Below are 144,179 nucleotides of genomic sequence, written 5' to 3'. Positions count from 1 at the left end.
AGTGAATCTGTAGATTGCTTTTGGTAGGATGGCCATTTTTACTATGTTAATTCTACCAATCCATGAGCATGGGAGATCTCTCCATTTTCTGAGGTCTCCTTCAATTTCTTTAAGATGCCCCACCATACCACAGGGGCACGTGCTCCACTATGTTCATAGTGGCCTTATCTGTAATAGCCAGAAGCTGGAAACAACACAGATGTCCTACAACAGAAGAATGGATACAGAAAATGTAGTTCATTTACACAGTGGATTACTATTCAGCTATTAAGAATGAGGACATCATGAGTTTTGCAGGCAAATGGATGGAACTAGAAACTATTATCCTGAGTGAGGTAACTCAGACCCAAAAGGACATGCATGGTATGGGTTAGCATTTTGTTTAAGCTCCACCCCACAGTTACCTGGCAACATCCAGGTATGCTACTCCCCCACTATAAAAGGGGGTGCTTGCCCCCTCCTCTCTCTCTCTTGCTCTCTTGTTCTCTTGCCCTCTTCCCTTCCCCCTCCCTTCCCTACTCCCTTTCCAGTCTCTCCATGGCTTCCACTTCTCTACTCTCTCCTTCTCTCTGCCTCTACTACCCAGTTGACTCCCCTCCCCATGCCCTGAATAAACTCTGGTCCCTCAGGGGGAAGGGATGCCTTGGCATGGGCCCGCTGAGACACCCCCTTCCCCCATACCTGACTACCCCTCCTTAGGACATATTCTTTCTCTTTTTATAAACATATCATATGGTTCCATGGCCGGGATTTAGAAACTCTACAGGTTTGCATCCCACCCCAGCTACCACAACTCACTAGCAGAACTAGTAAACCTCCATCCACCACTGGTCAGAGTAAACATCTGTCCACCATGGTCTCAGGGAAGATTTCTTGAGCTCAGAGCTACCCCTGTACTACCCTGACCCTTGTTCTAGGACTTATTCCCTTGGGTGAGATTTTCCTCTTTCCTTTTTGAGACAGTTTCTTTCCCAGCTGAGGATTCCAGGCTGGGCCTGGACAAACTGCTCTCTGTGTCCCCACAGAGAGTCAGTCTTTTGCAGCCTTTGTCCCTATTTACTGGGATGCCTTGGTCTAGTTCACAATTAACAGAAAACACCGTAATGTAGGCTTCTCCCCCTAACCCCTCCCTCAGTTGCTGGCTCCTTTTCCTGCTGCAGCAGCTGGTTCTGCTGGTTCAAGCGGGTCTGGCTCTGCCCCTTGCCAGGGACTCTGCTGCCCTCCCCTCTCTTGCTCTTGGCTCTGTGTCAGTCTCCCTGCAGTTGTGCTCAGCTCCCTCAGCCTGCTCTCCATCCACCAGTCCCTGCTCAGGTTTCTGCCTCCCCACTTTCTCCATACACGCCTCTCGCCATCTGGTTATCTCTGGTATTAGCTGGTCTTGCTTTCTCTAACTGTGGCTTGTTCCTCCTGCAAGCCTGTGTGTCAGTACTCCTGGGAGACCAGTTCTCTCCCGGAAGAATTTGGGTATGGAGAGCTGTGGCACAGGGTCAGCTTAGGGTGCAGATGAAACCCGAAGGATCCTGTCCCCGGCTGTTCCTTGGGTCGTGTGTCCTGATGGCTCTGAGTGGGTCCCCCTCTTGAGCTAGGAATTTGAGCAGAAGTGGTGGTTTTACCTGTGTTCACAGGCATGTCTGCACCCCTGGGAGACCAGCTCTCTCCTGGCGGTATTTGGGTATGGAGCGCTGATCAGCTCCGAGCATCATGGCACAGGATCATTTCCTGGCTCAGACAGAAACCCAGATGTCTGTTTTCTAATGAGAGACAAAAAAATGTGTGGATCCTGGTAGGAGGGGAAGTGGAGAGGAACTTCAAGGAGTATAAGGAAAGAAAACTTTAATCAGTTATATTGTATGGAAAAAACCAATCTGTTGAGTAATAGGAGAAAGTTCAGAATAATGATTAAATAGTAATAATAATAATAATAATAATAATAATAGTAATATCAGCCTGGTTTAAGTAGTGAATTCCAGGCAACCTGAGCTGTGAAACTATATCTCAGAAAACAAAAAAGCAAAAGCATTCATAGCAGACAGAACTATAAATCTTCTGTAAGTCCCATTTATTCATTCATGCATTGATTTTGATCAGGGATTATTGGGAATCTGTCAAATACTTAGCTATGTCTTAGAGATATGAGGAGACTTGATAATAAATAATTTCCTGAAGAAAGCCAAAGGGAAAAATGCACATGATAATTTTCTGAGTCACCTGTGGGCTGGGTAGATGGCTTTATTGATTTTGGCTGAAAGCTGACTATCTGGCTGTCACTAGATCTCTTGCTTTCCTCCAGTACAAAGAAAGCCTGAGCACCTCTTCAAACTGAAGCAGAAAGCAACTTATTTAATGGATCTACTATGTGCAGGGTACAATAAGGAACAAATATCTCATGGAAAGTTGGCCCTGTTGTGGAACTTGTCAATCTAAAAGGCAAATAAGCCAAAGGGTCACAACAAGATATGGTTAAGTACGCGATTGTTATATGACAGGTCCTGTGGGCACAAATCTAAGCAGATATTTGGTGTGTTCTGGTTTAAATGTGGTTTATGCGTCTCCAAATGTTTTGTGTATTGAAATTTAATATCCATTGTGAAGTTTCTAAGGTCATAAAATTAATCAGATTGTGGTGTTTAAGAGGTCTTCCAAGTAGTAGATTTTATTTCTTTATTTAGAGTTAGAATCTTAGAAAGTTATTCGTGTTCATCTTAAACTCACTCTGTAGCTTAGGGAGTTGTTGAATTTGCCATTTCCCTGCCTCAGCCTCTCAAATAGCTAGGATTAAATATTGAGCCATGAAGCCCAACTTCTTTGGTGACTTTGTAAGAGTGAAAACAAAAACAAAAAACAAAAACCAGTCACACACACATTGATTCTCTGTACTACCTTGTCACTCTGCCAACAAGAACATACATGAGAAGCACTCTACAAAGACATAACTATGGAGAAGGGAGATCAATACATTTGTTTGATTGTGACAAGGTCTTACTACATAGTCTAGGCTGGCTTTGAAAGTACTATCATCTTTCCTCAGCCTCCCCAGTTACTGGGATTACAGACTTGCCCACCACATCCAGCTTGGATATTAAAAGTTCTTTTTACCTATATTTATTTCTTTTTTTTAATTAGGTATTTTCTTATTTTACATTTCAAATGCTATCCCAAAAGTCCCCCATACCCTCTCCCTCCCATTCCCCTACCCACCCACTCCCACTTCTTGGCCCTGGTGTTCCCCTGTACTGAGGCATATAAAGTTTGCAAGACCAAGGGGCCTCTCTTCCTAATGATGGGCAACTAGGCCATCTTTTGATACATATGCATCTAGAAACATGAGCTCTGGGGGTACTGGTTAGTTCATATTGTTGTTCCACCTATAGGGTTGCAGACCCCTTTAGCTCCTTGGGTACTTTCTCTAGCTCCTCCTTTGGGGGCCCTATGTTCCATCCAATAGCTGACTGTGAGCATCCACTTCTGTGTTTGCCAGGCACAGGCATAGCCTCACAAGAGACAGCTATATCGGGGTCCTTTCAGCAAAATCTTGCTGGCGTATGCAATGGTGTCTGCGTTTGGAGGCTGATTATGGGATGGATCCCCGGGTGTGGCAGTCTCTAGATGGTCCATCCTTTCGTCTCAGCTCCAACTATATTTATTTCTTAACCACATAACAAGAATATTTTATTAAAATATTTAAAATTTAGTCATGAATTACTTAGTAGTTACTGTTTTAGCATACATGAGACTAATTAGTGAGCTGGTTGGTCAGATATATTATAATTCCAACCTTTTGGTAATGGTGACACTGTAAACAAAAAACTAATGAAAAGAAGTTGTGCCAGGCAAGTGAGAATGCCTCATTCCCACTTTGGAGAGAGAAGAAAGCAATAACAAGTGAGGAGGGAGGGAGGAACTTGGGAGGGAAAGTGGATAGGGAGGGGTGGGGGAGAGTGGAGGGGAGAGGAATCTGATCTGGTACTGGGTGAGGGAAAAAGACCAAAGCCCCAAGGTCCAGCAGAAGGAATGTAAACAGGCAACCTCAGGAAATAGAAGGTTGGGGGGGGGGGACCCCCAGAATGCACCAGAGACCTTTGAGGTGAGAGACTTCCAGGACTCAAAGGGAGGAACCTTAGATGAAATGCCTGCTGCCCCCCGCCCCACAGTAGGGAGAGGGAACTTGTAGAGCCCACCTCCAGCAGGAAGACAGGGCATCAAGTGAGGGATGGGGTTGCCATCTCACAGTCACATCTCTGACCCATAATTATTTCTGTCTGAAAGAATTACAGGGATGGAAATGGAGAGGAGACTGAGGAAAAGAAGGTCCAGCAACAGGCCCAAAGTGGGATCCAGTCAAGGAGAGGTCCCAAGGCCTGACTCTATTACTGAGGTTATGGAATGCTCACAAAAAGGGACCTATCATGACTGCCCAACGAGCAGCTAAAAGATTCAGATGCAGTTATTTGTACCCAACCAATGGACAGAAGCAGCTGACCCCTGTTGTTAAATTAGGGAAGGCTGAAAGAAGCTGAGGAGGAGGGTGACCCTGTAGGAGGACCAGCAGTCTCAATTAACCTGAATCCCCAAGATCTCTCAAACATTGGACCACGAGACAGCAAACACCAGCTGATATGAGGCCCCCAACACACATACAGTAGAGGACTTCCAGGTCTGTGTTCATTTAGAGATGATGCACCTAATCCTCAAGAGACTGGAAGCCCCAGGGAGTTTGGAAGTCAGGTGGGGTGGGGGTGGGTGCATCCATGTAGAGACTGGGTGGAGTGGGGAGGAGGTGTGGGATGTGGGTCAGGGAATGGAAGCATAAAAAATGAATTACAAAAAAAAAAAAAAAAGTTGTGCCAGGTAATGGTGACACACACCTCGGAATTTCAGCACTCCAGAGGCAGAGTTAGGTGAATCTCTGAGTTCGAGGCCAGCCTGGTCTACAGAATGAGTTCCAGGATAGCCAGGGCTACACAGAGAAACCCTGTCTCAAATGAAACAAAACAAAAGCAGAAAAAAGAAAATAAAAAGAACAGCTGTATCTGCAGGGACTGATTGGAACTGAAGGAGAAGGGGCTGTTTTAGGTCCAGAGACAAGATACCTTGAGCTAGTTCTAGCCCTCCAGAACAGCCATTCCTTGTCCACTTAGGAACCAAAATCTTGTGACTAATAGATAAAACAAAACACAAACCCCAGACTTTTGGTATATATTAACTTAATTGAACTAGCTCCACTAGCTTCCACAAACCCAAAAGCTCATATACATTTTGAATCTATAGAAAAACCACCCCTGTCTCACTGTACCTACCTCTCTGATGTACCTGCCATTGTATTTTAAACCTGCCTTGATTTGTTCTATAAAACTTTGAATCTGTTTCCACACTGGAACCTAGAATTTGTGGTAACCCAAATCTGTTCCTGGGTCAGAGACTCTCAAAATGGCTCCAGAATAAACACTTATTCCATTTAAGATGAGAGCTCAGTGGGGAATCATGCAGTAAAAGAGGTGATGGTGGAGGGAAAAGAACTGTAGGATCCAAAGGGGTCAGGACACAAGAAAACAGCTCACAGAATCAAGTAGCCAGGGCTCACTGGGGCTTATGGAGACTGAGCAATCAGAGAGCCTGTGTGGGTCTGACCTTTTGTGGGACTCCTAACAGTGAGAGCAGGGACTGTCTCTGACTCTTTTGCCTGCTTTGGGGGACCCTTTTCCTTCTACTAGGTTGCCTCATCCAACCTTGATATGAGGGTGTATAGCTAGTCTCACTGTAACTTGATGTGAGGGTGTATAGCTAGTCTCACTGTAACTTGATGTGAGGGTGTATAGCTAGTCTCACTGTAACTTGTTATGCCATGTTTGGTTGATATCCCTGGAAGGCCTGTCCTTTCTGAAGGGGAACGGAGGAGTGGATCTGGGGGAAGTGGGGTACGAGAAGGGAGAGGAAAGTGCAGTAGCGATGTAAATTAGTTAATAAAAATAAATCTTAATAGAAAAGCTTTATACCCCTACCCCATTAAAAAAAAATTGAGAGCTGTGTTTTGTTGTTGTTGACAACACAAACAAGGGAAATTTTTTGAATCCTAAAGTGCCATCAAATTGGCAGTTATTTCACTTTATAATGTATTACCATTTTTATTGTTGCTATGGCAACATTTCATACACAAAAATAACAGATTAGGAATCTATGCCCTTAGAAATATATCAGAATATCAAACATAAAGTAATTTGTGATTTCCTGCTTTAGATATAAAGATGTTGAAGAAGTGGTAGGTAAGGAAATTCATTGTTGCCAGAGGGTAACTAATGATGCATGGTACAGATCAGTCTTATTCTATTTTCAAGTTAATGACTTGCTAGTTCACAGAAAATCAACAAGCATTTAAGTACATATACACACATAATTTTATAAGTATGGGTGTTTTGCATACATGAATGTATACCACTTGTACCTTTGGAAGCCAGAAGAGGGTATCTGGATCCCTGGAACTGGATGGTTGTGAGCTATCATTTGAGATTCTGGGAGTTGAAGCAGGATTCTCTGGAATAGTCGTCAGTGTTCTTAACCACTGAACCATCTCCAGACCCATAGCTTTTGTTTTTTAGAGAAGACCTCATGTAATCTAAGATGGTCTTAAGTGCATATGTATTCAAAAGATGGCCTTGAACTCTTTTCTGACCCTCTTGCCTTCACTTTCCAAGTGATGGGATTATACATACCTAGCTTTGAAATCTTATTGTTTCTGGAATATTCAAGGTACATCAGAAAACAAATTCTTATACTAGGTCACTCCAGAACCATTACATACATATGGACCAAGAACTGATGCAAAGACACTGATTATAGCAGCACATGCCTGTAATCTCTGCACCTGAGAGGTTATGGCAGAGGGACACAAATCTAAGGCTATCATTGACCACATCTTGAGTTCTGAGTCATCCTGGGAGACCTTGTTTCAAAGCTCAGAACGGAAAAGTCCTGATCCTAATAAAAAATCATTTTGGTAAAGTTACAAAGGACTTCTTCTGTACTCCAGTTATTAAATAATCTTTTCATCTTTCTCCTGTCCAGTCTTCTCTATTTCTTTTCAAAACAGGGTTTGCTCTGGCTGTTCTAAAACTCTTTGTAGCCCAAGCTGTCCTCAAATTCACAGAGATCTGCAGCCTCTGCCTCCCGAGTGCTGGAGTTAAGTCTTTATTAAGTCTTTATTAAGAGTTAAGTGCCCTGTTAAGTCTTTATTCTCCTCTTGTTTTTTTTTTAAGATTTATTTATTTATTTTATGTACATGAGTGCACTGTAGTTGTACATATGGTTGTGAGCCTTCATGTGGTTGTTGGGAATTGATTTTTTAGGACCTTTGCTCGCTCCAGTCAGCCCCTGCATCCTCCAGCCCAAAGATTTATTTATTATTATACATAATTACAAAGTAGCAGTTTTCAGACACACCAGAAGAGGGTGTCAGATCTCATTATGGGTGGTTGTGAGCCACGATGTGGTTGCTGGGAATTGAACTCAGGACCTTTGGAAAAACAGTCAGTGCTCTTACCCGCTGAGCCATCTTGCCAGCCTCTTTTCTCCTTTTGAAGGTGACATTGAAGTGGCAACTGACACAGTTCAGCTGCCTGTAGTTTAAACAGCCAAGAAAGTCAGATGCAAGACAGAAGATAACTGGAAAGTGAGAAGAGGTAGACAGAACTGAATTCATTTCAAAATAAAATCACATTATCTAAACACTGTTTGACTTAAATTTTGTTGTTTGTTGTTATTGTTATTGTGACAAAAGGTACCATGTAGTCCTAGCTATTCTGGAATGCACTATATAGACCATACTGGCCTTGAACTCAAAGATCCCATTGGCACCCTGGAGTACAGGTTTTTACTACGTCCTTATGATTCTCTATTTCCTTTGTGTCTGTTATGTCCTAGTTTTCATGTCTAGTATTGATAATTGGGAGCTTCTCTCTTTGCCTTTTAATCATTTCAGCTACAATCAGACTTACTGATTTCCTTTAAGAGCCAACTCTTTGTTTCAATGATTCTTTGTCCTTTTATTTTTATCTTATTGATTTAAACCCTGAGTTTGATTATTTCTTGCCATCTACTCCTTTTGGTGTTTTTTCTTTTTGCTCTGCAACCTTTAGGTCTGTTGTTAAGTCACCAGTATGAAATCTCTCCAATTTTCTTCTTTTTTAAAAAAATTTTTAGGCACTTGGTGCTGAAGCTTGCCTCTTAGAACTGCCTCATTGTGTCCCATAAGTTTGGGTATGTTGTGTTTTTATTTGCATTCAATTGTAGAAATTCTTCAATTTCTTTTGTAATTTTGTCTTGATTCATTTTTCATTTAGTAGTGAGCTGTTCAGTTTTTATGAGTTGTGGACCTTCTCTTGTTTCTGTTGTTGATAGAGCTTTAATGTCACATAAGATGCACCAAGTTATTTCAATTTTCTTATATTTGTTGAGACTTGTTTTGTGTCTGAGTATATAGTCAGTTTTGGAGAAAGTTCTTTGAACTGCTGAGAATAAGGTGTGGTTTTTTGTTTTGTTTTGTTGTTGTTTAGGTGAAACGCCTGATAGAAACAATGTAAGGGGAGAATTTATCTTGACCTAGTTTCATATAGTTCAGTCAGTGGTTGGTTCCATGTGTTTGGACACAACATCATAGTGGTAGGAGTGGGAGGAACAGGAAAGCCGTTTATTACATGGTAAGCGAAACTGCTAGGGATGAAATACCCACTAGCGTTGTTCTCCTCCCCCAGCAACCTTCCTCTATCTCTAGTTTCTATAACCTTCCAAAATAGTGTCTCCATCTGGGAACCAAGAGAACAACACAAGGCCCTGTGGGGTCAATTTAAAACCTAAATCATAATTGTAATCATGGTTCTCACCTTTCTCCTCCCGAGTCCCCTGCTGGCATTAGCCCCTCAGCTTCTCTCTATATATGTACCTTCCACATTTTTTATAGCTTTGCTCTTTTGTAATCACAGTAGTATCTTTCTGTGAGTCCTTTGAACATAAAAGCTTTGGATCTAACTACCTACTACTGACTTCCCTTTATCCCACATGATTGATTGATTGATTGATTGATTGATTGCAATTAGGATTCACTACATAAACCTGGCTGGACTCAAACTCACAGAGATCCACCTTCCTCTGCCTGCGAAGTATTGGGATCAAAAGTCTGCACCACTGCACCTGGCCCACATTAGAAATCTTGAAGAGCAATCTGATAATTACTACTGTCTCTCTCTGGGTTTTTTTTTTTTTTTTTTTTTAAGACAAGGACTTTCTCTTTCTCTTCCCTTCTCTCCCTCATCCCAGGAATATAAAAAAGACTCAATTCTCTCTGTTTCCACCCCAGGTTCCATGCTTATTTTTGAGAACAAGGGAAAGAAGGAGAGAGAGAGAGAGAGAGAGAGAGAGAGAGAGGGAGAGAGAGAGAGAGAGAGCTGGTTTTGTGCTAGGCCACCAAATAAGTATTTTTAGATACATGTTTTGAACATCTTGATGGCTCCGGATACACTTTTTTTTTTTTTTTTTTTTCGAGACAGGGTTTCTCTGTATAGCTCTGGCTGTCCTGGAATTCACTTTGTAGACCAGCCTGGCCTCGAACTCAGAAATCCACCTGCCTCTGCCTCCCAAGTGCTGGGATTAAAGGCGTGCGCCACCACGCCCAGCTCCGGATACACTTTAACTGGTCTCCTCACCTATGGCAGAATCAGGTACACCATTCCCCAGCTCCACTCTAGCCAGGGACTAGACTGGGGGGGTAGTGTCTTCTGACTCAAGCTGAATGGTTTTCTCAAGGAACATTGTGGAAGACAATACAGGGGTAAAACTTTATAGGAAAATTATATAGGAAGGAAACTGAGACAGCCTGGGTATGTTCCTGTTCATCCTAGGAAATGCAGCATTTTGAGTCAGAGAAGAACTGCTCAGGCCAAGCTTTGTTCTCTCCCCTGGGAGCAAGATGTCCTTTGAAGTTTTGATCTGGATTCCAGGGCAGGGAATCCTTCATTGCAGGGTGTGTGCTTGGTATATATTAAGAACCTGGGTCCCAGCACCAAAGCCAAAACTGAACCAATGAGCCAACCAAATAAAACACCCTTGCCCAGTGATTCATGCTGTGCTTGGGGTAGGCTGCTTTTTCCAGTTCTTTAACTGTGGAGCAAGTGGTATATGATCTGTCAAGACTATCTACCAAGTGTTATGTAAACTTTATCCAAAACCGAAACATTCCTTCCTGCAGGGAAGCTCCCTGTGATGGCCATTCTTTATATCAACTTGGGTACCCATGTGGAATTAACTTAAACCCATGTGGTTAGGTACACTTATGAGAGAGTTTTCTTAATTAAGTCATTAAAAGTGGAAAGGCTTATCCTAAACATGGATCTTTTGAGGTGAGAAGATCCACCTTAAATCTGGGCTACATCTTTTAATGGTAGCCTATATAAAACACACAGAAGAAAGAAGCTTACTCTTTGCCTGTGTGTCCTTGCTCTCTCTGTCAAGTTCATGCCTTTACTGAATTAGAGCCTAGTTCTTCAAGATTCTAGAGTATAATGGACCAGCCTGCCATTGTTGAACTAACTAGAATATATATATATTATATATATATAATAAATGTAATAAGTTACATATTATACATAATATATAAACATGCAACATATTTATATATACTACATTAAATATATTTGATATATATTATATATACACATATATATGAATATGTAAAACATAAAGTAACTGAGTAGTGGTGGCTTGTATCTTTAATCTCAGAACTTAGAAGGTAGAGAGAGGCAGGCAGATCTCTGAGTTCCAGGCCAGCCTGGTTTAAAGAGCAAGTTCCAGAACAGCCAGGGCTACACAGAGAAACCTAGTCTGAAACAAACCAAAACAACAACAAAGAATATGTACATATTCATTCTATCAGTTCTGTCCCTCTAAAGAACCCTAACTAATAAAAATAAATTTGGGATTCAGATGTGGTTCTAATGGATAAACCTTTTTAAGTATTCAGGAGCAGGCTTTCCAATTTGCTGACACCTACAGTTAGTTAAGCCTCCCCTAGAAGTTCAGAAGGCACTAAAAACCCACAGTCTAAACTATTTCACAAACTGAGTGAGACAAATGTGATTCACCAATTGTGAGAGGTAAGAAATTTAGTGACTCTGTATATAAAAGTTTTGACAGTTTGGGGTGGGGGGAATAGTGATGTTGATTCAGTGCTCCTAGCATCTTTGAATAAATTGACAGAGAAAAAGAATAAGCTCTATGATTAAAATTAACCAGCGGCTAGCATATCAGGACATGGTAATGAAGGATAACAATGAACTAGTTCTACATACTAATAAACAGTTTTGTTTCTAAGTGTGCCATGGAAGACAATCTCTTCAGCAGCCACAGAGTTCAAATTGCAGAAAATCAAACCGAAACTTTCATTATAAGATTGGCTGACTCATAACAAATCTGCTTCACATTATTCATCCCATTCAAGTATGTAATGTCTTACCAGGTTGTAAATATGTACAGTCCACAGCACACTAAACAAGGTTTGGACTCCTATTTCTCTAATTTTCTCTCCTCCAAGCAGTGGGAATCTCCACCCAGCTATTAGAAAATGTTTCATATTGTCTGTTACATAAACTCAGTACTACATGCCTTTTGAATCCTGGCATGATTGATCCCTCTGTGGGAGATTAGCTGGATTAGCTCCAAAGCAACTGTGCTGAGGGACAGTCAAGAATGCATTTTCCTACAATTACATGGATGGGTTTTCTTGATGTGTTTTGACGTATGAGTCCCTTGCTTTATTAAGGCTCTAGTTTCTTTTGTCAAGTAGTATATTTCAGCTGTCCAGCTCATGGTCCTACACACCCATTACCCCCTGGCCTGAGATGAAATATTTAAGTCAATGATTTATCTTACTAGAACAACTTTAAGGGGGAATGTCGAGTCCTGTTCCACTAAGTACTGTAGCCAGTCTATTCCTGTAGCCATTTTGCTCCATGCTTGCCAGCCATAGAGAGAAATGCACCAAAAAACTTGTGGTGGTGTTCTGGCAGCTTCTTGCCACTTCCTCGGATTCAGGCCGATTGGCAGAGCCATGTGATTTCTTCTGGATCGACCTGCTGTTGCTGATTCATGAATGGTGTTTGCAGATGGACTGATCTGCCACTGCTGTTTCATGTGAATGGAACTGCTGATATCCAGACAATGCAGACTGGATTAGCTCCAAAGAAATATTTCTAAACCATTTTGTCCCATTAACTTTTCCTTCCCACTACCTTTGGTGGAAAGAAGAGAGGGTCAGAAGAGAGGTTAAAGCATTTCAGAACCCTTATTAAAAATAGGTTTTGAAAAATCTAAGCCTACAGGTGGTGCCCAGTGTGGCCTAGGTATTATGGGTAACTCTGCTTCTAATGCAATAAAGGAAAAGGCAGGTTTTGATGGGTTAGCAATGTTGTTTAAGGAGGCTGATAAAATAGCAGCACCTGCTGCTAGGTGGTCTCCTGCCTTGTTCCCAGAAGGGTTTTTTTAGTTTTGCTTCATAGTTTTCATGTATACTATTTAGAAAAAGTTTAAGGGGAAGCCTGACAATTCTCTTCTGTTGCAGAAGATTGCAGAGTTGGCTCTGCACTTAGAGACTTTGCAGATGGAGGTAGAAGTGCTTGGAGAACAAAAAGGCCCAAATGAGAGGAGAAAAACACACATTAGGCATGGAGTCTGAGACCAGGAATTTACAGCATGATGAAAGCAGGAAGCAAACTAGGCTGGAAGATAGATAACCTGCCAGTCTGCCCGGCTCCACACACTTTCACTGCCAGTCACCCAGCCAAGGAGGGCAGGACAGTGTTCAGCTGAGTGCACCACCAGAGGATTTGCTTGGGCCTACAGAGACAGGCACCTTCAGCCTTCCCAGTCTTTGTGCAGCAATTGCCTGCCAATGACGGTATTCCTGCCCATAATGAATTGACCTAGTGTTGGATAGAAATGCTAGATCTAAAACATTTTTAAAAGGCTGTGTGTACTGTACGGCTTACCTCCTCTTCTTGTAAAAGAAATGCTAGATAACTGGGCAACACGGCATAGGGTTATCCTACAAGACTGCAAGGGATTGGTGTCAGCTCTCTTGGAAGCAGGACAGCAATTAAAATGATTGTTGTGGTGGAGGCACAAAGCCACAAAAATAGAAAAACGAAGTGTAGCAAGGGCAGTAATGCCACTAAAGACCAGCTTCTTGGTGAAGGGCAGTATGCTGACTTCTAAGAACAAATCTGGCCTGTTTGTTGATGGTGTAATTGAACAATGTCATGTTGCAGCTTTAAGAGCTTGGGATATGATTGAGGAGTCTGGGGAAAAATCCATCTCATTTACTAAGATAATCGGTGTCCTGGAGAAACCTTTACAGAATTTTTACAGAGGTTGGGATCAGCTGCGAATAGAGCCATATCAGACTCTGGAACCAGACAGCCTTTGATAGAAATAATTGGCATTTGAAAATGCAAATACTGAACGTAAGAGAGCAATCAGACCATTGAAAGCCCAAGGAGCCCCAGTAGATGAATGGATAAGGGAGTCACCTGGTATTGGCTCCTAGAAGCATAATGCTAATATCATTGGACAAATCATAGCTAGAAATTTCAGGAATCAAAATATCCAATGTTTTGTGGTGAATTTGGTCATTTACAAAGAAATTGTAGGGTTAGAAGATTCAGAGTTCATAATAGCAGGCGCACTGACTCCTGAGAACATAGTATTTGTAGTCGAGAATAAGCAGGTTCTGGTTGCTATGAGCCACAAAGCATTTCAGGGAATCATAGCTGCTGAAGAAAGGGCAAACACCGGTCTAAAGACTGTCAGTCAAAGAGAGGCATACAAAGTAACTTCTTGTCACCAGGCAATGAACCAAGGGGCCACAGCAAACACACCTTTGGCCCCTAAAATGGTTATCAAGCCAGCCTGTCTGGCAAGAGCAGTGGCCCATGACATAAGAAAAGTTGCAGGTACTTGAGCAACTGGTTCAAGAGAAGCAGGAGGCTCAAAATATAGGAGTCATCAGTCCATGGAATTCTCCTGTGTTTGTTGTAAAAAAGAAATCAGGAAAATGGAGGATGAAAATGGATTTAAGAGCAGTTAATAAGGTAATTCAACCAATGGGTCCTTTACTGCCTGGACTCACTTTAACATCTTTGTTATCAAAATCATATAATAATAACTGACTAGAAAGACTGATTTTTCACAATACCCCTGCATCAGCAGGATAGGGAAAGATTTGCTTTCTCAGTACTAATCTGAATAATAGTCATGCATTATAGAGACACCACTGGAAGTCACTTCCACAGGGAGGGTTAAGTAGTCCAACTTTATGCCAGTATTTGTTCAACAACCATTAGAAATAATTTGTAAGTAATTCCCTCAATCTAGCATTTATTATTATATATATGACATTCTGTTGGCTGATTCTGATGAAGATGTTTTAGAGAATATGTTGAAGGTAACACAAAGAATTCTGCCATGCAAAAGACACTGTCAATAAGACAAAAAGGCCACCAACAGATTGGAAAAGGGTCTTTACCAATCCTAAATCCAATAGGGGACTAATATCCAAGATATACAAAGAACTCAAGAAGCTGGACTCCAGAAATCCAAATAACCCTATTAAAAATGGGGTACAGAGCTAAACAAAGAATTCTCACCCGAGGAATACCGAATGGCTGAGAAGCACCTGAAAAAATATTCAACATCCTTAATCATCAGTTAAATACAAATCAAAACAACCCTGAGATTCCACCTCACACCAGTCAGAATGGCTAAGGTCAAAAACTGACAGCAGATGCTGGCGAGGATGTGGAGAAAGAGGAACACTCCTTCATTGCTGGTGGTATTGCAAGCTTGTGCAACCACTCTTGAAATCAGTTTGGCGATTCCTCAGAAAATTGGACATAGAACTACCGGAAGATCCAGCTATACCTCTCCTGGGCATATATTCAGAAGATGTTCCAATTTGTAATAAGGACACATGCTCCACTATGTTCATATCAGCCTTATTTATAATAGTCAGAAGCTGGAAAGAACCCAGATGTCCCTCAACAGAGGAATGGATACAGAAAATGTGGTACATTTACACAATGGAGTACTACTCAGCAATTAAAAACAATAAATTTATGAAATTCTTAGGCAAATGGATGGGTCTGGATTGTATCATCCTGAGTGAGATAACCCAATCACAAAAGAATACACATGAAATGCATTCACTGATAAGTGAGTATTAGGCCAGACATTTAGAATAACCAAGATACAATTTGCAAAACACATGAAACTCAAGAAGAAGGAAGACCAAAGTGTGTATAATTCGTTCCTTCTTAGAATGGGGAACAAAATACCCATGGAAGGAGTTACAAAGTTCGGAACTGAGACTGAAGGAAGGACCATCCAGAGATTGCCCCACTCGGGGACCCATCCCATAAACAATCACCAAACCTAGACACTATTGCATATGCCAGCAAGATTTTGCTGACAGGACCCTGATACAAGCTGTCTCCTGTGAGGCTATGCCAGAGGCTGGCAAATACAGAAGTGGATGCTCACAGTCATCTATTGGATGGAACATAGGATCCTCAATGAAGGAGCTAGAGAAAGTACCCAAGGAGCTAAAGGGGTCTGCAACCCTATAGGTGGAACAACAATATGAACTTGTGTTTCTAGCTGCATATGTAGCAGAGGATGGCCTAGTCAGAGGAGAGTCCCTTGGTCTTGTGAAGATTCTATGCCCCAGTACAGTGGAATGCCAGGGCCAGGAAGTGGGAGTGGGTTGGTTGAGAAGTACGGTTGAGGAGAGGGTATATGGGACTTTCAGAGAGGAAACTAGGAAAGGGGATAGTATTTGAAATGTAAATGAAGAAAATATTTAAAAAAAAAAGAAAGAAAGAAAGAAAAAAGAAAAAGAAAAGAATTCTGCCACGCTGGAAATTACAGATTGCTCCAGTGTAAAATACAATGGGAGATTCACTTAGTTATTTGGGTTATAAAATCAGTTGACAAAATATTCAACCACAAAAGGTATAGATCCATAGGGACCAATGCAAACTCTTAACAATTTTCAAAAATTAATAGGAGATATTAAATGATTGAGGTGTACAGTTGGATTAAGTACATAAGAATTAAGTAATTTGTTTCAAGCATTACAAGGAGATTCAAATTTGAACAGTCCAAGATGCCTAACAACTGAAGCAGAAAAAGAGTTAACTCCGGTAGAACAAAGACTACAAGAGGCATATGTGGATAGAATCAATCCTAAACTTGATAATAAACTGCTCATTTTGCCTTCAACTTCTTCTCCTGTTGGGCTCATTATGCAAAGAGAAGATAGTATTATGGAATGGATTTTCTTAGCTCATAAACAAGGTAAAAAATTGAAGACATATATAGAAAAGATTTCTGAATTAATTATAAGAAGTAGAATAAGATTTCATCAAATGTCAGGAACAAAGCTGGCTGAAATTGTAGTGACTCTTACAAATGCTGAGATTATATCATCATGGGTGATCAATGAAGATTGGCAAGAGTTTGTAGCAACTATTTGGGTGAGATTAATAGAAAATATCTTAAAAGCGTATACAGTTTATAAAAAGAACTAAATGGATTTTTCCATATGTAGTAAAGAGAACATCAATTCTAGAGGCACTGACATTTTATACTGATGGAAAAAATAGGGATGGCAAGTTATAAGTCAGACAAAATAAACAAGGTTATCAAAATTCCATATACATCTGTTCAAGAATCAGAATTGTATGCAAGCCTTATGTTATTATTAGATTATCCTGAATCTGTTAACATAATTACTGATTCTTTATATGCAGAAAGAGTTGTTTTGCACACAGAGACTGCTGAATTTGATAACTCATTTAACTTTGTTATTTATACGACTGCAACAAGCCATCAGAAGTAGAAACCATCCATTATGTATTATTCAGGTTTGCCAGGTGCATTAGCTCACGGAAACAAAGACATCGACGAATTATTAATAGGAAATGTGTTAGAAGCCTCAAAATTTCATGAGAAACAAAATTTTAACAGGAAAGGTTTAAAGAAAAAAACTTCCACCACTTGGCAACAAGACAAAGAAATTAATAATAATAATAATAACAACAATGTCCTTCGTGTTCTCTCCATCACCAAACTCCTGCAGGTAGTAACCCCAGGGGTACCAAGGGAAATGGCATCTAGCAGATGGGTGTTTTCCATGTTATAGAATTTGGAAAACAGAGGTATACACCATACCATTGACATGTACTCAGGGTTTCAATGTTCTGAAAGGCTGATTGTGCAATTACACATTTATTGCAAATAATGGCAATCATGGGGATATTTGCCCCACCATCCTTTAATTCAATCTCTAAAATTACAAACTGTCATCTTCCCTAAAAGATTTTCTGCACAGCTCCTGACGGATGTGGTTACTAATTTTTTTTTTAACAGATGGCTCTGCTTCTGGTATGGCAGTGGTATTTTCCTCTAACAAAATGTTCCAAAACCTAACTACTTTCACTTCTGCTCAAAAGGTCAAAATTGCTACAGCTATACTTGCTTTTTGAAATTTTGCCAACTCCACTTCTCAACCTTTATACAGATTGCATGTTGCATGACTGTTTCCAGTCATTGAGAGTGCTATTATTAATCACAACAAAAAAAAAACAAAATAATGACCTTTTAATGGAATTACAAACTCTGGTTCAGGGCCGGGAATTCCCCCACTTTGTAACTCATGTTACAGCTCACCCTTCTCCTCCTGGAGTACTAGCAGAGGGTAATCGTGCTGCTGACATTAACCACTCAATTAGCCTTGGCAATCATTACACCACCAGAAAAAGCGAAGGATGCTCATGAGGTCCATCATCAAAACTCTCACGCTCTCCAAGTTTCATATTCCTAGAAAGGCAGCATGTCAAACTTAAGCAATGCCCTGCCTATCTATCTATTCAACCAACTTTGGAAATAGATATCAACCCTCATGGTTTGCACCCAGGGTAAGTCAAGTGAATGTAAGATGTTGATACCTTTTCACATGTCCTAATGCCACAGACCAATCTGAAGAGGCTTTGAAGGATGTTGTTCAGCACACGTTTTTCTGTTTCTCCTTTTTGGGTATTCCTTCCCATGTTAAATCTGATAGAACCCTTGTGTATTCTAGCAAAGACTTTGCCACCTTCTGTGTGACTTTTAAAGATTTATTTATTTTATGTGTATAATTACACTGTAGCTGTACAGATGGTTGTAAGCCTTCATGTGGTTGTTGGGAATTGAAGTTTTAGGACCTCTGCTTGCTCCAGTTGGCCCTACTTGCTCAGTCCCTGCTTGCTCCAGCTCAAAGATTTATTTATTATTATACATGATAAATGTACACTGTGTACACTGTAGCTGTCTTCAGACACACCAGAAGAGGATGTCAGATCTCATTACAGGCGATTGTGAACCGACATATGGTTGCTGGGATTTGAACTCAGGACCTTTGGAAGAGCAGTCCGTGCTTTTACCCACTGAGCCATTTCGCCAGCCCCTCTGTGCTACTTTTAAAGTTAGACATACAACTGGCATACCATGCAACCCTCTAGGTCAAACCACTGTAGAATGCTTACATTAAGGCCCAACATCATTTCAAAGATGGGAACTTAAATATTATTCTCCTGCATATCTGCTTTCCCATGCCCTTTTTGTCTTAAATTACTTAAATAAAGGAAGCGATGTCTTGACTGCTATGACCACTGGGCACAAAAAGACATAAAGCCTTTGGTACTGTGGTAGGATTTGCTGATGGCACAATGAAAAGGCCTGGATGTCCTTTTGATGTCTGGTTGAGGCTATGCTTGTATTTTTCCTACAGATGTAGAATCCCCATCTGGGTCCCACATGTCAAACCAGCCACTCCACCTAATGGCTCCCAATAGAAGGAAAGTGCACAAATGCCATCATCCCCCACGGAATGATCCAGTGTCCCCACCAACAGCAACAGCTCAGTTCATGGATCACTTCCTGGATCAGTTACTCTAACAGTTACACAGAGGGGACAGATCCCTAACTGGGGACAGCTGAAGTTATTATCTGAAGGGGCCACAGTTTTATCTCTCATTAATACCATAAAATATTCTTGTTGGCATGTTTTCTCTATTAACAGTTAAACCCTGATGTTTGGTTTCTTAAGCTATATTTGCCACACCTGTATGATGATAGTCATTTTGAATATGAACTGTCTCTGCTGAGCAAGTTGCCTAAATGCAAAGAAGCCAAACAAATGGACTTCATTTGGGATATGGCACCTATTGTGGCTACCCAAAGTGGTTTTCTTGTGGCTTTTCTAATTTAGTTTTCTATACTACCTTCAAGAAGATTTGGGCTTGATCAGTGAATAGTCCTTATCATGACTACCAGAAATATCTCAAAGAGCACAGCTTTATACAAGATAAACACACACTATGCCTAACGAGATTTTGGCACCTGATACCTTCTGGGGTGGGTAATGCCAAGTTATCACCCCTTTAAAGCATTAAAGCAATGCCTATGCAGGATGGTCTGCTCTGCTTGTTTGCCGCCACACTCAAGGTTACGCTCATAAGGCCTAGAAGTAACTAACCTTCAACAAGCACTCCAGTTGCAGCTTGTGTTTCTTCTCCCTTCTCCATCTTGTATAAGGATCCAACAGGCATAATAGAGATAAAGGGTATTATGGGAGTTTACTCATCTATGTTGGCTATACAATGGCAAACTGCATTAGCTCCACCAGCAAGGACACCTTCCTTATGCGGAGACAGCCACAGCCGAATCAGTTATGTTTATTGTTAATGTGTCGGAGTCCTGGTTATCAAATACAGGTATTGAGGCCTTACATAGGGCTGCTCTATCTTTAAAATTCGGGAAGAGATTTTGTTGCAGCTTTGACACTAGATGTTTCTGCTATAATTTCCAGTTTCCAGTTTTGCTATGGTGACCACATACTTAGTGAAGGGGTTACACACTGGCAATCATGTGGACCAGCTTCTCAGGAACATTTTCTTAGCCTTAATAGAACATAGACAGAGGGCTGCAAGGTAGAGTGAATGCCTTGGAAGAGGCTGTTCTCTTTATGGGAAATCAGATCCAGAATATAAAAACAGACTTTCTGTCCAACGTCACTCTTTTTAAATGGGTTTGTGTGACACCCCTGCAATAGGAGACTGAGGTGGATGGGTAAAGGGCTCTGGAATCACTCTGAGTTGGCTATTAATTTAGAATCCTTACATCAATTACTGGTATTAGTTATTCCCATGCTGGGTTGGCCTCTCTAGAGGCAGTGGTGGCAGCCTTCTCCACAGCCGTGGATCTTTTGTATACTTCATCCCAAACCCTATTGGTTAGCAGTGCTATTGCAGTTGGCCTGTTTTTAATTGTGATTCTTCTTCTAGTCGTTATCAGACAGATCAGGAAAGCAGTATATACCCTGATGACGTGAAATTAAAACAAAAAAGGGGAGATGTCAGGTGTGACATGGTTGAGAATGTGGCTGCATGACAGTTTTGGCTGCTGGAGCACCATCAACCTGATGAATCCATCTCTGGCTTTCTAGTATACAGATGGCGTTGCTCTTTCTTGTGTGCATTGTCTGTTTTGCTTTATCCTATACCATATTTGACCTCAAATACAATTCTGGTAAAAATGTCTGGGAACAGGATTGAGGGCATTACTAGAGAAGGAAATGACTCTGATGTCTATTAGGAACAAACTGCTCTGGCCCTGGCCATTCAAGCAGTCAACCCAGGCCTGTTGGGACAAGGGGTTTTGGATATGGAGGCTGACTGACTTAATTGTTCTCTGGGAAATTTTAGCCAACTCATGATGATTAAATTCCACCAGGAAATATTTGAGGCAGGAAATGATTTTGAGAACCCTGAAGCCTTACTACTTAAAACAAAGCAAAACAAAACAAAAAAACGGAAGACCCCCAAGGAAAAGGAACACTGGGCCTGGGTCACTAAGGACAGGGATGTCTGCGGAAAATACAAGGGACAAGATAGAGGAAGAAATAGCTGGATCTACTGAACTAGTAGTGAGCAATGGTGAGCCCCCATGAAGGGAAATCTCTAAGAATAAAAAGTTTGACCCAGAAAGATTATTGGGGAAAACTGGAAGACACATGTATAATAAGAAAGATAAAAGGATGGGTAGAAGAAGAGTCTGGACCCTGAGAGGAGGCCAATGAAGCAGTGAACTGACCTTCCTGCAAAGACTGGAACATACTGATTTTACCCCCTGCCTAAGGAAACTAGGATACAAGTTCTAAGGGATAGAATTTGGGCTTGTGAAGAAGCCCTGGGGGAAACTGCAAAGGCAATTAATACTGCATGTGGAAAAACGTTTGAGAAGCACTGTAGAAATAGATATTTGGATACTTCAATAAACCAGAGGGAGAGATTCTGTAAATTTAGACAAGCTAAAATATTAACATTACCCTGATCTACTCAGCACCTTTCTCTTCTCATGTTAATGCTGTAACTGCAAGTTCACATCCAGATGACTCGTGATTTGGAAGATTTTCTGAGAGTTAAAACTTAATGTATAACTTGCTTTTGAACACATGGAGTGTGACTTTATGTGTGCATTGTGCTTTCTGGAGAAATAGTGACATGGGGTTTTTTGATCTTAGCCATTCTGATTGGTGGAAGGTAGACTCTCAGGGTCATTTTGATTTACTTTTCACTGATGACTAAGGATGTTGAATACTTCTTTACAGAGACAGGTGCAGAGAAAACAACCTCGGCACAGGTGAACACAGAATGATCCAGAGAGTGAGAAGGAGCCAGAAGATTAGAACAGATTGCCAAAGGTAGTATAAGGCCAAGAAGAGCAATTCAGTGAGAAGCCAGGGGGAGCTGGATTGAATAGTCATATTGAGAAAATGATATTGCATTGAGGCAGGAAGCTTCTGGGCTTAGGCCTAGGATAGTTAGAACAGAGAAATAAGTGCTCTGGGCTCAGGCCAAGCTGTGTATTTGTACAGCTTGGGTACAGCTCTCATCTCATCCCATCATATGAGGAGATAAAAGCAACATTTAAAAATAGATAATAATAAAGAGTGGACTCTCAAATGGACAGGAAGGCATGAGATTCTGAAGAAGGTGTATTCACTGAAAGAAGAAATGTATACATTAAGACCCAGAGATGTTAGTAGTATTTATGGTGGAAAGATGAAACAATTATTGCCTAATGGCATCTATTCTTTCAAAGGTAAGAGCACCATTTAGAGTAGAGTAAGAGAAAGGGTTAAAAGTTTGAGGAGAGAGATGTTAAGCAACTTGGAGAGTAAGCAAGCACAGCATATTCATATTAGTATGGCAGCTCACCTCAACGTGAGAAGCACTAAAAATGTTTGTGAAGAATGATAGAGAAGAAGAATCAGGAAAGAACTGTGATACATATTTAAAGCTTAAGAATGTCTTAAGAATAATCTGTAGAGAAATCTGTATCCAAAATTCTTGCCTACAATTCATTCCTTGGCACAGCAGAACAGTCAACTCTTAGCTTAGCTACTATGGAGGCAAAATCCTTTGGTGATGTGAGGGACACTGAAGTACAGCCTTATTACAATGAACTCCAATGTCCAAAAATTGTTCTTATTTTGGGTTTATGCCATGGTAAGAGCCAAGATTTTAAGCTCTACTAAAAACAAAACAAACAAAGAAAAAGACTTTATTTATTTATGTTCATTAAAAAAACTAATAGTGATAAATTATTTTAAACTATCATACAGTTAATATATTTGGAATTATTTAAAATTTATGTTGAGAAAAATGTATTTTCAGTATTGCTGTAGACAAGCATCTACATAAAACTGTTCAACTGATTGTTTTATATCAAACAACTCTTATAATACTCATTTTTATTGTTATAATATTTTATAAATTTTAAAGAATATGATAAAAAAAGAAAGGTATGGCAGGTATTGAAGGGGGGGTCTCTGGGAGGAGTTGAGGTACAAAAGGGAAAGAACATGATGTGAGTCTATTTACTCAAAATATGTTTTTAAATGTTAACAAATTCAGATAAATTGAAATTATGCATCTTTTCTCATCATAATGCAATAAAACTTAAATAAAAAATAGAGAAGAAAAAATAATCTGTAGAGTATGTTAGTTTGCAAATAATAATCAACTTCAATTTATTGAATAAATACCAGAGTGTAAGAAGGAGGTGGCTCTTTATAGAAGGCAATTTAAACCAGGATCATTACCTCTTTGAGACAGGGCCTCCTATAATCCAGGATGGGCTCACACTCTCTGTAGCTCAACATGACTGCTGAGGAGGACCTTGAACCTCTGAACCTTCTGGTTCTGCCTCTAGAGCACTGGGGTTACAGACAAGACAAGCTTCACCACACCCACTTTACATAACATGTAGTTATCCTCCCCCACCCCCTTTTGGAAATGTGGTCTTATTATGTAGCCTAGGCTAGTCTTGAACTCATGGCAATCTACTTGCCTCAGCCTCCTCCATGCCAGGATTAAAGGCATTAGCATTTACACCCTACAAATGTGAAAAATCCAGGAGGGTAATCAATTATTCTGTTTTCTCCCCACTGCTCAAAACTTGTTCTTTCCATTTAATGTTTCTTAAATAGTAATTTGTTAAAAGAAATAATTAAAATCATAACCCCTTAAGATACCATCGCCTTTTTTTTTAAAGATTTATTTTATTAATATATGTAAGTACACTGTAGCTGTCTTCAGACACTCCAGAAGAGGGAGTCAGATCTTGTTACAGATGGTTGTGAGCCACCATGTGGTTGCTGGGATTTGAACTTTGGACCTTCGGAAGAGCAGTCGGGTGCTCTTACCCACTGAGCCATCTCACCAGCCCCACCATCACCTTTCTAAAACAATAATGTCAAATCTTTTACATGTCTGGACTGGAACTGACTTACCTTGATGTATTGTTTTTTGTTTTCCTCCTTCTGTTTAAAGGACCTGTTTGTCTGGCCCAGATAATGCAAGCTCAAGATTCAGGAAACCACAAATGTCAATTATTTGTCCATACCTGTTCATTACAGCCTAAGCAAGCCTTGTCAGACATTGATATTCACACCATCTGTTTTCCATGAGTAAAGACAGGCTGTTTTTGTAACTAGGATGGTTAGTTTTAAATGTCTACTTGCCACAACCTGGAATTACTGGGGAAGAGTTTCAGTTGAGAAATTACTCTTGATCAAGTTGTTCTGTGGGTATGTTTGGAATGGGGAATTGTCTCCATTGCTAATTATGTAGGAAGAACTCGTCTTTTGTGGGCAGCAGCATTCCCTGTGCAGGGGATCCTAAACTATACAGAATGGGAAGAGCTAAAAGCCAAAGCAGAAAGAGTAAATTGGCAACATGGGTGTGTGTTTATTCATTTCTCCTTACCCTTGACTGTGGATGTGACGTGACCAGCTGTCTCAAGCTTCTACCTCTATGACTTTATTGCAATAACTGTAACCTGGAATTGAACACCAAATAAACCGTTTTTCTCCCCCAGCTCTCTTTACTTATAGCAACAGAAATGAAAGGAAAGCAGAATCTATGATTCTGTATTGCTTCCCATCAGCAAAATCTGTATGTTTTGCAAAAATGTGTATTTTTTCTTATATATGTTGGGAATTTCTTCTACTCAAACCTTAGTAGGGCTAAAAATTTAATTTCACTTTTTAAATGATATTCTCTTAATATGACTTACACAATATTTTTCATTAGCTTTTTTTTTTTTTTTTGGTTTTTTGAGACAGAGTTTCTCTGTATAGCCCTGGCTGTCCTGGAACTCTTTCATTAGCTTTTATTGGTTCATGCTTACCATTCCTCAATAATGTTACTGTTAGCTTCATGTGAACTTATGAAAGTGATTTAAAAAAAAAGATTAAGTGAGCAAATTTCTGATTGAGAAAAGCATTGTTTTCCTGGAACAACATGTATATACATACACACACATATGAATCTATGCATACATATGTGTACACACACATATATGCATATATACACATATATTCAGAATAGTTTTTAATTAGATTAACTAGTTCTGGTCTATTCCAAAAGTAGAAAGTAACATGTATGACTTCAGGAAGCCAGGTGTACTCCTTCATGATACAGCATGCCAATAACTTCATGGGGGATTTTGACCTGCCTTTTTGTTAAAGTGAGTAAGTGTGACAAAGAACCAGAATGGACAGGCACGCAACAATAACTGGTCAGCGGCCGGCTAAACTCCTATTTTAGCATCTGTGCTGTGGTGATTGATTGAATAGGAATGGCCTCCATAGATTCATGTGTTTGAATACTTGGCTCATAGGGTGTGACACTATTAGGAGGTGTGGCCTTTTTGAAGAAAGCCTACAGTGAGGTAGGCTTTGAGACTGTATATGCTCAAACTACACCCAGTGTAATACAACTGCCTTCTGTTGCCTGCAGATCAAGATGTAGAACTCTCAGTTCCTCTAGTCCCATATCTTTCCCTCACACTGCCATCTTTCCCATCATGTAAATAATGGAGTCCATCATGGCAGGGAGTTGTAGCAGCAAGAAGTAGACATGGGGGCAGGAACATTATTAACATAATGGGAACCCTCTGAAACTGTAAACCAGCCCCAATCAAATATTTTTCTTTATAAGAGTTACTGTGGTCATGGTGTCTCTTCACAGAAACGAACCCAAACCAAGACAGCTGCCAAAACTAGCACTAGGGAACCTCCTGTGTAATCCTTGCCATAGACCTCGAAAGAGATTTTAAGAACAAACCCCTCATGCTAGAGAGATGACTCGGCAGTTAAGACATCTGCTGCCCTTCTAGAGGACCTGAGTTTAGATCCCAGCACACTCATCAGGTAGCTCACAATTCCAGTTCCGAAGAGTCTTACTCCTGGCCTCTGTTAACATCTGTACACCTATGGCAGTTAATCACACAGTCATATATAAGTAAAAAAGGACAAGCTCTGTCACTAGGAACTCAGAATCCTGGTCCAACATTGGATAGCCCCACTTGTTTGGGTCTCTGGGGAGGAGAGCGTTTTATGAGTACATAAGCCAGCAAACTTTCACATTTCAAACCAGGAAGCAGAGAAAGGAGAGCAGGAACACTACAGTTCTCTCAAGGGCGTGCTTGTGATTCAGCTAGTCTGGCTGTCCAGAGAGATCCTGGAATCTGTCTGTCACCCAACCTGTGGTGGAAGTTATAGAGAAATGTAGCCACACCATCTTTCTGAAATGGGTGCTACAGACTCCCCAGCAACATGATGTATGACAGAGTAAAGTGAATTTTCCTGTTTCTATTGCAACATCTATGTTTTCAGCTTGATTAAACATCTCCCTTACTTCTGACGTTTGTTTTCTTTCAAACTTTGCTTAATTTCATACAGATTTGAGCTTATGAACCCATTTTGCTTTCCATTATTGAGTAGTAATAGGTATAGGGCTTTATTCCTTTCTGGTGATAGCCATCAATTTAAAAATAAAAAAATTTAAACATTTTAAAAAAGATTTGTTTGTTTGTTTATTTATAATTCTACATAAGTGTAAAATTTACACTGTTGCTCTCTTCAGACATACCAAAAGAGGACATCAAATCCCTTTACAGATGGTTTTAAGCCACCATATGGTTGTTGCTGGGAATTGAACTCAGGACCTCTGGAAGAGCAGTCAGTGAGTGCTCTTAACCGCTGAGCCATCTCTTCAGCCCCAAATAAAATTGTCTTAAAACTAAAAATTCATATTGGTCCATTACTACTGTATTAGTTACTCTTTTTTTCTTTTCTTTTTTTTTTTTTCTGAGACAGGGTTTCTCTGTGTAGCCCTGGCTGTCCTGAAACTCACTCTGTAGACCAGGCTGGCCTCGAACTCAGAAATCCACCTGCCTCTGCCTCCCGAGTGCTGGTATTAAAGACGTGCGCCACCACACCCAACTTATTAGTTACTTTTCTACTGCTGTGATAAAACACCAAAACCAAGACAAAATATAGAAGAGTTTATCTGAGCTTATTGTTTCAGAGAGATCAGAGTCCATCATGGCAGGGAGTTGTAGCAGCAAGAAGTAGACATGGGGGCAGGAACATCTGAGAGCTCACATCTGAAACTACAAACAGAAAGCAGAGAGAGCAAACCGAACAACACATGGCTATTGAAATGTCAAACCCTTCCCACAGTGACATACTTCCTCCAGCAAGGCCACATCTCCTATACCTACCCAAACAAAGCCACCAACTGGGGACTAAGAATTCAAGTGCCCAAGACTGGAGAACTCAAACCACCATGTTTACATTCTCATTTTACTAAAGCAAAAGTTGCATTCCTACACACAAGTATATGATCATATGGCAATCATAAAATCAGAACAAAGTGAAACAGTTAAAAATTTACTGAAAACACAAGAATATATTCTCATTCATCATGTATGCAACCCTATATAACTTTTAGCTATAATATAAATATCTAGATTGTATATAGCCAATTCTGTTCCTCTGCCATGGTGTCAAGTGAAACAAGACTGATTTGGGAATTATAAAGCTCTTCTAAGGACTTGTGGAAAAGACAACCACCCAGAGAACTAGAATCGTTTAGGCATAAGAGAATGGCAGCTGGAATTGTTTTTGTTATTAAAAGGAAAGGTAAGGGGGAAAATGGCAAGTTGAATTGTAAAAAAAAAAAAACCAAAAACCAAACAACAACAACAACAACAAAAACAAAACAAAAAAACCCCAAAAACCTTCATTTGTGCCAGTTAGCATCTTTAGTCCCAGTACCTGGGTGGCAGGGAAGGCAGATACCTAAGTTCAAGGACAGCTTGGTCTGGTCTACAGAGTGAGTTCCTGGGCTACACAGAGAAACAAACCCTGTCTCCAAAAGGAGGGGAAAAAAAGAAGGAGAAGAGAGAGGAGGAGGAGGAAGAGAAGAAAGAAGAGGAGGAGGAAGAGGAAGAGGAGAGAGAGGGGGCAGGCTAAGTTGTAGAATAAAGAATCACCTGTGCCAGCTAGCTTCTTCCATCTTTTGTTGTGTTTTGATATTTTGTTATGTGTCCCTGCCTACTTATTATTTCCTCCACATTCTTACACATCACCTAGTCACTCTCCTCATCTTTCTGGTCTCCCCAGATCTCTGCCCTTTGCCCAAATTTAATTAGTCTTCGTTAATATAAAAGTAATTTCTTCCAGGAATCTTTTTCTGATATCTTAGATACAAACTCTTACAACATCTTGCAATTTCCCAAATGGCACTTGTCCATACTGAGTATCAGCAGACTGTAAGACTTGTGAAGACAAACGCTTCCATTTTGCTCATAGTGCTCAGTACTGTACTGCCACTTGAATGTTTCAAAATACCTTGTTGTCACCTGAGGATCCTAATGAGAACAATCTAAGATGGTATTTTAAAGGTTGTTTCTTAAAAAAAGACATCACTGAGTGAAAGCAAAAGAAAGAGAAACAGCAAACTTATTTATCTTTCAAGAACCCAGTCCACTTAAAGTATATATATGACGAGATGGGTAGCTAGACTAGATAGGAAACTAAGGAAAAAATATTTTTATTGTTCTTTTTGTTTTGGAAAAATTGAAACACATAATTTTAATGTTTTGGTGCATTCTGGCTGTTATAATAAAAAATACCACAAACTGGAAGGCTTTTCAACAACAGGAATGGTTTTTTGTTTTGTTTTTTCTCACAGTTCTGGGGATTAGAAAAGCTAAGGCACTGACTGGCAGACTGGTATCTGGTGAATGTGTACTTTCTGGTTCACAGACAATAACTTCTTTCTGTGTCCTCACATAGTAGAAAGGGCCAGTGGTTTTCCTTAAGTCTCTTGTTCTTAAAAGAAACAAAAGGGAATTAAGAACACAGATTATAATGGGATTGCTTCCAGCTTTTCTCCATTTACTTTGATGTTGGCTACTGGTTTGCTGTATATTATTTTTTTATTATGTTTAGGTATGGGCCTTGAATTCCTGATCTTTCCAAAACTTATCATGAATAGTGTTGGATTTTGTCAAATGCTTTCTCAGCATCTAACGAGATGATCATGTGGTTTTTGTCTTTGAATTTGTTTTTATAATGGATTACGTTGATGGATTTCCGTATATTAAACCATCCCTGCATCCCTGGGATGAAGCCTATTTGGACAGGATGGATTATCGTTTTGATGTGTTCTCGGATTGGGTTAGCAATAACTTTATTGAGTATTTTTGCGTCGATATTCATAAGGGAAATTGGTCTGAAGTTCTCTTCTTTGTTGGGTCTTTCTGTGGTTTAGGTATCAGAGTAATTGTGGCTTCATAGATTGAATAGGGTAGAGTCCCTTCTGTTTCTATTTTGTGGAATAGTTTGAGGAGAGTTGGAATTAGGTTTTCTTTGAAGGTCTGATAGAACTCTGCACTAAACCCATCTGTCCTGGGCTTCTTTTGGTTGGGAGACTATTAATGACTAATAGCTAGGTTTTTAACTCCATTTCATTTGTCAAAATAATGGGAGGCATGAAAGGTGTACCTAATATTCCCTAAATTAATGTTGATAGGATCCAAATTTATATATTTTTCAGTTTATTATTTTTTTAATTACTAAAAAGCAGAGGTTAAACTTTTCTACTATGGTTGTGGACTTTCTTTCTTTCTTTCTTTCTAATTCTGCTAAAGTCTGGTGTTTGAGATGTATACATTTAAGAGAATATCTTCAGGTACAATTAGGAAACATCCTTTGTCTATGATGACAACACATCTTTTGGGTGTACACTTTGTCTGATACTAACATAGCCCTGAAGTTTTCTTATGCTTATTGTTTGATCAATCCTACTGTTTGCAGCATATTAGTTTTCTTCTATTTAAAATACATCAAATTGGCTGGGTGTGGTGGCACACGCCTTTAATCCCAGCACTTGGGAGGCAGAGGCAGGCGGATTTCTGAGTTCGAGGCCAAGCCTGGTCTACAGAGTGAGTTCCAGGACAGCCAGAACTACCCTGTCTCTAAAAACCAAACCAACCAACCAACCAACCAACCAACAAACCAACCAACAAACAAAAACATCACATTGCTGGACATGGTGGCACATGCCTTTAATCTAGAGGCAGGGGCAGGTGAATTTCTATGAGTTCAAGGACAACCCGGTGTAAACAGCAAGTTCCAGGCCAGCCAGGAGTACATTAATAAGACTGTGTCAAAAAAGTTAAAAGTAAAAATAAAACCAAATTGTTTATAATTAATAATTAGAAATCAGTCTTCTTTTGGATGCTGCCTTCCTACATAAATCTTTTGAAATGTGCTTCTAAGTTATTCTTTATATTTTTGGTTTCCAGTATTTTACTACTATATAAGTAGGAGTTTGTGTGTGTGTTATAGTGTATGTGTATGTATTTGTCCTATTAGGCTTTACTGAACTACAGGTTCTGTTTCAATAAGTTTGAGGTACTTTCAGCTATAATTATAAATACCCTGATTTTCTACCCCATTTCTCTTCTTAACCTTAATGGTCTCCATATATGCTGTATGTTGTTTTCATATATATTCTATCATTTTTCTTCTTGTTCCTCAGTCTGAATATTTTCTATTTATCTGTCTTTAGGTCAACTAATATTTCTGCCATTGCCAATTGTCATTGCTTCTGTTAAGCTCACACTGGGTGTTTTCAACTTTCAAATGTATGTTTTGGTTCTAGAATTTCTAAATTGGTGTTACTCAGATGGTACTACTGACATGTGACTGGATAGGGCTGGTGAGATGGTTCCATGAGCACTGGCTCCTCTTCCAGAGGACCTCTGTTTGACTCTCAGCACTCACATGATGACTAGTAACATATTAAGGCCTCAATGTTCAACGCTTAATGCTAACCATGTATAAATGGAGTCACCAACCCAAAAATACTTGCAGTGATTAACTTTCTTTAGAACATATAGTTCTACCATGTTAAATAATTCTATTTAAAAACACAAATAATACCATATCTACTTCATTAGGCTGTTTTGAGGATTAAATGAGTTTCAAAATATAAAGAATCTAAAATAGTAAATGATAAACAGCAAACACCCATCAAGTCTTAAGAACTTATCACAGAAGGATTTGTAAATTCAGAAAAGTGTTGTTACAAGTAAATATTTTAAAAATAGCAAGAAATATAATAGCATGACTAAAAGTGCAAATACTAAATGTACTTTTAAATATTTTAGTCATTATTGTTATGTAAGACAAAGACGAAGAAAACAGTAATTTTCACCAAAATAATCAATAAATTGACTTAATTTTTACTACAAATATAGTTATATTTTAGAAGTGTTTCTTTAAAATATTAAAATATAAAAATTTATTAAAAATAATAAAATAACAGCTTCAATGAGTATTCACTACATACACATAACAAACAGCACAGTACCAACAATTCCATTTTTCATGACATAGACATCTTCTTTTAATTACAATTTTCCTCCCTAGAATAATATAAAATAATAGGTTAATATTATGAATATTAAAATCATATTGATTTATCATTAACATCTACCATAACATTCAAGCACAAAATTTAAAGATAAAGTGGGAAATATTTAACCAATTGAAAAAAATCAGAAAATGTCAATAATGTATTACATGGTTATAAAAATGGAAGTTTGGAGATTATATAGAAACAGACAGTTAAACCAGGTTTTAAGCTCCTGGCAAGGGACATAAAATATAGATGCAGGGGCTGAAAAGAGGGCTAAGCAGTTCAAAGACCAGGGTTTGACTCCAGCACTCGTGTCTCACAAGGGCCTGTACCTCCACCTCCACGAGATCCTATGCTTCTTCTGGACTCTGAAGGCTTACACACTCACTTGTGCATAAATCCACATGTACACACACATAATCATTGATAAAATAAATATAAATCTTAAGAAGTAATATTCAGACATCAATGTCATACTAATATACACAGTAAAGGAGGGCAAACTGGTTATACAAATATGGAAAAATGAAGCAAAAAGTAAAGGAGAAATATTTGCAACAATCATAGAAAAGAAGAAAGACAGAGGGAAGACTTTGAGTTTTAAAAATATAGGTCAAATCTTACCAAACCTTGAATTTGACATGGTCTATATATTCATGTTCTTATTTTCTTGTTCTCTCTTTTTGTTTTTTTGGTTTTTCGAGACAGGGTTTCTCTGTGTAGCCCTGGCTGTCCTGGAACTCACTCTGTAGACCAGGCTGGCCTTGAACTCAGAAATCCACCTGCCTCTGCCTCCCAAGTGCTGGGACTACAGGCATGCGCCACCACACCCGGCTTTCTTGTTCTCTTGCTTCATCTTTTTTTTCTTTGTTTTCCCTTTGGCTAATTCCATCACTTCTCATAATCAAATTTTGTGAACTATTTACTACAAGTTTTGGAAATATGATGGATGTGAGTAATATTTATAAGTTCCAAATAGGTTCTTGGTAAACTTCCTGGTAGATAATACCAGCTGGTCTGTATTTTACAAGGCTATCTGTCTAGTAAGTCTATTAAACTTTCCTGGAAGGGTGGTGTGTTTATACTTTTCTACTCTCTAAGTTAACTTCGTCATGTAGTTTTCCTATTTCTTTTTTCCTGAGACAGAGTTTCTCTTTATAGCTCTGGCTCTTTTGGAACTCATTCTGTAAAACAGGTTAGCCTTGAACTCACAGAGATCCATCTGCCCCTTGCTCCCTGATAGGATTAAAGGCATGCTAGTTTTCTTGCTCTTAAACCTCTAATACCTTTGTCAGCTGGGACAGTGCATGCCTTTAATCTTAGCATTTAAGAGGTAGAGCCTGGCCAGAGCTTGCATACCGAAACTGTAAAACAAACAACCCCAAAAAACTTAAAAACCAACCCAAACCAAAATAATAATAATAAAAAACAACCCACCAAATATCTATTACCTTACTCTGACTTAGATAAGAACATTGTTTATTTTTTCACAAAGAGACAATCAGTAAAGAAACTTCTATCCCAAAAAAACCCTTCCTCTCCATTTGTTTCTTTTTATATAGTCTTATTTAATTTCTTTTTATATAGTTTTCCTTTCACTGAGGTAAACGAACTGTGCTCCCATGTCTCTTACACAAGTCCAACTCTTCTGCTTCTCTATAAACTCATTTTAAGTCTACTTGAAATATGTTTCTCATTTTATTCTCTGGGTTAAATTATCGTTTTTCCATGTCTACTAGATTATTCCTACCAAGTCACAAAATATTTATCTCTTAATAAAAAAACAACAAAAGACCACCCCTTTACTGTTTATCAAAAGTTAGTGTTTTATCAAAATCTTGGTGTTTCCTCTCCTTACAAAGCTTTCTCGCCTATTCTCACTCACAGGTTGTTCAACAGAGGCCATCAACAGCCTCCATATTAACACATGTGGCAGTCAAAATCTCTCTTAGCAACAAGGCACAACTAATCTCCTTATGTTTTGTATTTAGCACGGCTTATGAATTATTATGTTCTCTTTTTTTCTATTTCATAAAATGTTTTGCAGTTAACTATATTGAAATCTTCAGTCTCCACCCCCACCCAACCCCCACCACCCTGTCTTTCTGTTTCTCTCTTTCTCTCAGATGGGGTCTCACTGTATAGTCCCAGCTGGTCTAGAACTCAGAGATCTACCTTGCTTCTTTCAAAAAAGTTGTCTTTGTTTGGTTGGTTTGTTGTTCTTTTTGTTTGTTTGTTTTTTGTTTATTTTTGAGACAATAGTTCATACAGCTCAGTATTGCCTGGAAATTACTCAACCATAAACTTCTAATCCTAGAATAATAATAATATATAATATCATTGTAATATAATACCACACAGGTGAATGCCTAGTGTATGCAATACTGAAGGGTGAACTCAGAACATCAGGCAGAGTAGGCACACACTTTACCAACTGAGCTACATTTCCCATCCTAGATTCTTCAATTTCTTGAATGCTTAAGGCAAGACACTTCAGGAATGACTGTTTCTGTCTCAGTTTATTCCACTGATATAACCCAGTGTTATGGCTTTAAATATCATCTATACGCTGATAATATCTAAATTTTAAACTTCAATTTCAGAAACCCAATTGTTCATAATATCTCTGAACTGGCTGGTTTTGTGTGGACACAAGCTGGAATTATCACAGAGAAAGGAGCCTCCCTTGTGGAAATGCCTTCATGATATCCATGTGTAAGACATTTTCTCAATTAGTGATCAAGGGGGTAGGGCCTAGCCCACTGTGGGTGGTGCCATCCCTGGACTAGTAGTCTTGGGTTCTATAAGAAAGCAAGCTAATCAAGCCAGGGGAAGTGTCTCAGTCAGGGTTTCTATTCCTGCACAAACATCATGACCAAGAAGCAAGTTGGGGAGGAAAGGGTTTATTCAGCTTACGCTTCCACATTGCTGTTCATCACTAAAGGTAGTCAGGACTGGAACTCAAGCAGGTCAGGGAGCAGAAGCTGATGCAGAGGCCATGGAGGGATGTTCCTTACTGGCTTGCTTCCCCTGGCTTGCTCAGCCTGCTCTCTTATAGAACCAAGACTACCAGCCCAGAGATGGTCCCACCCACAAGGGGCCTTTCCCCCTTGATCACTAATTGAGAAAATGCCTTACAGTTGGATCTCATGGAGGCATTTCCCCAACTGAAGCTCCTTTCCCTGTGGTAACTCCAGCTGTGTCAAGTTGACACAAAACTAGCCAGTACAGGAAGCAAGCTAGTAAGCAGCACTCTTCTATGGCTTCTGCATCCACTCTGCCTCCAAGTTCCTACCCTGTGAGAGTTCCTGTCCTGACTTCCTTTGGTGATAAACAGCAATGTGGAAGTGTAAGCTGAATAAATTCTTTCCTCCCCAACTTGGTTCTTCGTTATGACATTTTGTGCAGGAAAAGAAACCCTGACTAAAACAATCTCCAAGCTAGTATTCAAATATTCCCAATTTGAGGAAGCCTGGAACTTCTAACCCCACATTTTGGATAAGGAAAAGTCAATCTATATGGGGTTTTTTTCTCCAAAAGTAATAAAATTATATTCACTAAATAAAAATTATTACTTTTGCGGGGGAGGGAGTAAGGATATCCAGCCTACAATCTTTCTGTTTCTGTCTCCTCAGTGCTGAGATTACAAGTATACAACAAGTTAATATATCTGGTAATATGTAAAATACATACCTGACTTAAACCAGTAGCTGTTTGCAGAGAAGATTTTTTCAGCAGTCTCACTTCTTTGTTTATGTATCTCAGCATTCCACTAAGAGTACTGAAGTCATTACTTTCAGAACTATCATCTTCTAGGTTATACGGGAGAGGTTTAAATGACTCTGAATGGGTTAAAGGTAGGTCTTTATGACCACTTTCTATCGCTGAAGTCTGCTCAAATTGCATTTTTTTTAAGTCCTGTAGCAATTCTTCAGAGAGATCGTCATTACCATGACTTTTGAAACTCAGGTCACTGGCACTAATAGACCGACGTAGTTTTCTGCATTTGAAAAGTGATATCTGAGAATGTTTGGCAAAATTTGGATGTTGACTATCAGGTATAATTTCTGTTAGAGTTGTAAACGGAGCTGGTAGATACTTGGTGTCTTCTGTCTTTTCATGTCCAGAAATTTTGGCTTGCAATCTGGTTAATTCTGATTCCTGTAAAAAAAAAATTGGTACATAGTGCATGTTCAATATATTTCTGTTTAATATACTACTTATAAAATCACAGACTCTTAGAAGTCATTTTTGTTAGCCTTTGTCTCAGTATGGTAACTTTTAAAAAATATTTATTTATTAATCTATCTATCTATCTATCTATCTATCTATCTATCTATCTATCTATCTATTTATTTATTGAGATAGGGTTTCTCTGTGTAGCCCTGGCTGTCCTGGAACTCACTCTGTAGACCAGGCTGGCCTCGAACTCAGAAATTCTCCTGCCTCTGCCTCCCAAGTGCTGGGATAAAAGGCATGAGCCACCACACCTGGCTGGGAACTTTTTTAAAAAAATTACTTTTATTTTTTTACAGTCCAGTCACTACCCCCTCCCAGTCTGGGAGCATGGGAAGTTTTAAAATAATAGTTCTTGAGAATTTTGCAAGTGTTGTTCAAACCTTCTTCTATTACAGATAATTGCATTTTGTGAAAATTAAATATTTTTATTTGGAAACTGCTTCCAATATGCTAAGGAATTTCATGAAACCTGAATTTTCATTAGAGAATATTTACATGTTAAAGATTTCAATCTTATACCTGTAAGTTTATCTGTGAAAGTATATCGGTGAACTATTTTTTTCCTTAATCTAACATGGACATACATAAAAGGACTACTTTTAGAATTATAACAGGAATTAAGTACATATAGGTCATTGTCTTAGTTATATTTCTATTGCTGTGACCAAGCACCATGACCAAGGCAGTTTATAGAATAAAGCATTCAGTGGGGCTCACATTCCAGAGGGTAGGTCCATCATCACCACAGTAGGAAAGTATAACATCAGGCAGGCAGGCAGGCATGGCACTGAAGAAGTAGCTGAGAGCTTACAGCTGAACCACAAGCATGAGGCAAAGAAAGAGATCTAATTGGAAATGGTATGGACTTTTGAAATCTCAGAGCCCAATTCCATTGACATAGTTCCTCCAAGTTGGCCGCATCTCTTAATCCTTTCCAACAGTTCCACTAAGCTGGAACCAAATCCTCAAACATATGAGCCAATAGGGACCATTCTCATTCAAACCACTGCATCCCACTTCCTGCTCCCCCCCCAAAGGCTTATGGCCATATTGCAATGCCATATGAAGTCCAACTTCAAAAGAACTCAGTCTCAACAGTTTTAAAGTTGAAAGTCTCTTCTGAAACTAATGGCAACCTCTTAACTTCACTCCCTATAAAATCAAAAAGCAAATTATCCTTCTAATATACAATGGCACAGAAAATAGATTACCATTCTAAAAGGGGTGAATGAGGGCATAGTGAGGGAATACTGGACCAAAGGAAGCCAAAATCCAACAGGGCAAGCTCTAAATCCTGTCAAAGGGCTTAGATGGCTTCACTCTTCACAACTTTGCTGACTGCAACACAGTTCCCTGTCTTGGATTGGTTTCAGTCCCTGCCAACAGCTCTTCCTGACAGTCATCCCTCTGCTCTAGTACCTCCATCATCTTCGTGTCTCCAACACAATCCTGGCTTCACTTCCACAGCTTCAGGCAATGAATTGCCTTTCCCAAGCTCCAAGCACGGACTCCCATGCCACATACCTAACCTCCGGGGTTTCCTTAACATGGAGGGAGATCCTATAACCCCTTTATTCCTGTATTCCTCATGACTCTACAGCCAGAAACATATGGCTGAAGCTGGCTCCCTCCTTGAATTCTATTTGCATAAGCTTTGATTTGTTATTGCTCATTAGAAACAGGTAATTCCTAGGCCCTTTTCTTTTCACAAGTTGCAGGGCTACCTGGGTGGGGTTTCACTCAAGGCAACAATCCCTTTATTTCATTTCTTCTTATGTCTTTCAGTATAAATTTGGCTCCAACATTAAATATCCTGGTGCTCATTTTCTCCCCAAACTACATTATTCTTGTTCTTGTAGATTAGCATTAAGAGTGGTCACTAATAAATGACATGACAAAGTCAATACTTGGTTGCCTTGAAATCTCTGCCAACAAAATTAGTTCCAAACTCTTCAATTTAGCTTCAGGTACATTTTTAGAACAAGAGCAAAAAGGAGCCACATTATCACAAAAATGATCTCTGGCCCAATTGCTAATTTTATTTCTCTTTCAAACATCCTGAACTGGGCCTCCACAGTCCACAAAGCTATCAGTACTATGCTCACACTAGGGTGATATATTAAACCCTCCAGTCCAAAGTGTCAAGTTCTTCAACATTTCTCAAAACAAACAAACAAACCAACCAACCACCAGCATTTTCAGGCCTGTTACAGCAATAGCACTCACTTGGCACAAACTTCTGCTTTAGCTACTTTTCCACTGCTGTGAGACAATAGCATGACCAAGACATTTTATAGAAGGAAGGATTTAATGGGAGCTTACAGTTCCAAAGGGTAAGTCTAGGACAATCATGGTGTAGAGCACAGCAGTATAGGCAGGGTGTAAGAGCAGCACGTAGAAGGCAGAAAGGAAAATTTAACTGAAAATGGCCTGAAACTTTGAAACCTTTAAGCCCACCACCAATGATACAACTCCTCTAACAAGGCCATATCTTCTAATCCTTCCCAAATAGGTCCATAAACTAGGGACCAAGTATTCAAATATGAACCAAAGCGGGCTATTCTCATTCAAACCATCAGTTAATCTGTGCTTATGTCCTTATTATAAGAAAGCTTTCCGGGCTGGTGAGATGGCTCAGTGGGTAAGAGCACCCGACTGCTTTTCCAAAGGTCCGAAGTTCAAATCCTAGCAACCACATGGTGGCTCACAACCACCCGTAATGAGATCTGACTCCCTCTTCTGGAGTGTCTGAAGACAGCCACAGTGTACTTACATATAATAAATAAATAAATAAATCTAAAAAAAAAAAAAAAAAAAAAGAAAGAAAGCTTTCCTAAACAAGAATTATTTTGGAAAAGAAACTTTAAGATATATACTGAAAAACCACAAGACCTAAAAATATTTTTTTTGTAGAGAGAGCCAGAGCAGCATATTTTGTAATCTAACCTAACTTGGCCTCAAACTTGGGTTTGACTCTCCTCAGTTCTTAGTATGATGGGATTATAAAAATGCATCATTATACCTGGTTGTAATTTCAATTTCATAAGCAAAATAACGTACGTACAATATAAATAATATAGAACCACCAATCATGACCTTGAATTCCTGAATTCTACCTCCCAAGTACTGAGGTTACAGGCATATACCCATTCATCTGGTTTTATGCAGTGCCAGGGATCAGTATGAGGGCTTTGTGCATGTTAGACGAGCACTCCACCAACTTAGCTACATTCCAGAACTATGTACACCCATGTCTAATTACTTATGGTTACATCTGCTAATCTCTTAGATTAAATGCCTTTATTCTTTCTCTTTGTCCTCTTTAATTTCGACAATAGAAATGCTGAGGTTGACTTTAAGAGCTGTGTCAACCACAGTGTTAAAACTAGTACCACTATATATTAGCTACAATAAGTAATCCCAATACTTCTCTTTTAAGATTTCTCTATCTATGGTTTACTTAAGAACTTCTACTACTTAGAAGGTTGGAGGAATGGTTCAGTAGATAAGAACACTTGCTTCTCTTGAAGAGAACCTGGAATTGGTTTAGTACCAACATGAAGGCTTACAACCAACCATCCATAACTGAAGCTCTAGGGAATCTGGTTCCCTTTTTTGGCCTCTGTGAGTACTGCATGAACACAGTGCACATACAGATTGCCAGCAAAACACTCATACACAATATGTAAAAACAAATCCATTCACTGTTCTCATGGACATTACTTAGCAAGTAGGCAAAATAGTAACTATAACTAAGGATACAATGGAGAATATTTTAATTTTGAAGGTTATTCATTTTTACAATGAAGATCTGTAATTTTATGTGAATTTTATAAGCTTTCAGAACTCCAGAAAAAAACCAGTGTGTGTGTGTATGTGATGTGATGTGATGTGATGTGATGTGATGTGTGTGTGTGTGTGTGTGTGTGTGTATACATAGATACAAACATATATATTGGTTTACCTTGACCAGGGGTTCAACCTAGGGTCTCATATGTACTGGTCGTCACTGACTCCAAGCAGTTGGAATATTATCTTAATAAAAGCACTAATAGTAAGTCCATTCCTTTTTTTTTTTTTTTTTTTTGCATAAGTCTAGGCACTTCCTCTTTTTTTTTTAAAGATTTATTTGTTCATTATATGTTAGTACACTGCAGGTGTCTTCAGCCACCCCAGAAAAGGGCATCAAATCTCATTACAGATGGTTATGAGCCACCATGTGGTTGTTGAGATTTGAACTCAGTAGAGCAGTCAGTGCTCTTAACTGCTGAGCCATCTCTCCAGCCTTGGCACTTCCTCTTTTATTCAGATTGGACAAGGCAACCCAGTAGGAGGAAAGGGTCCCAAAGGTAGGGAAGAGAGTCAGAAACAACCCCTGAAACTCCCACTGTTGGGAGTCTCACAAGAAGACCAAGCTACACAACTATTAGATATGTGTAGAATGCCTAAGTGAGTCTCATATAGGTTCCCTGGTTGGTGGTTCAGTCTCTGTGAGCCTCTGTGAGCTCCTGTGAGCCCAGCTTAGTTGATTCTGTGGGTTTTCTTGTAGTGTCCTTGACTCCTCTAGATCCTACAATCATTCTTCCCCCTCTTCCACAGGATTCTTCAAGCTCCTCCTAGTGTTTGGATGATTTCTTTTTTTTTTAAAAAAAAAAGATTTATTTATTATTATATGTAAGTACACTGTAGCTGTCTTCAGACCCTCCAGAAGAGGGAGTCAGATCTCGTTACGGATGGTTGTGAGCCACCATGTGGTTGCTGGGATTTGAACTCTGGACCTTCGGAAGAGCAGCCGGGTGCTCTTACCCACTGAGCCATCTCACCAGCCATCTCACCATCTCACCACCGTGTTTGGATGATTTCAAGCTGTACTACAGATCAACAGTAATAAAAGCTGTATATGAATATGGTATTCATATACGAACAGACAGCTTGGTCAGTGGAATCGAACAAAGCCCCTGAAGTATGTCCACACAAAGCCCCTGAAGTATGTCCACACACCTTGGACACTAGATTTTTTACAAAGAAGCCAAAATTATACAATGGAAAAAGAAAGCATCTTTAACAAATGATGCTGGTCTAAGTGGATATAGGCACATAGAAGAATGCAAATAAATACACACTCACCACCCTGAATAAGTGGATCAAAGATCTCAACATAAAGCTGGATACACTGAACCTCATAGAAGAGAAAGTGGAGAATAGTCTTGAACTCATAAATACAGGAGACAACTTCCTGAATAGAACACCAATAGCCCAGGCACTAAGATCAACAACTAATAAATGGGACTCGTGAAACCAAAAAGCTTCTGTAAGGTAAAGGATACTGTTAACTGAACAAAGTGCACTCTTTGGAATGGGAAAGTATTTTTACCAACTCCACAACTGATTGAGGACTAATATCCAAAATATGTAAGGAACTTAAGAAATTAGATAGCAAAAATAAAACAAATAATCTAACTAAAAATGGAGTACAGATCTAAACAGACAATTATCAATAGAAGAATCTCAAATGGTTGAAAAATACTTAAAGAAATATTCAACATCATCAGCTATCAGAGAAATACAAATGAAAACAATTCTGAGATTCCATCTTACACCTGTCGGAATAGCAAAGATAACAACACAAGTGGCAGCTCAGGCTGGTGAGGATGTGGAGCAAGAGGAACACTCCACTCCTTGTTGCTGGTAGGAATGTAAACTTGTATAGCCTCTTTGAGAATCAATATGGCAGTTCCCTCAAAAACTGGGAATTGACCAATCTCAAGACCCAGCTATACTACTCTTCGGCATATACCCAAAGCACACTCCATACTACCACAAAGACACTTCCTCAATTATGTTCATAGCAGCTTTATTTGTAATAGCCAGAAATTGGAAACATTTAGATGTCCTTCACCTGAAGAGTGGATAAAGAAAACTAGAAGAAATGTAAAGTGGTTAATTTACACAATGGACTATTACTCAGCACAAAAACCAATGACATCATGAAATTTGCAGGCAAGTGGATAGAAGTAGAAAAGTTCATCCTGAATGAGGTAACCAAAACCCAGAAAGAGAAACATAGTATGAACTCACTTGTAAATGAATTATTAACCTTAAAATAAAGGATAGTCATGCAGCAACCCACAGAGGCAGAGAGGCTAAGTAACAAGGAGGGCTCAAGGGGTGGAAGGTGGGGAGGGGAGAATGCATGGATGTCACTGTAAAGGGGAAATAGATTAGACATTTCAGGTGGCTGGGGGTTGGAGGGGTCTGGATTGGAGGATGGGAATGGGAACAGGAGGGGTCAGGTAGGGAAAGGAAGGAGGGCGAGAGTATTGGGAGAGACAACTGGAATTAGAAGAGGGAGCATTTCTGGGACAAGCTGGAAACCTAGGGCAATGGAAACTCCCAGAAATCTATATGGGTGACCCTAGCTTAGACTTCTAGCAATGGGGGGATATGGAGCCTGGACTGGCCAGATCCTATAACTAGGCAAGACTTCCAATGGAAGGATTGGGATACCAATCTATCCATAAAACCTTTGATCTACAATTTGTCCTGCCTACAAGATGTGCTGGGGTAAATGTGGCAAGGATATGTGGAAGTGGCCAACTGGTCCATCTTGAGACCCATGCCATGACACTACTTGGAAGACCAGGACCTAGGGGCTGGATAGCCCAGAGATCTGGAATAGAACCAATAATGACTGGCAAAAAAAAAAAAATCAATGAAATGATTCCTAGTGATATTCTGCTATACTCATGGATTGGTGCCTAGCCTAATGGTCATCAGAGAGACTTCATCCAGCATCTGATGGAAACAGATGCAGAGACCCACAGCCAAACACTAGTATGTTCATTCTTAACATACATGCACAAACACAGTGGTTAGCCTAAATATTCTATTAATGCAAAAGACTGAATCCAGAACATCCTGTATGTTAAACACAAACTCAGTCACTAACCTATATTACCAGCACCTAAATATAATTTGAGATTATGTCTATTCACATGTATATAACAGTAAACTATTGCTGAAAAAGAATGAGTTACTGAGTTAAGCACAAAATGCAAATACGGAGAAGGTATTAATTTTATTTCTTTTTCAATGACTTTTATCTTGCTACCACTCTGTTCTTTTTAAAGGTCTTCACTGATAACTTTACCTTATACATTAGCAGTTGTAAATGAGGATTTATGTGTCCATACTGTTAATTTCAAACTCCACACAAACTGCTATAATCAAAACAGATGAACACACAGTGTAGGCCATTTAAAAAACATATACATTTAAATCCAGTTAAAAAAAAGTTCTGAATGTAATCTTATTATTTTTAATCTCATAATTTTCAAAGTAGCTTTATTAATTTTGAAAAAGCTTCAATATTTTTTAAGGCACATCAGATATAAAACCCAAGAGTAAATATTATAAATATAAGAATTTATATTTAAACATATAAATTATTTTATAGTAATGATATGTTAATTATGTCTCATATTTTTTTCTAAAAAAGATATATTTTATTTCAAATCAATAATCTGTCATGAAGACCTCTATAAATGAGAAAAGGAAAATATATTTTTCACAAATGTATTTCATTACTTTTATGTTTACTTACTTTAATAAGTAATGCTTCATTTGCAGCTTCAATGACTTCATTCCTGTCTTGAACTTGTTGATGCAAATTGCTCACAGTATCCTGAGCTTCTTCCAATTCTTGTTTCGCTTTCTCTAGTTGTTCATTCAGTTGTTGAACAGACGTCTTCTGAGATTCAGCAGAAAGCTTCCACTTTGCATGGTTCTCTTGATGTGAAATCATCTTTATAATCCCAAAATTATAAAAAGAAAACAGGATGGAGTTATTCTAATACCTGCTACTATTATTTTTCCTTAAATGTATAGCTGTAAACATCTGATTTCACACTAAATGCAATACTCAAGGAAGAAAAGAACACAAGCTTACATTCACTTAATAGTTAGCTATACATCATACTTTGATTCAGACTTATATAAATTTAAAAGAAACTTTAGAGACAACTGGAGAAATACGAGAAATGACTGTACATGTAATATAAAGAAAATATTCTCATAGTTGGGTGTGGTAGTACATGTCTTTAATCCCTGTACTCCAGGGGCAGAGGCTGGTGATTTCTTCAAATTCCAGAACAGTCTAGTCTACATAGTGAGTTCCAGGACAGTCGGGGCTTATATAGAGAGGTTCTGTCTCAAAAAAGAAAAATCCAAACAAACAACAGCAACACCACCACCACCAACAAAAACCCCAAAGAACAAAGAACAAAACCCAAAAGCATGAAAAAGAAAAAGAAAAAGAAGAGAAGAGAAGAGAAGAGAAGAGAAGAGAAAGAAATAAGAGATAGGGGCATTGGGTCACAATGTTGGTGGTGTTGAGCAGCAGGGAAAAAATTAAAAATGGGTAATGTTGAGAGTGTCACCCAGGTCTTGTGTTGTGGGTTGGAAACACCACTACAATGAATAGTGATAGAGAGGTAGGAAAGATAGAAAAACTGAGCAGTGTGTGCTGTAGAGAGAGGCAGAGCTAGGGGACTGGAGACAGTGATGGCAGTGACAAGATGAGAGGCTGAGGCCGATATACTGTCATTGCTCAGTAGGGCCCACGGAATTGCATACAACAGTCTTGAGCTCATGCAGATGCAGACACAGTCCCCAAACCTGCCTCCCAGGCGGGGAATCCCCCTGGCTCTGGGCAATGAGATGAGGAAAGATTCACTTTCTGGACTGGACCCCTCTGAAGTACCATCATGGTCTGTGATGCCACTGGAGGTCATGTTGGTACCTGTGGGCCATGATGCTGTCTACAGTGAAACCGAGATTCACATGAACACATGTAGGTCTGTGCCACTGACTGATGCCTTTGGCTTTGCTGCTTCGGTAGGAGTCGGGGTGGTGTGGGTGGGTGTCCATCCTGAAGTGAATGGTATTGTCACCTCTTAAGACTGTATTGAGGTCCACGGTCTGTGAAGCTGCTGAGGCCATGACTGGGTCAGTGGTCCTGATACAGCCAGGGGACATGCTGATGTCTGCAGCCTATGTTAGCACCACAATTCATGTGGATGCCCATGATGTGGGCTGCCACTAAAGCCATGTTGATGTTTGTGGGTACAGGAGAGCTGGTGCTGGCCCTTTCCAATTCATAGCACATTTAGGTAGGCAGTGGAGTGAGCACAGGAAAGCTGGCCCTACTCCATGGTGCAGGCTATAGTGTGGACACGGGAATTAGTTGATGGCTTCTGGCACGGACACAGTCAGAGAAAGACTCATCATCCCTTTAGGGACTGGTCACGAGGAATTCAACCATGCCTGCAAATTTCATGATGTCATTTTTATAACAGATGAGTAATACTTTATTGTTTAAATATATCACATTTTCTTTATCCATTATTTGGTTGACTGATATCTAGGTTGTTTCTAGTTTCTGCTATTATGAATAAAGTTGCTATGAACACAGAAGAACAAGTGTCCTTGGGTAGGATGGAGTGTCCTTTGGGTATATGTCTAGGAGTGGTATAGCTGGGTCTTGAGGTAGATTACCAGTTTTCTGAGAAACTGGCCACATTGATTTCCAAAGTGACTACACAAGTGTGCACTCCCAACAGTAAAGGAGGAGTGGTCCCCTTGCTCTGTATTCTGATTTGCAAGGAGCAGGAGGCAACTATGATACACTGGCCAGGCTTGAACATTTGAGACCTCAAAATCTAACAAGGTTATACCTCCTAATAGTGCTACTCCTTATTGGGCAATGGGGCCTTTTGTTTGGTTTGGGTTTATTTGATTGATTGATTGATTGATTGATTGATTGATTGGTTGGTTGGTTGATTTTTGTGACACGGATTCTCTGTGTAGCTTTGGCTGACCTAACTCGCTTTGTAGACTAGGCTAGAGAAGCCATTTTTATTCAAACCACCACACAGGGCATCCAACAACCTCTTCTGGCATACTCAGGCATTGCACACATGTGGGACACAGACTTTCAGTCAAAACACCCATATACATAAAATTAAAATGAAAACTGGAAATTCCTTTTTAAACTGTACCTATAATGCTATATCTTCTTGTTTAATTTATACATTTACTTATTTTTAGGGTATTTTTGGGGGGTTTTTTTGTTTGGGTTTTTTTTTTTTTTTTTAATTTTTAGGGTTTTTAAAGACATGGTCTCAAGACCTTGCTATGTAGCCAAAGTTGACTTCGAACCTATGTTTTTCTCAAATGTTGAGATTACAGGCATGTACAAGTGTGCCTGGCTCAGTCCCCTCATTGTATATAGAAGCAACACACACACTTTTAAAATAAATCTTTGTTAGCAATCAAAAGGAAAAATGTTTTATATAAATTATATATTTTTGTCATACTTAAAAATATTCCCATTTACTAAAAACATTAAGACTTTTTAAAATATTTATTTTATTTTTAACTGTATGCATGTGCGAGTGTGTAATTAAGTTAGTAATGTCTATATAAGCCAGAGGCATAGACATACTAGAGCTAGAGTTATAGGTAGTTGTATCAATCACTGATATAGGTAGGTCCTGGGAATCAAACCTGGGTCCTTTGGAAGATCAATTATTTTCTTAATTGCTGAGTCATCTCTCTAACCTTAAAGGTTATTTTATTTTTTAAGTTTATGTGTATGAGTATTTTGCTGCATGTATGCCTGGTACCCATGGAGGTCAGAAGAGGATATCATATCCCCTGAGAACTGATGGTATAGTCAGTGGTGAGCTGCTATATATGGGAGCTGGGGAATGAACCTGAATCCTCTATAAGAGCATCGGTTCTAGCTGAGCTCCATCTCCGAGAACCATTTTAAAAAGTTATGAACTAGCTGACTAACTAATTTTAGGTAATTTATAAATTAATGGCTTCAAATGGGTAACTATAGATAACAGATTAGAAAATATGAACAGTTAATGGCAAATACTTGAGATGGACTAATAGTTATCCTTAAAGATTACAAAACTTACAAGATGTGGATTCAGCTTGAAAATGTGTTTCATTTGCAGACACAATGTTTTTAAAGAGATCTGAATCTAAATGCATTTAAATAAGACATAGTTACAAGTCCCCTCTCCCCATCCCCAGGGCCTCATAAATTGTTACTAAACTCTCAATAAGAGTTTAATACAAAAGTAGGGGGAAAAAAAAAGCACATATATTTAATCCCAGCACTAAGGAGACACAGGCAGGTGGATGGATCTCTGTGAGTTTGAGGCCTGCTTGGTTTACATAGAGTTCCACAAAAGTAAGCGCTACATCCTGAGACAATGTTCCAAGGGGAAAAAGGTATAATACAAATGCTTTTTTAGCCTTTGTTTTACAGAAAAAAAAAATGTTTTCTTAGCACCAAACTCAAGATTATTTAGAACATATACAATGAGTTTCGGTAATATTTTCAAACGTTTTAAAAGAAATGAACAGAGCACAGGGTCCCCGGTGAAAGTACCCAAGGAGCTGAAGGGGTCTGCAGCCCCATAGGTGGAACAACAAAATGAACCAATCAGTACCCCCAGAGCTCCCTGGGATTAAACCACCAATCAAAGAAAACACATAGTAGGACTTGTGGCTCTAGCTGCATATGTAGCAGAGGATGGTCTAGTCGGGAATGCCAGGAAGGAGGAGTGGGCAGGTTGGTAAGCAGGGTGGGGGGGGGGGGGTGTTCAGAGGGGAAACTAGGAAAGGGGATAACATTTGAAATGTAAATAAAGAAATTATCTAATTAAAAAAAAAGCTTTAATGTTGTTAATCCATTCCAGATTAAGTTAAGTAAACTTTTGGAAAAAAATTGGCTGTTTTTAGAAAGGCTTTTTAAAATACATTAGACAGGGCCTGGAGAGATGGCTCAGTGGTTAAGAGCACTAACTGCTCTTCCAGAGGTCCTGAGTTCAATTCCCAGCAAGCATATGGTGGCTCACAACCATCTGTAATTGGGTCTGACGCCCTTTTCTGGTGTGTCTGAAGAGAGCAATGGCAGTGTACTTATATGCATAAAATAAATAAATAAATCTTTAAAAAAGAAAGAAAAATATTCTAAGTAGTAGTACTGTTCTTTTTTCTTCTTTGGTTTTTTGAGACAGGGTTTCTCTGTATAGCCCTGGCTGTCCTAGAACTCACTTTGTAGACCAGGCTGGCCTCAAACTCAGAAATCCGCCTGCCTCTGCCTCCTGAGTGCTGGGATTAAAGGCGTGCGCCACCACACCCGGCTAGGAGCTAGACCTCTTAACTCCAGAGCACAATAGCCTTTTAATTGCATTAAAGATTACAATGAACACTTCAAAAACTAGACTCATGTTTTCATCCTAGTAAGTAAATTCATCTTTGTGGGGGCTACTGACACAAATTTAATTTTTCTTTACCTCTATCTGATAAGCTTCTTTCAGAGAGTCTACTTCTGAGGATAATTTCTTTATTTCTGCTTGCATTCTTGCTTCTAAATGAGCTTCACGTACTTGAGAAGCCCCCAGTTCTTCAGCCAAACGATTTCCATGAGCTTCCTTAAAAACGACACATTAAATAAATGGAATGTAGGGAGCTTATTTGGTTTAGCATAGTTAAAACAATTCAGTGCCTTAATGGAAGCAAGCTAGTCTTTATGTAAAACACAGGCTTATTATACAGTACACTTTTGAATATAGACGTTTCAGAGATGACCAAAAGAAGTACATTATATTCTACATAAGTTAATGAGCCAATCCTTTCTTGAAACAAAAAACCATAAAATGCTGAACTTTGGCAAATAATGATTTCCACTTTGGCAGATAAGAGCCTGCTCTCAGGTGTCTCTGTGCAGTTTTTTCTTACCATATAAATTATCTGCTTTTACAGGAATGATTTGTATTTTTTAAAAATCTGTAGGAGTGTTTTGTTTTGTTCCGAATACACACACACACACACACACATACAAAACACACACAAAATGTGTGTACCTGGTACCTACATATGCCAACACAGAGTGTTGGATTCCCTGGAACCAAAGCTACAGATAGTTGTTAGACAGACAGTCATTAGCCACCATGTAGATACTGGGAAAGGCTGCTCTTAACTGCTGAACCATATCTCCAGCCTGATTTGTATTTTTATTCAAACCTATTTATGTTGGTCAATGCAAGTTGTGGTTATGATTTTAATTATAAGACTTTACCACACGCAGTAGTCTCCCCTTGAATAAAAGAGGTTTGTTCTCTGTTGCTTTACCTTCTAGAGTTTCAGCAACCTGCAGTCATCCACAGTCCAAAGATAACAAATGTGAAATTACAGAAATAAACAACTTATAGTTTTCAAATTGTGGGCTATTATGAGCAGCTTGAGGAAAGCTTGTATCTCTTGCTCAGTCTACCACGGCATGAGTCATCTGTTTGTCCAGTGTAACTACTATCAAATTAACTGTGTTCCAGGAACCCTCTTTTGACTTAATAATGGCCCGGAAGTGCCCATCTCAAAGAGTACAGTGTATGTGTGTAGAGCTCAGCATATACCTACTAAAGGTCTTTAAAATGTGCATTTCTCATGGATAAGAGGAAACACTAGTGAAATATGGATGGAAATATTTTAAAGTAAGAACTAAGTTAAAAGTTTTGAAATAAGGCCGGGCGTGGTGGTGCACGCCTTTAATCCCAGCACTCGGGAGGCGTAGGCAGGCGGATTTCTGAGTTCGAGGCCAGCCTGGTCTACAAAGTGAGCTCCAGGACAGCCAGGGCTATACAGAGAAACCCTGTCTCGAAAAACCAAAAAAAAAAAGTTTTGAAATAACTCAACAAGAGTCATAAACATCTGCTACCCAATCATAACTAGTCAAAACTAATAAAACTGCGTGGGAAGTGACACATGTATTGCCCCAACAATAACAATAATACCAGGTATTCTATTATTTTAATTCTCCCTTTAGTTGAAAAAAAAATAACTAGAGGATGGACTATAAGTATTGTGTTACAGCTCTGAGGAGAAAGGAATCCTGGCAGTCACAACACACAACACACCTCATGCAACAGATTTATTGGGAGAGAATACCCAGGGGGAGGGGGTGGTGGCTTCTGCTTGGGTGAGAAGCAGCAAAGGACAGAGCAGAGAGTCTGTAAATGAAGACCTTAATAATGGGCGTGGGCGTGGGAGAAGCTTTCCAGGGTAAAGACTTCCAAGGTGGGGATTGCTAGGACTTTAAGACCAGAATTTGAGCTTTGTACTCTGTGTGGCAGGGGCTGGGTCAGCCATTAGGGCAATGAGAGTGTTCTATAGGTTGAATCTGGTGGTGGAGGTCCTCAGGGGAGGGGCCTGGCCATTTATGTGAGTTGAAGAGTTACAAGTATAACTTATGTTAAAAGACTAAATACAATTCTAATTAGATTATTCATAAAAAATATCCAGGTTTGACCCAAAGCAAAAGATAAACATGAATCTATAATTAGTTTGGGATTAAAATGTAATATTTTAAAACTTGCATTTTAAGCAATGTCCCATTAAACTCACTTTGAAATTAAGTAATCTTAGTTTATCAAATAAAAGCAATTATACTAAACTCAGACATTATCAAAGAAGAACACAAATGAGATAAAAGTCCCTTTTTAGGTAAACATCCTAATATCTGTTATATTGCTAATAATTTTCCTACATATTCTTAACTGCTCTAATAATCCAGAAATCTGAATAAAAACACAGCTAACCTAACAAAGCTAAAGGAGGATTGTTTTTACTATGTGATGGATTATTAAGTGTACCGGAAAGTAGAAAAATAATAAGAAGTTCCAGAATAAAATAAAATTTTTCTCAAGGTCTAAGTAATTAAAAATAAATCAGTCTAAATTCTCTTTAAACAAGTTGCTAAATGTATTTCTGAGAAAATAAATTTTTATTAGTACTCTTGATTTTAAATAGTACTTTACCATCACAAAGCTTCTGAAATAAAGTTTTTAAAAATAAATAAATACATACATACATACATACATACAAATATAAAAAAAAAGAAATTTTGACAGTTTTTAATTTAGAAGATAGTTCAAACACTTGAACATCTAAAGTGCTACATAACTCGATTTATTGAGAACTAGTGTGGCCAGAGTTCATTTTTGAAGGTTTTTTATTATAAAATATTATATTATAAAGAATTTAAAACCTAAGTACAATACTAGTAGCTTATTTTAAAAATTGTAGTAATATGTACTATTTTTTAAATAATATCCCACATTGTAGCCCTGGTTCGCCTCAAGCTAGAGCTTCCCCTTCTTTGGTTGACTATGTGCTGGGATTACAAATGTAGACTACCACACCTGGTTCTACTATTTTAACCATTTTTAAGTGGACAGTCTGGTGACATGAAATACATCACGATGTATCTTCACAGCGACTGGAGAGTATTTGAGACAACTGTAGTGGGAACTAGAAAACATTGTTCATGAAAAAGTTAATCATGATAGTTTACTACAGAGTAATTAGTTATATCAAATATATACTTCTATTTTATTGCCATTATGGTATTTGTCTTAGTTTGGGTTTTATTGCTGTGAAGAAATACCATGACAAGGCAACTGTTATAAAGGACAACATTTAATTGGGACTGGCTTACAGGTTCAGAGATTTAGTCCACTGTCATCACAGCAGGAGGCATGACGGAGGGTAGGTATGATGGTAGAAAAGGACCTGAGAGTTAGTTCGACACCTTGTTCAAAGGCAGGAGAAGACTGACCTCCAGGCAGCTAGGAGGAGAGTCTCAAAGCCCTTGACCACAGTGACACACTTCCTCCAATGACACCACACTCACTCCAAGGCTACACTTCCTATTAGTGCCACTAGCTGGGTCTAGTATATTTGAACCACCACAGTAATGTTAAAGTACAAAGTTATGAAAGTCTTTGAATTATTAAAATGTCAAAATAATTTATATATAAATCATTTCTATTATGTATTAATTGTGTCAAACCCACCCAACACCAATCACATTCTCTTACTTCTACTTTCCCTTCCTCAGGCACCTTCTTCTCTACTCATCTCTTTTTGCACCAAGATTCCACATATTAGAATAAACATGTGATAACTTAAAAAAATACATTCACACTATAGTACAACACAGTACAGAATAAAAAGGTTAAGTACTGGTGGTTTAGTGACAAGCATTATTATCTGCCTTCTTTAAAAAAGGAATTAAAATTTTTAAAATTCTTCAGTAATATCAAATCATTTAGAATAGGTTTACCTTCTCTTTAGAGAGTTGTTTTATATCCTCCAGTTCACCAGCAAGCCTTTCTATTTCCCTCTGTGCTTGGACTTCTTGGCGACGAGCCTCCACCAGTTCTGAATGAGTGTTCTGCATTTGCTCCTGGGTTAGCCTCAATTCTTGCCCCAAATCAATGACCTCCTTGTACTGGGTAGCAATGTAGTCTTCCTGTTCTTTTATAACCTGAAAAGCACAAGACATTTGTGGGTTTCAAAATGAAATTTATAGTTATAAAATATATACTTAGGATTTACTTCTTTGTTTTCATAAGAGAACTCCCCTAAAAACATCTTTATAAAATCTACAATAAAATGAGCATGTACCACTATAAGTTAATGTAGGGAAAGGTGCTGACTCCCTAATTGGTTCTTGCTTGTATCAATAAAGAAGGCCTAGAGCCAACTGCTGGACAGAAGAAACAGGTGGGACATCCGGGTCTCAGGAGAAGGAAAAAGAGACCCAGGGAAAGAACAGGTCATTTCTGCCAGGCTTTGGAAGGAGAAGCATGAAACAACCATGTAAGATCTTAGGGAAGCTACAACCAGCGGCCTCCACTGATGGCTGCTATAGGTTAGCTGATAAGGTTAGGGCGGGAGATTCCGTGCCCAGCAATTGTGCTATCTGGAAAGTTCTAAAATAATAAAGCTGTCTGAGTGTTTTTCATCTGAGGAACAAAAGTGGGCAGAGAAAGAGAGAAGTTCACAGAGGTGCCTTCTATTGATAAAAATGTGGAATGTGTTATGCCTAAGCAGAAGGTGATAATGAGGATGAGCTGTTTGAGACTCATAATCAGTCCATAGCCATTTACAGGCACTTAATATCTGTAATTTATTTTATTGAGGCCAAAGGAAATAAAATCAATCAAGATAGTGTAGTTTCTTCTTCTATGAAGCAACATGGGAGAAACACTTGTGTGCACACAGCTTAAGTGAGGAAATAAAACAGTATTTGTAGTAAATACTGTGAAGAAAACACTGATTCGTTAGTATCTGGAAATGTCCAGGGGTAGGGTCAGACATTGCTATTGTCACTGACTGGCAGACGTAGTGTGATCATCCGTTTAATGTTTCATAAGGAGTAAATTTTGGCAACCATGTTTCTTTAATCTATGATATATACAGCATAAGGAATGACAACAATTTAATATGTATGAGTAGATAAATAGCCAACATCTTTCACTCAGGACACTTGAAATTTTTAGGTGGCTTTCAGGTCTCTTCTTAAACTGTGACTATTCCAAATTGACATGTGTTGTCTGTCAGTACAAAATATGAGATTTTAAATTAAAGATGTTAAAAAAATACAAAGAATACCCCAATACAGTTGTCTTTCCCTCCTCTTACCTCATCCCTCCTGTCCTCATACCTACCTACTCCCCGACCCACTTTCCTCCCTCCATCCACCCTTGATGTCTATTAAAAAATGGGTATAGCTCTAAACAGAATTCTTGGCAGGACTCTCTAATGGTGGAGAAGCACTTAAATGTTTAACATCCTTAGGCATCAAGGAATTGAAAATCAAAACAACTCTGAAATTCCATATTATATCCATCAAAATGGCAAAGATAGCCGGGCGTGGTGGCGCACGCCTTTAGTCCCAGCACTTGGAAGGCAGAGGCAGGTGGATTTCTGAGTTCGAGGCCAGCGTGGTCTACAGAGTGAGTTCCAGGACAGCCAGGGATACACAGAGAAACCCTGTCTCGAAAAAAAAAAAAAAAATGGCAAAGATAAAAAACTCAAGCAACAGCTCGTGCTGACGAAGATATGGATCCAGGGGAACACTCCATTGCTGGTGGGAGTCCAAACTTGTACAACTGCTTTGGAAGTAAATTTGGTGGTTTCTCAGGACACTGGGAATAGATCTACCTCAAGTCACAGCTCTGGGGCAAATACCCAAAAGAACCTCTACCATCCCACAAAGACACTTGCTCAACTGTGTTCATAGCAGCTTTGTTCATAATAGCCACACACTGGGAACAACCCATATCCTTCCACCGAAGAATACATAAAGAAGATATGGTTCATTTACACAATGGAATAGTACTCAGCTATTAGAAACAATGACATCATGAAATTTGCTGGCAAATAGATAGAACTAGAAAAGATCATCCAGCGTGATGTAACCCAGACCCAGAAAGACAAGCATGGTATGTGCTCACTTGCAAGTGGATTTTAGCCATAAAGTACAGGATAACTGCTATAAACCACAGACCCAAAGAAGCTACACAGCACGGAGGGCCCAAGGGGGAGATGCTTGAATCTCATTAAGAAGGGGAAATAGAAAATTTAACTTTTTTTGCTTAACATTTTTGCTATGATGATTTAAGTAAAATATTAATTTTATTAAAAAATTACATGCAACAAGTTAATATTTCAAAAAGCCTTAATCATAATAAAATGACAAATCTCTAACAAAACGGGAAGTTTTTTAGTCTAGGGATTAAATCCAGAACCACAACATGCTAAGCAAGTGCTCGGCCCTGAGACACGCCCCAGCTACTTTTTAAACGCTGTATTTGAGAAACGTTATCCAGGCTGGTCTCAAATTCTAAGTAGCTAGAATAACAAGCATGTACACCCACTGCAAGAATCTCATTTACGCATCTATCTTAGCTGGGGATCTTGCCCAGGCTACTTGAAAACGGAGAGTAGTCTGGGCTAACCTTCAAATTGAGATTCTTCTTTCTGAGCCTTCAGACTAGAGATATGTGTTACTGGGCTGGAGAGATGGCTCAGAGGTTAAGAGCACTGACTGCTCTTCCAGAGGTCCTGAGTTCAAATCCCAGCAACCACATGGTGGCTCACAACCATCTGTCATGGGATCTGATGCCCTCTTCTGGTGCTGTCTGAAGATAGTTACAGTTTACTCATATACATAAAATAAACAAGTCTTGAGAGAGAGAGAGAGAGAGAGAGAGAGAGAGAGAGAGAGAGAGAGAGAGATGTTACCACTCCCAGTTTAGAAACTCTTACTGAAATATTCTGCATGACTCAGCATTCCCACAAGTCTGGATTCTCTCCTCAGCACCACATTAAAAGAAGCACGGTAGAGTACACAACACAATCCCAGGATTTGGGGGAAGGAAGAGTCAGGAGGAGAGTTTTAAGGTCATCTTTTACTACACAGGAAGTTCAAAACTAGTCTGGGCTATGTAAGAACTTGTCAAAAAACAAAGCAAAACAACAACAAAACCCAAAAGGTGGATTCTTGAGAATCCTGAGAAATAACCTCTTGAGAAATAACAACCAAGCTTGTTTTCAGGCTTTACATACATGAATACACTCCTAACATAGACAGATAGACAGATGTAGATAGTTAGACAGACAAATGATAGATGATAGAGATAGATAGACAGATGATAGATGAATAGACAGATGATTGATAGATAGACAGACAGACAGACAGACAGATAGTTGGTAGATAGGCAGACAGGCAGGTGTGCAGATAAATATTGGCATTAAAATTCACTATTAATCTACACAGTTGGGTTGTGAATTCTTTATGAAGGTGAAATTTGTCACTTCGCTATTATTCCCTCTGAAGTATTATTAAATTAGCGATTTAAATTCCTAGTAAAGGACAGGTTAAGAATTTCTTATCTGGAAATCTAAAATCTGGAATATTAAAAAAAGCAAGAAGCAATTTTGTGAGTTTTAATTTGACAGAAGTAGAAAATTCTACACTGTAAAACTTATTTAAAATAGTATATAATATAAATATAAAATATAAATTATCTTCAGATGAGATACATATGATAAATATGAAACAGGAATTCATTAAGAAACTCAAAATACTAGCTAAAAACCTTTTGGATAATAAACTTGTAATGCTTCTAAGAAGAAAAAAATACAAGGTCCGTTTTGGGGTTTTGGGTTTTTTTGGGGGGGGGGTTGTTGTTGTTGTTTTTGGTTTTCTCAAGATAGGGTTTCTCTGTATAGCCCTGGCTGTCCTGGAACTCACTCTGTAGACCAGGCTGGCCTCAAACTCAGAAATCCACCTGCCTCTGCCTCCCAAGTGCTGGGATTAAAGGCGGGCGCCACCACTGCCTGGCACAAGGTCAGTTCTAATTCAGTACAAAAAGGCAGGTTAGAGTAATAGCATTTGACTTCAAGGACAAAAAGTAAAAAAGGCAGGGCATGGAGGCACAGGATATAAATGAATATAATTACCTTTGCAAATACTTTTAGGCATTCACTGTTAGGGAACCCACATGATAGGAGCATTAATCATTTCCACATCACTATTTTCCAAATTTTCTCTTATAGACTCTGCTTGAGTTATGTTTATAATTAACTCAATCAATAAAAGCTAATTTATACTTACTATATGATAAAAGACAGCTCTGAGTGTTCAGAAAACATAAATGAAAAAGGAGACAAAGTGTCCACACTAAATTCTATAGGGAGAGACATAATCAATCAAATCTAATAATTACTGTGGAATTACAACAATTGAGTTTTTGACAATGAAAAAGTTATGTCTATTAGAGCTTGAAAAATCCTGACATAATGTAAAAGGTCACAGAAGCCCTGAAATTGGCAAAATAGATTTCATTGTTAGCAGAACTAGCTTCACTGATTTAGAAAAATAGAGGCGCACAATGCTCTGGCCACTCCTAGAACCCGTGTGTCTGCCAATGTTCTGACCATTCTTTGAACCCATGTGTGTGCCCACTGATGAAGCCCATTGCCAGGTGTTTGTGATATTGGTTGCTAGGACAGAGTCTGAAAATCTCCCCAGCAACCACAGCAGGGCCAATCCGGAGTTGCTGCACCTGCACCAGACTCTTTCCTTGTAACCCTCCCATACCCATTTCTTGAGAATAGACATTGTTTAGATATGGAAATCCCCTACTCTCCCCCTTCTCCTTTTCCCCCTGAGGGCCTATAAAAACTGGAACCTCTTTCCCCTCGAGGTCGACTCCTCTACCCCTGTGTGGGATACGAGTCGTCCCCAGAGCTCTGGCTTTCCCCGGATAAAGCCTCATGTGGTTTGCATCAAGTTTGTCTCTCGTGAGTTCTTGGGGGTCCGCTATTATCCTGAGACTTGAGTGAGGGTCTCCCTTCGGAGGTCTTTCAAACTCACAGAAACAAATTCGCATTTTAAAAAGACCAGGGTATTGAATAGATTCAACAATCAATATACATGAAATTAATATAAAGTCATCAAATCACTATGTTCCTCTGGCAACACAATGTACTTAGTTGGAATAATACTGTTATCCTTTTTCATCATCTGGGTGAAGTTCCTCAAGTTCCTTTAACTTGTTAGTTCTGTATCTCAATTCTACTGCATAGCATATTTATGATGAATAAGTATTTAACTGATACAAAAGCATATACTGTGGATTTATTATGTCCTTGCCCATATCAAAACCAGAATAATCAAAAATTTTTAAATGTCAAAAGAACTAATAGCATCTGACACAAATAATTAGTTTTTAAAAACTTAGAGCACAGTTTCTGTATTTTAAAACCAAGGTGTTTAAAGCATGTTCGTGGCATTGCTTTTCCCTTATGTGGAAAATACTTTACTTACACTTTCCATTTCTTTCATCCTTTGCTGTGTTCTTTCGATTTCCTTTTTCAGTTGTGATATCTCCTGTTCATTTTGGAGCATTATAAACTCCTTTTCTCGAAGCTGTTCTTTGGCATTTTGCAACTTTTCATTTAAGCTTTCTACCTGAATTTCAAACAGATGACCATTATTAACACAACTAAGAAAATATAATTTACTCATAGTTGTGTTCTAAATTAAATTTTAAACACTTCTGTCTAAAATATATAAAAGTAGGCAGAGCATAGCTATAATCCCAGCATTTTAGAGGTTGAAGCAGAGGGTTAAGGAGCTCAAAGCCAGGTTAAACTATACAGTAAGACCTTGTCACAAAAATAACAACAACAACAAAAAGCTAAAATTAAAATAGAAAAATATTTATTTTTCTGGGGCTAAAGAGAGGGCTTAGTGGTTAAAGTACTTATTGCTTTTGCAGAGACTTGGGTTCAGTTCCCAGCATGTGTGTGGCATCTCACAAATGTATGTAACTCCAGATGTAGGGGATTTGGTGCCCTCTTCTGGCCTCTTGAGGATGCATGATGCACAAACATATATGCAAGCAAAACACCCACTCACATAAAATAAAACTAAATGTCTAGTTTAAACTGTACTTTTTTTGCTGTGTGTGACTGTGCACACCTTTAATCCCAGCACCTGGGAAGCAGAGTAAAATAGATGTATGTGGTCTGCCAAGTAAATTCCACAACAGCCAAGGACACAGAGAAATCCTGTCTCAAAAAACCAAAAAGAGGTATCTTTTAAGGCAAGCATAATTTATAAGTATACGAATTATCCTTAATAAGATGATTATATATTTTATGCACACTTAAAATCCACTGAAAGATGAAAATCTAAATCACAATTCTTCCTTTAGTTAGCATAGAAAATAACAGGCCCATGTGTCATTTTAATAGAGTCAGTCTTGTACTTTGCTAATTCATATCCACTCTGAATTACCTTCTCTCAATATCCTTGTCACTCTAGTTTGGCTATTTTCTAGTCTAAATTTTGTCTTTAGATTTACTTTATATGTATGAGTATTTGACTGCCTGGATATATGTGTATCACCTCATGCCAGGTGCCCACAAAGCTCAGAGGCTCTGAAACTGGTATTAAGAATGGTTGTAAGTCACCATGTGGGTGCTGAGAACCAAATCTGGGTCCTCTATAAGAACAGTGAGTACACTTATCCACTGAGCCATTTCTCCAGTGTCATAATTCCTGTTTGAAATGATTCCTTCTATAGAGTAAACAAGCAATACTTGCTTTTCTGTTTGTAGCTTATTTCCCTTTACGTAACGATTTCCATCCATTTTCCTACTGATGACCATGGAATAATAATTTTAAAAAATGGCAAAAATCATGTAGAGTAAGCTATGAAGTTAAAAACTGAGCAAAGATAGAAATAAAACTAAGTTAAATAAAGGAAAGGAAGAGGAACAGGGAGTGAAAGATCCTGACAGAATGTAAAAGGTAACAGAAGCCCTGAAATTGGCAAGATAGATGTCTCTGTTAGCAGAACTAGCTTCACTGATTTAGAAAAATAGAGGCGCACAATGCTCTGGCCACTCCTTGAACCCGTGTGTCTGCCAATGTTTTGACTGTTCCTTGAACCCATGTGTGTGCCCACTGATGAAGCCCATTGCCAGGTATATGTGATATTGGTTGCTGAGAAAGAGTCAGAAAATCTCCCCAGCAACCACAGCCCGGCCAATCCTGAGTTGCTACACCTGCACCAGACTCTTTCCTTGTACCCCTCCCATACCCATTTCTTGAGAATAGACATTGTTTAGATATGGAAATCCCCTACTCCCCACTCTTCTCCTTTCTCCCCTGAGGGCCTATAAAAACTGGGACCTCTTTCCCCTCGAGGTCGACTCCTCTACCCCTGAGTGGGATATGAGTCGTCCCCAGAGCTCTGGCTTTCCCCAAATAAAGCCTCATGAGGTTTGCATCAAGCTTGGTCTATCATGAGTTCTTGGGTGTCCACTATTGTCCTGAAGCCTGAGTGAGGGGCTCCTCTCAGAGTCTTTCAGGAGAAAAGTAAAAAAGCTATTTTTTTTTTCAAGACAGGGTTTCTCTGTATAGCCCTGGCTGTCCTGGAACTCACTTTGTAGACCAGGCTGGCTTTGAACTCAGAAATCTGCCTGCCTCTGCCTCCCAAGTGCTGGGACTAAAGGCGTGAGCCACCACCACCCGGCTGAAAAAAAGCTATCTTAAAAGGAAAAAAATAGTAGAAACCGAATGAGAAGAGCAAGAGATAAAAATTCTAGTCATACAGCAAAAATGTAAACAAAATGAGGATACTCTAATGTGAAAATCTAAAACTGCATGAGCTGGTTTTTTTTTTTTTAACAGTAAGATAAGCCTAATGTTAAAAGTATAATTTAAGAAAAGGGGGGGGGGGTGCGAGGGTGTGGTGGCACACGCCTTTAATCCCAGCATTCCGGAGGCAGAGGCAGGCGGATTTCTAACTTGGAGGCCAGCCTGGTCTACAAAGTGAGTTCCAGGACAGCCAGAGCTATACAGAGAAACCCTGTCTCGAAAAACAAAAAACAAAAAACAAAAAAAAAAAGAAAAAGAAAGAAAGGAAGGAAGGAAGGAAGGAAGGAAGGAAGGAAGGAAGGAAGGAAGGAAGGAAGGGTGGGTGGGTGGGTGTGTGTGGGGGGGAACACAGGCACAGAAAAGGGAGGTGTAGAAAAGCTGTTTTTTGCTTTTAGAGCCTTGGACTGTCTTGGACTCACTCTGTAGACCTGGCTGATCTTGAACTTACAGAGATCCACCTGCCCCTTGCCTCCCAAGTGCTGTGATCAAAGGCATGCACCACCACACCTAGGCCAGAAAAGCATTTTTAGTTAAATAAAATACAAGTATTGGAATAGTTTCTTTTTGGTCCTTTGGTATTGAAGTCTACCAGATGGGAAGTTAGTCAGTTCAAGTTTGAATCTCTTATTTTTTTGTACTATTGAAGCTGATTCTTGGGACCAGGGGTCAGTTATACAATAAGGCTTCATTTATTCTATGGATTTCCTCTTTTTATATACCAAAAGCCACTTCTGGCTCCATTTAGTTTTACAGCTTGTAGACCAGGCAGGTTCACAGACTCCAAAAACTTCCCTCTTTATAGTGGAATGGCTATTACTTTTTCTGAAAGCATTTGACTAATCCAAGTTTCAAACCCTGCTCAACACTAAATACCCCCAGGAGGAAGGATTCTCTGGAAATTGTGAGTGCACCCATGGGACCTGAACTTCAGGTCCTACTAGTAGAAAAACATGGCAAAAATGCAGTCCCTAGACTTAGAGCCAACTGCTAACTGCAGGCATGGAGTTATCACTCTCTTCAGATATCCTAGGTGTTGAAGTCTGCACCGCACTACAGAAAGCAGGAAAAAAAGTATTACACTCAGAGTCCAAGCTTCTAGCCACCTAAGCTTCTCAGCATCCCCATTTCTTAGCCTCTTCCCATTCATGTTACCTAAGGCACTTGTCTCCATGTCTTAGCCTCCAGGAGTTCATGTTACCTAAGGGGGCTGTTTCCCACTTAGAGGCTAGCTTGTTCCTTGTTTTCAGGCCCAGAGTACCTCAGTTCAAATGATAGCCCTCCTCTACATATGGCATCTAGCCATAGCTGTTTCTTTCCAGGGCCGACTTGTCACAGTCAGGAATCAAATATTCCAACTGCATTTAAAGATTATAAGAATAGTGGGCTACAACCACCATTCTCTTTTTTATTGGCATCTCTTGGCTTATTTTGTGAACAAGCCTCTGATAGCTCCTCCCATCTGTAACTGTTTCAATTACTATTTATACATCAAGTACAGTAAACAAATGTAAAACACAGCTTTATAATTTTAAAGGTAAAATATATATAAGATAAAAAATATAGAGAACGCAAAGTTTCTTTCCCACATGATTTTTTTAGACAACTAGGTTCTAAAATTTTTTTAATTAGTCTTTTTTTTTAAAGATTTATTTATTGTTATATGTAAGTACACTGTAGCTGTCTTCAGACACACCAGAAGAGGGCATCAGATCTCATTACAGATGGTTATGAGCCACCATGTGGTTGCTGGGATTTGAACTCAGGACCTTCAGAAGAGCAGTCACTGCTCTTAACCGCTGAGCCATCTCGCCAGCCCCTCTAAAATTATTTTTAAATCCTCCCAGAAATATTTTATAACTATTCAAACATACACATATTGTGATAAGTCTATTAGATACATTGATATAAGAAATTACAATCAAAATAACATTGAGGAGAAAGCAAGTATTAAGTAGAATGTATAAGATGAATAAAAGTATGTAATGTTTCCATCACGTGCATTCTATAAACACACCACAGCCATGCACACTAGCCATGCACAGCTAGCAACTCGTGAGGAGAGACAGGAGGATCGCTGGGCACAGGAATTCAGGGCCAACTTGGTTAGCACTGCAACATGCATCATCATAAACAACAAAAACACTGTGTGTGGGTGTATGTGCTCATAGTATTAGTTGTTAAACAATATAAAATACAAAATTTTTAAATAATTACCTGTTTGTTGCATTCTTTAAGTTCTAATTCTGATTTTTCCAGGGTACCCTCCAATTTGATTATTTTTTGCTCCATTTCTCCTCTGTGTTCACGAATAGTCATATCCAAATGTGTAACCTAAATACAAAAGTAGTATCAAGCTGGTTGCTCAATTTTATTGTAATACAAACACTTGTGTGGTTAGAATATACATTCACTACAGAAATCAATAAGTGATAAGTTTATTCCAAATGAAGTATTTTTCAAGTAGGGACTTGAATTTCCATATGTTACATATATGTTATAGAAACTTAAGATGTAAAGGAAAATAAAAGGATTCCGGTGTCAATTTATATTAGAATAAAAACTGCTAAATAATGCCTCATTCCTCCAACATTTAGCTCACAATAATGTGTTCCATCCCATGTTCTTTTAATATACAATAAATAATATAAAGGGTTGCAAGTGAACCCTTACTCTCAAAAGGTACTGGTTGAGCTGAGTTGTAGTTTAATCATAAAGAATTTACCTCCCTATGCAATTTCCAGAAAGACAAACAAGTCTTTCAGCCAAGTATCTATAGTCCCATCATTTGGAATCTGAGGCAAGAGTATAAACTCATGGCCAAACTGGTCAAACAGCAATTTGTCTAAAAATAAAAAAAAGTTGTATTTCTAATCTTACATATTTATATCCAGAAAAAAATGGCAATTTTTAAAACCCTTCATAATTATCCCATAGTAGAAAATTTATACAAATATAATTAGGGAAAAACAACCTGAGCTGCTCTTTGCTTTAGCTCCCAATTTCTCTCCTTAAGCGCCTGATCCATTTCAATAAGTTCTTGTTTTTTGTCTTCAATCTCCATCTTACATTCTCTAAAGTTTGTCAAAAGAAAAATATCAAAGTAGATAATATGAAACTATAGCTTCTTTATTGTTATTGCTTCCCATAATTAAAAGCAAAAGAACGTGTGTAGTTAATTCCGATTGAAAGTATTTAAACCAAAGGAATGATGTATAAAGAAAATGCCTGACAACGAAAGTTAACTCACACAGAGATGGGTTCCCTGGAACAATTTAGCTGGTTTACTCAGGGTTAGGGCTATGGACGTTTTATCTTAACATATAAAGTACAGAGAAACTGAGGAAGACACCGACATCACTGTCTGACCACACAGACCATGTGCTCCCACTATATAGGATAATACATACATACGTACACATCACACACACACACACACACACACACACACACACACACACACACACACACACCTCAAAACAAAACAGAGCAAGAACAGTATGAAATGAGGCCAGGCCAGGAAAACAGAAACCTCATCATACAGGGTTGGTATTCTAGAGGCCTGGAGTTTTAAAAAACACATAAAATATTGTCCTTTTGGACATTTTAAGGTACATAATTCAACTGAATTAATTACATTTACAGTGTTATGTAGCATCACCATTATCTGTTCCCAATACTGTTTTACAAAGGTAAATCCCATATCCTTCAGGGATTATTTTTCTGTTATCCCTTCCCCTAGTTCCTGGCAAGTACCAACCTTTGCTATTAGACTTATCAGTTCAAGAAACTGTTCATATAAACAAAATTATGCCCCATGTGCTTGCCTTCTCTGACTTAGCATAATGTTTTTACAGTTCATCTACTTTGTAGCATGGATTATCACTATTTTATTGCTTTTCTACCTAAACAATACTCCTTGCATGGATACACCATATTTTCTTTACCCATTCATCAATGGTGACAAATTATCACATTTTTGGCTATTGTAAAGAGAGGTGCTATAAACACTGGTGTATAATTCTTGTTCAAAGAACCATTCTCAATGCTTTTAGATATATGACTAAGAAAGGTATTATATTAAATGATAATTTTATGTCTAAGTTATCAAGAAATTACAATTATTGCCCACAGTGGCTATCATTACTTTGTTTTTCTACTAGCAATAAATGGGAATTTTATTTCTCTACATACTTCCCAATACTTGGTATTTTCTGTTTTTTTGTTTTTGGGGTTTTTGTTGTTTTGTTTTGTTTGTTTGGCAAGAACTAATCTATTTAGTAATGAAGTTGTATCTTCATGTTTCATTTCCAAAGGAATGAAGATTTTACTGGGGATGCTTTAGGAAGCCATTAAAAATCAATATAATCTACGTTTATAATCAGAAACATAAATTCTATGGAAAATGGATTAGTAATAAAATAAGAACATATAAGGAGTCCATTAGGAAGGCCTAGCTAAACACCATGAAAGAAACAATAATGGTCTGTGCATAGTGGTAATATAAAGTCAATGAATTTTATAATATATTTTAGAAATCAGGTTGACAAGATCTGCTAATAAAAAAAAAGTTAAAAAAAAAGATCTGCTAATAAACTGGATAAAAAAAAAGAATAGGATTGGACTCCAGAAAATCAAATCACCCTATTAAAAATGGGGTACAGAGCTAAACAAAGAATTTGCACCTGAGGAATATCGAATGGCTGAGAAGCACCTGAAAAAAATGTTCAACATCCTTAATCATCAGGGAAATGCAAATCAAAATAACCCTGAAATTCCACCTCACACCAGTCAGAATGGCTAAGATCAAAAACTCAGGTGACAGCAGATGCTGGCGAGGATGTGGAGAAAGAGGAACACTTCTCCATTGTTGTTGGGATTGCAAGCTGGTACAACCACTCTGGAAATCAGTCTGGCGGTTCCTCAGAAAATTGGACATAGTACTACTGGAAGATCCAGCTATACCTCTCCTGGGCATATATTCAGAAGATGTTCCAACTTGTAATAAGGACACATGCTCCACTATGTTCATATCAGCCTTATTTATAATAGCCAGAAGTTGGAAAGAACACAGATGTCCCTCAACAAAGGAATGGATACAGAAAATGTGGTACATTTACACAATGGAGTACTACTCAGCAATTAAAAACAATGAATTTATAAAATTCTTAGGCAAATGGATGGATCTGGAGAATATTATCCTGAGTGAGGTAACACAATCACAAAAGAAGACACATGATATGCACTCACTGATAAGTGGATATGAGCCCAGAAACTTAAGAATATCCAAGATACAATTTGCAAAACACATGAAACTCAAGAAGAAAGAAAACTAGCCGGGCGTGGTGGCACACGCCATTAATCCCAGCACTTGGGAGGCAGAGGCAGGCGGATTTCTGAGTTCGAGGCCAGCCTGGTCTACAGAGTGAGTTCCAGGACAGCCATGCGATACAGAGAAACCCTGTCTCGAAAAACCAAAAAAAAAAAAAAAAAAAGGAAAAGCAAAAATATCCATGGAACCAGTTACAGAGACAAAGTTCAGAGCTGAGATTGAAGGAAGGACCATCCAGAGACTGCCCCACCCGGGGATCCATCCCATATACAACTACCACCAAATCCAGACACTATTGCATATGCCAGAAAGATTTTGCTGACAGGACCCTGATATAGCTGTCTCCTGTGAGGCTATGCCAGTGCCTGGCAAATACAGAAGTGGATGCTCACAGTCATCTATAGGATGGAACACAGGGCCCCCAATGGAGAAGCTAGAGTAAGCACCCAAGGAGCTGAAGGGGTCTGCAACCCTAAAGGAGGAACAACAATATGAACTAACCAGTACCCCCCCAGAGCTGTGTCTCTAGCTGCATATGTAGCAGAGAATGGCCTAGTCGGCCATCAATGGGAGAAGAGGCCCTTGGTCTTGTGAAGATTCTATGCCCCAGTACAGGGGAGTGCCAGGGCCAGGAAGCAGAGGTGGGTGGGATGGGGAGCAGGGCAGGGGAAGGGTATAGGAGGCTTTGGGGATAGCAATTGAAATGTAAATGAAGAAAATATCTAATAAAAAAAGATGAATGGAAAAAATAATCAGAGAAATATGTGTAATTGTGGTATCTTTTCTTCTTCTTCTTCTCCTCTTCTTTTTTTTTCTTCTTCTTCTTTTCTTTTCTTCTTCTTCTTCTTCTTCTTCTTCTTCTTCTTCTTCTTCTTCTTCTTCTTCTTCTTCTTCTTCTTCTTCTTCTTTTTTTTTTTTTTTTTTTTTTTTTCAAGACAGGGTTTCTCTATGTAACCCTGGCTGTCCTGGAACTCACTCTGTAGACCAGGCTGGCCTCGAACTCAGAAATCCACCTGCCTCTGACTCCCAAGAGCTAGGATTAAAGGCGTATGCCACCACTGCCCGACATGGTATCTTTTCTTATTATTTGACTCACCTCAGTTCAGCAGTGAGATCCTTTATTGTAGTGTATTTTTCCTCTAATGATAACTGAGCCTTTTGTAATACATCTCTCAATTCCTGTAGTTGTCTTAAGGTACTTTTCAATTCTCCATGAGCATTCTGTAGTTCGTTTTCGAGAGCTTCCCGTTTCTGCATGGTTTCTGTTAATTCAGTTTCTGTGTGGTGTTGTAACCTTTCTAACTCCTTCACTATTAAGAAGATAAAATCATTAAAAAATATATGTAATCATTTTTATTAAGAACTTATGAGTAAGTATAATTAATAATATTCAAGGGGCAGGGAAGACGTTTCAGTTATTAAATCAGTTGTTTAATCATAAGAACCCGAGTTTACTTACCAAACATACATACATAAGACTGTATTTGTAACCCTATAAAGTACTGGTGTAGATAGACAGATTGCTGGAGTTCATTGCCCAGTTAGCCCTGCCAATTAGTCAGAAACCCTGTCTCAAAACATAAGATGAACAGCAGTCCAGGAATATACTCAACTTCAAACTCTGTCCTCCACATGCACATAGACCAAAATGCGCATAATCACATGAGCATGTAAATAAAACATACACATACATATGCATCGACACACAGGAATATTCCACCTGTGGGCTAGAATCTACAAAACTCTCAGTTTGAAGAGTACTTGCCCAACATTCACAAGGGCCTGGACTTACTCTCCAGTACTGATAAACTGGACATGTTGGTACCTGTATATTAACCTTAGCACTAGAGAGGTGGGAAGCAGGAGGATCAGAGTTCATTGTTCTTCACTACATATATAGTTCTGGTGCCAGCCTAGGATTCATGAGACTCTAAAAAGACAAAAAAAAAAAAAATCTGATAACTTTATAAATAAGGGTATCTACTTTTATTTATCTAAAAGAGGCAAAATACTGAACACTGTCCCTTATTCCACTTAAATATGTCTTAGTCAGTGTTCTATTACTATGAAGAGACACCTAGACTAAGGCAACTCTTCTTTTTTTTTTTTTTTTTCGAGACAGGATTTCTCTATGTAGCCCTGGCTGTCCTGGAATTCACTCTATAGACCAGGCTGGCCCCAAACTTGGAAATCTGCCTGCCTCTGCCTCCCAAGTGCTAGGATTAAAGGCGTGCACCACCACTACCCTGCAAGGCAACTCTTAAAGAAACATTTGGGTTGGAGAGATGGCTCAGCAGTTGAGAGTACTGGCTGCTCTGTCAGAGGTTCAATTCCCAGCACTCATATTGTGGCTCACAACTGTCTGCAACTCCAGTTCCAGGTGACCTGTCACGCTCACACAGACATGCATTCAGTCAAAACATTAATGCACATAAAACAAAAAGAAATATTTTTCTTAGAGAAAAAAAAAAGAAAATATTTCTTTTATTGAGGGCTTGCTTACACTTTTAAAAGTTTAGTCCACTGTCACTGTGTAGGGACTATGATGGCATGCAAGCAGAAAATGGAGTAGCAACTGAGACCTACATCCTGATCCAAAAATGGCAGGAGAAGAAAGCCAAACCGGGCCTGGCTTGGGCTTTTGAAACTTTAAAGCCCACCCCTAGTACCATACTTCCCAAAACAAGGCCATACCTATGCCAACAAGGCCACAGCCCATAATCCTTCACAAGTAGTGCCACTCCCTGATGACAAAGGATTCAAATGTATAGGCCTAGAGAGGCCATTCTTATTCAAACCACCATACACACACACACACACACACACACACACACACACACACACACACACACACACACACCACACGGGTATTGTATTTAAGTTAAATTCAGCTAACTAGTTGATTACCTGAATTTGTTGTCTTTTCTAGTTCTGTTTTTGTTTGATCTAAAACCATATCTAACTGAGAAAGCTGCATGGATTTATTTTCCCCATCTCGCTTCAAATGAATTATTTCTTTTTCCATTTTAGACAGCTCCTCTTTGTACTGATCCATCTCAAGTTTGGCTTGCCTAATTAAAAAACCAAACAATAGAACATGTAATTTGGCAACTTTAAATCAAAAGACTTGTCTCTTACTTTAAGTATGTAAATTCTATAAGGATAAGTATTAGCAAAATCTCCACTCAGATTTTTAAGTCACCTATTATACTTTAAATTTTTTCAGTCTAACTATACCTAACTTTATAAAATTTTGTAGAGACTGAGAACATGCAAGGATAAGCACGTGACAGTTCCATTATTTGAAACATTAATGAAGAGGCTAAAGAAATTATCATAAAGACTATATTAAAGACTTATTATCAAAATGTCTATTAAAAGACTTTTAGTTTTAAAACTGATTAGAAATTCTTAGATTGGTCAGCATAAGCCAAAGAGAAGGCTAACAGAGTGATGTTAGTGACTAACTTGATTTTTAGGTCAGTAAAGAAAAGAAATAGCTACAATCTCAGTTCAAGCAGAGAGGAGAGAGATGAGGAGCAAAGTTTGTAAGTTTGAAGTAGCCCAAACTACACACTAAGGCCCTGTCTCAAAAACAAATCAGAGGAAAGGAAGCAAAAAGGGTATCAGAGTAGTAATATATTAGAAATAATAGTAAATATTAGAAACAGTGAGCTCTAGGGTAAACTACGGGGATGTCTGAAGTATGATGGAAATATAATAATCAGAGAAGAAATCTTTAAAAAAAGAAAACTCCAGTCGGGCGGTGGTGGCGCATGCCTTTAATCCCAGCACTCAGGAGGCAGGTTCGAGGCCAGCTTGGTCTACAGAGTGAGTTCCAGGACAGACAGGGCGACACAAAGAAACCCTATCTCAAAAACAAAAACAAAAGCAAACAAAAAACAAAATACAAAAAAAGAAAAAAGAAAACTCAAGTCAAAACATGAATCAGTTAAATGAACACTGATGAACCAGAGCTGATATTGGAAAGAACAGTAAGTCAGATGGACATTATCTGATGACATTAGCTAGAGTACAACTTTGACTCTCTGGTATAAGAACATGGGAAAAGGTTTCTTTAGTTTAGAAGCCTGCAAGAGAACTAATAATGTCCTCAGGGTAATGTCAGAGGTTTATTATAGTAAGAGAAAAGAAAAGGCAGAGAATATAGCAGATGTGTATGAGCTCCAAAAGGTACAACAGGAGTTTTCAGAAGTTGGCTGGGAAAGGAGAAAAGAGCAATGGGCCTGGGATTGGAAATGCAGCATTTCTTGTATCCTTGTATTTCAAGGATAGCGCTAGTGCTACAGTGTGAGCAGTCTTCATGGCCTCACAACTGTCACCAGTGGAAATGCTGTATTAGTGGCTAGATACCTGTCAATAGGAAAGAAATCTTGAAGGAACAATAAGTCACTGGCACTGTTAAGAAGCCTGTATCTGGTCAAGCAAGTACTACTCTAAGCCCAGGGGCCCTATCTTCATACTTAATCCCGTCAATGACAAAGGAAATCTGGGGACATAAGGTTTTAGTTCCTGCATGTAAGTTCACATTTGATGGCTACTGGTATAAATGGGGGTAGAATTATGTCACTTTACTGAGATAATTTTGAATGTCTAGTCAAGGCTGAGACATTATTTATCCTACATACAATTAAGTCCCCTGACTGGGTGGTGATGGCACATATCTTTGATCCCAGCACTTGGGAGGCAAAGGCAAGCGGATCTCTGAGTTCAAGGTCAGCCTGGTCCTCAGAGTGAGTTAGAGGACAGCTAGAGCTACACAGAAAAACCCTGTCTTGAGAAACCAAATGAAACAAAACAATAACCACCACCACCACAACAAGAAAATACCCAATTAGGTCCTCTGAGAGATTCCACAGTGTGAGGAGAGCTTTGCCTGTTAGCAACTTTCAGTGTTATTTATAATCTAATACGGCAGTTACTGAGTGCCTGTAAACTATAAGACATACTAAATGTTGTGGGGAACCCTAAAATAAGCTAAATAGGGTCCTTATTTTAAGAAAAGAAAGCAAAATTTGTAGTATGATAAAAAGAAAGAAAAAAGGAAGGCTATGAGGGAGATATAAGAAAATGCTACAGGAACTTAGGCTATGAAGAATTTAATTCCTCAGAAAAAAATCTCACTGCATATTATTAAATCTGAAACTCAAACTTACCAATACATCATTGAAAGGGCTAATAACTACTATATTCAAGTTTTACCTGGCAGTACCAGTTAGCTCGATAATTTTTTGCCTTTTCAAATCCACTTCACGTATGGCTGTTTCATATTTCTCTTCCATTTTTCTCAACTTTTCTGTTGAACTTTCCCTTTGTTTCTGAAGCTCTTGTTCTTGCTTTGATACCTGTTAAGCATTTTTCAGTTAAGTGTTTAAATTTAATTACAAGCCAACACTATCCAGAAAAAACATACTTTATATGTAGTCTAACCTATCATTTAGTTTTAGATGTATTCTAAAAATCAAGGTAAGCTTTGGTATGGTGAAATGTAACGATAGCTCAAACAATGGGAAGGCTGAGGCTAGAAGAGGGCCTGAGTCCCAGAGCTCAAGGCCAATCTCAAAAATATAAAAAGACTCCATCTCAAAAATTTAATAATAAAATTAAAATATAAATGAGGCTGCTTTGAAACAATAAGAACAAAACTAACTTTTAAGATAAGTTAAAGTAGCTGCACATCTGTACCAGGAAAGTGAGTTAGAAGAACTGAACAAGTCCAGGTGAGACCGTGTATGCTGTGCCCGCTGCACACGAGAGGTCTGAATTCATTCCTTAGCACAAGTAAGAAAAGGGAAGGAATGTAAACACAGAGGAGGGGAAAGAAATACACAAAACATTAAACATTTCACTTTTCACTGTTTTTTAATAATTATTTAATAATTTTTATGTGCATTGGTATTTTGCCTCCATGTGTGTCTGTGTGAAGTTGTCAGAACCCCTGAAGCTTGAGTTATAGACAGTTGTGAGGTGCCATGTGAGTGCTGGGAATTCAACCTAGGTCCTCTGGAAGAGCAGCCAGTGCTGTTAACTGCTGAGCCGTCTCTCCACCCTATTTCCTCTTCTTTATTATCCCAACTTGAAAATGTTTTTTTTCTTCTCATGTCAAAAAAGGGAGAGGGTGGCTGAGGATGAATTCAGAATATATATGTATTGCCAATATATTCTGCCAATATATTATTTGCTAATAATATATATTTAATCATATATATGACTAAAAAATTATGATGTACTAAAAAGAAATCAGAAAATCTATATTTTTTATATATTTTATTTCTTATGAAAGAGAAAAAATGGAATATTTATGAAAGAGATTGAGACAAAGTTAATAACGAATTAAAGAAAAAAGATGCTGGGCGTGGTGGCACATGCCTTTAATCCCAGCACTCGGGAGGCAGAGGCAGGCGGATTTCTGACTTCGAGGCCAGCCTGGTCTACAAAGTGAGTTCCAGGACAGCCAGGGCTACACAGAGAAACCCTGTCTTGGAAAACCATTTAAAAAAAAAAAAAGACAGAGAGAAAAGATTACTCTCTAGTATCAAATTGTCTAGAATTCTTTCAGTGAAATGGTAACATCATTATTTAATTTAAACAAATCTTGGTTGTGGTCTTAAAAATTGAACCCAAAGCCTTATGTGTACTAGAAAGGAACTGTACCACTGGCTATAATCCCGAGATCAAAACTTATTTGTGTAACCCAATAGCAGTTATTTTTTTGGGGAAAAGGGTTTTTTTTTTCATACTACATGTGTCATTCAAAAAGGAGACTTCAGAAGACATAATAATTCAGATAGTTATTAACTTTAGATTCAAGAAAAAAATTCAGTCAAGAAATTTAAATTATAATAAAATTTTGTAGCATAAGAAATCTGACCTTGGTAGTAAGTGGTCTAGGTCTGATTACATAAGAAATTATGTTTACTAATCAAACATCTGCAAATGATTTTTAAATTTTATTTCATAAGAAAATCAAACTATTTTTAATTAATAATATATACCTGTTTTTCAAGTTTACTCTGAGTATCTTCTAGCTCTCCATTTCTCATGGTCTCTTGCTGTAACATCTGCTGCTGCTGCTGAAGAGTGTGCTGTAGGATGGCATTTTGTTCACTCGTCTCTTCAAGATTATGAGTCTTTATCTTTAGCTCTTTCTGCAAACAATATACCTAGCAAAGATACACATTTCTTTTTACAATGAAATGTTTCAAATGAAAAACAACAAACATAAAAGGTGTCTTCCTTAATTGTCCCACTTTTCACACAGCAGCATAGTTGGTCATGGACGGAGAAGGGCAGGGTTCATAATTCTGACAGGGGAGATGAAGTAGACATGCTTATAGGGTTGGCTCTTGTTTGGTATGTTTCTGAAATGTTCCTATGTGATACACTGTTTTGGACAGCTAGGATACTGAGAAGGAAAGACATTTTCATACTATGGGCTGGTAAACTGTTCTTATGTGACCTTGTAGGAAGAGTATACACATCATGTCACATTTTAATGCTATAGGAAGAATGCTTTCTACAACCCATCTCAGAACGGGAAGGACAAAGGGAACCCTGGGTTAATCTACACTTCATTTGATGACCTTTCCCCTTTACAGATATAAAACCAAAATCACTACATAATAAAATCAGGTGATATTTATAATACTAAATACTGTTAATATAATAGTTTATATAATATTATAGCAAATAAATGCAGAATATTCACATTCTAACACATAAAGGCATAACAATATCAACTATAAAATTTTAATGATTCACTTTAAATATTTAAGCTTTCAGTACATTGGTCTCCAAAATTTCTTTAAAAGATATCTTTAAGGTAGGTATGGTAGTACACACCTAAAACTCCAACCCTTGGGAGGCTGAGGCAGGAGTATTATGAATTAGAGACTAGCTAGAACTATATCAAAGCCTTCTCTGTCTCAGAAAACAAAATACATGAGAAGAAGCAGAGGACAGAATTAGACTTGACAGTGGACAACCTGGGAGGCACTCCTCTTTCCTACCACGTGGATAGAGTGCAGATCATCATGGGGCTGGCAAAACTGGCTTTACCTGCTGAGCCATTTCCTCAGCATGTCAAAAAGGGTCTTTAATCTAGTAACTGCAAATTTTATCTCAATAAAGTTTAGTTGCTAAACCTGATTTAAAAAAATAATAGTATCTCACTACATAACCATAGATAGCTTAAAACTAGGTAGTTCAGGGAGGGGATAGGGGATTTTCAGAGGGGAAACTAGGAAAGGGTATAACATTTGAAACGTAAATAAAGCAAATAACTTAAAAAAAAAAAAAAAACCTAGGTAGTTCAGGGTCAGCTTAAAACTCATGATTCTCCTGCATCAGTCATCCAAGTACTGGGATTATAAGTATGCGGCACCAAGTTCAGCTTCTAAAACCTGAGTCTTAGTCATTAAACAACAAGAAACAAAAGCAGAAATTTTAATTTTTGCTAAGCAGTGATGGTACACATCTTTAATCCCAGCACTTAGGAGGGAAGCAGATCTCTGAGTTTGAGGCCAGCCTGGTCTACAGAGTGAGTTCAGGACAGTCAGGGCTACACAGAGAAACACTGTCTTGAAAAACAAAACAAAACAAAACAAAACAAAACAAAAAAATAAAACAAAACAAAAGAAAACAAAAGAAAATAAAAAAACAAAAAAATTAAATTTTGGAAGAATTTTATACTCCTAAATCTAAAACAATGCTTTAGATATTATTTATTTTGTATTAAAATCATTCTGTAATGCTTATAACTTATTACTCTGATTCTAAAAACTAAATCAATTTGAATTTTAAGATATTATATTTTATGCTGTAATGAAATAGTCTGTTCTTTAAAGAATATATAATTTAGAACTTGTTTTTAATGTCACATATATTATATATAAAGATGTACGTTTTAAGCATATTAAGGAGATGAAGTTGTAACTCAGTTGTTGAAAGATTCTGCCTAGTATGGTGGTCTGAAAGAGAATGGCTCCCGTAGGCATATATCACTGGATACTTGGTGGGTGAGACTGTTTGGGAAAGAGTAGGGAGTGTGACCTTGTTAGAAGATGGGTGTCACTGGGGTTAGGGTTTGAGGTTGCAAAAGACTCATCCATTTGTAGTTAACTCTCTGCCTCATGGCTGTGTCTCAACATATAAACTCTCAGCTACCGCTCCAGTGCCTGCCTGTTGCCATGCTCCCTGCCATGCTGGTCATAGATTCTAACCTTCTGAAGGGGAAGCCCCAAATAAATTCTTTCTTCTCTATGTTGCCTTAGTCATGGTGTCTTACCACAGTAACAGAGAAGGGGTACCTAGCATGCCATGGGTGCCGTCCCCAGCAGCACAAAAGCCAGGCATGGCTATACACGTCTGTAATCTCAGCACTCGACAAGCAGTAGCAGGAAGCTCTTAAGTTCTATACCATCACTTATATAGCAAGTCTGAAGTTACCGACGGATACCCTAGACCAATCTTGTCTTTAAAAACGCCAAACAAAATTAAGTATATTGGGCTGGTGAGATGGCTCAGTGGGTAAGAGCACCCGACTGCTCTTCCGAAGGTCCGGAGTTCAAATCCCAGCAACCACATGGTGGCTCACAACCATCTGTAACAAGATCTGACGCCCTCTTCTGGAGTGTCTGAAGACAGCTACAGTATACTTACATATAATAAATAAATAAACCTTTAAAAAAAAAAGATACAACCACTGTCTTCAGTTAAAAAAAAATTAAGTATATTGAAAAGACTATTTAAAAATAAAACAAAATAATAAGTGCAAATTTGGGGCTGGTGAGATGGCTCAGCAGTTAAGAGCATTGGCTGCTCTTCCAAAGGTCATGAGTTGAGTTCCCAACAACCACCTGGTGGCTCATGACCATCTAGAAAGGGATTTAATGCCCTCTTCTGGTGTGCAGGTGTACATGCAGAGAAAAAATGCAGACATTTAAAAAGAAGGGGGGAAAAATAACTTGTAAATTTTCTAAATAAAAAAGCAACTTACCTCTTCAGATTTCTTCTTCAGCTGTCTTTCAAATTTTTCCTTATTTCTTTCCAATTGATTCAAATGCAAAGCAAGCTCTTCCTTACAGATTTCTAACGCTGAATCCAGTTGTCTGACCTAAGGTAAGAACAAGCAAAAATATAACATCCAACAACAAGAAAAACCAAGGCTGGGTATGGAGGCACATGCCTTTACCCCGGCTCTTAGGAGGCAGAGGAAGGCAAATCTCTGAGTTCTAGGCCAGGCTGGTCTAATAGTGAGATGCAGGAAATCCAGGGCTATGTAGAAAGTCTTCCTCAAAAACAAAACACTTGCTACACAAGCCTGGGGTCCTGAGTTTGATTCCTGAACCAGTGGAGACAATCAACTCAGGAAAGTTATTCTGACCTCTACCAACCATATACTGCAACACACACTTACGTGCAGTGTTGTAAGCAATCTCAACACACATCAAAGTGATCAAAAAATTTAGGTAATATTTACACCTCTAAAATAGTTTTTTTCCCATTTTTTATTAGGTATTTAGCTCATTTACATTTCCAATGCTATACCAAAAGTCCCCATACCCCCCCACTCCCCCTTTTTGGCCCTGGCATTCCCCTGTACTGGGGCATATAAAGTTTGCAAGTCCAATGGGCCTCTCTTTGCAGTGATGGCCGACTAGGCCATCTTTTGATACATATGCAGCTAGAGACAAGAGCTCCGGGGTACTGCTTAGTTCATATTGTTGTTCCACCTATAGGGTTGCAGTTCCCTTTAGTTCCTTGGGTGCTTTCTCTAGTTCCTCCATTGGGGGCCCTGTGGTCCATTCAATAGCTGACTGTGAGCATCCACTTCTGTGTTTGCTAGGCCCTGGCATAGTCTCACAAGAGACAGCTATATCAGGGTCCTTTCAGCAAAATCTTGCTAGTGTATGCAATGGTGTCAGCGTTTGGAAGCTGATCATGGGATGGATCTCTGGATATGGCAATCACTAGATGGTCCATCCTTTCGTCACACTTCCAAATTTTGTCTCTGTAACTCCTTCCATGGGTGTTTTGTTCCCAATTCTAAGAAGGGGCAAAGTGTCCACACTTTGGTCTTCGTTCTCTTGGGTTTAATGTTTTTAGCAAATTATATCTTATATCTTGGGTATCCTAAGTTTCTGGGCTAATATCCACTTATCAGTGAGTACATATTGTGAGAGTTCCTTTGTGATTGGGTTACCTCACTCAGGATGATGCCCTCCAGGTCCATCCATTTGCCTAGGAATTTCATAAATTCATTCTTTTTAATAGCTGAGTAGTACTCCATTGTGTAAACGTACCACATTTTTTGTATCCATTCCTCTGTTGAGGGGCATCTGGGTTCTTTCCAGCTTCTGGCTATTATAAATAAGGCTGCTATGAACATAGTGGAGCATGTGTCCTTCTTATCGGTTGGGGCATCTTCTGGATATATGCCCAGAAGAGGTATTGCTGGATCTTCCGGTAGTACTATGTCCAATTTTCTGAGGAACCGCCAGACTGATTTCCAGAGTGGTTGTACAAGCTTGCAATCCCACCAACAATGGAGGAGTGTTCCTCTTTCCCCACATCCTCGCCAGCATCTGCTGTCACCTGAATTTTTCATCTTAGCCATTCTGACTGGTGTGAGGTGGAATCTCAGGGTTGTTTTGATTTGCATTTCCCTGATGATTAAAGATGTTGAACATTTTTTCAGGTGCTTCTCTGCCATTCGGTATTCCTCGGGTGAGAAATCTTTGTTCAGTGGAGACAATCAACTCAGGAAAGTTATTCTGACCTCTACTAACCATATACTGCAACACACACTTAAGTGCAGTGTTGTAAGCAATCTCAACACACATCAAAGTGATCAAAAAATTTAGGTAATATTTACACCTCTAAAATAGTTTTATTTAGTATATAAAATAGTATGACAGAAAAAGATTCACTGTAAAAATTCATTCTTCACAGCAAACTAGGGAACCAAAGAGGAATCACATAATAGATTCCTGAACAAAGTAAGTTCAGGAAGAGGCACTATGAGATGACAGAGGGGTTCAAATCTGTAGAATGGTTATTTGAAAGAATAGCAAGCAGACACCCAAAAGCACTCCCTTAAAAAGGTAAACATATTGCTTATTTCTTAAGTTAGTACAAATATCCTATGAATGTTGCTAAGATGATACCATTTGGAAATTCTGGTTTATTAAGAAGACATAAAATTTTTTGGAGAAAAAAAAGCAAATTCTTTGCTTAGTATCTGTGAAATTATTTTTCCTAAAGATAGCAAAACTTGACTCAAGTGTTTATAAATAAATGCTTTGTGCTATCTAAATATAAAGGAGCAAATCAAATTTAATAACTTTTAAAAAATACTAACTCAAACTGGGCAGTGGTGGCACACATCTTTAATCCCAGCACTTGGGAGGCAGAGGCAGGCGGATTTCTGAGTTTGAGGACAGCCAGGGCTACACAAAGAAACCCTGTCTCAAAAAACCAAAAAACAAAAACAAAAACAAAAACAAAACAAAAAACCTTTTAAAAAACTAATTCAAACTGGGCAGTGGCAGCACACATCTTTAATCCCAGCACGTTGGAGGCAGAAGCAGGTAGATCTCTGTGAGTTCAAGGCCAGCTGGGTCTACAGAGTTAGTTCCAGGACAGTCAAAGCTACACAGCGAAACTCTGGGGGGTGGGGGTGGGGGGAAGACAACAAGACAACAAGGTCTTTGGTTTATGCATACATACATAACCACACCCATCTATCCCATCAAGTCATAAGATTATTTTTTCTTTTTCTTTTAGGTTTATTATTATACATAAGTACACTGTATGGCCAAAAGGATATACTATATAACACACTACAGCTTCCACAGTGAATTTTTTCCTCTCTTGAGGGGAAGGCTGCAAGGGTGGAGGACAGGTACAAGGGGGGGAAGAAGAGTGGGATTGGAACGCATGAGATGAAATTCACAAAGAACCAATAAGGTTTTTAAAAGGCGCCAAGGGGGAAACAGTCAATGTATGACTCGTTCATTTTGAGTTCACATCTCTTATCTGGCCATTAACATATGAAACACTGCTTAGATGTATTAGGTGATTTCATAAGAACCAGGAGGTTAACCACTTTAGAATATTATTTAATGAAATAGTTTCATGCCTACAACTTTACAAAGTTATTTACCTTTTTCCCCCTAGATTTTTGAAACAAGGTACTACTCTGGAGCCTTAGCTGGCCTAGAACCCACAATATAGACCAGGTTAGCCTGATTTTTTTTGGAAATCCTCTAGACTCTTCTCCCAAGTGCTAGGATTAAAGGCAGGGCTACTATGCTTGACCTGCATACTAATTTTTTAAATTAAGTTTACTATTGCACTGAATATAATATATTGTAATGAACTGGCATGACAGTAAACGTTAAAGAATTGCTGAATGCTATAGGAATAACTACAGTGTGGTGGTTAATATTACATTTAAAGTTAGACTTATGGACTGGAGAGATGGCTCAGCGGGTAAGAGTGCTAACTGCTCTCCCAGAGGTCCTGAGTTCAATTCCCAGCAACCACATGGTGGCTCACAACCATCTGTAATGGGATGTGATGCCCTCTTCTGGTGTGTCTGAAGACAGCTACAATGTACTCATATACATAAAATAAATAAAAATATATCTTTAAAAAAAGCTGGTGAGGTAGATACCTTTAAAAAAAAAAAGTTTAGACTTACTATGTTTGAGAGACCGAAAAGCAAAAAATGTCTCTAACATGTAAACCCTTAACTTGAATAGGCTGTGCCCTAACAGCCCATTTCTCTTTTTCCCCAAACATTGAAAACTATTTTTAAATTAACTGGTCTTATAAAATTTGCTGTTCTACCAAGATAGTGAGTAGTAGGTCAAAAACTCTAACTGCTGTTTCAACTTTTGTAATCAAAAGCTGACTCTTGCTGACTCTGCTCAAAAAGATGACTATGGCAACTGCAAGATATACATGTGAAAATTAGACCCTGCCTACACATAGACAGAATACATGCAATCTGTGGTTTTTGCTTTTATAAACCTCGAGCTGATATGGCTAGGTGCTACATCCTGGAAGTGCTCTCAGGTGCGGTTCTGGCCCCACAGTGGATGCCAGTATATAAAAGAAAAAGCTTCTTCTTGCTGAAATTAATTTATGGTCATAGTGAATCTGAGTGAGCCCAGATCCGTAACAATAAATAAAGGTATAACTTTTGGGTTGGAGAGACAGCTCCTTCAGTAGAGCTCCTACACAGCAAGCACTGGGGTCACAGGTCAGATTCTAGCACTACATAAGAAGTTAGCTGTGTCAGCATGCATGGGTATATAATTCTAATATCAGGAAGGCAGAGACAGGCACATTTACTGAAGCTCACATGTCAGGCAAAATAGCTCAAGTGGCAAGCTCCAAGTTTGGTAAGATAGCCTATCTCAAAAAATAAGACTGAGGAAAAGACCTGATTTCAACTTCTAAGTGTCTCTGTCTGTCTCTGTCTCTGTCTCTTTTCCCCATAACTGTTTACATGGGTATACACAATCACAAAACAGGTTACAAACAGCGTACCAGGCAGAAAGTAGGTATCTTTTATAGTGAGGTATAAGATGGCAGCATATTTAGACCTATTAACTTTAATAAAAAATAAAGAATATATAGTAATTCTTCGTTATTCACAAAGGAAACATTTCAAGATTATAGGATTGAATCCTAAATATACTGTTTTTTCATACACAGACAGACACATACAGGCAAATTTAGTGCCTTTTCCATGTTAATTAAGCACTTATCACACTCTGTGGCTACAGCCGTTATAGTTTGAGATAAAACTACTACTACTTTGTTTTTAAGGTTGCTTAAATTATGTTTGTGTCTGTGGGGGAAGATGTGTGTACACATGAGCCCTCCTCCTTTGTTATTTCTCATTGGTAACACTAATGAGTTGCAACTATAGAAAAAAATATAATATTTAAAAATACCTTTGTGTGTACTCTGAGACCAAAAAGGGGTGGGATCCACTGAAGCTAGAGCTACAGGCAATTGTCACTGCCCCACAGGCTGCTGGAACTAAACTCAGGTCCTATTCAAGAACAGTACACTCTCTTAACCTCTAAGCCATTTTCCCGACACTTTAATTGACTTTTATACATTATATATATTTTTCTTTTAATTAGGTATTTTCTTCATTTACATTTCCAATGCTATCCCAAAAGTCCCCCTTCCCCCCTCCCACTCTTCTCCCCCCCCCCCCCCCACTTCTTTGCCCTGGCATTCCCCTGTACTTAGGCATATAAAGTTTGCAAGACCAATGGGCCTCTCTTTCCACTGATGGCCGACTAGGCCATCTTCTGATACATATGCAGCTAGAGACACGAGCTCCGGGGGGTACTGGTTAGTTCATATTGTTGTTCTACCTATAGGGTTGCAGATCCCTTTAGCTCCTTGGGTACTTTCTCTAGCTCCTCCATTGGGGGCCCTGTGATCCATCCAATAGCTGACTGTGAGCATCCACTTCTGTGTTTGCTAGGCCCAAGAATAGCCTCACAAGAGACAGCTATATCAGGGTCCTTTCAGCAAAATCTTGCTAGTGTATGCAATGGTGTTAGCAAATAGAGGCTGATTATGGGATGGATCCCCAGGTATGGCAGTCTCTAGTCCATCCTTTCATCTCAGCTACAAACTTTGTCTCTGTAACTCCTTCCATGGGTGTTTTGTTCCCAATTCTAAGAAGGGGCAAAGTGTCCACACTTTGGTCTTTGTTTTTCTTGAGTTTTATGTGTTTTACAAATTGTATCTTATATCTTGGGTATTCTACGTTTCTGGGCTAATATCCACTTATCAGTGAGTACATACCATGTGAGTTCTTTTGTGATTGGGTTACCTCACTCAGGATGATGCCCTCAAGGTCCATCCATTTGGCTAGGAATTTCATAGATTCATTCTTTTTAATAGCTTTTTAATAGCTCCATTGTGTAAATGTACCACATTTTCTGTATCCATTCCTCTGTTGAGGGGCATCTGTGTTCTATTCCAACTTCTGGCTATTATAAATAAGGCTGCTATGAACATAGTGGAGCATGTGTCCTTCTTACCGGTTGGAACATCTTTTGGATATATGCCCAGGAGAGGTATTGTGGGATCCTCCGGTAGTACTATGTCCAATTTTCTGAGTAACCGCCAGACTGATTTCCAGAGTGGTTGTACAAGCTTGCAGTCCCACCAACAATGGAAGAGTGTTCCTCTTTCCCCACATCCTTACCAGCATCTGCTGTCACCTGAATTTTTTATTTTAGCCATTCTGACTGGTATGAAGTAGAATCTCAGGGTTGTTTTGATTTGCATTTCCCTGATGATTAAGGATGCTGAACATTTTTTCAGGTGCTTCTCAGCCATTTGGTATTCCTCAGATGAGAATTCTTTGTTTAGCTCTGAGACCCATTTTTTTTTAAAGATTTTATTTTATTTATTTATTATATGTAAGTATACTGTAGCTGCCTTCAGACACTCCAGAAGAGGGCGCCAGATCTCGTTACGGATGGTTGTGAGCCACTATGTGGTTACTGGGAATTGAACTCAGGACCTTCGGAAGAGCAGTCAGTGCTCTTAACTGCTGAGCCATCTCTCCAGCCAGAGTCCCATTTTTTAATGGGGTTATTTGATTTTCTGGAATCCACCTTCTTGAGTTCTTTATATATATATATTGGATATTAGTCCCCTATCTGATTTAGGATAGGTAAAGATCCTTTCCCAATCTGTTGGTGGCCTTTTTGTCTTATTGACAGTGTCTTTTGCATTACAGAAGCTTTGCAATTTTATGAGGTCCCATTTGTCGATTCTCGATCTTACAGCACAAGCCATTGCTGTTCTATTCAGGAACTAAAATCAGGGACTAGACAAGGCTGCCCACTTTCTCCCTACCTAGTCAACATTGTCCTAGCAAAAGCAATTAGACAACAAAAGGAAATCGAGGGGATACAAATTGGAAAGGAAGAATTCAAAATATCACTTTTTGCAGATGATATGATAGTATATATAAGTGATCCTAAAAATTCCACCAGAGAACTCCTAAACCTGATAAACAGCTTCAGTGAAATAGCTGGATATAAAATTAACTCAAACAAGTCAATGGCCTTTCTCTACACAATGGATAAACAGGCTGAGAAAGAAATTAGGGAAACAACACCCTTCTCAATAGTCACAAATAATATAAAATACCTTGGCATGACTCTAACTAAGGAAGTGAAAGATCTGTATAATAAGAACTTCAAGTCGCTGAAGAAAGAAATCAAAGACGATCTCAGAAGATAGAAAGATCTCCCATGCTCATGGATTGGCAGGATCAATATAGTAAAAATGGCTATCTTGCCAAAAGCAATCTACAGATTCAATGCAATCCCCATTAAAATTCCAACTCAATTCTTCAACGAATTAGAAAGAGCAATCTGCAGATTCATCTGGAATAACAAAAAACCTAGGATAGCAAAAACTCTTCTCAAGGATAAAGGAACCTCTGGTAGAATCACCATGCCTGACCTAAAGCTGTACTACAGAGCAATTGTGATAAAAACTGCATGGTACTGGTATAGCGACAGACAAGTAGACCAATGGAATAGAATTGAAGACCCAGAAATGAACCCACACACCTATGGTCACTTGATCTTTGACAAGGGAGCAAAAACCATCTAGTGGAAAAAAGACAGCATTTTCAACAAATGGTGCTGGCACAACTGGCGGTTATCATGTAGAAGAATGCAAATTGATCCATTCCTATCTCCTTGTACTAAGGTCAAATCTAAGTGGATCAAGGAACTCCACATAAAACCAGAGACAGTGAAACTTATAGAGGAGAAAGTGGGGAAAAGCCTCCAGTATACATTATATTTTTAATAATTTATCAGAAGGAAAGGCATAAAAATGTCCATAATAGCAAAATAGAGGGTTAATAAGATGGCTCAGCAGGTAAAGATTCTTGCTTCCAAACCTGATTACCTAAACTCTATCCTTGAGACCCAGGTAATAGAAGGAGAGAACTGACTCTTGACTTCACACTCATGCCATGGCATGTGTATACATACACATGCACGCACACAGGCACAAACACACACACGTGCACTCACACACACATGCACATACAAAACCACAAAAAGTATATAATTATACTAGCCTTGATTGTTTCTTCAGATACATGAATCTGCAATGCTTTTAAAGCTTCATCTTTCTTCATATTTTCTTTTTCCATTTCCTGTAAATAAATTTTGGTAAGAAAATATGTTAGGGCCGGGCGGTGGTGGCGCACGCCTTTAATCCCAGCACTTGGGAGGCAGAGGCAGGCGGATTTCTGAGTTCGAGGCCAGCCTGGTCTACAAAGTGAGTTTCAGGACAGCCAGGGCTATACAGAGAAACCCTGTCTCGAAAAACAAAAAAAACCAAACAAAAAAAAAAATATGTTAGGATTACAAATAAATATTGAGAATATATTAGATTTATGTCACAGAAACATAAACTTAAGATGTAAGCTCTTACCACTTTACTTTCTGTCAAGAGTCTATCTAGTGATTCAAGGTGATGCTGTTTACACAGTATATCTTGCTGCAAAATGGACATAGTCTTTTCTTGTTCTTTAAACTGTTGGTCTCTTTTCTCCAGTTGAGTTTCGAGCTAAATATAAAAACAGGGTTTTCATATTACATTTTAAAAGCACTGAGAACACTTTAAACATAAATATATTTGAAAGAATGTAAATTTTCGCATTTTAGAAATTTTCTTAAGTTTTTCTAATTTAAAAAATTAAATTATATGCCGATCTCTTTCTGCTTTCTTCCATTGACTGGCCTATTTTTATACTTTCATTAAACATGTATCATCATAAACAATATGGAATACAATTTTCTGTCTTGAAATTTAAAGATCATTCCAATATCTTTATGTTTTGACAACTTGCTTTTTATTTTACTACAGTCTCAAATGTTTATCTGTGCTGACATATGTGAGTCCAGTTCATTTACTTAGGAAGTACTATACTCTTTGACCTCTTGCTTTAATCACTGCAACAATGTTGGAATAGCATCCTTTATACAAGTCTGCTTATGCACACATATAAGAGTTTACCTAGAACAAGTCACCTAGAAATTGACTTCTTGATGTAGGCTAGGCTTATTTTCATTTTAGTAGGTATTCTCTTAAAAGAACATCAAAATTTTTCTCTCTCCCTTCACCCTTGATCTGTTTTAGCTTTTGAGACTGGGCCTGACTATGCAGCAAAGGCTATGCTTAGACTGATAGCAAACTTGTCTCAACATTCCAACTGGAAAGATGGCCAAGTGATTCGGAGCACTTATTGCTCCAGGTTTGTGGCTCAGAATCATCTGCAACTCCCATTTCAGGGGATCTGAAACCCCAGTCTCAACTGTGGGCACCAGGCATATACATGGTGCATTCATAGAAAGCAGGCAAAACACATACAATGTAAGATAAATATATATAAATCTGTAAAAAATTTAAAGTGGGTTAATTCTGCTTTTATCAGAAATCTAATAATGTGCATGTATTGAGACTTTAGGTTAGCCTGAACTCTCTAAGTAAACCAGACTGATCGAGAGCTTATTACAATCCTTCTCTCTTAGCATCTCAAGTGTGCACCACTATATTAAGTTAAAATTTACACTTTCATGAGAAGTAAAAATTCTCTTTTTAAAAAATGTATTTATTATTTATGCAATATTCTGCCTGCATGTGTGCCTTCAGCCCAGAAGAAGGGATCAGATCTCATTATAGATGGTTATGAGCCACCATGTATTCGCTGGGAATTGAACTCTGGAAGAGTAGCCAGCACTCTTAAACGCTGAGCCATCTCTCCAGTCCAAAGTAAAAATTCTTATTCTCCACAATTTAACCAATAACTGGTAAAAGCAAACTTTATATATATATATAAAATTGTGTGTGCCCATGCATGTACAGGTGAGTGTGTGTGTGTGTGTGTGTGTGTGTGTGTGTGTGTGTGTGTGTGTGTATACACATGTATGGATCAGTGATCTTCCCTCTATTTTCTACCAGTTTTCTTTTTGAGAAAGTTGAGCCCGGCTGAAGGACACACTAGGCTGGGTAGCTACTAAATCCCAGGAATGCCTGCTAGCACTGATGCTTGCCTTTCTGTGTGGGTAATGGAGACTCAAACGCAGATCTGCATGTTGGTGCAACATGCACTTTAATCCTAAACCATCTCTCCTGTCCCCAAAATATTACATTTTAATAGTAATGAAATCAAAATGAAATAGTATCCTAAGGTGGAAAAAAATTATAAATAAAGTTTACCAAAAAAGTTATGATTCTGAACATGAATAATTCAAACACAAACCATTTAGTAAAATGCAGTTGCTTTAAAAATTGTTTGCCTTAAGTGTGTGTATACATCTGTTATCTAGTTATTCCCTATTATACATATATATTTGGTTCTCCATATCAAAGGATCTGCATCCATATATGCAAACACTACACAATGAAAACATTTATCTGTACTATTGTGATTATTTCCTAAGCAATGAAGCATAGTAACTATTTATATAGTATTTCCATCGAATTATCTATCATAAAGTACTCCACAGATATTTAAAGAATATAGAGAGAAGTTATACACAAATTTGTCTTATTTTATATGAAGAATTTGAGCATTCTCAGGGTTAGGCATTGGTGGGTTGAATTTCCTAAGGAAATAAAGGGATGATGGGATGATTGTATTATATTCAGGCAAGTTTACGAACATGGAAGGAAAAACAGTTTAGAAGACATAAAATAAGATTTTAACAATTCTAGATCATCATCTACCCATTTGCTTGCTTGCTTGCTTACTTGTTTGTTTATTGGCAGGGTCTCAATATATAGCTCTGGCTGGCCTAGAACCCTGCTATAGCCTCATAGGAATCAACCTGCTTCTGCCCACTGAGTACTATGTTTAAAGGTATGTGCCACCATACCCAGGCTAAATGACAGATATTTTTTTAAGGTTTAATTTCTGTGTATGTTTGTGCGCTTGAGTGTATGTTTGTTCATCATGTGTAACTGCCTGCAGAGGGTAGAATGGAGTATCAGATCTATGGAATTAGAGTTACAAGAGGTTGCATATGGACAAGATATGGTCAGTGGGAAGTGAATCTAGGTACTCACTCTTTTATTTTTTTTTAAGAATTATTTACTTTATGTATTTGAGTATGCTGTCGCTATCTTCAGACACACCAGGAGAGGGCATCAGATCCCATTACATATGATTGTGAGCCACCATGTGGTTGCTGGGAACTGAACTCAGGACCTCTAGAAATGTAGCCAGTGCTCTTAACCACTGAGCCATCTCTCCAGACCCTAGGTACTCTTAAAGAGCAGCAAGTAACCTTAACTACTGAGTCACCTCTTTAGCCCCTAGACTTTAAAAAATTATATACAGTAATCATTTTTCCTTTTTCTAATTTTAGGGGTTTTTAAAATGTGTGTGTATATATGTTCACATGTGTGTCCATGTGCATTTACAGGTCAAGGGCTGATATTGGTTAACTTCCTTTACCATACTCTGCCTTATTTTTTAAGACTGGGTCTATCACTGAACCTGTAACTCACAGATCCTGCTCGATTGCCTTGTTATCAAAGCCGAGAGATCCTCCTTTCTCCACCTCCCCAGTGCTTAAAAACATGAACCACTTCACCTGGCATTTTACATAGGTGCTTGGGATCAAATTTAGTTCTCATGATATCCCTGTAGCCCCTAAGCTTTCGAATTTTCATATACATAAACTCATGAAACAGTCAACATAGGTTATACAAAAGCTCTTGTGTCTTCAATTAACACTGTGCTGGCCTTTCACAGTGAGACATATAAACACATGAAATACCACACACAGTCAGTCAGGTTCTAGGACAGCTCCTTCAACCACAGTTAACTCTGTGCTGGCCTCTGACATCAGACCCTGGGACTCACTGAGCTGCTCTCTAATTCCTAGTTTAAGCTTCACAGCACATACAAGGCCAGCTTGGGCTACAAGGGACTCTGCCTCAAAAAAATAAAATAAAAAACAATTGCCTTTACTGTAAATATAAGTTTCCAATATCCCAAGACAAATAACTAGGATTATACAGAAATATATGAAACATTTTTTACCTAGAAAATGTCAAATTGTTTTCTAAAGCAGTACCACTTTGCACTAATACTAACAACAAAAGAAGATTACACTTGTTTTGCATTCTTGTCAGTATTCTCTATGGTCAATCTTCCCTCTCACTCCTGTTATGCTGTGACGTCCTCAGAATAGCTGTAGCTATTTTGTTGCATGCCTGCCAGCTATTTCATATTCTTGTTGTAACACGCCTGCCAGTCTTTGATACAGAGAAGTGACTTGGCTCAAGGACCTGCTGACCACATATCCTGTTTTGTTCTGTATGTTCTGAATGTTTTGTATGAGGTTTGCTAATCTTAAAATTTTCACAAAGCTTTACATAGGACCCATCAAACCAAAGGTAAATATGAGCTATTATGTCTAAAATATCTTGAGTCAGAGCTAACCACTGGGCAGCCATTCCTGCAGCTATGTGTGAGCTCACTGTGGCTTTTGTAGCTAACAGTGAAGAATGCTACTAATAAGCCAAAAAATTATGATTATAATGCTTATGCTCCATTTTCTCAGTGTTCTTAAATTCCCCTGTTCACAACTCATCCACTACCCTCTTATCTTCCTCAGGACCAACCAGCGTACAGGTTAGCTGATCATACTTTGCCTGGTGAGCCCTTTACACTTCTGAACCTGGTTTTTCCTACAGAGTCTACTCTGAGAGCAGAATAGGACTGCAATTAGACTCCCAAGACCTTTCTGCAGTCCTGGATGTCCAGTATTAAGGTGTACGTTCAATAATCTATTCTTGCTTAACTGATATGGTACGTATGGTTTGAGTGGCGATTCCCTGAACACCAACAACTCCCTACCTCACATTCTAAAAAGAACACAGTGACATTTTATTATCTTTCTGTCAGTTTTGTACTCAAGGTGGTTCATCATCTCCTGGTCGACGACAGAATATCAGTTATTTCTTGCTCCAGTGTTTAGAAGAATTTACCAGTCAAACCACATAGAACTAAAATTTCTTTTGGAAAAAATATGAAACTATGCTTATTTTATTTTGTTTTGAAAAGCCAGATCTCATTGTGTATTCCTGGCTGGTCTGACACTTGCCATATAGACTACAGTGGACTTGAACTCACAGAGATCCACCTGCCCCTACATAATAAGAACTGCTTCAGCCTGAGTTGAATTCTTTGGATTTTTTTTAAATCAGTTTGTATTTTATGATCTATAATGATATACCTCTTCCCTCTCTTATTTCTAATTCTTTTAAACCTCTAGGTCAAACTGATTACCAATTTATAAATTTTGCTGAACACTTTTAGAAATTTTCTTTATTTACATATTCTTTAAAAAATAAGAGTATTACATTTTATTTTATTTTGTGTTTAAGTGCATGCAAGTTGAAGGACAACTTTCAAGAATCAGTTTCTCCTTCCACTATGTAGGTGATGCAATTTAAACTCCAGTCATCAGAGTTTGAAGCAGGCACCTAATGTCTGCTGAGCCATCTCACTGGGCGAGTACCTGGTTAGTATGGACAATGTCAATGTCCTGGGTTCCATCAACAGAAATAAAAAAAAAATAAAGAAAACAAAATGTTGGAGCCTCATGAAGTGCCACAGTATTTGATCCCAGGACTTGGGAGGCATGAGAAGATGAATCTCTGCGAGTTCATGGCAAACCCTGTCTACATAATGAGTTAAGTACAGGACAGTGAGAAATTCATAGTGACACCCGCCCCCTGCCCTCCACCCCACCCCTCACACACACACAACCACCAAACACAACTACCAAAAAGAAAAGAAAAAAAAAGGGAGAAGAAAAGAAAACAAACATTAGATAATTATTCAGAAAGAGTGAGATTCTTGTTTCAGGTCTCATTATTAATTTTGAAGCCTTTGTTTCTTCTTTGAAACATGAAGAATTTTAGGTTAGAATATATTAAAGAATACATTACTTGCTCAATCTGTTTTTCCATTTCCTTATGCTGTTCAAGATGAATTTTCTTTGCTTTTTCAAAAGCAAAACAAATTTTCTCATGTTCTGTGTTGATATTTGATTCTAGGCTTCTTATTTTTTCATTTTTCTCCTAGAAATAAAAATAGTAGGAATAATATAAGTAAAACAGAGGTTGAGATAAAAATACATGAATCTAGCAACTAACCTGATTCTTGGACCTGCCATTCATAGGTAGCCACTGTCGGGTTAGCTGGAGCACAGCCTGGAAAGTCATTCTAGTAGCGATGAAGCAGCAGCAGCACAGCTACAAGTCCCAGAGACCTCGTGTGCTATTAGGACACCAAGCCTACGAATCCACTGCTAGGAGAAGTCACTAAAGTAAAAACTAAGCCACCAAGAACAATCTAGTCTCTGAAGTTGCAGCAGAAAACTTAACAAATTTTTAAAAATAGGTAGATACTCAAATGCAAGAGCACAAATGACCAGAGAAGAGACTCTCTCCAACATATTTTAGTCAATATTTCGAAAATACAAAGCAAAGACAGGACAGTAAAATGGTTCAGGTGCAAAGACACTTGGCACCAAGTCTGATGACTTGAATTTAATCCCTGGGATCCACATGGAGAGAAGAGAAAACTGTTTTCTCAAAACTGTCCTCTGATGTCCACATGAACAGGAAGATAATCAGTGTTAGTCTGGCATGGTGGCATATGCCTTCCATCCTAGTTCTCAGGGAGTAGAGGCAGGAGGATCTCTGTGAGTTTAGGGCCAGCTAGGGCTACATAGTGAAAGCGTGTCTTACAACAAACTAACTTAAAAAAAAGAACCACACCCAATGTTGATGTCTAGATGCTATACATGCACTCATGGATGAATGCGCCTCAATATATAAAGAAGATACAACAATTGTAAATGTACATACACTGAATGTTAAGGATCCAATTTCAAACACTAAAAGGAACAAAGGTTAGACAAGTCCTGACAGAGTAAAGGTGGGTAATCGCAACATTGCACTATTATCTTTAAATCAGTATTATCAATTAGAAACTAACAAAGTAACTTAAGAGTCAAACTATATCATAAATCAAATAGACACAACAACTTTAAAAAACAAAGAAAAAGAGTAAATTTTACCATAAGTTCTTGTTCAAGTTCTGCATTTTTTGCAGCAATAGAAGAATATGCAATAATTTTTTCTTCTAGCTGTTTCTCTAGAATTAAAAGTTGAGAACACTTCTTTGTCATCTGAAAACAAAAACAAAAACACAACTTTAAAAGTACTGACATGCATCTTAAAATCAAATTGCTCCTCATTCCAAACCCTAACTACACTATAACTAATAAACGGGAAATTATTATAGTAATAGATACTTAGGCTATATTGTGAATAATCTGTTAGTTTATATAACTTGAAAACTAGGCTGGTAGCCAGGCAGTGGTGGTGCACGCCTTTAATCCTAGCACATGGGAGGCAGAGGCAGGCGGATTTCTGAGTTCAAGGCCAACCTGATCTACAGAGTGAGTTTCAGGACAGCCAGGGCTACACAAATAAACCCTGTCTCAAAAAACAAAAAAAAAAAACAAAAAAAAAAGAAGAAGAAGAAGAAGAAGAAAAGAAAACAAAACAAAACAAAACTAGGCTGGTGATGCAACTCACCAGTAGAGTGCCTCCCTAACATGAGCTAAGCTCTCTGTTCAATTCCAAATATAGACAAAAAAAAAAAAAAAAAAAAAAAAAAAAAAAAAAAAAGACCTAAATTAGGAGAGAATTTAGAAAAAAAAAACAACAACAAATACTAAAAAATAAAGTAGAGATAGTGTCTCACTTCTTCTACTTATATAATAGGAAAGCAATTTGGGTCATAAAGTATATACAACATGATCCACTTTTTTAAAGTAGGTACAGATTGAATTTACTTAATAAAATGTTAATAGCAGTTATTTCTGGTGGTGGAATTATCAATAGTCTTTATTTCTTTTTTCACAGTTTTTAATACGTTCAAAAAGACATGTTTTGCTTTTCTATGATATATTTATAATGTTTTAAAAGTTATTATAAATCAGCACTTTCTAAGTTTCACAAGTATTATAAGTTAACTAAATCTCTATGTAAAAAGTGTTTCTATGTAAAAAGTGTTTTCATTTAGAGTTGGTTATAAGCCTGAAAATATAAAGTCAAAGCTGGAGATTTGGTTCAGTGGTTGAGAATATTCACTGCTCTTGCAGAAAGCCTGAATTCAATTACCAAACATCTCAGGCTACACCAAGGCTACTGGTTTCTCACCATAAACTGATGGCAAAGCCCTGTTATTCTTTTGCTTGCCTGTTCCTTTTCTTTATAAAGAGAGAGATAAAGAAATAGAATAAAGTTTGGATGATTGGAAGGTGGAAAAGATCTGGGAGGAATTAGGGGAAAGGAAAAGTATAATCAGAATATATTGTAAAAAAAAATTCCAATTTAAAAAGATTTATTTTAAGGGGCTTAGGAAAAAGTCTCTAATCTATGAATAAAAAACATTCACAATATGAGAAGAAAGTTTTCTCAGAGAAAAACTGTAAGAACTTAATTACTAGTAGATTTGCACTAAAAAAATTTTAGAAGTTGTACAGGCAGAAGAAATATGCCATATAGAAATTAATAAGATAAATATATAACTTTTTTAAAAAGTAAATGATGAGACAATGAAAACATGCATTGTTATCTTTTCAGATTATAACCACACTATCAAATTCACATGTAATGTTTTAAAATGAGAATTCATGAGTTATACCAACTGAAGAAAAACTGCTAGAATCTCAGAAATCTAGAGATTAACATATTTCTGAGGAGGCTCTGATGTTAGGTAAAATTTGAAATCCTCTATTAAAACTCTTCCAATCACAATCTAAGACCTACAACCATGAATTATTATATTATTATTATTATTATTATTATTATTATTATTATATTAACTTGTATTTTGTTCCATCAAATTTGAGAACTTTTAGCTATGAGGTAGTATTTTCCTACTTTCAATATAAATCAAACATACATTTCCAATATGATTTTAAAAGAATTAAAACTTATATGGTACCATTTTCCAAAGCCGTATAAATCTAGATTTCAATAGTAACAAAACCCCATAGCAATAAGCACTTATACCCAGGTAAATCCAAACTTACTTCATTTTCTAGTTTGCTAGCATTTGAAGCTTTCTCTAGTAGTTCCTCTTGAATTAGCTGAAACTGACTAGTTCTGTGTGCCATGTTAACCTTCAAGTCAGAGTTCTCAGCTTCTATCTGTGTCAGCTTAGCACGCAGTTCTTCTATCCCGGTAGCAAGTCGCTGCTTCTCTCTTTCATACTGCTTGTTCACAGTCTGCTGATCTCCATCCTTTATACTTTCTGAAATTAAACACAAAGGAAAAACTGCTCTAAATAGAAGTTCAAAAGTCAAAAGCAGACTTAAAGGGTTGAAAGATTTAATAATGAAGTTTAATTTATAATATAAACAATTATAGGATATGCAAATTAGTAAGTGTAATATAGCATATAAAAAACCTTAAGGACAAAAACCATATGACTGTCTCAATTTGTGCACAAAAGGCATTCAATACAGTTCACCATTCTTTCATAATAAAAAGACCTAAAGAAACTAGGCATAGAGCACTACATATTACCATAATACAAGCTGGAGACAACAAAACTTTTGGCCACTATTATACTAAATGGGAGAAAATGAAGAACACTTCATTCAAAACCTGGAATGCGACAAGGGGATCACTGTCCTGTCTCTTGGCAGTGCTTGAAGTCTTAGCTAGAGCAATAAGACAAGGGAAAAATGGGCAGGAGGAGACACAGATAGAAAGAAGCTCAATCATCCCAAATTGCAACAATGTGATATAATACTTAAAGTACCTAGAAATAAGCTAAGGTGATGAAATACCTCTATAATGAAAATTTTAAGATACAGTAGAAAGAAACTGAAGAGAATATTAGTTAGAAAGATCTCCTATGCTCATGGATTGGCAGAATTAATATTGTGAAAATAACTACAGTACTCAAGGCAAACTACAGATTCAATTAAATAAATATCAATCAAAATTCCAATAATTTTTTACAGAATTAGAAAACTATTTCAATAATTATATGGAATCATAAATGATCATGAACAACCAAGACAATATTCAACAGAAAGAATACGAGAGGTATCACAACACTTGATCTCAAATTACATTACAGAACTATAGTGTTAAAACAGCATGGTATTACTGAACATGGTATCCCACGCCTTTACTCCCAGAACTTGGGCAGCAGAAGTAAGTGGATCTCTAGTAAGCACAAGGCCAGCATGGTCAACACAGGCAGACCCTGTATCAAAAAAACAAGAACAAAAATGAAAACAGACAACAACAAAAACAGCACAATACTGGCACCAAAACAGAGGCCGGCTAATGAAATAGAGAAGAACCCATAAAGAAGCCGACACAGGTATAGCCACTTAATTTTTGACGAGTGTCAAAAACACACATTTGAAAAAAAGACAACATTTTAAGAAAATGTGCAGGGAAGAGTGGATTTTCAAATAGAGAAAACTGAATTAGATCCCTATCTTTTATCCTGTATAACAATTTAAGTTGAACAAATAACTTAATGTAAAAGCTGAAATTCTGAAGTTACCTGAGGAAAAATTGTAAAACACTTCAGGATATAGGTATAGGCAAGGATTTTGTTTTAAGAACTCCAATTGCAGAGAGTCCACTCCACACAGTAGAATAGATAATACCAAGAACAAATGATAATATGCAGTTATTATGGACATCAAAATAGAAGTTTTTCTTTAAAGAAAAGTCGGTATGTGCGTGTGCATGAGTACATGATACAGAATGCACATGGAGCAACAGAGGACACATTTCTAGAATCAGTCCTCTCCTCACTGTGTGGCCCAGGTACTGAACACAGGTGGTCACGCTTGGTGGCAAGCACCTTCACCCACTGAGCCAACTTGTCAAACCTGGAAGTTTTCTAACCTCTACAATCAAACATGTGACCCAGCTAGACCACTCTATATGCAAGAGATTCTAAGTCAACACACAGGATACTTGCATATCCGTATTTATTACTGCACAAAATAGGCATAAAGAATGGATTATGTTGTTTTCTGGAAAGTGGGTACAAATGAAGATCATAATGTTAAATGAAATAAGCCAAACTCAGAAAGACAAGTACCATGTTTTGTCTTCTAATATATGCAACTCAGATTTCAATTATAAATGTTTATGACAGTGCACAACACACATGTGTAAATCATGAAATTAGAATAAGAGAGGGGAAAGAGAGAGGACATGTGAATGGAATGCATGAGCTGAGAAAGTGTAAGAGGGACAGGAAGGAAGTAGCCAGAGGTACAGGGAGCACAGGGAGGAACTGGGAGAGCTGCGTGATTAAAACAAAGTACTATGATAGAGCCAACTTTGTTACACTGCCAGTTCAAGGCCAGCCTCAGTTTTAAAACAGTGGGTTTTTTTTCCTACTTGCTTGTAGGGGAGGAAGGTAGGACTAGAAAGGTTCCATCCTGACAGAAGTACAACAACACATAAATCAGCAATCAAATGTATTTGAAGATTTTTAATACTACTCTCTCAATAATTGCTACAATAAATATATTGAAACTCATCAGGTATGAAGAAAATGTAAAACTAAAACCATCAACCTAGTATGACTGATATTTTAAAACATAGGGAAAGGAGCTGGATAGATGGCTCAGCAGTAAGAGGTCTTACAGAACACCTGTCAAGTAATTCACAATTGCTTATAACCAGCTCCAATCTGATACACTCTGCTGGCTTCTACAGTCAACTGCACTCATGAAAGACTTCCACAAAATGAGATGCAGAGGATCTCTGAGTTCAAGCCTAGACTGGTCTACATAGCAAGTTCCAGGCCAGCAAGGCCTACATGAAGTCTTGGGCTGAATAACTACTACTAAAAAAGTAAATAAGAAAATTACATAAAATATGTTCCCTGACTAATGTTTTAAAGATATTTTGAAAATCTCGGAATACTAAGCAAAATAAATCAGACTTAAAAACACAAACACATAGCCCAAGATTCAATACTAAAGAAGCAATCAATTGCTTTAAACTGTATAAAATGATAATACAGCATAAAAACTAGTGGGATGCAAAGTATTGCTTAAAGAAAAGTTTATTCTTTTAAGTACTTTTTTTTTTTTTTCTGAAAAAAACAGCTTTCACTTTTAAGAGAATTTAATAAAGGGCTGAGAATATAGCTCCATCCCTGGCTCAATTCCCAGCACTGAAAAGCAACAACAGAAATTAAAACTAAAGAAAACTGAAAAGGACTATAAAAGATCCTGATAAAAGTGTTACATGTTTTGGCTATGGTGATGTTAACAACTGCATGAACATACTTTAAAACAAACACGTAAACCAACTGCATGCAAGCAAATATGTATATTTGGGGTTTTTTGTTTTGTTTTTTCAAGACAGTGTTATACTTTGTAGCTCTGACTGTCCTTGGACTATGTACACCAGGCTGTCACTGAATTCACAGAGATCCACCTGCCTCTGCCTCCAAAGTGATACCATGCTCAGCAACCCATTTGCGTATTTAAAAGAGGTACACCTTATTGGATATTTTGTTTCAGCAATATCATTTTTTAAACAATGCAAAGTCTAAGAACTGCACAATAATTCTTGTCTTTACAAACCATAGGTATTAATAGGAGACTAAGTGTTTTAATATCATCAATTAATAATATTTTCCTTTAAAATACTATCAGCAAAAGCTAATTGTCATTTATCAAAGTAATTCAAATGTAATATACTCACCGACTTGACTACCTCCTAATTTTACCGGTTCTGTTTCTAACGTGTTTACTTTACCACATTCTTGACTATCATTAGCAACATTTTGAGAGAGCTGGTTCACAGTCAGATTTGCATGAAGCTTTTGAATTTCAGCCTCTCTTATTGCAAGCTTAATCCTAGCACAAACGAAAAGAAGCCAGAAGTTATTACTTAAGATTTTGGATATCGATGCAAAAATACTCAATAAAATTCTTGCAAACTGAATCTAAGAACCTATCAAAACCATCATTCACCACGATCAAGTAGGCTTCATCCCAGGGATGCAAGGTTGGTTTACTATATAAAAACCATTAACGTAATCCACTATATAAACAAACTCAAAGAAAAAAAATCACATGATCATCTCCTTGGATGCAGAAAAAGCAATTGACAAAATATAATACCCCTTCATGTTAAAGGTACTGGAGAGACCAGGAATTCAAGGCCCATACCTAAATATAATAAAAGCAATTTACTGCAAACCAACAGCCAATATCAAATTAAATGGAGACAAACTTGTAGAAATCCCACTAAAATTGGGGACAAGAGAAGGATGCCCACTCTCCCAAATCTATTCAAAATAGTACTCAAAGTGCTAACTAGAACAATAAGACAATAAAAGGACATCAAGGGGATACAAATTGGCAAAGAAAAAATAAAAGTATCACTATTTGCAGATGATATGATAGTATACATAAGCGACCCCAAAAATTCTACCAGAGAACTTCTCCAACTGATAACTTCAGCAAAGTGGCTGGACATAAAATTAACTCAAATAAATCAGAAGCCTTCCTTTATACCAATGATAAACAGGATAAGAAAGAAATTAGGGAAACAACTCCCTTAATAATAGCCACAAATAATATAAAATATCTTGGGATAACTCTAACCAAACAAGTAAAAGACCTGTATGACAATAACTTCAAGTTTCTCAAGAAAAAAAAAATCGATCTCAGAAAATGGAGAGATCTTCCATGTTCATAGATTTGCAGAATTAATTTAGTAAAAATGGCCATCCTACCAAAGGCAATCGCCATCAAAATCCCAACACAATCCTTCAAAGACATGGAAAGAGCAATTCTCAAATTCATCTGGAAAGGCCAAAAAACTCAGAATATCAATCGAAGCAATTCTTAACAATAAAAGAATGGCTAGGGAATCACCACCCCTGACCTCAAGCTGTACTACAGAGCAACAGTGATTAAAACTGCATGGTATTGGTACAGAGACAGACATGTTGATCAATGGAATAGAATAGAAGACCCAGAAATAAAACCACACACTATGGACACTTGATCTTAGACAAAGACACCAAAAATATACAATGGAAAAAAGAAAGCATCTTCAATAAATGGTGCTGGACTAACTGACTGTATGTAGAAAAATGAAAATAGACCCATATTTGTCACCTTGCACAAAGCTCAAGTCTAAGTGGATCAAGGACCTCACCATAAAACCAGATATACTGAATCTAATAAAAGAGAAAGTGGGAAAGAGCCTTGAACTCATTGGCAAAGGGGGAAATTTCCTAAACAGAACTCCAATGGCTCATGCTCTAAGATCCACAATTGATGAAACTGGGAAGCTTCTGTAAGGCAAAGGACATTGTCAATAGGACAAATCGGCAACCTACAGATTGGGAAAAAAAATCTTCACTAACCCCACATCTGATAGAGGACTAATATCCAAAATATAAAGAACTCAAGAAGCTAATCACCTTAAAGCCAAACAACCCAATGAAAAAATGGGGTATAGAACTAAACCGAGAATTCACAACTGAGAAATGTCAAATGGCTAAGAAGCACCTAAAGAAATGTTCAAAGTCCTTAGTAATAAGAGAAATGAAAATCAAAACAACCTAAAGAGTCTACCTTACACAAATCAGAATGACTAAGATCAAAACCTCAGGTGACAACACATGTTGTCGAAGATGTGGAGAAAGAGGAGCATTCCTCCATTGCTTGTGGGACTGCAAACTGGTACAACCACTCTGGAAATCAATCTGGAGGTTCCTCAGAAAATTAGATCTACCTGAAGACTCAGCTATACCACTCTTGGGAATATACCCAAAAGATGCCCCACCATGCCACAGGAGCAAGTGTTCCATTATGTTCATAACAACCTTATTTGTGACAGCCAGAAGCTGTAAACAACCCAGATGTCTCACAACAGAAGAATGGATACAAAAAATGTGGTTCAATTACACAATGGAATACTACTCAATTATTAAATACTACTCAGTTATTAAAAACAAGGACATCCTGAGTTTTGCAGGCAAATGAATGCAACTAGAAAATATCATCCTGAGTGAGGTTACTCAGACCCAAAAGGACATGCATGGTATGTACTAATAAGTGGATATTAGCCAAAAAAAAAAAAAGTACAGAATACCCAAGATACAACTCACAGAACTCATAAAGGTCAACAAGCTGAAGTGCCCAAGTGAGGATGCCTCAGTCCTGCTTGGGAGAAAGAAGCAATCACAAGTGGGGAGGGAGGGTGGGACTTAGGAGGGAAAGTGGATGGGGGATGCTGAGGGAGAGGGGAATTTGATCTGGTATTGGGTAAGGGAAAAGACTGAAGCCCTGAGGGCCAGCAGAAAGAATGTAAACAGGCAACCTCAGGAGGTAGGAGGTTGGAGGGACCCTCCAGAATACACCAGAGACCTGGGAGGTGAGAGACTCCCAGGACTCAAAGGGAGGGACCTTAGATGAAATGCCTGACAGTAGGGAGAGGGAATTTATAGTGCCCATCTCCAACAGGAAGACAAAACATCAAATGAGGGAGGGGTTGCCATCCCACAGTCAAAACTCAGACCCATAAGTGTTCCTGTGTGAAAGAATTACAGGGATGGAAATGGAGAGGAGCCTGAGGAAAACGTCCAGTGGCAGGCCCAAAGTGAGATCCAGCTCAAGGAGAGGTCCCAAGGCCTGACTCTATTACTGAGGTTATGGAGCGCTCACAAAAAAGGATGTAGCATGACTACACTCTGGAAGACCCAACAAGCAGCTGAAAGAGTCAGATACAGATATTTGCACCCAATCAATGGACAGAAGCTGCTGAACCCTGTGGTTGAATTGGGGAAAGGCAGAAAGAAGCTGAGGGGTCAAGAGTGACCCTGTAGGAGGACCAGCAGTCTTAATTAATCTGGACCCCCAAGATCTATCAAACAGTGGACCACCAAACAGGCAGCATACACCAGCTGATATGAGGCCCCCAACACATATACAGTAGAGTACTGCTGGGTCTGTGTTTAATCAGAAATGATGCACCTAACCCTCAAGAGACTGGAGGCCCCAGGGAATTTAGAAGTCAGGTGGGGTGGGGAGGAGGTATGGGATGTGGAACAGTAAGAGGGTGGACCAGGGAAGGTTGTGAGGGCAGGGGTGCAGATAAAATCTGGAGTGTAAAAAAATAAATAAAAGATTTTATTTCTGTTTTTGTTTTTTGAGAAAGCGTTTCTCTGTAGCCCTTGTCCTGGAACTTGCTCTGTATACCAGGCTGGCCTCGAACTCAGAGATCTGCTTGCCTTGTCTCCGAAGTTCTGGGATTTAAGTATGCATCACTGTGCCCTAGCTAAGATACTAAAGTTCTCACAAGCCACTAGTTGGACTATAAACCACTTCAGCCTCTTTAAAAACATAATAAAAGCTACTAAAATTGAAAATATAAATACTCTACAACTTACAAATTCCACTTCAAATAATTCATATCAAAGAAACCTTCACATGAGACTGGTAAAGGGTCAAAGTATTTTACAACTTGTAATTTTTTGTTGTTGTAGTTGTTTAGAATAGACTTTAAACAACCACACACAAAAAAGAACCAAATTTAACTTGGGTAGTAAGTATTTTTATAAGATTCTCTGGAATTTCTTAAATTTTTTAAACTAATCAACTAACCATTTTAATTTAAAAGACCAAGGAAACATTCTATTTACTTTAACTTTAAAAATTGAAAAGTATAAGAAAGAAAGAAAGGAAGAAAGAAAGAAAGAGAGAGAGAGAGAGGGAGGGAGGGAGGGAGGGAGGGAGGAAGAAAGGAAGGAAGGAAGGAAGGAAGGAAGGAAGGAAGGAAGGAAGGAAGGAAGAAAGGAAGGAAGGAAGGAAGAGGGAAAGAAAGAGGGAAAGGGAAAGAGAAGGAAAGGAAGAAAGAAATGGGGCTGGAGAGATGGCACATTGGTTAAGAGTACTGACTGCTCTTCCAGAGGTCCTGAGTTCAATTCCCAGCAACCACATGGTGGCGCACAACCATCAGTAATGGGAAATGATGCCCTCTTCTGATGTCTCTGAAGACAGCTACAATATGCACATATACATGAAATAAAAAATAAATCTTTAAAAAAAATCTTATAAAAAATTGAAAAAATATACCTCAATTCAGAAATCATGAGTTTATTTGCCTCACAGCAGCCAATGCATTTGTCCTCCTTGTCAGAAACACTACTCCTCTGGTGCTTACAAAGAGATGACCTAAAGCCAACTATTTCTCTTTTTAACTGCAAGTGTAAAAACAGACACTTATAAACATAAAATATATATGTGATACAACTGTCTTCTTCTTAACACTCAGCTTGGAAAACTATCAATTTCATGGAAACAATCTGGTATTTATCAATAGAATGTATAAGCATGTTTGAGTTATATAAATCAATATGAATACATTTCAAAACATAATAAGCACAAATAACGTATACAGTATTTTCAAACTCATTAAGCAAAGTCATTCTAGATGCATTTATACATAGCAATATTTAAGATATGGATAGAAAGAATACACATACATTTCAAAATAATACAGAATTTTAAAAAGTAGTTATAATGAAGAACAAAACACCCAATGACTAAAAACTTCAAACAATAACCAATTGTTAGGCTAGTATTTCCCTGCACCCATATTTTTTTCACTAGTTAAATAGCATTATCAAATCTGATGATTTCCAAGTTCCTTTCAGCTTCATACTTCCATGACTGACAATACTTTAAAACTTGTAAAATCTGCCATGCAGTCTACCATCCATTCCGAAGTGAAACAAACCATGACATATGTATCACTTTCTCATTCTTGCCTTATTTCATACCTGTCAATGTTCACCTATCTAATCTCACTGACATACATGAATATTTAAAATTCTACACTATTTAATAATATATAACACTGTTCAACATTAGCAATCAAAAAAAATAAAAATGAAAATGATAATGAAACACCAGTTCACATAACTAAGAGGGATAAGTAAGACATACAACAAATGTCAACAGAGATGCAGAGAAAGAACCGGTGTTGGAAGAATTCTAAACAGTTTATTTCCAAGAAATTTCACTAGTACGTATCTATCCAAGAAAAATTAGAGCATGCTAACAAACAGACTTCTATGCCAATATTCACAGCAGCATGATTTACATAGACTAAAAGCAGAAATAGTCCAAATGTTCACCAACCACTGCCTAAATAAGACACAATACATGCACACAGCTGAATACCATTCAAAACTAAAAAGAAATAAAATACTAATATGTCTTGATATGAATGACCCTCAAAATATGAAAACAGATGCAAGAAAATTCACATAATGTTATAACTATATTCATATGAAATGTCCAGAAAAGACAAACCCATAGAAATCCAAACTATTGGGGCTGGTGAGATGGCTCAGCGGGTAAGAGCACTGACTGCTCCTCCAAAGGTCCCGAGTTCAAATCCCAGCAACCACATGGTGGCTCACAACCATCCGTAATGAGATCTGACGCCCTCTTCTGGTGTGTCTGAAGACAGCAACAGTGTATTTACATATGATAAATAAATAAATCTTAAAAAAAAATTCAAACTATTATTGGTTTCCCAGAGTGGGGTGCATTAATTGTAAAGAGGCACAAGGGAAGTTTTAGGTATAATAAAAATATGTAAGACTGGATTGCAATGACTGCTACAAACCTAAAACTCAGCTCAGTAGTATACTTTTGTTTTTTGTTTTTGTTTTCTGTGTAGCCCTGGCTGTCCCGGAACTCTGTAGACCAGGCTGGCCTCAAACTCAGAAATCCACCTGCCTCTGCCTCCTGAGTGCTGGGATTAAAGGCGTGCATCAACACTACCCAGCAATAGTATACTTTAAAGGATTGAATTTTCAACACATAAATAATCCTTCAATAAAACTCTTCAAAAATTCTGTGCAGTTCCTATATATGCATCTCAGAGGGCAAGAAAGGGTGAAAGGGTAAGAAAGGTGAGTGTGAGGAAATAGGTACCAGATGAAAGCGCCACTGAGCAAGCAAGGGTGAGGACAGAAGCTAGGAAAGCGGCCACAGAATGACTGACACTCTTTAACACAGCAGGTTCCTTTTCCACTGCACAGTCAGGTGGGCTAGATTTCTTTTCAAACATACTTACTGGTATCTGGGTTATCAGTTTTTCTAAACTCTTCAGTTCCACCCTTGAATTATCAATGTCCTGCTGACACAACTCTAGTCGTTCATTCTGTGTTGCAACACGAACCTTCAATTCTCGATTTTCATTTAATAAGGAAAACTTTTCTCGTACTATTTCATCTTTGTCCTCTAACTCCCTCTCTAGCTTCAGAATACATTGTCTAGATTCCGTTAACTGTGACATGACTTCTGAGTTTTTCATTGCCATAATCATTAATTTTTCTTTTCCACTGTAATGTTCTTCTTTTAACTCCCTGTGAAGAAAAAAGCATTAAAGTGAAATATGCACACATTTTCAATAATCACCTTTAAATACTCTCACTTTAAACCAAGGACACAACAAAAAAGGGAAAAGTATAGGCCAATATCCTACATAAAAATAGCAAAAATCCTCAACAAAATGCCAGTCCACTGAATACAGCCCATACTGAAAATTAGTTACAATGACCCAATGGCATTTATCCTAGGGATACAAGGATGAGAGGACAAGCATAGTAGCCCACATGTATTACCAGCAACCAAGAGATGAAGACAAAACAACTATTCTGAGTTTGAGCAGAGCCTGAGCGATACAGTGCCTCTGGACCAGCCTGGGCTACAGTGTGAGAAAGAAAGGAGAAAAGGATGATAACACCTGGTAGATGAGGGTTAAGCTCTGAGGTAAGCAGGGAACTTGTGAGAGCTGTGTCCTGACTATAAGAATGCCTCATTGTGGTTAAACGTACTTAAAGCTGCAGTTGCAGTCTTCCCACTAATGAGAAACTGAGGTGCCAGGGCACTTTCCTAACTGCCACACATGCATACTAACAAAACACTGTATACTCAAAGGATTTTTACCACATTGTGGTTTTGACAACTGTGCCCCTCTCACCTTTGTGAACTTTCAAGAGGATTATGGAAAGATCTTGTTCACCATGATCTGGGAGGGAAAAAAGTTACTACACCCACATGACTATGTCATCCACTACAAAAATAGTTTAAGTATCCACACAGAGGACTGATGGCTACTATCCAGCTGCCTCAGGACAAGTCACTCCAATCTCTCTTTGGAGTGTGCTTGTTTTGCTTTGCTTTGCTAAGTAAACTTCTGCTTAAACTGTATGTCTCTAGACAGAATTTCCTCTGAAAACAATTGCAAAGAAAGATATTTATGCTGGGCACGGTGCTGTACATCTTTAATCTCAGGAGGTAGAATCAGGTAGATCTAAGGCCAGCCTGGTCTACAGAGTAGGTCCCAGTACATCCAGGGCTACACGGAGAAACCCTGTCTTGAAAACTCTGAAAAAAACAAACCAAATTCATAAAAAAATAGGAATAAATAATTAAAACCAGGCAGAAATTACTGGCAATAGAGGAGCTGGCCTTTAATCCCAGAATTTGGGAGGCAGAGGCAGGCAGCTCTCTGAGATAAAGTCCACCCTGGTGTACAGAGAGAGTTTCAGGATACCCAGGGCTGTTACACAGTGAAGTCATCTTGGAAAAAGAAAGCAGGGAATTACTGAAATGGAAACAAACAAATGCAAAGAATCAGTGAGACAAAAAGTCAGTACTTAGAAAAGAAAAACAGGGGCCTAGCAAACACAGAAGTGAATGATCACAGTCAGCTATTGGATGGGTCACACGGCCCCTTATGGAGGAGCTAGAGAAATTACCCAAGGAGCTAAAGGGAACTGCAACCCTATAGGTGGAACAAGAATATGAACTAACCAGTACCCGGGAGCTCTTGTCTTTAGCTGCATATGTATCAAAAGATGGCCTAGTCGGTCATCACTGCAAAGAGAGGCCCATTGGACTTGCAAACTTTATATGCCCCAGTACAGGGGAACGCCAGGGCCAAAAAGGGGCAGTGGGTGGGTAGGGGATTGGGGGGGTGGGTATGGGGGACCTTTGGGATAGCATTGAAAATGTAAACGAGGAAAATACCTAATTAAAAAAAAAAAGAAAAGAAAAGAAAAACAAAGGCTGGGGAGGCAACTCAGAAATGAAAAGTCTCTGCTACTCTAACAGGGGGACATAAGTTCCAATCCCAGCACCCATGTCAAGTGGCTCAGTGTCTGTAACTCTAGCTTTAGAAATCCAACGCCCTCTTCTGATCTCCAAAGACACTGTTCTCACAAGTACAACTCCTCACCCCTAAAACAGGCACACACACACACTTTAAAATAAAAACAAGATCTGTTCAAAAGCTATTTTATAAAATATAAGACAATATATAATATATATATAGACAAAGTATATATACTTATAGATATACAGTTATAATTGATAGCATGAGGCTCTAGGAATTACTCTAATAACTTCATCTTGTCTACCAAAATACTAAATGTATCCACCTTAAGGAAAATGTGCTATAATGATACAATTAGACAGAAAAAATATTGATTGTTCTCTCCACCTTGAGTCTAAGATTATAAAAATGGATTATTACCTTCTGAAAGTTGACCAAAATTATTAGTTATGAAAAAATTATGTTGTATAGAACACCAAAGTCAGAAGACCCAGTTAACATCTTTAACCTAATTTAACTTAAATTTTTAAAATTCATTGATCATCATTATTAGTGTGTGTGAGGAAGTAAGGGACAGAGAGAGACAGTTGAAGGACAAATATGTGGAATTGGTTCTCTCCCTCTCCTTTTATGGGGTGCCAGCAATCAAACTCCGATCAGCAGATTTATGCAGTAAGTGTCTTTATCTGACAAGACACCTCAGTAGTCCCTAATCTACCTTCTTGACTATGGAAAATTAATGGATATTCTTTGAACCTGCTCTTTTTTATAAATGAAAAAAATTGTACTGAGTGGTTTTCTTCCTATTTAAGCATCTTTACTAGCTAGCTAATGTAATTACACTCTAAAAACATTTTGTCTGTATTAATCTGCATTATTCTATATTTACAAATGTGTTAGAATTAAGCTGTCTTATATTAAAATTAGTTTTATACCTAGAGAGTTTCAGTCACAAATCTTAGCCTTCTACATTACTAAACAGTCCATATTTACAATAAAAATGTGGTTTTAAATGTTTCCTTTCTTCCCACTTGCACATCAAAATTATTTTTCCATAATAAAGTACCTGAATTTCTCTTTCAAAATTTCAAGTTCACTTTTATACAGATTACACTTTTCTTGAAGCCTTTTATTTTCCTTTTCACAGTTACTAAGATTTCTCTCTAATATTTCTTCTTCATCTTGAACCTAAAATAAAAAATTGTTTTAAGTGAATATACTACTATAATCATAAGTTTTACATTGTTTCAAGCTAAAACTATGAGTAGTGATATTGGAAAGAAACAGGAACAGGCTAAGTATTCCTTATATTTAAGTCCCTGGTACTGTAGTAAAAAGAAACAATATACACAAAAGACAGGGAGGAAGATGTTACTATTTATTCAGAAATGCTTAAGGGCCAGTAACAGATTGGCAAGAATGATGCCACCTGAAGGCAAAATGCTCAGGTTAAACATGAACAAGGCAAGCAATTCAAATAGGGATTACACATGCAAGTAATTCAATCCATGTGTTTCAGAAATACAATTTTTTTCATTCTTTTTTTCCCCTTCCCTTTCTCCCTCTTGCTCCCCCACTCCCCGCCTACCCCCAACCTCCACTTGCTCCAGACCCCTGCTCACTCCAGGGCTGTGGTTTCTGAGATTTGAACTCATGACCTCTGGAAGAGCAGTCAGCGCTCTTAACCAATGAGCCATCTCACTAGTCAGAAATGTAATTTTTGAAAATTTAAAATATTCCCAATGAAACTGCAATACAAGTGGCAACCAAGGTAGCTCAGTGGGCATGGGTACTTTCTGTTTAACAATGCAAGCCTGACAACCTAAGTTTCTTCCCTGGAACCCATATGCACTGGATTAAATGAGACTAACTCCCACAGGCTAGTGTTTGATAGAACTGTTTGGGAAGGATTGGGAAGTGTGGCCTTATTGAAAGAGGTGTGCCACTGGGAGTGGATTTGGAGTTTCAAAAGACTGCCATTATGTCCAATGTGTTTTCTGCTTCCTGCTTATAGATCCAGATGTGAGCTCTCAGCTGTTTCTGGCACCATGTCTTTGTTCTGCAATCATGGACTCTTAACCATCTGGAATCATAAGCCTGATGGTGTTTTGTCATAGCGCCTGAAAAGAACCAAGACACCATATGTGATGGTTTGGATATGCTTGGTCCAAGGAGTAGCACTATCAGATGTTTGGCCTTTGTTGGAGTAGTAAAACCATCCTCTGCTACATATGCAGCTGGAGCCATAAGTACTCTTCGGTTGGTGGTTTAGTCCCTGGGAGCTCTAAGGGTACTGGTTAGTTCATATTGTTGTTCCTCCTATGGGGCTGTAAACCCCTTCAGTTCCTTGGGTCCTTTCTCTAGCTCCTTCTTTGGGGACCCTGTGCTCAGACCAATGGATGGCTGTGAGCATCCACTTCTGTATTTGTCAGGCACTGGCAGATCCTCTCAGGAGACAGCTATATCAGCCTTCTGTCAGGAAGCACTTGTTGGTATCCACAGTAGTGTATGGGTTTGGTGATTGTATGGGATGGATCCCCAGGTGGGGCAGTCTCTGGGTGGTCTCTCCTTCAGTCTCTGCTCCACACTTTGTCCCTGTAACTCCTTCCATGGGTATTTTATTCCCCCTTCTAAGAAGGATCAAAGAATCAACACTTTGGTCTTCTTTTTTCTTGAGTTTCATCAGAAGTTGTTCTATTTATCATCGTCCACAGTTGTACATTTCACCTTCCTCTCTGCACAAATTTGTTAATGCCCAAGATTTCCACCATTAAATACAGCCAATAATTTCCTGCTTCTACTTTTCTAGTTCCAACTTCTACTCGCCTACTCCTTCTCTCTATATATTTTCTCTTTCTTGTACTTACTCTTCCTTCAATAAAAGTTTCTTCTGATAATAAAAATATTGGTAAGCATCTTCCTTACTAATATTTTAGAAACTTTCCTCTGTTGGACATAATGTTCCAAGTAGCTATAATCCCAGCTACTTCAGAGGCTGAGGCAGAAGCACTGTGGACAACTTCATGAAAGGTCATCTCAAAAGATAAACAGGGCTGGAGAGAATCCAGTGGTTAAGAACAGGTACTGCTATTGTAGAGGACCCAAGTTCATTTCCCAGTTGCCTGGAACTTGAGTACGAGGGGATCCAAAACTTTCTTCTGGCCTCCATGGGCACCTACACTCATGTGCATATAGCCCCTACCTCCCAAATATATATGTAATTTTAAAAACTAAAATGATTAAACACACACACACACACACAAAATAAAAATCAATTTGAAATAAAAGTTTGGGGATGTTGTTGTTGTTGTTTTGTTTTGTTTTGTTTCCAAAACAGGGTTTTGGTTTTTGTTTGGTTTGGGTGTTTTTTTGTTTGGTTGGTTGGTTTTGGTTTTTTGTAGCGTTGGCTGTTTTAGAACTAGCTCTGTATAGCAGGCTGGCTTTGAACTCACAGAGATCCACCTGCTTACTCAAGAGATCCTCTTGAGTGCTGGGATTTCGGAGTGCACCACCACTTCCCAATTAAAATAAAAATGTTATTTTATTATGAATAAAATCTTTAGAATTATTATTCCATAGGTAAAAACATTCTATGTGGGCTGGAGAGATGGCTCAGTGGTTAAGAGCACCGACTGCCCTTCTGAAGGTCCTGAGTTCAAATCCCCGTAACCACATGGTGGCTCACAACCATCCGTAATGAGACTTGACACCCTCTTCTGGTGTATCTGAAGGCAGCTACAGTGTACTTAGATATAATAATAAATAAATCTTATTTTAAAAAAACATTCTATGAATTATCCACTTTTAACTATGGACAGTAACACAAGACACTGAGTTTGAACAAACACTTCTCTCACCTTTTCCAGTTTTTCAGCCACTTTTTCTTTGTACAGCTGGAAGGCCTTACTCAGCTCTTCTGCATTATAGAGGGCTTCATTCCTTTGTCGCTCAGCTCTACCGTTTAAAAGAAATAATAAAAGGAATTCTCTGCATTGAGAAATTAATCTTTAAGCAAATTTATGTTCGTGTGGATACGCACACGGGTATGTGTCGTGTATATGTATGGACACATGTGGTGTACATGCTTTTATATATGTGTACATGCCTACCTATCCATGTGTTTGGACATGCATTTGGAGGCCAAAGGTCAACTTGAAGTCTCATCCTCAATTGTTCTCCACTTCATTTTTTTGGAACAGGGTCTCACAGTGTGCTAGGGGCTCATCGTTTTAGCTAGACTAGCTAGACAACGTGTTCCAAGATTCCACCTGTCTCCATCTCCCCAGTGCTGAGATACAGATATGTGTATGCAATAGTGTCTAGCGGGTACCAAGTGAATCATCTTTCCTAGCATAGAAGTAGATTTTTTTAAAACCAAAACAGAGTATCAGGCTTTACTGTGGGGTTTGGTTTCACTACAATAACTTTCTCACTCCAACAACATAAACAAAATATAACATAAATACTTATCAACTTTGAAACATACATACATTCCTATACATTCCATACATACAATTCTATCCCCTAATCTGGAAAACAGTAGAGAAGCATCCTTACACTGAACAATAAATTTCTAAAGATTACAAGTCTTATAAAACCAATCTATAGTATATAATGTTAGATACTCAATTCAATAATCCATGCAAAGGTTATTTTTTAAGTTACTAAAAAAAACAAAAACAAGCCAGACGTGGTGGCGCACGCCTTTAATTCCAGCACTCGGGAGGCAGAGGCAGGCAGATTTCTGAGTTCGAGGCCAGCCTGGTCTACAAAGTGAGTTCCAGGACAGCCAGGGCTACACAGAGAAACCCTGTCTTGAAAAACCAAAACAAACAAACAAACAAAAAAAAAACCAAAAACAAGCTCTTTCCCATCTTTCAAGATGGCAGGCAAAAAAGCCAAGCCCAATACAAAAGAGAAGAAACCTCCAGCCAAGAAGGCTGGTGGCAATGCTGTCGCCACTGATGCCCCAGCCACTGGTGCAGCCAAAAAAGGGTAACCCTAAAGCTAAAAAGCCCAGGAAAGGGAAGCCCCATTGCAGCCCCTGCCCTAGTTAGAGGAATTGGCAGGCACTCCCGATCTGCTATGTATTCCAGAAAGCCCTTGTACAAAAGGAAATACTCAGCTGCCAAGTCCAAGGTTGAAAAGAAGAAAAAAAAAAGATCCTTGCTACTGTCACAAAAAAAGTTGGTGGTGACAAGAATGGTGGTACCTAAGTGGTGAAGCTTTGAAAAATGCGTAGGTATTATCCTACCAAAGATGTGTCTCCGAAGCTGCTGAGCCATGGCAAAAAAGCCCTTCTGTCAGCACATGAGAAGGCTGCCTGCCAGCATCACTCCTGGGACTGTCCTGATCATCCTCGCTAGGGCCACAGAGGAAAAAGAGTGGTTTTCCTGAAGCAGTTGGGCAGTGGCTTGCTACCTGTGACTGGACCTCTTGCCCTCAACCAAGTTCCTCTGTGCAGAAGTTTGTCATTGCCACCTCTACAAAAGATAGTATCAGCAAGGTTAAAATCCCCAAACACCTGGCTGATTCTTACTTGAAAAGAACCAGCTGTGCAAGCCCAGGCACCAGGAAGGCAAGATCTTCAAAATGGAAAAGGAGAAATATGAGATTACAGTGCAGAGCAAGGTTAATCAGAACTATGAACTCACAGTTTGCCAAAGACCAACGCTGTTCCTCAGCTCCAGGGCTACGTGCAGCCTCAGTTCTCCTTGACAAACAGGACATATCCTCACAAACTAGTGTTCTAAACTGCTATCAACCTAACTAAACAGCTTCATGTGTTTCAAACAAACAAACAAACAACCCAGTAACTTTCATGAGACAAAGGCAAGCCTATCTCTTTTAGTTTGAAAACATCATCATCAACACAATAAGTTCTAAGTCATCCAGAGTTAGTGAGACCTGTCTCAGAAAAAAACAAACAAACAAAAAAAAAACCTGTAATATTTACTAATACAAAACTAAACAATAAGAATCCATTTACTACCACTGTTTAAACCTGCTTTTTACTTCCTGAATAAGCTTGACTTTCTTCATACTTACCTGAGAACACTAAGCTTCATAAATCAATATCATCCCCATACAAGAACATTTTTAATTTTGGGTTTTTTTTTTTTCGAGACAGGGTTTCTCTGTGTAGCCCTGGCTGTCCTGGAACTCACTTTGTAGACCAGGCTGGCCTCGAACTCAGAAATCTGCCTGCCTCTGCCTCACAAGTGCTGGAATTAAAGGCGTGCACCATCACCGCCCAGCTAATTTTTTAATATTTAAAATCACACCATCACATCAGGGAAACTTATAACTCTTCTATTACCCAAAGTCAATTGTTCCATTTATAGTCTTCAGCCTTTCCCTTCAGGAACTTTACTTTCTATTTTTCAGCTTCTTTAACTATAAACAAATTTCAAATGAAAGTATAATAACTAAATCTACCTGGTTCTTTTGGTTTGGTTTGGTTTGGTTTTGTGAGACAGTGTCCCTCTATGTAGTCATGGCTGTCCTGGAACTCTATATATAGGTACAACAGGCTGGCCTGGAACAGAGATTTTCCTGCCTCTGCATTCCAAGTGCTGGAATTAAAGATGTGTGCCACTGTGCCTGGCTCTGCATAAACATTTTTACTTGTGATGTTCAACTCTTCAAGCTGTTATTTTTTTTTTTTAGTTTTTTCTCCTTTTTTAATATTTATTTAATTTTACTTTTAAGTTCAAGTATGTGTCATCATCTGTATGTGCCCCATTTATTTCCCTTCCAAAAGGAAGAAAGAAAAGAAAAGAAGGAAAGAAGGGAAGGCAAGGAGGGGAAGGAAGGGAAGGGAAAAGTAGACAAAAGGAAAGAATTAGGGTTAGTTACCATCTCTTATCTAAGTACTGCAGAGGGAAACTAGCAGCTCTCCTTTTATAGTTTTTAGCTGTTATATTCTAAATCTGGTTTTCCCATATTGTTATCTCTTTAAATACCCAAATACAAAGATTATCTGAGTGAGTGTGAATTTTAGGGTACTAAACCACAAATTTTACATAATAATTAAAATTTGTAAGTACTTTACTACATAACGTTATTTTACATGTTTCTTTTTCTTGTGCATACCAAGGCAATAGCAACTTAATAGATAAAAAAGCTGAAGTTTTAAAAATTAGATGGTTTTCCAAGATAATAAAGACGAGAGGTAAAATCTGACTCCCAAATCTAAACATTTTCCACTATAAAATACTGCCTAACAAATAACAAATGTTTCTGTATAAATGCTCTTACAAATGGACTTACGTGAAAACGTAACTTCCATGATCACAGTAGTGTGTAGGAGGGTAAGTGCATATGAAGCAGAGACTTACCTACTGAAGACAATGCTGCCTATTCATGTATTAGTTTGTTTGTGGCACTGAGGACTGAACCTAGCTGTACATCCTAACGATGTTCTGAGGTATATCACCAGCACTCTTTGAATTACTTTATTTTAAAAGACGAGCTCCCTGGGCTGTCAAGGCTGAAGGTGAATTCACTCTGAAACTCAGCTAAACTTACCTGAACTTGTGGACTTCCTTTCTCAGACTCCTGAGTATCTGAGGTTACTTTCTTTATAATCTAACATATATCATAGTATAAATCTGTAAGATATGTTTTATTGTCAAATATAGAAATGTAGGTTATGGGCTACAGCATAGATTAACAGTTAAAGTACTTATTGCTCTTCAGAAGACCCAGTTTCAGTTCCCAGCATGCACATGGCAGCTCATACCTATAACTCCCGTTCCAGGAGATCTGATGTCCTCTTTTGACTTCCATGGGTACCAGGTACCACATGTAAGTAGTGCACATACACATATGCAGACATAACATTCATATACATTAAATAAATAAACCTTTAGTTTTTATGGGGGCTGGAGAGATGCCTCAGCAGTTAAGAGCACACTGGCTGCTCTTCCAGAGGTCCTGAGTTCAGTTCCCAGTACTCACATTGTGGCTCATGACTACCTACAAATGGATCTAATGCCTTCTTATGGCATGCAGGTATGTACATGCAGCAGAGCACTTATATACATAATAAATAAATAAATAAAAATTTAAAAAGTTTTTACATGTACATTATTATTATTTTATCCTATGCAAAAGATGCAGTAGGCTACAGATGCAGTTCAGTTAGTTCAGTGCTTGCTAATATGCATGAGCACTAACTCAGAGCCCACACAGAACACAAAATCAAACAAAAACTGATTAATCATAGTTTCTATAAAATCTCACTAATTTAAATCTTTCAATATTATTAATTTAAATTTACTAGTATTTAATCATTCCAGCAAGGCCTAGTACCTTTGACCTGTAATCCCAGGACTTATAAAGGGGAGACAGGAGGATCATATACAAGTTCAAGTCTGCCTAGGCGACCTAAGAAGACTCTGTGTTCGATACATTAATAAATAAGTAGCTCCTTGGTTAGCACAAATACAAAACTTCATCTCAAAAGACAAAAATCATAAAACAGACTTTTTTGTTATTTATATATTTCTAAAGTAAACTGATCACTTTCTCATGAGTTGACTTTCTTTTTCTATAGTATTTATAAACCAATTTTTAAAAAGAGTATATAAAACACTTTATTTAGATGAAATAGTAAAGACTTTCTCAGTGTAAATATAGAAAACTAATTTGTTTGTTTTAAGTAAGAACTTAATTTCAGGTTGGGCATTTAGCTCAGTGGTAGAGTGCATGCCTAGCAAGCACAAGGCCTTGGGTTTAGTCCTCAGCTATGAAAAACAAAACAAAACAAAAAAACAAAAAACAAAAAAAGAAATTAATTTCAGAAATAAATATCATTATATCAATAATCATTACTAATATCACACAAAAAAAAAATCCTAGTCTAGCTGGGTGGCGGTGGTGCACGCCTTTAATCCCAGCACTTGGGAGGCAGAGACAAGCGGATTTCTAAGTTCGAGGCCAGCCTGGTCTACAGAGTGAGTTCCAGGACAGCCAGGGCTATACAGAGAAACCCTGTCTCGAAAAACAAAACAAAACAAAAAAGTCCTAGTCTAAAATGTCAGTAACAAAATCAACACATGAAAATTTAAGGAGGGCCAAGAGATGACTTGGTCTGCATTTACCACTAAGCATAGGGTTCAGAGTTCAATCTCTGGGACTCACAAGGTAAACAGAGAAAAACAACTCCTATAAGCTGTCCTATATGTAGACACATACACACACACACACACACACACACTTAAATGTAATAAAATGTTTCCTTTGAAAATCTTAGGGGGCAGGATCAGGTGTGGGAAGAGACAGAAGTATAGAGGGCCAGGAAATTGAACAGAAATATGTAGCAGTGGGGGATAGAGAACTGGGAATAGCCACTAGAAAGTCCCAGACACCAGAGAAGTTAGAGGCTCCCAGGACCCTGTGGGGATGACAAGAACTGAAATACCCAACAAAGGGGAGATAGAGCCTGTAGAGACCATCTCCAGTAGATAGGCATGGCCACCAGTTGAGGAATGGGGCCACCCACCCATCTCAAAATTTTTAACTCAGAATTGTTCCTATCTAAAGGAAATGTAAGGACAAAAAAAAAAAAAAAATGGAGCAGAGACTAAAGGAAAGGCCATCCAGAGACCATCTCACCTAGGGATCCATCCAATCTGCAGACACCAAACCCCCCCACACTATTGCTGATGCCAAGAAGCTCTTGCTGACAGGAGCCTGGTATAGCAACCCCATAGGAAGAACAACAATATCAACAAACAGGACTTCCCAGAGGTTAACTAGGGACTAAACCACCAACCAAAGTATACATGGAGGGACCTGTGGTTCCAGCTACATATGTAGGATAATCATAACTGAACTTCACACCTTAGCAGTCTTGCTGACTCTTCTTTCTTTGTGTTAGTTATGATGGTTTCACTGTGTAAACTAGGCTTGTATCTGAGTTATGGAGATCTGCCTCCTGGGTGTTAAAGGTGTTCCTGGGCTATTTCTTGTATTCATATTTCCTCTATTTTATGTGTACAGACAATTTTGTCTGCATGTGTATCTGTGCACCATGTGCCTGCTGCTCATGGGGCTAGAGGAGGCAGGCAGATTCCTTGGCCCTGGAGTTAAGGATGTTTGTGAGCTGCCATATGGGGGCTAGGAATTGAACCTTAATCCCCTGAACATATGTGAGGATGGCCTTATCTAGCATCAAAGAAAGGGGAGGCCCTTGGTCCTACAGAGGCTCTTGATACTCCAGCGTGAGAGGATGCTAGAACAGTGAGGTGGGAATGGGTGGGTGTGGGGGAGAGCACCATCATAGAGGCAAAGGGCAGGGGTGATGGAATGGGAGGTTTGCAGAGGGGAAACTGGAAAGACTACAGGGAGAAACCCTGTCTTGGGAAACCAAAAGAAAGAAAAAAAGAGAGAAAAGAAGAGAAGGGGAAGGGGAAGAAAAGGAAAAGAAGAGAAAAGAAGGCAGAAGGACAGCAAAGTGGAGGCCAGCATGGGCTTCCCTGTGAGTACCAGGCCAGCCAAGATTACATGGCAACAACCTATTAAAAATATATATATGTGTGTGTGTGTGTGTGTGTGTGTGTGTGTGTGTGTGTGTGTGTATGAGCAATACAGTTCAGTGGTACAGCAGCTGTAGCGCATGCACAGGATTGGTTCTACAAATTTGTAAATCCCACAATCCCACATACCTTTTTCCTTGTTTACTCTGTTCAAGTAAGTCCACCTTCAATTTTATACACTCTTCTTTGGCCTCTTGTAAACTGTGCTCCTTTTCAATCACCATTTTCTGACTCTGCTCTAATTTATCTTCTGCTTCTCTATAAATACAGAATAAGCTTTAAGAACTGGTAAAATATTTACTGGAGAAATATAAGAATAATGTGACATAATTACTTTAATAATAATTAAATCAGTGAGTTAAGACAAACATATTTATAAGAGAGAAAGGCATATTCATAACTCATCAACAGAAGGCTATATGGCATAAAATACTTTCATGAAGTGAGAAACCCATCTAAACTAAAAGCTCACATCATATTTCACATTCAACAACTGAGCCTTGTGGCACAGGTATATTCACAGCATTTTTGAATATTTGTGAGGCAGGGGTAGTGGAATCAGGAATACAAAGTCTATAATTTCTAAAAACAAACATATTTCATACAAACTAGAAGCACTACTATATACCTCAGATGGAAAGAAAATGTAATTGTTATCACGTCTATAACCAAAGATACCCATGGAAAACACAAGAATGGAAGAGTAGCACTGAGAAAGAAATGTTTTGTTCTTTGTTGATAATTATCATTTCGTTACCTAGAATATTGAGGACAACCAAAATAGAAAATGATTAGAATAGCAGGGGCCTGGAAGGTGGTTGAGTGGTTAAGAGCACTTGAGGCTTTTCCAGGGGATTAAGGTTCAATTCCCAGTCCCCATATGGCAGCTCACAAACATCCTTAACTCCAGGGCCAAGGAATCTGCCTGCCTCCTCTAGCCCCATAAGCAGCAGGCACATGGTGCACAGATACACATGCAGACAAAATTGTCTGTACACATAAAATAGAGGAAATATGAATACAAGAAATAGCCCAGGAACACCTTTAACACCCAGGAGGCAGATCTCCATAACTCAGATGCAAGCCTAGTTTACACAGTGAAACTATCATAACTAACACAAAGAAAGAAGAGTCAGCAAGACTGCTAAGGTGTGAAGTGCTTGCTACCAACACTAATGACTTGAGTTCAATTCCTAGAGCCCACATATTATGAGTAAAGCTACTCCAGCAAGTTGTCCTAACCTCCACATGTGTGCCATGGCATGTTCACATCATGACTCACCCCCAAGGAAGACCACAGTCAGCTATTGGATGGGTCACACGGCCCCTAATGGAGGAGCTAGAGAAATTACCCAAGGGGCTATAGGGAACTGCAACCCTATAGGTGGAACAACAATATGAACTAACCAGTACCCGGGAGCTCTTGTCTTTAGCTGCATATGTATCAAAAGATGGCCTAGTCGGCCATCACTGCAAAGAGAGGCCCATTGGACTTGCAAACTTTATATGCCCCAGTACAGGGGAACGCCAGGGCCAAAAAGGGGGAGTGGGTGGGTAGGGGATTGGGGGGGTGGGTATGGGGGACCTTTGGGATAGCATTGAAAATGTAAATGAGGAAAATACCTAATTAAAAATAAATAAATAAATAAAAACACTGAGACTGTGAAAAAAAAAAGCACTTCTACAAAAGAAATATCCAATTACAGTAACTATTATATATGATATAAATATCGAGCCAGATACAATAATGTATGCCTGTAGTCCAACCACCTGGGATACTGAGGCATGATGATGACTCAGTGACAGCCTGAACAATATAGCAATCCCTCACCTCTTAAACTCAGAGGTCAGGTTAACTAGGAAGGGCACACAGGAAAGATCTTTCAAGAAAGGGGAGATAAAGCATTATAAAAGAGAAAGGTGGAAAATGGGACAAGAAGAATTAAGTGATGTGGGAGATGGGAAGACAAGGTAGAGAATATAGGGAAGGAAAACTAGTACTAGAGGCCTTTTGATAATGCCATATGAAAACCTCACGTATATAGTTACAGTTATATAGCTTATATAGTTATATATGTATAGTTATATACACATAGTTATATCTATACAAAAGTTTTAAAAGAGTTATTCCATAATGGGCGGGGCAGTTATTCCATAATGCAGGGGGAGGTGGCAGTTCCCCAAAAAAGATACCACACAAAGCTCTGTTCCAGAGACAGCCGCATCTTCTTGTGCAGTGCCTGCCTCGTCCCATAGACAAAATGGTGAAGGTCGGTGTGAATGGATTTGGCCTTATGGGGCACCTGGTTACCAGGGCTGTCTTCTGCTCTACACTTGGCAAAGTGGAGATTGTTGCCATCAACAACCCCTTCACTGACCTCAACTACATGGTCTACATGTTCCAGTCTGACTCCACCCATGGCGAATTCAACAGCACAGTCAAGGCTGAGAATGGGGAGCTTGTCATCAACGGGAAGCCCATCACCATTTTCTTTTTTGTTGTTGTTGTTGTTTTTTAAACAGATCTTGCCTGAGCTTATTTGTAAAAATAGCATAGGACATTGGTCATCTGAAAATAGTTTGTGGGTAGGTGTGCCACCGCAGTCCGTCTGTCTTCACACTGGCAGGAGCCTTTTCTATGGGGCCTTCACAGGGAACTGGGCACCTTTGGGAACTTGGGCTGGAGCTGAAGCCTGGGCCTTAGCTGGAGCTTTGGCCCCTGCCTTGGTTTGAACCTTGGGCTTTGGTTGGCAGAGCCTCTGACCCTTGGCCATGTAACTTTGAATCTGCTTCCCCAGCTTGGGGTGAGCGATGAAAGCCAGACGGCTGAGTTTGTGGCTGGGGCCCTTTGGCATCTTGGGCTCGATGGCCTGAGGCTTCACCAGGGCCTTGATGGCCTCTGGGCGCGCACTCACTGCCTTTGCATTGTTGGCCTGCATCTTCTTCAGGCCTTTCTTGTTGTGCTTCTTGGCAAAGCACATGTTCCTCAGGAACTTGGGCTCAACCCCCTTAAGAGATTCGTATTTTTGTGACCAGGGTTTCTTGATGCCATTTCTGTGCCATTTGTGGGACTGGTTGTGTGGTGTGTGTGGTTCTTGGATTTGGTCATGTCTGCACAGTAACCAGAGGCTCCTGCAGCACCTGGGACAGGAAGAGCCCATCACCATTTTTTAGGAGCAAGATCCCACTAACATCAAACAGGGTGATGCTGGTGCTGAGTAGGTTGTGGAGTCTATTGGTGTTTTTACCACCATAGAGAAGGCTGGGGCCCACTTGAAGGGTGGGTCCAAAAGGGTCATCATCTCTGCCCTTTCTACTGATGGCCCCATGTTTGTGATAGATGTGACCACGAGAAATATGACAACTCACTCAAGATTGTCAGCAATGCATCCTGCACCACCAACTGCTTAGCGCCCCTGGGCAAGGTCATCCATGACAATTTTGACATTGTGGAAGGGCTCATGACCATGGTCCATGCCATTACAACACTCAGAAGTCTGTAGATGGCCCCTCTAGAAAGTTGTGGCGTAATGGCCGTGGGGCTTCCCAGAACATCATCCCTGCATCAACTGGTGCTGCCATGGCTGTGGGCAAGGTCATCCCAGAACTGAACCAGAAGTTCACTGGTATGGCCTTCTGTGTTCCTACCCCCAATGTATCCATCATGGATCTGACATGCTGCCTGGAGAAACCTGCCAAGTATGATGACATCAAGAAGGTGGTGAAGCAGGCATCCGAGGGCCCACTAAAGGGCAACCTGGGCTACACTGAGGACCAGGTTGTCTCCTGTGACTTCAACAGCAACTCCTACTCTTCCACCTTTGATGCTGGGGCTGGCATTGCTCTCAATGACAACTTTGTAAAGCTCGTTTGCTGGTTTGATGCTGAACACAGCTACAGCAACAGGGTGATGGACCTCATGGCTTACATGGCCTCCAAGGAGTAAGAGACCCTGGACCACCCATGCCAGCAAGTACACTGAGAGCAAAAGAGAGGCCCTCAGTTGCTGAGGAGTCCCTGTCCCAAGTTAGCCCCCAACACTGAGCATCTCCCTCACAATTTCCATTCCAGACCCCTATAACAATAGGAGGGGCCTAGGGAGCCCTCCCTACTCTCTTGAATACCATCAATAAAGTTCACTGCACCGCCCCCCCCAAAAAATCAGCCCACCATGCCAGCAACAGATTACTACTTTTTGAGTCCTGACCAATGGGCCCATAGAACCCCAAATTTAGAGGCTATTGCCATTGTTCAGTTACCCGTCACAATTTGATGCTCAAGACACAACATACTTGAGTAATAGCATATGAAGAGATCTAGATAGTACTCAACTGGAAGCTTGTCCCCGACTAGCTTTCATAGTGCAGAAAGGTTCTATGCATGCTACTGGAGAAAAAAGTTAACACCAACCACATCAATCTCATCAAGCTGAACTCGTCCAGCTACAGTAATGTCCTGTCTCACTAGATATGCCCACTGACACAATAGTGGCACAAATGTTAAGGGTGTAACCAACCACTTTCTCCTTGGATATAAGGCTTGTTCCATGAAATAGAAGCTGTATCTGGCACTGTCAACAAGGCTAAGAACCTAGGGGAGAATCTACTACTATTATTCTGGTAAATGGACAACAATTGCTAAATTGAAAACAATTCCTGATGTCGTATTGTATGTGTTTGGTTTCAGACCCAGGAAAAGGGACTGAGGTGTGTATTTTATGTATGTGAGTACACTGTAGCTGTCTTCAGACACACCAAAAGAGAGCACTGGATCCCATTACAGATGACTGTGAGCCACCAGGGGGTTGCTGGGAATTGAACTCAGGACCTCTATGAGAGCAAGCAGTTCTCTTAGGAAGCCACTATGGAGAAAGTGGGGTTAGGGGAGGGAGAAAGAAGGGCATGCTCTCGCAGGGAGAGAGGAGAAGAGGAAGAGAGAGACTAAAACGTCTGGATTATATAGAGAAGAGCCTCTGGGGGAAGGGCAGCCCAGCCCCTGGGCTGGAAAGTTCAGGGTGGGGGGCAGGGTATGCCAGATAGGGACTGAGGGATGCTGGGAGAACCTGAAAGCAAAATCAGCTTTGGTATGTAAAATATGTACTTCAGTCCCCTGTCCTGGGTCTGAAACCAAATATGTTTCGGGCCATGCAAGAAAAACAGTAAAACAGCTTTAGAATTCATGGAATGCAGCCCACCAGTTAGCACAATCACAATGGATGTGCCTCAGAGAGGCACAGCCTTGACAACTACAGGACCTGAGGACTTCATGCTGTTATGGAGCATCTTGCTACTTGTTGCCTTTATGGAATACTCCATGAGCTATATGAAAACTCTAAGGAAGCTTTCAGCCCCTCACTGGGCAGTAACATTGGCACTTACAATAATAGTGATTGATCTTTTTCAAGCATTGCTCCTGAAGCAGATTAATGATTCATCTATTACCATCAGAAGGAACTTAAGAGATGTAGATTGTTAGCAATGATCCTTAGAAAAAAGTAGAAGACTGTTAGTAAAGTTAAGATGTTTTTGTCAGTGACTCTGATGTAGAAAATCTTAGGGAACAATTTGAAGTTCAGAAATACTCATTCTTAATAGTTGAGCTGGGGATTTTTTTGAGGTGAGGGAACAAGAACAATGGCAGCCTGCATAGCACTGACTGATATGACTCTTGCTAAAGCCGGGCTGGTGAACAAGGTGATGATTAACTTCTTGTACTGATTTTTTGCCCTCAGCTTCATGATATGATTATTAAAGAGTTGTTAGTGAGGGGCTGGAGAGATGGCTCAGTGATTAAGAGCACTGACTGCTCTACCAGAGGTCCTGAGTTCAAATCCCAGCAACCACATGGTGGCTCACAACCATTCGTAATGAGATCTTATGCTCTCTTCTGGTGTGTCTGAAGACAGCTACAGTGTACTTACATATAATAAATAAATAAATAAATAAATAAATAAATAGAAGAGTTGTTAGTGAGTAGATGAGCATCGGCAGATTTAAAGTAGAAATAACTGATTTTTTTTATATAAAAGTTTAGATCTGTGGTTAAGATTTTTATAAGACTACTTTTTAATATAAATAATAAAATAATTGATCCTTTCTTTGTAATGACAAATTGCAGCCTACTAATAAGAAAAACTGGCTGAGAAAATTACCTTGCTTGATTACATTGTTAATCTATAACAACTTGTTTAGTTATGAATATATGTGGGTTCTTAGGAATAATTTATTTGGTTTTACCTGTAGTATGTAATGTTTATTAATGTGAGAGTCTTAGGGAATGTTTTTCTATGTATACTCATTGTAATTGAAAAATAGAATGCAATCACGTTCAAATGTGCTCTTTGTACTGCTTGAATGATTTTGCTGGGATATAAAAACTTGGGAGAAAAACTAAACTTGTTGGAGCTTGCTTGTTGGAGCTTTGCTTCATCCACCGTGTGTGTGTGTGTGTGTGTGTGTGTGTGTGATGCTTCTCACTGGCTACAGGGAGTACTTAGCCAGCCCCAGAATCAAGCATTGTTCCCTCAGAGAAAAGTCTGCTGAATAATTATTCCTCAACTCCATGCCCTGCCTCAGCTTACCCAGGCCTGTCAAAGCCTTGGACAGTTATACACAGAGACCCACAACTAACTAGTCAATGTGCAAAGAATAAGAGGCTGTGGAGTATTCAGCCTTAAGTTGTAAAGGAAACCTAGGCTCAGAGATCTGCATGGAAGAGAGAACAGAAGGATTTTAAGAGCCAGAGAGTAGTGTGTGACTTTAGGGAAAACAAGTGTTTTCCAGAAAATCCAGAACGGAAGAAGGCAAGTACTAAGCCCTACCCCTAACCAAGGAGCAACTGACATTTGATACCTTCTGAAAGAATGAGATTCATTTTTCTTTAACAGTGTAAACCCTGGTTTTTCTCCATTACTCTAAACTATACTCCAGGACAGGCCCCAGACATAATAGTTGGCCAATACAAAAAAGATTCAAAGTGTGGGTGGTGGGTAGAGTGAGCAAGTGAGTAAGAGTGCTCCTGCACACAGACAAAGCTGGATGCATGAGAAGAGTGAATCAGAGAAGAGTTGGAAAAGGGGAATATGATCAGATTAAAATACATTATATGAAATTCTCAAAGAATTAATAAAAAAACATTGAGCAGACAAAAATTCACAGAACACAGAATACATTTAAGCTAAATATATGTATGTATTACAAAGAAAGCTCTAAAACTGATAAACTTAAAAGACATTTTAACATACATCAGATTCACCTGTGGTACTCATTAAAATTTAGCTGGGTATAGTAGTAGTACAAGCCTTTAATCCCAGAACTCTGGAGGAAAAAGTAGGTGAATCTCTGAGTTCAAAGCCAGTCTGGTTTACAAAGGGAGTTCCAGTACTGAAAAACTACAAAGAAAAACTTTGTATCGAAAAACAAAATATAAATATATATATATATATTTATTTTTATATATATTATAAAATATATTTATAGCTAGGCAGTGGTAGTGCACACCTTTAATCCCAGCACTTGGGAGGCAGAGGCAGTCGAATTTCTGATTTCGAGGCCAGCCTGGTCTACAGAGTGAGTTCCAGGACAGCCAGGGCTACACAGAGAAACCCTGTCTCAAAATAAATAAATAAATAAATAAAATATATTTATATATTTGAGCCCTATTTTATATAAATTGATATATTTGAGCCCTATTCATATATATTGAGCCCTATCTCATATACATATATATGAGATAGGGCTCAATAATCCACATTTCTTCTAAATTATCAGATAATGCTAATACTACAAGTCCCAGAACAGTAATGAGAATCACTCAAATGTAACATGATGTTCAGTACACATTACATTTAAAATAGAAGATAAAAATAAATGATAAAAATACCCTTTGTCTTGTACTTAAACTCCACTGAAGCAATGGGTGTGTACTGCACTATAGGGCAAGAAATAAACTAATTCATATTAAATAAAAGTATGCAAATAAGGATCTCACCTGAAAATAATTCATCTTTAGTCCTTGTACACTGCATGTAAGTTACAGCTATGAGATGCTCTGACTGACTGAAAAAAAACTTAATGATGTGTTAAGACCTTAATAAGTCACCAAAAACTTATTAGGGTAGAAAAGATAGTATAAGAGATAGTTCTTAATAAGATGTACCAAACAAGTACAAAATAAAAATTTACAGGCTGTACAGTGTAATTACCTCAAAACTTTATCTTGAGCTGAAACTTCTGCTTCCAAATTTATAATCTGTTCTTCTAAGATTGGAATGTTGGCTGCCTGCTCTTGTGCAGACTCAAGCATAGCAATCTAAAACATAAAGACAACTTTTATGGCACTATGTTTCAGTAAATAAATCAATCTATTTGAATATTGGTCTTTCCTTATCAGATGAGACGGTTCATTAGGACTCCTCAGTCTCTGGCTAAATTATTTATTCCTTTGATCAGCTCTTATCTGTACACATCATCATCATAAGACAGGCTCAGCATATAACCTGCCACTATCCTTAAATATCTCGGTATACTTGGGGGAAACTACATACAATAATTCCTAACATCACCTAGGAATATTAATTTCATGTAAGTTAGACTCTGCGTATGTGTGTATGTGTGTTAGATTATATACAAGTTATATGACCAAAATGAAAAATTAGGTAAAAAAAATATATATACTAAATTTTTATGACTTAAGAACTAATTTCGGGCAAGTGAGATGGCTCAGTGGGTAAGAGCACCCGACTGCTCTTCCAAAGGTCCAGAGTTCAAATCCCAGCAACCACATGGTGGCTCACAACCATCCGTAACGAGATCTGACTCCCTCTTCTGGAGTGTCTTAAGACAGCTACAGTGTACTTACATATAATGAATAAATAAATCTTAAAAAAAAAAAAAAACAACTAATTACTAATTTCAGGGGAGCTGGAGAGATGGTTCAGCAGTTAAGAGCACTGACTGCTCTTCCGAAGGTCCTGAGTTCAAATCCCAGCAGCCACATGGTAGGTCACAACCATCTGTAATGAGATCTGATGCCCTCTTCTGGTGCATCTGAAGACAGCTATAGTGTACTTGACATAATAATATATATAAACTAATATATTTTATATAAACTAATTTTAGAAATCATGCTTAATAAAGAAAATCTAGATAATTCAGAAAAGCATAGCAACCCTGCAGCCAGGAAGATATAGTAAAACCACTGAAGCAGGAAAGGAATCCATAATGTAAAAGATAGAGAATTATTCATGAATTAGCCAATAATCAAAAAAGCAATAAGAACTGCTTATACTTAAAAAGTTTTAAAAAAATAATAAAAAATAAGTAAGTTTAAAATAGGGAACTGAGAAGACATCAAGAAAACAAAAACCCAGAGGCTCTATAAGTATGTCATCAGCATCCTATTTTCCAATCCTAGAACACCAACAGCAAGGTAAAAGTAGGAAGTTTGTTAGATGAAGATATTGAGAAAAGCCTCAGAGATGAGGTTGAGTTAGAAAGAAAGGGATCAACACAAAGCCACACACACAAGGTTCTACTCCCATCTCATTTAGAGCTCTCCCACAAGCCCAAAGATTCTTGCGGAGGGTTTTTGTTGTTTCTCTGTTTTTGTTTTATTTGGTTCTGTTTTTGTTTGCAAGTGCTCTCTAACATATAAGCTATCTTTCCATCCCTTCTTTTTCCACTTTTTAAGTTTCCAACAGTAAGATTTTAAGAAGCTGATTTATCTAAATGCAAAAATTAATTAAAAGTTTCCTAAATTATCTTTAGATATAGGTATGATTCTATCCCTTATCAATATTCAACTAGAGTATAAAAATTTCTACCTACTAGATAGGCAATACAAATATTTTCTAGGGCTGGAGAGATGGCTCAGGGGTTAAGAGTACTGACTGCTCTGTCAGAGGTCCTGAGTTCAACACCCAGCAGCCACATGGTGGCTCACAGCCATCCATAATAAGATTTGATGCCCTCTTCTGGTGCCTCTAAAGACAGCTGCAGTGTACTTAGATATAATAATAAATAAATCTTTTAAAAAAATTTCTAATTATAAATCATAAAATATTACAAATATTCTCTTCACCCATCAAGAGACATACTTTTGCTTTTGATTGTGTCAATTCAAAGTGGACAGATTCTATTTTAGTCATTAAAGAATGATTCTGTGTGACCAAACAAGCATTCTGTTGCCTAAGTTTATGAAGTTTCTCTCGAAGGTTTTTAACCTCTTGATCCATAGAAACAGATGAAAAAGACACCTGAAAATAAAGAGAAAAAAAAAAAAAAGACAATGTACATTAAATTATTTGATGTGTATATATAATTAATAGAAAATAGCAGTAATTGCCATTAAAATTATTGAACAACTCAGGACAATGAGCATTAGGGAGTATTATGTGAGACATTCTTTTCCAGTCATAGTAGTACAAATTAAGTACAAACTGGAGAGCATGGTCCACTTTATTAAACTAGGGTATTACTCAATAAGTCAACTCACAATATCACTGCTGAACATAAATATGATAGAAACCTTTGTATTTCTACACCTAAGGATATTTACAATTTTACTGTGTATAAAAGGATATGGAAGGAATTCATAAGGCAAGCAACAATGAGACAAATATGGTTTAACTTATGCATACATTTTTATGATGCTAATTTTATAACATAATATATAAAATATTTTAATTTTGTGAGTTATTTTCAATTTTTTGAGAAATTTATATATATATATATAAACTATAAAGCAAGCTAATAAAAGGAAAAGCATACAAAAACATATCCTTGGCCAGGAATGGTGGTAAACATCTTTAATCCCAACACTGATGAGGCAGAGGCATAAGGACCTCTGAGTTCCAAGACAGCCAAGTCAACAAAGCAAGTTCCAGCCAGTACTGTTACACAGAGAAACCCAGTCTTGAAAAGAAAAATATATAATCTGCCATCTTTAGAAGCTGTTTAACACATTAACTTTAACGTTTTTTGAGATAGGTTCAGGCTGACTTCACACTCCCTACCCTACATAAGCCAGGATGACCGTGAACTTCTGAATCTCTCACTTCTACCTCTTCAGTGCTGAGGTTATTGGACAAAGTTATTATGCCCAATTTATGAACTGCTCAAAGTCAGACCCAAGGCCCACGCTTACTAAGCAAGAACTCTACCAACTGAGCTAAATCGTCAGCCTTTTTGTTGCTTTGTTTGTTTGATATAAATTTTCAGGACAGGCTACCCTGGAATTCTCCTAGCTCAGTCTTCCAAGTGCTAAGATTATAGGTGTGAGACACCACCATGCCTGGCTTTTTACTGTATCTTTATAATTTGATTTTTTAGTGATTCCAAATGCATATAAATAATTACTCACTTGCATTTCTTCTTTATATAAAAAAAACCTAACATATACTTTACTTTTAAAATTTATATAATATACATTGGCAATTTTACATAATACATTGAAAACTTCATAGTATTCCTCTTAACTGTGGAGTTTTCGTTGCATAAAAAGTTAGAGTATGGGCTGGAGAGATGGCTCAGCGGTTAAGAGCACTGACTGCTCTTCCAAAGGTCCTGAGTTCAATTCCCAGCAACCACATGGTGACTCACAACCATCTGTAACGAGATCTGGTGCCCTTTTCTGGAGTGTCTAAAGACAGCTACAATGTACTTACATATAATAAATAAATAAATCTTTTAAAAAAAAGTTAGAGTATAAAAGGAACATGTTAGGAACCATCTAGGAGAAGCTAAAAACTGGCAGGTGATCTTCCTGAGATGGTTCCACTATGGACTGTAAGGCCATGATGGATTTGCTTTTCTAGACAAGGCCAAAGAGATTACAGTTGAGGAAAAATTCCTTCTAATAGGCTTTTCCTCTTACTATTAAATATATATAATAATCACTAGGCATTAGCCCATCCATTTTGAGCAGATCTCTGCAGAACAGTGAAGATGTCTTGTAGTCATGCTATATACACAAATAGATTACTTCTTAATTATGTGTGTGAGTATGTAATTATGACATAAGCATGTAGCTGGCCCCAACAGGAATGTATGAAGATGTATAAATGCACATGTGTGAATTTAAATACAAATTTATGTGAGTTTATGCATATATACTTGAGTAAGTTTTTCCTTCTGGGAGCATGATATTCTTCTCCTGGTTCAAAGTTTATTGCTCCAAACATCTCTACAGCCTGACAAGCAGAGGCAAGGCTTCTGGGCAAGAGAGAAAAACAGCCCTAGCCATTAATCCTTTGCTTAACTCCCCACTGTTTTACTATAAGATGCTGAACTACAGAGACTGCAGTTTCTGGCCTCAGAGGAACTCAGACAGGCAGGTCAGCTACCATTACAAGTAACTTAGACTTAGGACAGGTAAACATTTTATTATTAAAAAGCAACCCTAAACCGGGCGTGGTGGCGCACGCCTTTGATCCCAGGACTCGAGAGGCAGAGGCAGGTGTATTTCTGAGTTCAAGGCCAGCCTGGTCTACAGAGTGAGTTCCAGGACAGCCTGGGCTACACAGAGAAACCCTGTCTCGAAAAACCAAAAAAAAAAAAAAAAAAGCAAAAAACAAAAACAAAACAAAACAAAAAAGCAACCCTAAATATCTTGCAAGACCAAGTCTTGCCCCTGCCTACACTCTTCCCGGCCTCAGCTACCCTCAAGACAGAACCAGAAGAACCGCCAGAGCTGGCCTCAGACAGGAATAATTATGGAGCTGGGGAGGTGGCAATTAAGAGCACGAGTTGTTTTCTCAAGGACTGGGTTCAATTTCTAGCATCCACATAGAAACTTACAACTGGAACTTACTGCCCAGAACTCAGGACTTTTAACTCAGGTTTCAGGGGATCCAACACACTTTTCTGACCTCTACATCATATGCAGACAAAACACTCATCCACATATATTTAAAAAGAACAATTATATTTCAATCACAATAACTATAGTAAAAGACTATAATAATGTAAAAACATAAGACATGCAAAGGAAGATATTTTAAATAATCAGATCTAAAGATAATAACCTGATCTCTTGATTTCTTTTGATAATCAGTACTATCAGATGTTTTACAAACTTTCTTATAAGGTGGGTAAATCAAACGTCCCAGGTGGCTAGGTTGGGTGAGTTCTTCCAAAATAAGCCTTTCAGATCTTGAAGGACTGCAGACATACTCAGAATTTTCACTTGGACTAACACTACAGAAAAAAGGAAAACTACAGATCATTTCTGACATACTTTTTACCACAAATTTCTACATATAATAATCAGAAATTAGATCCAAAGTTATGAGCATAAGACTGTGTTTCCAACACACTTTCAGTAAATCACAATTAGTTTACATTAGCTATATATTTCATGAATCTCTTTACTTCAGGAATAAAAAAGCAGCTACAATAATGAAAGATAAGTAATCTGAATATATATTGTATACTGGTTCCTGATATATTAAAGATGTTTTCTTAATATGTAAATGTTTGTTAATATTTCCACTTTCACAATTATGTCTTAGTCCCGGGACATACTAAACAGAACATATAATGAAATCTAGCCATTTTACATTTATAAATACTTTACAATTTATTCATGTGATTTTATTTCCTTGCCTGGATAACTCTTCCCCTAAATTGTGCAAACTCCATTCTGTTATTTTGAGTTCATGTCTTAATGAAGCAACGTTTGCAAGCAAACTTTCCTCCTCATTGTCGTTGTCTTTAGTACAGTAGTCTGATGAGATAAATTCCATTTCCTTAACAAAAAATAGAAAGAAACTTCTTGGAGTTAGCCTGAAGATTTTATGGTATAAATTAAAATAATCTCACAGCAATAAAATTGAAAAACCTGTGCTTGGCACCAAGACTGAGAACCGAGGGTGCTCCTCAGGACCAACAGATCAGGGTAGAGGAGAGGCTCCCACAGGTTGTCCATTGCCTTCCACAGTCATGACACTCATCACACACAGACACACACAAATGAATGGATGCAATTTTTTCGTAGAAGATGAATTTGCTCAAAGTCACACAATTTTAGAGGATCAATCTGAGATTTGAATCAAGGTATAGTTTTCTAATTAACTTCAATATGAGATGTTAAAACTTAACTTTAGAAGCCCTGGATATCTGATGTTACAACAATCTTCTGTCGGGCGTGGTGGCCCATGCCTTTAATCCCAGCACTCAGGAGGCAGAGGCAAGTGGATTTCTGAGTTCGAGGCCAGCCTGGTCTACAGAGTGAGTTCCAGGACAGCCAGGGGTATACAGAGAAACCCTGTCTCAAAAAAGAACAAAACAAAACAAAACAAAACAAAAATCTTCCATAAATTCTTAAAAGCTATTATTACCAGGTAAGTTATCTCCTCCCATTCACAGTGGTTGTAAAATTTAACAACACTCGCGAGTCATAATCACAGATCAAAATGACATGTAGAGAGTGGATATGGTTACCATTCCTTTAATCCTAGCACTTGGGAAGTAGAGGCAAGTGGGTCTCTGTGAGCGCAAAGCCAACCTGGCCTGTATAGTATGACATGGTCTCAAAAAAATACAAAACAAAACAAAAATGACAGTTAGCAGTTCAACTCATAGAACTACATGCAGTGAACTGTTTGCTGCACCAACCTGTGAGCATGAAACTAAGTTTCTTGGCCATAAAAGAAAGATCATGGGGCTGGTGAGATGGCTCAGCAGGTAAGAGCACCTGACTGCTCTTCCAAAGGTCCAGAGTTCAAATCACAGCAACCACATGGTGGCTCACAACCATCCGTAACGAGATCTGACTCCCTCTTCTGGAATGTCAGAAGACAGCTACAGTGTACTTACATATAATAAATAATAAATAAATCTTAAAAAAAAAAAAAAGAAAAAAAAAAGAAAGATCATGATGGGCTGGAGAGATGGCTCTGGGTTTAAAGGCATTGCTCTTTCAAAGGGTTGCCACTGATATTCTCAGCCCCCACATGGTAGCTTACAATGGTCTGTAACTCGAGTTTCAGAGGATCCCAAACACCCACAGACACAGAGTAAAATTAATATTCTTGAAATCACAGTAAAGGATGCTTTATTATTGTAATTACTAAAATAAAAACTAAAAAGTTTTAGAATTTCCACTCCTACTATAGAACTTTCTGCATAATCTTACAATTTCACTTCTCTCTCATATTCCATTTAATTTTTTTTTCACTGTAGCACCTCTTTCATTGCCTTTCTTAAAATTTGGGTTACAGATATTATTAATTCCCACCTATTATGTTCAAGAGTGTAATGCACTTAGGAAAACTCAATTATTTTGAACGGATAAATGAATAAACTGCCTTCTCCCTCCCTCACTCAGGTAAAAACGGTCCTGGTACATTAATTTCCCACGCAAAATTTCTCAGGAGTAGGGTGGATTGGAAAAAAAAACAAAAACAAAAAAACACCTCGCACCTTATTGGAAAAAGTTGAGGCCTAAAATTAAACGAGATATTTTGTAGATGTAAATGTTTCTACCCTTTTCTACCCTGTTTCTGGTTTTCTTTTTAACAAATTTGCTTCTGCATAAGCTGGAAGACTTCCCCAGTCAGTGGCTCAGGAATCCATGCTACTTCACATCTATGCAACATCTCTAGCTTCGTACAGAATAATGGAGGAGAGAAAAGAAGAAACTTGAGACTAGAAAATGCTGATCAGTACTGTAGGACACCATTTAAGTCAGGCTTTTACGTTCAGCAACTTGTGCATTTTCACGTAAGAATTTTCTAGCCGTTCAGAATTGGATACGTCTGGTATTTAAACATCCTCATTTTCCTACGTTTACCTGTAGTATGTGTACGTAGAAAGGCTTATCATCTTACCTATAGGGCGGCCCTGACAACCGTATCTTCAAGTCTAGTGAAAAATGAGTTCTCACACACGCACACTCATCGAGCGAAGGACAAGCACTTTACACTCTATAAAATCCTGTGACAGGACTTTCCGCTTGAGAAAGAGTACATGGTTTTATACAGTATTTTATTTCAAGAAAGAGGTCCTCCATCTGCCTGTAGGGAGTAGAGCAAAGTCTGGCAGCCTCCTTTCCGATTCTGCCTCAAATAAAAGAAAACGCCTCACAAGCAGGCCAGGCGCAGGTCGACTGTCCCAAGAGAAAACAAACCCCTCGGGAAAGCCCTTTTCCAGCCAGGAGGCGTTTGCTCACCACCCAGATCGCAGGCGGGGTTAGCGTCCCCAGACCACGGCGCACCGCGAGCCTCCTCTGCGCTCGGAAGCCTGGGACACTCTCGCAGCCCACGACATGGAAGCCTCTGACTCTCGATGAGGAGAACCAGCGAACCTCCGAGGCGCCGAGTTCGAACCGCCGCGGCAGCCGTTGGGACCCGCCTCCCGGGCCCCGACCCCGCCCACCACGCGGGGCTCTGCGAACGGGAGCGGGGCGCAGGGCATGCCGGGAAATGAGTCTGGAAGCGCGGATGAGCGGCGTGCCGTGGTCACCTCGGACTACATTTCCCGTCGTTACCCCCGCCAACGTTGATTGGCGTGTGTGAGGGAAGCCGAAACCGACAAGTCTGGTGTGAAGGAAGGATGCGAAACCCAGAAGGCAGCCGAAAGGGGACGCTGGCCCCGCCCTCGCCCGGCCCAGTGGAAGGCAGTGCTTCCACCTTCCAAGAGAGTGAGGCTCGCCGCTGCCTGAAGTTCCCTCAGATCGGGATTTCAAATCGGAGACACCAGTATCCCGCACCTCCCTACACGCGTCCAGGCAGAGATCGACAGGGATGGGCGGCAGGATGTGGCTGCCATTCCCCGTGCTGCTCCTGTCCGCTCTGCCCGCAGCGTTGCTGCGCGGGGCGGCCGGCTTCACACCCTCTTTGGACAGTGATTTTACCTTCACGCTGCCGGCCGGCCGGAAGGAGTGTTTCTACCAGCCCATGCCCCTGAAGGCATCGTTGGAGATCGAATACCAAGTAAGTGCGGAAGTGGGCTAGCCTTCCTTGGGCCGGGCCGCACCACATGGTCGCCTCTCACCTACTTGGAAAAGGTGGGACAGCGACCGAGGTGAATCCGAGGAGGGTCTCCTGGGAAACTGGCCTGCTTGGCGCAGGCGTACTTAAGCGGGGCTCCTGGGAGCCTGGAACTCACAAGTTTGGCCAGTCCTAAAATTGACACCTACCCTCTCTCTTCCCTTTCCTCTGGTCGGAAAGAGGCCAGCACTGGTGACGTCAATGGCGTTACTCTTTGTTTCTTAATTCCCCCAAGCCATTTCAAGCTAGTTTACATACCCTACAGTTCTGAGAAGTTCGCTGTAAGGGGTTGATACACGTTCTTCTTTATTATTGGACGAAGTGATAACACTTGTTTGACTCACTCTCACCACTTTCACCAAATCCCGATATTATAAAATCGGCACGATGTTTTGAATTGTGGCTGGGCAGTGGTGGCACACGCCTCTAACCCCAGCATTCCCGTGGCAGAGGCAAGTGGATCTCTGAACAGTCAAGGCTGCATAGTGAAACCCAGTCTTGGGAGTATTGAATTGTGTCCATGCGAAGATCTCTAAGTCAGATTTTGAAATGTGTTGAAATGGACTGTTGCTGTATTTAGTGGTACATTGTCATCCCGGGTGTACATCCATCACTTTGAAATCAAATAAGATAATAGTGTATGACCTTTCTTCCATTGAACTTTGTCAGCTTTCTTCCCGTGTCATTGTTTTCTTTTTAGTATCAGCAGAATACGCTTATTATTAAATCTTTTTTTAATTCTTATGTAAAACTTTTATATGTGGAGCCTTTGGGATTATTTATAGATGTTTACAGTAATTACAGGAAGTATCTAAAGTCATAATATACAAAAATCTCAGCACAACTAAGGTTACAGCTTAATATTTCTTGATTTCCACTTGTGAACAAAAGTTTAGCATTTACTGAACAATTAATGTATGCAAGGAATTGTTCCAGGAGGAGGAACAAACTGAGAAAAACCTGGTTCTCAGGAGTTTGGGGGTTCATAGGCAGGCTTTGTTTGGGCTTGATGGGTTTGGTAGGCTGTGGTTGGATGGATGGTTGGTTGCTCTGGTTTTTGTGACAAGGTTTCAACTATGTATCCAATGGCATTGAATTCAGTATTTAGCCCAGGCTAGCCTCCGATCTCACAGGAGTCCTTCTCTAAGTCGTGTCCTCCCCCCCCACCCAGGACTGGTATTACAGCATGAACCATCACATCCTACAGGCAATTTGAATAAAGCATGATTTTTGGTTTTCAGAGAATAGGATTGTTGGAGAAAATAAAAATAAATCTGAAAATGAGTTAAGAATGCAAGGAATGAGGCCAGTTTTAGAAAAGGGAAGAATTGACTAGACATTGTGATTGTAGGATGTATAGTTTAAGTGTTCCGAGGCATACTATAAGTACTGGGGTTTTATTAGCTTTGAAGACTGTCAGGTCTTAGGGTAGGAGTAGCAAAGGAAGAAAATAGACCACACATCGAGGCAACGCAGAAGGGACCATAAATGTGTTTTGTGATGAATACCTTTTCCCTTATTTTTTGCAAGGCCATGTAAGATTAAGCAGATAGGTAGGTAGACTGTGAAAGGCAGATTTAAAGGAAGTAAAACTAGGCACAGGGAAACCAGCTATGGGTTTAGTGAAAGAATCTAGGTAAGAAAAGAAATTTTATTCATCAGAACTTTCCTTGCAAGCAAGCATGGTACTGTATGCTGATAATTCTAAATACTCAGGAGGCTAAGAGAGGAAGATGACAAGGTAAGGCTAGCCTGGGCTATGTAATAAGACCCTGTCTCAAAAGTAAGTTGGAGCACAATACAGGATGTCAACCTCTGGCCTCCACGTGCACATCTTTTAAATGGGGATGCATGCCTTTAATCCCAGCACTCCGAAGGAAGCAAAGGCTGGCCAAGCCTGGTTTTCATAGTGAGTTCCAAGACAGCCGGGGCCACATAAAGAGACCCTGTTTCCAATAAATACATTAATAGATAAAATCTTTTTAAAATCTTGACATCACATGGTTTATTTGATAGAACTTTGTATTTTCAAAGTTTGTAATATGTATTTTTCTCTTCTCTAGGTTTTAGATGGAGGAGAATTAGATATTGATTTCCACCTTACCTCTCCAGAGGGCAGAACCTTAGTTTTTGAACAAAGAAAATCAGATGGTGTTCATACGTAAGTTGATTGAGACACTGGGGGTGGGACAGGCAGGCTTGGAATGCAGCAGTTCTTTAACCTTGGACTCCTAAGTGCTAGTATGACAGGTGCATGCCACCATGCCCAGGTATCTCCATTGAGTCTGTTTAGCTGACTCTAGTGAAAGGAAGAGAGGACCAGGACGTCAGCACGTCCATAGCTGTATGATTTTGCACGGGCTTTGATAGTGGGCCGTTTTTCCAAATTAAGATGTACTCATTTCCACTTTGTCTGTCTGTCACTACAGTCTGTTACTCTATTTCTTGGGATCAAGGAATCCTCCTGCTTTTGCCTCCTCCAGTGGGTGTGATCATAGGTGTTTACTATGGAGAACACCACACCCAGCTAATTTCTTCCTGTGCTTTTGTTAATCTGTTGTGGCATTTTATATCTGCCTTCTTGGCTAAGAAAAAAAATATTTGGTTTTCTTTGTTTTTGAGACAGGATCTCAATCACGTAACTGATTGGACTGGAACTCAAAGACCTGCTTACCTCTGCCTCATGGATGCTAGAATTAAAGGTGTTCACCATGATGTGCAGCTGTTTTTGTTTTTCTTTTTGTTTTTTTTTTTCGAGATAGTGGGTTTTCTGTGCAGCCTTGGCTGTCCTGGAATTCACTCTGTAGACCAGTCTGGCCTTGAACTCACAGAGATCCATCCACCTGCTGTATGTATATATGTCTTGCCCTTTTTGGATCAGTATCATCCCCCATGGAATACTCAGGTGTGTTTAACCTTTTGACACTATAATACAATCTCCAGAGTTTACACTCAGAACTGTGTAATCAAGTTATAAAAGAGAAATTACAAAAAAAAAAAAGGTTTCATATTTTTAGCAAGTTTTACTGTTTTGTGTTGAGCTACATTCATAATCATCCTCTGACGAGCACTGGCAGCCTGTGAGGTACAGGTCAGACCCTCTGAAGAGTCATCAACCAGTTTTACATTATCATAAAAGTCAATACAAATGTTGATATACGTTGAGTATGATAGAAAGTTTTTCTTAGGAAATAATCATTACTTTCTATCTTTTTATTTTTATCTCTTTTCTATCTTTTTAAAGTCATTCCTCACTTTTTTTTTTTTAAAGATTTATTTATTTATTATATGTAAGTACACTGTAGCTGTCTTCAGACACACCAGAAGAGGGCATCAGATCTCATTACAGATGGTTGTGAGCCACCATGTGGTCGCTGGGATTTGAACTCTGGACCTTCAGAAGAGCAGTCAGCGCTCTTAACCAATGAGCCATCTCGCCAGCCCTCATTCCTCACTTTATTCACCAGTATTTGTTCTGCCTAAGACAAAGTATCTAAGAAAGTCAACTTAAAGGAAATAAGGTTTATTTTTTGATTTCATAGATTTCAGTTTATGGTTACTGTCTTTAGGTTTTTAATGCTGTGAAGAGACACCATGATCACGGCAACTCTTATAAAGGAAAATGTTTAATTGGGACATTAAACATAGGATCAGAGGTTCAGTTCATTTATTGTGTTGGCAGGAAGCATAGCTGCATGAAGGCAGTCATGGAGAGCCAGCTGAGACTTCCACATTTGGATCAGCAGGTAGCAGGAAGAGACAGACATGGCTTAAACATTTGAAAACTCAAAGATTACCCACACTGGCACACTTCTTCCTATGGGGACACACCTCTTAATAAACACCACTCCCTATGAACCTTTGGGGGCCATTTTCACTCAAACCAGCACAGTTACTATGTTCCATTTTATTGTAGGCACATACATGGTGAGCAAAGAATATTGTGATCAGAACATTTAGAGGAGCAAAGCGTCTCACTTCATGGCAAATAGAGCAGAAAAAAGAGAAGGGACCAGGTTCAAGGACACACACCACTGTCACTCTCCATTCTGTTTTCTCGATGTAGGCCCTACTTCCAAATAGTCCATACAACACTTATGATCCAGTCATCTCTAAACATTTTCATGGGGCCAAGCCTTGGGAGAAATTTTCATATACAAATAAAATGAGGAGCTTGAAAAAAAAAAAAATACCGGCAAACTCTGAGCAGTGTTATAGAAAAACCTATTAATTTGAAAATCAGAAAAGCAAGCGTTTGGTCTGGAGATGAAGCTCAGTGGCTGAGTGCTTGCTTCATGTGTTCCAGGCTGAGTGCTTGCTTCGTGTGTTCCAGGCCTGGATTTAATCCCCAGCGCCAAAAGGAGGGCAGGCCAGCCAAGCCGCATCATGGCCCTCAACAAGCTATGTCATCAGCTTACTAGATTTGTTCTTCACTTTACCTAGACATAACCAATTACACCATCTTCCAATGTAATAAGGGTCGAAAGAGGTACAATATATAAAAATAGTGGCACGAATTGTGGACAAGTGTAGTGAGTTGAATAATTTGTAATGTAAAACTATTCACAATGCTCAAAGAAAAAATAAACTAGAAATAAAGTGAAATTAACATAAAACATGATTATCACAGGTTGTATTTGTGTTTCAGAAAATTTTATATATGTATATATATATATATATACACACACACATACATATATGTATATAAAAGAAAGGCGCCGGGGAGTGATGGTGCACGCCTTTAATCCCAGCACTTGGGAGGCAGAGGCAGGCAGATTTCTGAGTTCGAGGTCAGCCTGGTCTACAGAGTGAGTTCCAGGACAGCCAGGGCTATACAGAGAAACCCTGTCTCAAAAAAAAAAAAAAAAAAAAAGAAAGAAAGAAAGGCATAACAGTAAAACCTGGACACTATAAAGGTATATTGCTGGTCAAAGGGTCCATCTCTGAGCTACATGCTCTTAGCAGTTTTAGGGCTTTGTTTGTTTGTGTTAAGACAGGGTCTCTCTATGTATCCCTGACTGTCCTAGAGCTCACCATGCTGACCATGACTCTTGCCCCCAAATTAACAGGTGCCAAATAGATCTGAGTTTCACTGAAGAGCCTGCCTTTGTCAAGCATAACTATAGAATGCTGAGTGACAACCAAAGAGAAATATAGACAAAATATGCTGAGATATAAGGAGGTGCAAGTTAATGTCCAATTTAATAAAGACAATGAATTAAAGATATTAGAAGGATGTAAAAATAACTCTAATGTTGAGCAACAATAAAAAGAGCAGCTCTGACTCCCCACTCCCCCTTCTCAGATCCTCTAATCCCAATTGAAGTCTCTCTTGAGAAATTGAAAATTGAATGACAGATAGTGTAAATATATCCAGAAAGGTTTATCTAAGAGAGAAAATTTGTGGACATAACTAAGCCCTTATAAGAAGTCTTACTAAAGAAAATTATCTTTTGTATGGAATAAGATTCATTCATAGGTAGGGCTAGGGAGATGGCTCAGCAGTTAAGAGCACTGATTGCTCTTCTGCTCTTCCAAAAGTCCTGAGTTCAATTCCCAGCAACCACATGGTAGCTTACAACCATCTGTAATGGCTCTGTGTAGCCTTGGCTGTCCTGGAACTCACTCTGTAGATCAGGCTGGATTTCAGAACTCGAAATCCACCTGCCTCTGCCTCCCAAGTACTGGGATTAAAGACATGCGCCACCACTGCCTGGTAGCAAGTTCTCTTAACCACTGAACCATCTCTCCAGTTTTAACAATCACTGCTTTTGAAAATTAAACAAAACACAGTTTAAAGAATAATCTCAATTGAAGGGTAGATTGGTTGTTAAAGTTGCCTATGAATAGGACTTAATATAGAATTTCTTTAAATAAAGTATAAATATTAAAGCTTATTAGGACTTATCATGTATTTCAGCTGTGAATGGTATTTTTCCCAGGCCCCACCTCAAAATAATTAGATCAATATAACATAATTGGCCAAGTAAGTTCCAAGTGTGTGAAACTTGAAAATATTTGAATAGATGTGTCCAGGTTGTTTCCCAAATAGAAATACAGAATACTAAAAGTGTGCCCTTTTTTTTAAATGTAGTATAGAGACTGAAGATGGTGATTACATGTTCTGCTTTGATAACACATTCAGCACCATTTCTGAGAAGGTAATTTTCTTTGAATTGATCCTGGATAATATGGGAGAAGAGGTTCAAGGCCAAGAAGACTGGAAAAAGTATATTACTAATACAGATGTCCTGGAGATGAAGCTAGAAGATATCCTGGTTAGTAGGCCCTTTTAATAAGTAATGACAATCCAGCATCCAGTGTTTTACTATATGTCAGGGATTGAACTAAGCAATCTTAGCTGTATTTTCCAGAAACTGTTGGTTTTGCCATTTTTTTATATCATTTCAAGTCTCAATGTTATGTTTATCCTCTTATTAATTAGTTTTTCAAATCACATATCTTAAGTGAATCCTATCATGAAAATACCCTTTTTTCAGATGTAGTGAAACTTTAAACAACAACAACAACAACAAAATGGATTTATTGTCTCACAAATCTGAAGTGAATTTCACAGGTCTAAAGTCTTACAGGTGTTGCTGTCAATCCATGGCTTGTGCCTCTTGTATCACTCCAGACTCTGTGTAATTACATTGAAGCTGCCTGGATGACATAACTAACATTCAAACAGTAAAGTATTATAGACACAAAAATGTGTTAGGTAAAATTGTCAGGACTACAAGAGAGACAGTATATATAAAAGTCCTGTTGCTGCCGGGCAGTGGTGGCACATGCCTGTAATTCCAGCATTCAGGAGGCAGAGGCAAGCAGATCTGTCTGAGTTCAAGTCCAGCCTAGCCCACAGAGCAACTTCTAGGACAGCCACAGCTACATAGAAAAATCTGGTTTTTGAGCTGGATTGATGGCTCAATGGTTAAGAGCACTGACTGCTCTTTCAGAATCCTGAGTTCCAATTCCCAGCAACCACATGGTGGCTCACAACCATCTGTAATGGGATCCGATGCTCTCTTCAGGTGTGTCTGAAGACAGCTACAGTGTACTCATATAAATAAAATATATTAAAATTCTTTAAAAAAAAAAGAAAAGAAAAACCCTATTTTGAAAGAAACAAAAACAAAACAAAAAAAGGCCCTGTGCTATGCTACTCAAATACTTTGATCTTGTTTTTTCGATTTCTGGTTAAAGAATTATTCCTCTGTTAAAGAAATTTAAATTTATCCTTACTATGTTATAACTTCATGGGGGCTCTTTAGATGATACAAGTCATACCTGCCCTTTAATTGAATTGTATTCCCATCTATTTAAAAAATTGTCTTGTATTTTAAGAACTAGCATGAAGCATATTGTTAAACATGTTCTTAGTATTTTTAATAGTAAAATTATTGTATTCATCTCCAGGAATCCATCAACAGCATCAAGTCCAGACTAAGCAAAAGTGGCCACATACAAACTCTACTTAGAGCATTTGAAGCTCGAGATCGAAACATACAAGAAAGCAACTTTGACAGAGTCAATTTCTGGTCTGTGGTTAACTTGATGGTCATGGTGGTGGTGTCAGCTATTCAAGTTTATACGCTGAAAAGTCTATTTGAAGATAAGAGGAAAAGTAGAACTTAAAACTCCAACACAGATTATTTAACATTGAAAAAAAGAGGTAGAAAATTCTAATACACTGTTACACAGTCAAGATATTAGTCATATTTCCCATAACATTTTTAGAAATGTATGTAAGTGTAAGATAATGTAAAATTTATTATGAAAGGAAAATCATTATGTCCAGATAACTTTATTGACTTGTTTTATACTTAAGTATGAAACAAGATGTCATGTAAAATTTAGATTTAATTGAATGAAGCCATAATAACTATTTTCCTAAAGTTAAAAATCTTTCCCAGATATCATATATGAATTAAATGAATTAACAATGTTCATAAACATGCCACCAGTTTGCTTTTACCTAGAATTTTCTCTGTATATGTGGCAGGTACAAGTTAAAGAAGTTTCCAATACCTTACATTAGAAATCATTTGATGGCCGGGCAGTGGTGGCGCACGCCTTTAATCCCAGCACTTGGGAGGCAGAGGCAGGTGGATTTCTGAGTTCGAGGCCAGCCTGGTCTACAAAGTGAGTTCCAGGACAGCCAGGGCTATACAGAGAAACCCTGTCTTGAAAAAACAAAAATAAAAATAAAAATAAACAAAAAAAAAAAAAAAAAGAAGAAAGAAAAGAAAAAAAGAAGAAATCATTTGATAATTATATAATCATGGACTGAATAGATCAGCTTTTCTCTACTAAATCTCTCCAAAAAAAGTAAATACAAGCATACCACTGAAAAAATACTCCTATCATTTTTACAACCAAATATAATGTGAAATATTATCCACAAGTATTAGTTTTTATATACTTAGTCTATACTTCCAAAACCTAACATTTTTATAATTAAAACTGGAAAGGGATTCTTTCTTTATAAAAATTAGACAGTGTCTTTGTCTTTGATATAAGGTATATAAAGGGTAGTTGATGTTTGTGACTGAGATGCATTCTGTCTAGACGTTAGCTAAGATTAAATTAGAGATAAGATGAACTTATTTTTATATTACGCATCAGCAGTGTTAAGTTGGTATTGATAATGCATTATCACAAGCAGGTGTGAGGGACATACTAATGAAAAGATCTGACATCAGTGTAAATAAACAGCTCCTTTCTAAATTCTCAAAACCATCAGAAACATGAAGGAAAAAAATGAGATAAATATGACACCAGATCCAACAAGTTTACCTAGAGAAGTGTAACATCTAGAATCAGGTGGGCTCTTCTTGCTAACCCAATTATAATAAAGATCAGATCAAAGGAGGGTAATCTAAAATTCCCCAGAAGAAATTGTATTTGTCATAGCTTTTTATTCTAATTACTGTTTTTATTATAAATGTTCAGATAGATTTTGTGAAATGTATATTCCTACCATAAGACTTAGCACTAGGTATGCATATTTATTACAGTTTTTATTATAGCTCTCACAAAATTACCTCTGGTCATTTATTGGCTTAGAACAATCCCAAATTATAAACACCTAATGTAGAAATAAAAGCCAATGTATACAAAAACATTCTGCCTTTCTGGTTTATCAGTCTGTAGTACAATTTTATTCAAGTACTAGTGATTTAGGTTTATCATGAAACAGAATTTAAGTTACACTCACTTGTAGTGTTTATAATAAATGTATTGTCAAGTAGAGATAGTCAATAGTCAGATCTGGGTATTGAACCCATATAAACATACACATATTTTTTTTTGCTGGAATTCTTATTACGTATTAATGATCTTGCACTACCCTGCTACCTCACACACAAAATTATGATACCCAGAGAAATACTGATTTCATTTACAATTTATACTCAGAATAGTTCAAAAATATAGTTTCCTCTTTCTCAGGCCCTTGGGAGGAAACTAGAAATTTATTTTTCCCTATCCAGAGGCTTTTCAAAATGTGAGATAAATACTATATGTGATCAATAACTGACCAAGAAAAATGCCCTAGGCTTCTAACCAAGCTCCTACAATAGATGCAGAAAAGAGGCCAATGAGATCGTTGCCTAAAAAAACTCTCTTCCCTACTTTAAGTGCAAGAGAAGCAAGCTCTAGACAGCTATCCTAACTGATAAAGCAGAGTCCACTGCGTCTCTTCTGAAAGACTGTGACTAAGAATCCTACCTCTTAGATACAGCTGATACTGTACTGTGTTCTTAACTGCTTACTTAACACTGTATCTGTTACATCATCTTGTATGTATGGAATTTGTGCCACTGACTTTTTGAATTCTTACTCAGTTACTCACTGCCATTTAAAATGGTCATAGTAGCTTTGCTGGAAAATCGAATAACTTAGGAATGTTAAAAGATTTTATTTTTATAGACAAAAGTAAAAAGATACTAAGAACCATGTTGCCTGTATTAATCATAAAGAAGTAAAATTGTAAGCAAAAACCAAAATGTTTATTTTTAAATGTGTATTTTCTGCTTCATAGAAGTTTTTTGACCTTACTGTCTTAATTATACTAAAATCAAGTAAGCCATCACTTGCTCTGATTTTTGTCTTGTTAATTGTATAAATTACTACAGTAGCTTAACAAGTTTAGAGATCATTGTTCTTAGTTGCAGTTGGACTGTGTGCTCTTTTATATGAATGTCAATAAACAGAGACTAAGTAAGTGTAAGAAGACATTGTTGAAACATAAATCAAAATATACTTAGGAATATTTACAATTAAACATGATGTTTTAAACTTAGTAAAAAACAAAAGCAAAAACAAACAAGTACCTGTAATTTTGTACCTACAGTGAAAATTCTTTATCTGAAATTTTAAAATACATTGATATAGCATGTAATTTTTTTTCTTCTGGAGTATAATACAATGTGGCTCATATGGCACTATATACTATATTTGTGAACTTTTATCTTAAATGAACAACAGACTATGTACTGAGCTCCATACAACTAATAAAAGGTACTATCAAGGAAGTCTTACCAACCTATCATAATTGTTACCTACTCCTTAAAGCTTCTTTAAAAATTTCAATCTTAAGTAAATTTGTTTTTCTTTCACATTTTGAAAGGCCACAGCTATCAAGTTTTTATATTACTGTACTCACTTGGTTTCTCCATTGCTTAAATATATTTTTTACCTAAAGGGTCTTTAATCCCAGCACTCGGGAAGCAGAGGCAGGCGGATTTCTGAGTTCGAGGCCAGCCTGGTCTACAAAGTGAGTTCCAGGACAGCCAGGGCTATACAGAGAAACCCTGTCTCGAAAAAAACAAAAAAAAAAAAACAAACAAACAAAAAAAAGAATTAGAGAAGCAAAGAGCATCAGTTGCCCAAAGTCTGGGTTCACTCCTCTATCCCAGGACGCATACTGGGTATGAAGCACTTGCCAAGCAAGTCTGACAGCCTGTAGTTAAGGTTGAAGGAGAGATCAAATCAGACTCCACAAAGTTGTCTTCTGACCTTCATATGTAAATCACAGCACATACACCCACATGAATACATACAAAAGAATATATATATATTCTTTAGGCTCAGGAAGCAATATCTATTCAAAATATATATACAAGTTATCCTTGAATATTAAATGTTAGCCAGCTAACTGGTCTTGAGAAGTCAAAACTCCTTTGAGGTTACTCCTACATTTGTACAAATAATTAACTGTTATGAATACAGATGTGGTAGGAATGCCTTTAATCCCAGAGACTGAGTGAGGATCTTCATAAATTGGAAGCAAGCCTGTGCTATACGACTCCCTAATTCAAAGAAACCACAAAAGCTGGGTGGTAGTGGTGCACTGAGGAAGCAGAGGAAAGCAGATCTCTGAGTTTGAGGCTAGCCTGGGGGTCACCGGTTTGCTGCACTGGCTAGCAAGTGAGCTCCAGACAGCTGCTCCAACTGCCTGTCTCGTGTCTGTTAGGATTTACCAGCATGCCCTACTCTATCCAGCTTTTTGTTTGGGCGCTAAAGTCCCAAACTCAGATCCTGCTTCTTACATGGCAAACACTTAGCCCTCACTGAGACAATTCCCCAGCCCCTGGAAATTTGACTGGCAATAGTCATCAAATATAGAATAAATACTTTCTGACCCAACATTAAAGAATAGACTAGGGCTGGAGACTAGCTCAGTGGTTAAGAGCACCAACTGCTCTTCCAGGGGTCCTAAATTCAATTCCCAGCAACCACGCGGTTGCTCAAAACCATCTCTAACAGGATCTGCTGCCCTCTTCTGGTATGTCTGAAGACAGCTACAGTGTGCTCATATAAATCTTTAAAAAGATGCCGGGCGTGGTGGTGCACGCCTTTAATCCCAGCACTTGGGAGGCAGAGGCAGGTGGATTTCTGAGTTCAAGGACAGCCTGCTCTACAAAGTGAGTTCCAGGACAGCCAGGGCTACACAGAGAAACCCTGTCTCGAGAAAAAAAAAAAAAAAAGAAGAGGAGGAGAAGGAAGAAGAAGAAGAATAGACGAAACCAAACCAGTTTTAATACTTTTGGTTTGGTTTGGTTTGGTTTGGTTTGGTTTGGTTAAGATAAGATCTCGCTGCATAGCCCTAACTGTCCTAGAACTCACTATGTAGACAAGGGTACCCTCAAGCTTGCAATGATCTGCCTACCTCTGTCTCTCAAGTGCA

The 144,179-nt window shown here is 38.5% G+C and overlaps 2 protein-coding genes and 2 pseudogenes across 10 annotated transcripts; 3 read left to right on the top strand and 1 right to left on the bottom strand.

Moving 5' to 3' along the window:
* Positions 1 to 23,652: 23,652 nt before the first annotated feature.
* Ccdc18 (coiled-coil domain containing 18) lies at positions 23,653 to 131,504 on the bottom strand. Of its 6 annotated transcripts, NM_028481.1 has the most exons (29): positions 131,167 to 131,251; positions 128,601 to 128,743; positions 128,021 to 128,192; positions 125,093 to 125,251; positions 123,200 to 123,306; positions 115,126 to 115,254; positions 108,310 to 108,406; positions 105,519 to 105,640; positions 102,407 to 102,698; positions 100,393 to 100,517; positions 96,002 to 96,156; positions 92,332 to 92,552; positions 90,304 to 90,414; positions 89,168 to 89,299; positions 83,633 to 83,767; positions 83,274 to 83,351; positions 75,117 to 75,233; positions 72,115 to 72,282; positions 70,322 to 70,464; positions 68,006 to 68,169; positions 66,195 to 66,408; positions 62,741 to 62,840; positions 61,984 to 62,100; positions 57,427 to 57,570; positions 51,868 to 52,071; positions 48,041 to 48,178; positions 43,267 to 43,467; positions 35,118 to 35,585; positions 31,214 to 31,431 (listed from the first exon to the last, which is right to left on the bottom strand). In NM_028481.1, the coding sequence occupies exons 2-29, from the start codon at positions 128,738 to 128,740 to the stop codon at positions 31,417 to 31,419; spliced, it is 4,368 nt and encodes a 1,455-aa protein (NP_082757.1). In that variant the 5' UTR covers positions 128,741 to 128,743; positions 131,167 to 131,251; the 3' UTR covers positions 31,214 to 31,416. The 6 variants fall into 6 exon arrangements, 5 of the variants coding, with proteins under 5 accessions (NP_082757.1, XP_006535314.1, XP_006535315.1 ...); XR_003955715.1 differs by lacking the exon at positions 62,741 to 62,840 and having other exon boundaries at positions 23,653 to 31,431; positions 131,167 to 131,504; XM_006535251.4 differs by lacking the exon at positions 31,214 to 31,431 and having other exon boundaries at positions 34,782 to 35,585; positions 131,167 to 131,504.
* On the top strand, positions 109,335 to 110,205 carry Gm8190 (annotated as a pseudogene).
* Positions 117,240 to 119,142, top strand: Gm7118 (predicted gene 7118; annotated as a pseudogene).
* Positions 131,505 to 131,544: 40 nt separating the features above from the next.
* Positions 131,545 to 142,609, top strand: Tmed5 (transmembrane p24 trafficking protein 5). Of its 4 annotated transcripts, none has more exons than NM_001361466.1 (4): positions 131,545 to 131,929; positions 134,050 to 134,147; positions 138,081 to 138,147; positions 139,406 to 142,609. In NM_001361466.1, the coding sequence occupies exons 1-4, from the start codon at positions 131,741 to 131,743 to the stop codon at positions 139,622 to 139,624; spliced, it is 573 nt and encodes a 190-aa protein (NP_001348395.1). In that variant the 5' UTR covers positions 131,545 to 131,740; the 3' UTR covers positions 139,625 to 142,609. The 4 variants fall into 4 exon arrangements, with proteins under 4 accessions (NP_001348395.1, NP_083152.1, NP_001348396.1 ...); NM_028876.3 differs by having other exon boundaries at positions 138,081 to 138,264; NM_001361467.1 differs by lacking the exon at positions 138,081 to 138,147.
* The last annotated feature ends 1,570 nt before the right edge of the window (positions 142,610 to 144,179 follow it).

Source organism: Mus musculus, chromosome 5 (genome assembly GCF_000001635.26).
Source record: "Mus musculus strain C57BL/6J chromosome 5, GRCm38.p6 C57BL/6J".
Taxonomy (NCBI): Eukaryota; Metazoa; Chordata; class Mammalia; order Rodentia; family Muridae; genus Mus; species Mus musculus.
Note: the sequence above shows the minus strand (reverse complement) of the source record. Positions and strands in the feature narration are given on the sequence as shown.

Coding starts and splice junctions, on each gene's coding strand:
- Ccdc18 (XM_006535251.4), bottom strand. CDS start 128,740: ATGGAATTTATCTCATCAGACTACTGTACTAAAGACAACGACAATGAG. Junction 128,193..128,600: donor TTAGGGGAAGAGTTATCCAG/GCAAGGAAATAA, acceptor TTTTTTCTGTAG/TGTTAGTCCAAGTGAAAATT. Junction 125,252..128,020: donor AAAAGAAATCAAGAGATCAG/GTTATTATCTTT, acceptor CTTTATTTTCAG/GTGTCTTTTTCATCTGTTTC.
- Tmed5 (NM_028876.3), top strand. CDS start 131,741: ATGGGCGGCAGGATGTGGCTGCCATTCCCCGTGCTGCTCCTGTCCGCT. Junction 131,930..134,049: donor CGTTGGAGATCGAATACCAA/GTAAGTGCGGAA, acceptor TCTCTTCTCTAG/GTTTTAGATGGAGGAGAATT. Junction 138,265..139,405: donor TGAAGCTAGAAGATATCCTG/GTTAGTAGGCCC, acceptor ATTCATCTCCAG/GAATCCATCAACAGCATCAA.